The 144,179-nt window shown below is 45.1% G+C and overlaps 2 protein-coding genes across 3 annotated transcripts; one reads left to right on the forward strand and one right to left on the reverse strand.

Moving 5' to 3' along the window:
- Positions 1–22,694: 22,694 nt before the first annotated feature.
- Positions 22,695–107,080, forward strand: LDAH (lipid droplet associated hydrolase). Of its 2 annotated transcripts, XM_079970074.1 has the most exons (7): positions 22,695–22,824; positions 25,244–25,393; positions 34,587–34,721; positions 53,855–54,024; positions 76,529–76,766; positions 96,389–96,471; positions 106,507–107,080. In XM_079970074.1, exons 2-7 carry the CDS (start codon positions 25,252–25,254, stop codon positions 106,696–106,698), a joined length of 960 nt encoding a protein of 319 aa, XP_079826200.1. In that variant the 5' UTR covers positions 22,695–22,824; positions 25,244–25,251; the 3' UTR covers positions 106,699–107,080. The 2 variants fall into 2 exon arrangements, with proteins under 2 accessions (XP_079826200.1, XP_079826199.1); XM_079970073.1 differs by lacking the exon at positions 22,695–22,824 and having other exon boundaries at positions 25,104–25,393.
- A 16,754-nt stretch (positions 107,081–123,834) lies between these two features.
- GDF7 (growth differentiation factor 7) lies at positions 123,835–134,208 on the reverse strand. Its single transcript, XM_079971777.1, has 2 exons — positions 133,841–134,208; positions 123,835–125,694 (listed from the first exon to the last, which is right to left on the reverse strand). Exons 1-2 carry the CDS (start codon positions 134,187–134,189, stop codon positions 124,721–124,723), a joined length of 1,323 nt encoding a protein of 440 aa, XP_079827903.1. The 5' UTR covers positions 134,190–134,208; the 3' UTR covers positions 123,835–124,720.
- Positions 134,209–144,179: the final 9,971 nt, after the last annotated feature.

A 144,179-nucleotide genomic window follows, 5' to 3' on the forward strand; every position in this document is an offset into this window, starting at 1 on the left:
CCGTCACCTCGTTGAGTGGCCCCGCCTTCGGCGACCCCCCTGTCATGGGTGCATCTCTAAGCGGACTGGGAGCTGTTCCTGGCTCCTGAAACCTGTGAGGTGCCTTGTAGGGCGTTAGCACCGATCTATGAAAGACCGGGTGCATTCTGGAACCCTCCGGTAGTGTCAAACGGAAAGCCACTGGGTTGATCTGTGCCTCGACTAGGTAAGGGCCCAACTGCTTGTGTCCTAGCTTCTTCTTAGCTAAGGATCTGGCCGGCACTGCCTGGGCCGCTAACCAGACCCAGTCCCCTACCCGTATGTCCTCCCCCACTCTTCTGTGTTTGTCTGCTTGCATCTTGTATACGTGTTTTGCTAGGTCTAACTGTCTACGGAGCTGTTCATGGACCTCCTGTAACTCCTCTGCCAATGCCTCTGCTCCCTGTGGCTCCCCCTCCCCCTCTTTCTCTAAGCCCGGGAAGGTCCTGGGATGTCGCCCGTGGTTGGCAAAAAATGGTGTCACCCCCGTGGACACGTGTTGTGTGTTGTTGTAGGCAAACTCGGCCAGGGGCAGATAGTCCACCCAGGTCGAGGGCTGCTGGTTGGCGTAACATCTCAGGTACTGCTGCATGACGGCGTTGACCCTCTCCGCTTGTCCGTTGGTCTGCGGGTGTCTTGCCGACGCTAGGTTGACCTTGACGTTCAGGATTCCCATCAGCTTCCGCCAGAAACTCGAGATGAACTGGCGCCCCCTGTCGGACAGGATAGACCGTGGCAGGCCGTGTACCTTGAACACGTGGTCTATGAACAGCTTGGCTGTCTGTTCCGCTGTGGCCACCTTCGCGCAAGGAATGAAGTGCGCCATCTTGGTGAACATGTCGACTACCACGAGTACTGCTGTTTTGCCCCTCGAGCTGGGCAGGTCAGTGACAAAGTCCAAGGCTACCCTCTCCCACGGTTCGGACGGGGTCTGTAGCGGTTCTAACAGTCCCGCCGGCGGTCTGTGTACTGGCTTGGCCCTTTGGCAGGTGTCGCACCTCGTGACGTAATCCGCGACTTCTCCCCGCATCTTGGGCCACCAAAAGTCTCTGGCTACTAATTCCACTGTCTTTTCCTTGCCGAAATGTCCGGCGCTGGGTGCGTCGTGTAGCTGTTGCAGTACTGTCGCGCGGAGTTCATCTCCCGGTACGTAGATGGCCCCCTTGCGGAGGAGCAGTCCGTCGCGTATCTGGAACTCGTCGTCCTTTGCCGTGCCGCTGCGCACCTCCTCCATCTTGGAGCGCGCGAAGGAATCTGTTAGCAGCTCGCGCCGTATCGCTTCCAGGTCTACTGTGGCAGAAGCGCATGCCCACGCCTTGGGTGCGAAAATGTGTTTGGCCGCTACCGGTGCTGCTTCCTCCAGATACTGCGGCTTCCTGGATAGCGCATCAGCCATGACGTTGTTGTCTCCGGGGATATATTCTATCCTGAAGTCGAAATCCGCAAAGAACTCCGCCCAGCGGATGTGTCTCTGGTTCAGGAACCGCGCCGTGCGCCAGTACTCCAGGTTCTTATGGTCCGTGCGAACTTGCACCGTGTGTTTGGCTCCGATGAGGAAGTGCCGCCACGCCTTGAATGCTGCATGAATGGCCAGCAACTCTCTGTCCCAGATGGTGTAGTTCTGCTCCGACTTGCTGAGTTTCCTGGAGTAGAAAGCACACGGCCTCCAATCCCCTTGCGGGTCTCGCTGCAACAGGACTGCCCCCACGGCTCTGTCGGAGGCATCCGTCTCCACCCTCATGGGCTTGCTGGGGTTCACATGCAGCAGTTGTTCCTCGGAAGCAAAAAGACGCTTGAGCTTCTGAAAGGACTGCTCCGCCTGCTCCGTCCAGATGAACTTCTTCTTCTTGGAGCTGAGGGTGTCCGTGATGGCCGCCGTCTGCATAGCGAAACCCTTGATGAACTTGCGATAAAAGTTAGCAAAGCCGACAAACCTCTGGACCTCCTTCCGATTGCGCGGGCTCTTCCAGTCCAGTACTGATCGTACCTTGGCACTGTCCATGGCGATTCCCTTGTCGGACAGCTTGTAGCCCAGGAAATCCACCTCCGTCATGTCGAACTGGCATTTCTCCAGCTTGGCGTAAAGCCTGTGCTCCCGTAGTCTTTGCAGGACTTCCTTGACATCTCCCTCGTGAGCCTCCTGCGATTCCGAGAAGATCAGAATGTCGTCCAGGAAGCAGACACACTTCTTGTAGAGGAGCCCCGCTAACACGTGATGCATGAATGCTTGGAAGCAGTGGGAGCCATTTTGTAAACCGAAAGGCATAACCCTATACTCATAGGTGCCCAAGGGCGTGAACATGGCCGTCTTCCACTCGTCGCCCTCCCGCATGCGTATAAGATTGTACGCCCCTCGTAGATCCAGCTTGGTGAAGATGCGTCCCTTCCTCACCGTCGCGAGCAAGTCGTCGATCTTGGGCATCGGGAAAGCCGTGGGCTTGGTTTTCGAATTTAAAATTCTGAAATCAACTACAAGCCTCTTCTGGGGCGTGTCCTTCTTCTTCACAAAGAACACAGGACTGCCCCCCACTGCTTTGGATTCTCGGATGAATCCCCGCTTCAAATTGTGATCTATGAACTCCCTGAGCTCTTGCAGTTCGTCTTCAGACATGGAGTACAGTTTTCCGGTCGGCAGCGTTGCCCCCGGCAGGAGGTCAATCTTGCAGTCGTAGGGTCTGTGGGGAGGCAGCTTGTCCGCTTCCTTCTCGCAGAAGACCTCCAAAAACGCCTTGTACTTGTCGGGTACCGCTTGCAGCATGCCCAGTTGTAGCTGTGGGTCATCCTCTTGCCCCTCGTCCTCCTGGTTAGTCATGATGCAATGTTCTGCGCAGTAGGAGGAGCCGAAGGTCAATTTACGCTGGTACCATGCCAATGCCGGGCTGTGCCTGTCCAACCAGCTCATGCCCAACACTATGGGCGTGTCTGACAGTTGGGTGACGTTGAAGCTGATGACTTCGCGGTGATTTCCAATGCGCATCACCATTGGCGGCGTTTGCTGTACCACCTGTCCCCCCAGCAATTCTCTTCCATCGACTGTCACTACTTTCAGGGGCATCGTGGCAGGCAGGAGCGCTATGCTATGTTGCTTGATGAAATCCACCCCCATAAAGTCTGCATTGCTACCAGAGTCAATGGTAATAGGCACTTCCATGGTGAGCCCATTGGGAAGCTGGAGTGTTGCGGTGAGCTGCACCACTGGTTTGGGCGGGAGGGGGTCTGTGGGCTGTAAGATTCCTGGGGACTGCTTTACTGATTCGTCTGGCTGGGCCCCAGCGGCTCTGCTTCCAGCCAGACTTCGTCGTTTCCCTGCTGCGGTTCCCTCTGCTGAACTGCTTCTGTTACTTTTGCTGAGGCTGCATTGTGCTTGTGGAGCCTCTGGGGGCACTCTTTTGCCATATGCTGAGCACTTTCGCAGATGTAACACTTCCTGTTCCCTCTAGGAGGCTTCACCTTGGCTGCTCCTGGTGTGAGGGCTCTGGTCGCTGACTGAGCCTTGGCACCACCTATCTCCATCGGCTCCTCTCCCCCTCCCAGTGGAGGCGTGGATTGAGCGCGCGCTGAGTCTCTGGGAAAGAAAGGAGGTGCCCTTGCTGGCGTGCGTCCCCAACGCCCTTCATCTTTGCTCCAGGGACGTTCTTCTAGCCGCACCCCAATCGTCAGCGCCTTCTGGACCACTTCTTGAGTGCTCCGTGGCCTCTCCCCCCTTGCAATTTCGTCTTTCACAGCCCCGTTGAGCCCCTCCCAGAACAGGTCCCTGACGGACGCTGAGTCCTTTTCCCATCCCAGCGCGTTGACCAATGCAAAAAAGCGGGAATGATATTGCCTTACAGTGGCTCTGCCTTGTTTCAGACCGTGAATCTCTCTTCTAGCGACATCCACATCTATCTCTGATAAAAAACAAGCGTCCATCGCCTTAATGAAGGCTTTTGCGTTTTGGAGGGCTGGATCATTATCTCTCCACAGATTGCGCAACCACGCTTTAGCTTCTCCATGGAGATGCGTTAGTATGAAGCCTACTTTCTCCTGCTCATCTCTAAAGTCCTTCTCCAGCAACTTTAGCGCAAAAACTACGTCTGCTCTGAAGTTAGGATATTGCTGCAGACTCCCATCGAAATGCGACACCAGGCTCCCCCCTCTCTTCCCGAGCCCGATCCCTTCGGATTTGGCTGCCGGTGGCCCCTGTTTAGTCAACATTTCCAACCTGTTTTGCAGATCCTTGCAGACAGCATCTGATTCCTCTTCTCTCCTCCTTGCCGCTCGTATTTCTGCGTTAAGTTGTACCACTGCTTCTTGCAAAGCTGCCAGTCGTTCTTCTGTAGTCATCTTGTGCTGCTTTTGTGAGCTCGCGAAGCACCAATCTTCGCCCCTCGCTGCGTCCTCTCACGTTGCGAGGTTCTTTGAAATGTGAGACAGGACTTACTGTCAGAGCTGCCTCCAGGTCCCAGCTCACAGAGGACCAACGCTAGGCTGTAGTTATGTACAAAAGTCTTTATTGAGATTCAGTCTCCATTTTAAAGCCGCAGCGTGCAGCTCTACGTCCCGACCTTAGACCGGCGAAGTCCTGTCTGAGTCTCCTCCCCCTCCACACCAGTTTAAGACTCTCGCTTTGGTCCACCTCTTCCTAAATTCCTTTCTCCTCTGGGCCCTCCTGCCCGCTAGGGTCTCATCCTTCCTGGACTCCTCTGACGCTGACCCTGACGATTCTTGCCCCTCCTTCCGGCGGGCTTTAGGACCTGGTTCCCTATCCGGGCTACCTTCTGTGCCGCTCGCCTGTACCTTTGAACTTGGCGCGCGCGCCCAGCCTGCAACTTTCCTCTTAACCGTTAACTCGCTCTCTGATGGAGGCGTGGTCCACCCTGACTCATCTTCTCTCGCTGGTGGTGCATGTGTGGGCTCTGACACCTGGAACTCCTCCCCCCCACTACGCTCTGGTGGGGAAGCTGGTCCTGATTTGCAACTGCTGCTCTGGGAGTCCCCGCTGGCCCCTTGCTTCTGGGGTGTCCCCCTTGGGTCGCCCCTTGTCCTGCCCATCGGCGCCCCCTTCTGTGAATCTTCCGATTCGCTGGAGAGGCTCATGGAATCTATCGAGCTGCTGTCATATTCTCCTACGCTGCCCTCGGATTGCTCCCCCTCGCTTTCCATCTCCTCTCCTCCCTGCGCTCCCGCTGAGTCCCTGACAGCACCTTTTTCTCCTTCAAAAATCTTTCTATTCTCCTAATACCGATTCTCTCTTTGTCCTTATACAGACTTCTATAATAATTGGCAAACTCACTCCTGATTTCTTTGGGATCAGTTCTTTCTTCCCCCTCCACTATTATTTTATTTATTATACCTTGTTCCTTTCTTTTTTTGATCTGCCAGGCAAGCCATTTGCCTGGTTTGTTTGAGAACTCGAAATTTTTTTGTCTCAGTTTTTTGATATTCCACTCCACTTCTCTATTTATTATAGTAGCAAACTGAGCTTGTAGCATTTTTATTCTTTCTTTTGCCTTCTGGCAGTTAGGTTTTTGAGATAACTTTTGCTCATTTACCATTATCTGTTTTAGAATTTCCTCTTTATTCTTTTCCCTATTCCTGTTTTTAATTGCATTCTGTTGGATAAAGTATCCTCTTATTACCGCCTTACTTGCGTCCCAGACTACATTAATCTTTGTTCCTTTGTCACAATTGTCTGCAAAATAATCCGACAATTTTTTCTTTGCATTTTCGACAATTTTCTGGTCGTCTAAAAGATAGTCTTTAAGTCTCCATCTGAAAGATCTTGTCTCTAAACTTTCTAGTTCTAGCTCTATCGGACTGTGATCTGATATAACTTTCGATCTTATTTCTATTAGTTTGATTCTTGGACATAATTCGCTGGAGAGCCATATCTGATCTATACGTGACATCGATTGGTTAGGTTCGGAATGATAAGTGAATTGTTTATCCAGTGGATGTCTGAGGCGCCAGATATCTATCAAGTTGCAGTTTTCCACCATTGAGAAAAATGGTTTTGGTAGTTTTCCTTCTTTGTTTATGCCATCTCTAAGTTTATCCATTTCTAACGAGACGACACCGTTCATGTCGCCCATTAGAATTATTTTTTGGTCCATATAATCCCATAGCCTCTCTTCTAGTTTTTTAAAGAATTCAGTTTTACTACCATTCGGGGCGTACGCCCCCACAACCACCAGTTTTTCTCCTTGCCAGTTGATGTTAACCCCTATCACCCTCCCCTCTTCATCCTTAAATAGCGTTTTAGCTTCTATCTTGTTCTTAATATAAAGTACAACACCTCTTTTCTTTTCTTTGTCTGAGGATTCAAATTCGTTTCCCAATCTTTTATTAATTAACACTTTTTTGTGTCTTCTGGCTACATGCGTCTCCTGAAGACAAATAATATCCAGATTTTTTTTCTTCAGATATTGCTCAATTTTATTTCTCCGTTTTTTATCGTTCATCCCGTTAACATTCCAATTCCAAATTTTTAGTCCCATAATGCTAGATTTTTACTTGACCTTTCTTTACGTTAACCTTTCTTTTATAAGTGACCTGAGTCCTCCTTTTCCTCCTCTACTTCCTCTTCTGATCCGCTTCCCCCCCCCTCCCCCACTCCTGGATCTTCTGTTAATCCTCCCTCTACACCTCCTGAATCATTTGATTCCATTCTCAACTCTTTATATTTCCTAAGAAACTTCCCAGTTTCTTCCTGACTTAATAGCCTGTGTCTCTTGCCTCTATACATAAATGAGACCCCTTCCGGGAATTCCCATCTAAACTCTATCTTATTTTTCTTCAATGTCTGCACCAAAGATTTGTAAGAGTCTCTTCGTTTAAGTAGCCTGATTGGGACATCTTTAAAGATAATTATATAGCTCCCATCTATATTCAACCTCTTTTCCCTATTCCTCTGGAGAATCCTATTTCTCATTTCTTTATCCTTAAATACAATCAGACAGTCGCCTATAGGTTTTCTAGCTCTTGTTGCGTTAACGCGCATTCTAAATGCATTCTGTATATTTTTGGCCATTTCCTCCGGTGGTATCCCCAACCAATCCGCTAGCTCCTTTGTCAATTTCTCTTTTATATTTTCATTTTGCGTCTCAGGCACCGCTCTAAACCTCAGATTAATCTCCCTCTGTTTTAATTCATTCATGGCTATAATATCCTTCATTTCCTCCTGTGCCTTATTCAGATCCATCACTTCCGCTTTAATCCTTTCTTTCTCCCTTTTAATATCTTTTAATTCCAACTTTGTCTTCTTTAATCCTTCTTCCGTGAGCTGCGTTCTTCTAAGTACCTCTTTCATTTGGCCCTTAAGTTCGTTAACAGTTTCATCTATTTTTTTATCCATTTTCCCAATCCTATTATCCACATGTTCTAATTTATGCTCTAAATTAACTTGACTCTGTTTGATCTCCGCAAACATCTTCAAAATATCTGACTTAAAGTCTCCCTCTTGTTTGGAGCCCCTCCTGTCTCCAGAGGGCCCACCATTTGTCGCTTTCTTCCCGGTAAGTGACATTTTACACAGTTATTTTACACAGTTATAACCCCCCCTCACAGTCCTAAGTAGTATCTTTCCCACCGTAATTTATATCCGCTACCTTCCTTTATATCCTTTATATCCCCCGCTTTATCCTTTTTCCTTAAGTCCACTTACTTCCTTAGTATTACTATTCAAAATTCCCAATCTTTTATATACATATGTTTCCAAAAAAAAAATCAGAATATAAAGTCAGTATAGGGTTCTTGCTACAAAATTGTCCTCTCAATGCGGAGTTCTTCAATTCCGGGGGTTCTTCCTGCCTTCAATCAGGCTAATCCTTATGCTAGGTAAACCTGTGGGGGGGACTTAATAAAAAGGGAAGTAGAACAAAACAACGAGCAGAGAAAGGAAAGGTAAGGAAGGGAGAAAAGGGGGGGGGGAGTCAGTCGAAGATCACGTAGACTTCATCTTGTCGCTAGAGGTCGCCAGGTCTCTACAAACTGATGTTCTAGAAATGTGTCGAAATCTGCCTTCCCCAATTACTCGGCGTTATTTGCAGGAACGTTACTTAGTGAGTAAATAGCAGTCCTCGGTGTTTCTTAATGAATAAATAGCAATCCTCAAATTCCAGTCTCAAACCAAGTGAGAAAAAGTAGAATAAGTAGAGATTAGTCCGTTTTTCCACCCTTCGTACGCACAATTAGTTCTTAATAGTAGCGGAGCTCTCTCTTCCGCATTTATCTCTTGTATTCTAACGCCAAAATGGAGAGGACGCCCCTTCTCCTCTTCTCACCCTCCTGTTCACCAAGAACTCTGAGTCCTGCTACTTGTTTCTGGCTCCTTCCTCTTCCCCCCCTTTCCTTCCACGTACTTTGTGTTTAAATGTCTGGTAGGGGGAAGACGCTTAAGGAGAAACAACGTATCCGCTAAGGCAACACACTTTCACTTTCTCTCGCACTGGTGCCACACCGCGTTTAAGTAGATTTTGGCTATCGGCTGAACTCCGTTTACCTCTGTTTGTCGCTCCGATACTTCCTTAGTCTTCTTTTTGTCACGTAAATTCAAGTATTTTATGTTCGGAGTCCTTTAAACTGAGAGCGCTCCGCTTTCTCTGCAAGCTCAGGGCTTCGCTATCTGAAGGTAGGTAATGGCGTCCCTCGACCCGCTAAACCTCACCGCCGCGCTCTTCACCCCTTCCGAGGCTACCTGGCAGCCGGTTTGGTCGCTTTCTGGTCTCGCTGGGAACCAGACCTTCTGAACACCCTTCAGAAGGGTTTTGGGGGGGTCTCCGCGCCCTGGAGTTGCCCCCTGACCTTCAAAATAGCTTGAGTTCTCCCTCCCGGTGAGAACTCTGCTTGCGCTGGGATCGCGGTGCACCGGAAGTCCCCCAACATCAGGGTCTTTTCCAGGGAGTCTTCTCTTCTCATGAGGCGGCCAAAGTACTGGAGCCTCAGCTTCAGGATTCGTCCTTCCAGTGAGCACTCAGGGCTGATTTCCTTCAGAATGGAGAGGTTTGATCTTCTTGCAGTCCATGGGGCTCTCCAGTCTCCTCCAGCACCATAATTCAAAAGCATCAATTCTTCAGCGATCAGCCTTCTTTATGGTCCAGCTCTCACTTCCATACATCACTACTGGGAAAACCATAGCTTTTACTATACGGACCTTTGTTGGCAAGGTGATGTCTCTGCTTTTTAAGATGCTGTCTAGGTTTGTCATTGCTTTTCTCACTAATCTTTCAACAGTTTTATCTCAATACTGCAGGTGACTACATAAGTGAATTCTGCACCCTAAGGCACAAATTGCACAATTCACCTGTTACAAAATAACAACCTGCCTTTCTGTTGCCCTTCACACTTACCTGTCACAGATTTACAGTGGTCATTTGTCTCCACTCCTGAAGTGTTTGGACTTGGTGCTGATGGTTCTGTGGCAGAGATGGGGAAGGCTTCTTAAGTATCAACTGTAGCTGAGCAGATGGTGCCAGAAGTCATAATTTCAAGGGGAAGAGGTTTATGACTTACTTCGCGATGTTCCAGACACATAGACGGTCAAGATGCCCTTGGACTGAGTTGGAAGGATCTGTGGCTTCTTTAAATATTATCCTCATTTCTGCACCTGCCTAGTGTGTATCAGTTCCATCAGAAGCTAACCACACAAACACTACCCAATGATCACCACAGAGAGTCAGGTTTTGTTGGACTATAAAAGTTAGTATCTTTCTATCTGCACTAGATAGAAGCAGTTGTGTACGCATGGACATGGCAGATTTTAAAATCATATTTTTTCCTTTGCAAAACTGTCATTTTAAGAGGTTTACTGTTGTTGTTTTTTTTTTAGTTTTTATGGCTGCCTACGATATTATTCTGTGCATTTCATTCACTCATTTATATCCTTCCCTGGGAACCTTCAAATTGAAGGGCAGGTTATAAATAACAACGATGACTATGATGATGAAAGGGAACAATAATGTGCTAAGAAACCGGCTGGAAATTTAATTTCCCTATGCCCAGGGAAAAACCAGACATCACTTTAATAGAGCGATTGCTAACCACACTTGTGGTTTTAAAATTATACTGCCCAGGTGGGTTGTGTGATTTTCATCAGCTTCACAGTGCATGGGGAGGGAAGGTTTTAGTCGCCCCTCCTTAGCTACAGTATTGTCAAAAATCGCCCCACCCTTTGATAAGCTCCTTTTTTTTCTTTCTTTTACAATTTCTTATTGATTTTCATACAAGTTAACAAATTCTATACAGTATTCCCTTATTATACTTCCATGATGTAAGAAGTACTAAAAACTCCCTTTCTGACTGGACTCCACAGAGCCTATTTAGTTTCTCTGCAATCTCTGAGAGAACTAAATTTCTTCCGGCCTCAACCATGACTTAAGAAGAGCACATTCTAAACACTGAGGTCAAAGATTTCATTCTGCCCACTTACAGTGCTTTGGGGGGCAGGGCATAAAAAAATGAGGTTTTGATATATTGATAATTGCCCAAGCACCCACAACCCCCTGGAGTTAGCTCCTATGGTACAGTGGGTACCAGCACAAAATGGCTGCCATGGGAAGCAAAAAGAAGAAGTGTCAGTACTCCACATCAATAAGTGATCACTCACATATATACACACATCCTCTGCCTACTCCACAGCTCTATAAATTTACCTTCTAGCTGCATGACCTCCTTCCACTTCCTGGTCCTTCCTTGCACAGGTTCCCTGCTTCTGCTCTTCACAATCTCCTTCTCGCTTGAATCTCAAATGCGATTTTATATAGCAGCCGCTGAAGCTTGGGTACACTGCTCGTTCCTGGCATCTCACCAAGACCCATTTTCAGATTGCTAAGATTTTGTTCCGTTGAAATGACAACTCCTCATGCAGCTGAACTAGGATTGCTTTTACTCACCTGTGGAATATAGGAAGCTTCCTTGTGCTGTTAGTATTTATTGTCTTTACTTTACTTTACTTTACTTAGTATTTAGTATTTATTGTCTACACACTGATCAGCAATGGCCAGGGAATGAAACTGGGATCATCTGCTCTCAGTGCTCTGCCACTGAGTATAACCCTTCCCCAATTCCCAGAGATTAATGGCCTGGACCTTCATTCCACATACAAAAGATGTGTTCTTGTGCTGAATTAAGGCTTGCCCTGATATAATGTCCATGTTTATTGTACAGTGGTACCTCGGGTTAAGAACTTAATGCGTTCTGGAGGTCCGTTCTTAACCTGAAACTGTTCTTAACCTGAGGTACCAAGTTAGCTAATGGGGCCTCCCGCTGCCGCTGCAATTGACTAAGACTCTTTAAATTAATTTATTAATTAAGTCATTCCCCCCCCCCCTATACTACGCTTCATGCAGAAGAATCTCAGAGAGGTGCACAAAAAACACATGAAACAGGACATAAAACCAAACATTGATGGCAAAGTTCCACCTATGGAACAATTCACAAGGAAGAAAATACAACATCCTGGACTGCCTTGATTGCCTGCATGAACAGATGCCTCTTTAATTCCAAAGATCATCAGTGGGGGCGGGGTCTGGGGCATTGGCAATCATATCTCCAGAGGAACAGAGTTGCACTGTCACGGGGAAGACCCCATCCCACATCACCATGCATTAAGGTGAACTTATTGACGGCACTGCAAGGTAGGCGTTCCTCATGGAAAATTTGGCAGATAAGGTAGGAGACAGTCCTTAAAATATTTGGGCATTAAGTCATTTTAGGACTTTCCGTGCTGTTGTCAAATCCTTGAACTGAGCCAAACAGGCTGACACTGATAGGGATGCAAGTGGCACTGTGGTCTAAACCACTGAGCCTCTTGGGCTTGCAGATCGGAAGGTCAGAGGTTCAAATCCGCGCGACAGCGCCTGCCAACCTAGCAGTCCTAAAGCACACCAGTGGAAGTAGAGAAATAGCTACTGCTGCAGAGGGAAGGTAAATGGCGTTTCTGTGTGCTCTGACTTCTGTCACGGTGTCCCGTTGTGCCAGAAGCGGTTTAGTCATGCTGGCCACATGACCTGGAAAACTGTCTGTGGACAATGCCGGCTCCTTTGGCCTGAAAGTGAGATGAGCGCCACAACCCCATAGTCACCTTTGACCGGACTTAACCGCCCAGGGGTCCTTTACCTTTACCTTTAAGTTGACACTGGAACTTACAAAAGTTAGGTGTTAGGTATTCCCACATTGCCATTCTATTTGGTAGTCTGGTTCAGAAGCTGCAGTAGCTACAGCCTCTATACCATCTTCAAGAACCGTCCCACATAAAGGAATATATGATAACAACAAGAAGATGAGGAAAACAATAAAGAGAAGATTGGACAGAACTGTGATTACTATTTGGACAGAATTTTGAATATTAAAGCAGCAGTAAGAGAGATGTTTGGATCCATTTCTAAGCTCGAGGCATGGGTACCCCCAACAAAAATTTAAAAATTTGGCTTTGTAATTTGGATTTAATGTGATTTGATTGGTTTGTTAATAAAAATTATATTAAAAAAAAAGAACCGTCCCACATAAAGGTATTGGGCTCACTGGAACATAATCAACACAGTCATGCTATCCCAATCTAGGAAGGGGCACAGCTAGTGAACCAGCCAAGGTTGAAATAATGGCCTCAGATGGCAATGTTCGATCAAGAAGAATTCCCAGGTTGGCTCCTCAACTCCCAGGCCTTAGCAGGATGTACCTTCAGTTTGTTGGCCGCCATCCATCTACCTCATTACTGCTTCCAAACAATTGTTCAGTACTGCTTGCACAACCACACCCATTTCAGATGGTATGGAAAGGCAAAGCTGGGTTTCATAATTATTGCAACCCAAATATCTTTCAAATATTTTTCTTTCAATTATTGCAACCCAAATATCTTTCATATCAGATATCTTTCCCAATAGCTTCATGATCCAATCAGATACCACCTTAATTTTTTTTACATACCTTACATATCTTGGCTTTAGAACTGCTCTTAAACATGCCCACACACTGTTAAGAAAAGAGCGCTTTACCAAGAGGATTTCTTCCCCCCTGCCCAGTTGCATATCAACGGACACACATCCTAGCATCTCTTCTGGAGAGCCTGCTAAAAATCTTTTGCACTTTATGCATAAAGACCTCCTCAAACTCAAAGTAACATGCATGCAGTTGATCTCAAAGGCATAAAAGCCAGAAACAACAACTGCACTAGATCAAACTCTGGGAGATGTAATGGGACTAGAAAGGGATATTTTCTAAAAATCAAAGTTTGTATTTCATCTGTGATATTGCTGAAAATTGAAATGCTACCATGTGAAATCTGAGCACATTTTTGGCTAGGGAAGCTACCTTATTTATGCAGTAAGTCTGGGTTGCATTGCTTGCCAGATTTAGATCATGCATAGATTAGGAAGGATTGCTTTTAATGTCCTAATGATCTCTTAATGAAATACATTTATAATCACAAACGTTCATGAGAACTCACTGAACATCTTTCATACCAGAACATGCAGTTTTAAGTTTGTTTCTACCTTATGTTTAAGACATACTCAAAACTTTCCCCCGAATATTATTGTTATAGCCATTATATTTAATGATGTCTTCTTCCCCAAACCAACATAGTTTCTCTCTCTCTCTCTCTCCAGCTAGATGCCAGGAAATCCTAGATAGTTATGGTTGGCTTACACTAAGAATTCCTCTATGCAATCACAAACTTCTAACTTCCTCATAGAAGAGAGAACATACAGAAAAGCAGACCAAAGCAGATCTCCACCTGTGTCATCTGGGAAGATGCAAGATGGCGCTAACATAATAGCAGCAAGCGCGAGTAATCTGGCACACAATAACCAATTCGTCTAATGCTGTTCAGATATAAGTATGATAGATGCTATATTTAAAAGTCTATAAACATCTGATTTTTTTAAAGTAAAATGTATAATAAATAGGGCATACCACGTGTCTTAATTCCCAAACCTGAATTTTAAAAAGTCTCTTATGCCGCAATTCCCCCACTCCCTTCTCTTGAAACCATCAACCAGCTATACAGAGTTATAAACACAGCTATCCTTTGCATTGCTTTCACATCTCCTGAACAATGCGCCCGCTCACTGAAGGAAGCAGTTCCAGGAGATCTCCCAAATCTAAAGCAGGAAATTCTTTTCAGTACAGCTGTCAGCAACCCAATGACCTGCCAAATTTCTTCCCATGAGCCTCTCCTGGAAAGTCAGAGAAGTTAATAATATTCTGTGTTCACTCCAGGCAAGCAAGTTGACTCGAACCCACTCATCTCCCTATTCTAAACTAGTAATAATTGCTGGCATGTTTGTCTTCCTCAATCCTACAAGATAACTTTCAAATGTCTGCATGAATGAAGTCCATTGCAACTACCATATGCCTGGTTTCTATGCTCACTTGCTGCTTATGGGCTTCCCACAGGCTTCTGGTTAGCCAGTGAGAGAACATTATGCTGAACTAGGAAGCCTTTGGATTAATCCTGCAGAACTCTTCATATATGAATATGCAACACAGTGACAGTATCCTTCCATCAAATAAACTTTCCATTTTGTTTGTTTCCAAATATATTATTCAAGGCCATTCAGGCTTGAATAGCTAACAATTGTCTAGTACAGTGGAACCTTGGTTCTCAAACTGAATCCGTTAAAGGAGTCCGTTCAACTCCCAAAACTGTTCGAAAACCAAGGTGCAGCTTCTGATTGGCTACAGGAGCTTCCTCACTCAAGCAGAAGCTGTGGAAGCCGCGTCGGATGTCCAGCTTCCAAAAAACATTCACAAACCAGAACACTTACTTCCGGGTTTGTGTTGCTGGGGAGCCGATTTGTTTGGGAGCCAAGCCGTTTGGGAACCAAGGTACTAATAATATATCTTTGGCACTTTTCCTAATCTGCCGGAGGAGTGAAACTGCATCAGGGCCATGCCAAGGAATGTGGGCTTCCCCCAAAATGCTGATCTACTGAGGTGGCCATCCTAAGGCTGCCGCTAGAAGCTCTATGGCCCATCTGCCCCAAGCTTGGCTTCTAGGAAGAGATTCCATCAAGACTGCAGCCAGTGCCCAGCCAGAAGACAAGGCACTGCCCCTCCAGTGAGTCCTCCGAGTGGCCCATTTTATCTTGACTTTCTGGCAGGGAATCCCTCTTGGTACTTCTGCCAGCCGGGGAATTCCCTTATCAGCCAGCCAATCCGTGGGCTTCAGCTGCTGGGGACAGTGAATGGTGAGAAGCAACTGCCGCCCACCTGAGAAGGGTGAGCGGCCATTCACAATGTGCAGAGCTGACTTGAGTCACCCTAAACCAGGGGTAGGCAACCTAAGGCCTATGGGCCACAAGCGGCCCATGGGGGTCGTTTAACCGGCCCATGAGCCTCCCCCGAACTGAGCCACCCGTTCGGCAAGTCCCTGCATGATGTGCTAAACCAGCGCAGTGCAGCGCAGGGACTCGCTTTTGCGGTGCCGGAAATCACGTCTGCACAGACACAGATGCCGGAAATTGTGTCTGCACAGATGCATATGCTGGAAATTGCAGTTGCGCACACTTGCGCGCGCTCGCAATCCAGCCCACAGAGGGATCTCTGCTGGAGTGAACCGGCCCAGGCGAGGTAAACCTTGCCAACCCCTGCCCTAAACCAAGAAGAGAAAAATACCCACCCTTTTTCCCAAGTGCACCTCAAATCAAACAAAGCCAGCTCAGCTCACGGAGATCAGCCTTGCCTCGAAGGAAGGGCCGAAGCCCAAATCTGCTGGAAACATGGTGTTGTTTCTAAAGCATGCAGTGTCTCGTTTCATTCAGCAGTTCTTTGGTATAAATTCAGAAAAGTTAATATACGAGTTGTTCCAGCACATGCAGCTGCGTTAATTAAACAGCAATCTCCACATAACTTTTTATGCCCCTGGATGCTTTGAAGCACCAAATGCTTCTCTCTACTGCTATTTTATTATGTATTTACTCAGTTCGAGCTCATTCTGCATGTTTCTTACTGCATATGTTCGATTCTCCCCCTGCCCAAGTTGCTTTTAAATTTATTTTCCACACATCCATGGGGCAAGATTAACAAAGAGACTGCCATCTGTGCCCAGATGGAGTTTTCTGTCACAACTGTTGACATGTAAAGGGAATTTTATATTTTGCTTGGACGCCACTTCTGCTTTTTTTGGATTCGGTATTTTGAGCTGGACTATAAAAATAGACTTAAATGTATAGGCTGTAGCAATTAATGCATTATTTACATTACTAAACTACAAACACATAGAGCCTATTGGCCCCCAGATCTTTGGCCAGAATAACCTATCTCCTGTCGATTTGATGCTTTGAGATACTACCAGCAAACTTCTGAAACTGTTCTGTATGCCACTGTGCCGATGGTTTGCTGCCAGAAAAAATACCCCCAAGCCAGGTTGTTAGGACACTGATGTTTCTCATGCCTTCATTGGTAGCGGAGCATTGAAAATGTTCACATTGAGCCCTGCTGACACTGAAGTCATGCAGAAATCCCAGTGGGCTGATGCAGCAGGAGTTGCTGATCAAGGAGATTAGGTTGGTCTCGTTTCATTTCTTGTGTAATGCTGTGTTCCACATGGTCACTGTACCTTGAGAAGCGATGTGGCGCTCAATGGCAGAACGAGAGGATAGATAGCTGCAAAACAAGCTATGCAAGAGTGCTGCAGCCATAGAAAAGTGAACCCTGTTGATCTCCTGTCTTCTGATAAAAGCCCTGTTGTTCTTCACACCTGAAGAGATCCAATTTGGGCAAAGCAATATAAAAATTTTAGAGTCACAGAGCTGGAGGATCATCGAATCCTGCAATGCAGGAATATGCAGCTGTTCCATATGGGGATCAAACCTGGGATCTTGGTCATGCGATCAACACCATGCTCTAACCAAGTGAGTTATCTAATTAAAAGCAAACCCATTGCGTGGCGAGTTTCTGCCCCCCCCAGTGGAAATAAAGACACATGACACAATTATTAAGGTTAATGGGCCACAACTTTATTGGTTACAGGTGATGAGCGGTATTGGCTTAGGCACTGGTCCTAACCGACTATATCTGGCTTCAGCCTGTCCGCTTGAAGTCCGGGAAGGGTTAACCACCAGTAGGGGGAGTCCTGCTGATGCACATCAACTAGGAACTCCCCCAGGGTCACTGATAGGGGGCGTGTCTTAGGCCCTCACCTCCATAGGCTTAGGACAGGGCCACGCCCCCCGGAATCCTTTATCAGACCCTTCAATATGTGGGGCAGGTGATGGTGCTTCCTCCCCTCTTCCATCTACAAAACAATACCAATGCCTAACCGCCAATACCCAGAAAGTTGTGATGATTTGCTATGAGGTAGGCAAAAACCAAGTGGCTGGTGCCAATTTGCCAAGTGGAAAAATTCCTACCAGGCCCCTCAACAGCGACCAACCACGGTCCATAGCAAGGTTGAAGAACTAAAACCTTAAAGGGCGGGAGGGTGCGAAACAGGAACAGCTGGTAGGCAGGAAAAGAGGGAGATCATGAGCCGCGCCTGCATTAAATAGGGCAGGCCACGCCCCCAGAGCTGGGCTCCAGCCTCTGCGCATGTGGTGGGGCCGTGACGCCCGTAATCCCACCTCCTCCGCAGGGCGGAAGTGGCTTTGCTTTCAATATGATTTGCTTCAAGGAAGCAGCAGGACATGCCCCCACCAAAGTTAGTACCCCTCCCCTAACATCCTATACACCCTGCACTCAGTTGTCACCTGTGGCTCTTAGAAGCTATCAACACGTGACAATGGCCGCACCCTGGGAAATGGCCAGCTAAACCAGGTGAGGGCAGCCTGTGGGTCTCAAATCCTCAGTGAGTTAGGGACTTCTCTTGCATTCAAAGACAGGCTCGGGTGGACTCAGCAGATGAGACCAATAGTGGATCCAATGGTCAAGAAATCGGTTTCCGCAGATGATGCGGATGGAAGTGAGGGGCTCGTCAACCTAGGAAGGAGAAGCAAAACTCTGATCCTAAACCTCCGCTGCCTTGTGGCCATACTCATTTGTGAGAAAGACTTCGGGAGTGAATCCTGGGGGGGAATCCAGTGTGGTGTAGTGGTTAAGAGTGGTGGACTCGTAATCTGGTGAACCAGGTTTGCTTCCACGCTCCTCCACATGCAGCTGCTGGGTGACCTTGGGCCAGTCACACTTCTCTGAAGTCTCTCAGCCTCACTCACCTCACAGAGTGTTTGTTGTGGGGGAGGAAGAGAAAAGAGATTGTTAGCCGCTTTGAGACTCCTTCGGGTAGTGATAAAGCGGGATATCAAATCCAAACTCTTCTTCTTCTTCTTCTTCCTGCCTTGCAGGACATCTTTGGGAGAAGAAAAGGCTAAGGAGGAAAGCCTACACAAATCCCAAATGAAGTCCCTAAGGCAGTTGGATGGCATCTTGCACACCAGCCTTACAGCCAAGCTGGTCCCAAACTTACTGCTTTCCTGAGAACCTTGGTGTTGCTAATGCAGCAAAAACAATGCAGGAGGCAGTAGTTACAAGTTAATGGTTTCTGCAGCCACAGCAGGTGCTGTGATTCTCCAGCATTTTGACTCCACACCCCAAGGTGAACACCATTGTTTCTCAAGACAGACAGATGCCAACTTCAAGGAAGCACGCTTTGAATTACAGCTAAGGCTGGAATGTTATTCCCAGCTACTCAGGGGTAAGTACATGATGAATTGGGGTGAGGTCCTGGGAGCACATTTCTCCTCCTCGCGGTACTGAAATGGCCTTTTCCTTTCCAGTTTCCCATATGTGCAATGCCAACATAAAACGTGTCCTGGCCAGAATGCATACGCAGTTTAAAAATATCTCTCTTCTGCTTTCTGTCCTACATCAACAGTGTTCACATATGCCCACAAGTAGCAGAAGTGAGCCTCAGAGATGCTTTTAGTCTCATGTGAAAATTCCTGTTGCCTCTCTGCGTTTGACAGATGTTGCATTAAAGCTTGGGAACAAAGAACTCCACAGCCCTGCCTAGGCTAGAGAACAATACCGGGAAGACAGTTCAGGGACTTGAATGTGTCTGGAAGAAAAGGCAGGTGATAAAACTCTTATAAACAACTACAATGGCAAACCTATCAGCAATTGAAAAGCACAAGGTGAAGTTTAGCTCCACAACACCAGCACGGCATATCCCCAGTTAGAATCCTCTGTTATGAGTCGGGGGGGCATCATTTATTCCTAAAGGAAGGGAAGTTTTTAACATGTGATATTTTATTGTATTTTTGCTTTCTATGGAAGCCGCCCAGAGTGGCTGGGGAGGCCCAGCCAGATGGGCGGGGTATAAATAATAAATTTATTATTATTATTATTATTATTATTATTATTATTATTATTATTACTTCAGTCCAGTTGCGTTCCAACTGTGGCAAAATTCAGTTACTTATTATGATGACGTTTGGGCCTGGAAGGTTAGTATGGGGGGGGGGGGGCTTGTTACATAAACATACCTCTGCTCCCCCACCAATTAAATGTTTGAGGGGGGTGCGCCCTCCCCCCCAAAATGATAGGCATTTTCATTCAAATGGTGTGCACGTGCCGTGTCTTGTGATCGATTATGCGGGGCAGGGTTTATCTGGGTCCTCCTAATATTTTATTCAAGTTGGCACCCCTGCTCCCCATGCAGACAGCAGCTTTCAGGGGAATCGTTTTAGCCAGTTAAGGAGTAAAAAGTTAAACCCTGCCTGCCCTGACCTTGCTTGTTTTCAGCTGTCTTCCTTGGGTGGGAGACGTTTGGCTCTCAGGTGGGGATAAGGTAAAAGTAAAAATGTTAAGGACCCATGGACGGTTAAGTTCAGTCAAAGGTGACCACGGGGTGCTGCGCTCATCTTGTTTTCAGGCTGAGGGAGGCGACGTTTGGCCACAGACTGCTTTCCGGGTCATGTTGCCAGCATGACTAAACCACTTCTGGTGCAACGGGACAGTGTGTCAGAAGTCAGAGCACACAGAAATGCCATTTACCTTCCCTCCACAGCAGTAGCTATTTCTCTACTTCCACCGACGTGCTTTCTGCTAGGTGGGCAAGAACTGGGACCAAGTATAGGGAGCTCACTCAAAATCAAACCGCCAACCTTCTGATCGGCAAGCCCAAGAGGCTCAGTGGTTTAGAGCACGGCGCCACCCGGATCCCTTGGGGATAAGGAATGAAGGACAAAATACATGATATAATGCATGTGTGATCATATTTAACATGGCACTTTTTGTCTTATTGCAAAGCTGCCACAGAGAGCAGATGTGCTAATGGTAATTACGTTGCATTGTGGTCCCGACATTGACTTCCCCGTGGCTGCTGTTTAACGGCACCAAAACAGACATATTAAATGCAATCACACATTTAATATAGCCTACAGTTCGGCCTAAGGCAGTTGAGTCAAAGGTTTCTTGGAAAGGTGAGTTTTGAGTGGAGGTTTGAAGGAATAAATTTTTCAGGAAGGAATTCAATGGAGCTGAATGAACACACTTAAAAGTGGGTTCTTTGGCTATATAAAATAAACCCAAGACGCTATAATATCTGGGGTTACAAGTTTGCAGTTGTTTCCACCGTTACTAGATTTGCCTGCTGGGTGTTTGCATGACACGGGACACATTCACGGTATGGGAAATAAAAATTTGAACTGCTGCATTTGAAAACAATATAACTTCATAGAGACCAAACTGTTATTTACATAGCAATTTACAGATTATTGACAGTTCTGCTGACAAGTACAATGTAGAAGCTAGAGGCGGTTAGAGAAATGATGTCTCGGAAGGCCCTTGAGCTATTGTGAGTGGAACGACTGAACGGGCCTTGGGTTATATATTTTAAGTTTAAATTTAGAAATTGGTTGGGCTTTAGCAGGATTTTATTACTGTGTTTGACACCCTTGTAATACTGTAACATGAGCAGGCTGCCAATTTGATTTTAAATTAACATTGGATTTTAATAACGTTAATAACAGCTATTGTTTTTCATGAGCAGGCTGCCAATTTGATTTTAAATTAACATTGGATTTTAATAACGTTAATAACAGCTATTGTTTTTCATGCCCTGCTACAGGCAATTCAGTTGAGCTCACAGGTTGACTCTTGACTTTAATTGAGAGGCCATGTCATCAGATGTGCAACATCCTACTTTAGGAGCAGGTAGGTTGCACACCTGCATGAGTTAATTTGACCTAAATTGGAGGTGCTGTAAAAAATTTAGGGTGCACACGAAGCAGACACACACGTCACACAGAGAACCCCCAAAAGTCATATTTGCTCTCCAACTTCCTCTGCAGAAGGAAATACCTTGGAGAAAAAGAAGAAGAAAATATTATTTATACCCCGCCCATCTGGCTGGGTTTCCCCAGCCACTCTGGGCAGCTCCCAACAGAATATTAAAAACACGATAAAACATCAAACATTAAAAACTTCCCTAAACAGGGCTGTCTTCCCAATTGTTATTTCACTTCCAAATCCTTCAAATCCTGTTTTAAGAGCATATTTTGTGGAGTCGGCCCCAGTAACCTGGATTCAAGAACTAAGGTACAGTATATATGATCTCAAAAGAATGGCCAGACTGCCCAGGTAATGCAATCAGTAAAACATGATCAGGTATCTTGACAGACAGGAGAGAAGCCATACTCTCAAATTTCTGTTGTAGACCGCCTCTTTATGTGACGCATGTATGATGTTTTTGGTTGGTCTTTGGTTAAGGGGTTGGACAACGTCTAAAGTCTTTAAAGGTTCTTGCACACTTTGTTATGGTCCTCACCTTCTTGCAAGTGGCCATGGGGGAACTCTGTAGCGATAGAAGAAAACAAAATATATTCCTTGCTAGAATGGATAAGTAAGGTGATGAACTATGCAGAATTGGTTAACAGCTAAAATAAGAGAACCTAGTGGTGAAGGTTTCGTGGAAGAACGGAAACCCTTTAATAATATTTCTGTAAATATTCCGAAAACGATGAACACTTGAGCAGGACTGGAACTATGAGCATTAAAGAGATTAAAGGTTACAGTGGTTCTGTTAATGTTTAAGAGATAGAAGATAGGGTGCAGCTGAGGGAGAGAAACACAAACACCATGGAAAAGGGAGTGGAATGTAAAAAGGGGGGCGGGCGGGGCTATTATGTATTGAAAGCCATGTGGAAATTTTTTGGGAAACGTAATTTTTAAAAAGGCTTATTTTTCAAATGTTAACCCCCCTTTTTTTCTATAACAGGGGTTTAGCTAAATTGACCTAACTGGAATTTATTTCAATGCGGTGTTAAAATAAATAGCAAAATCCTGATAGTCCTCAACACAGCAGGGACTGGGAAGCGGGACCCCATTCTACACCTTTGCCATCTTAATTAATAACCTCTCAATGGGATTCCCTCCCACCCTCCGCCTCTAAGCAGTTTTAAGCCAGTGTTTCCCACGCTTGGGTCGCCAGCGGCCGTCGGACTACAACTCCCATCATCCCTGACCGCTGGTCCCGCTACCTAGGGATGATGGGAGTTGTAGTCCGACGGCCGCTGGAGACCCAAGCGCGGGAAACAGGGGCTTAAGCGAATAGCGAAACTGCCCAGCTAACCCAGATCTCCCTAACATAGGGGAGACAAAACCTACCGGTGCCCAAAGGCTCCAAGAAGCGCTAGCGACGCGCAGCCAGCTCGGTCGCGTTCCGCTTACCTCGGCGAGGGCGGGATGTCCGTGACGTATGGGCTCGGCATTGGCTCCGCCGCCCGCCTATCACTTTTCTCCGAGCCTGGCGGAAGAGCCGACGAGCAGCTTCCTTCCGACCGCCGTAGGGGAGTTGGGCCGGCCGCTTCGCTGCTTCCGCCCGGCCTGCTCAGCAGCTGCCCTGTCTGGTTCTGTCAGCCACGGACAGCGCCCGGAGGGACTGATCCGGGCAAGGTACGTGTTTGGTTTCCTGGCCGCTGGGCTCGCTTCGGCTGCTGAATGTTTCCTCCCCGACCCTTGGCCGCTTTGCTTTCTCTCTCTCTCCGTTGCGCAGTGGGGGAAAGCAAGAATAAAAGCAATAATAATAATAATAATAATAATAATAATAATAATAATAATAATAATGTTGTTGTTGTTGTTTAGTCGTGTCCGACTCTTCGTGACCCCATGGACCAGAGCACGCCAGGCACTCCTGTCTTCCACTGCCTCCCACAGTTGGGTCAAACTCATGCTGGTAGCTTTATATATATATATATATATATATATATATATATATATATACACACACACACACATATACATAATTATAATATTCATTCAAATTTTGAAAGTTACAAAAAGGAACAATAAAAAAGAAAAATAACAAAAACATAAAAAATACACACAAACAGTTAAAAAAACAACAGATCAGACCTTTACATACCTTTCTTTCCTTTACTTATTTTCTTGACCTCCTCACACCTCCCTTTTTTGTATTCTAGTTCAGTTAGATGTTTCAGCAAATCCTTTCCATCTTTGTTTTTATCCTAATAATTTATCTTAATATACTGTAATTCTCGTCTTTCACCAATTAGTAAATCAATTTTAACCTAATCCTTTATATCATTTCTGCTAAAACCACATTACTTCATTCCAACAACCTTCTAACATTCCTTAATTTTACAATATTTCTGTAGATAATCTTTAAATTTCTTCCAATCTTCTTCCACCAACTCTTCACCTTGGTCTTGGATTCTGCCAGTCATTTCCGCCACAAACTCATGTTGGTAGCTTTGAGAATAATAATAATAATAATACCCTGTCAATCTGGCTGGGTTTCCCCAGCCACTCTGGTCAGCTTCCAGCAAAATGCAGTGGTACCTCGGGTTACATACACTTCAGGTTACATACGTTTCAGGCTACAGACTCTGCTAACCCAGAAATCGTGCTTCAGGTTAAGAACTTTGCTTCAGGATGAGAACAGAAATCTACTAAAGCATCTGTGATAGATGGCTGCCACCTCCTGAGGTTCTTCCTGCTGTTCAGTTGGAATCTCCTTTCTTGTAACTTGAAGCCATTGATCTGAATCCCACTCTCTGGAGCAGGAGAAAACAAGCTTGCTCTATTCTCCATGCAGCACAGAAAGTCATGTAATTGTTTATTACCTCGACATCTGACGGGAGGGCGTTCCACAGGGTGGGCACTGCTACTGAGAAGGCCCTCTGCCTGGTTCCCTGTAATTTCACTTCTCTCAGGGAGGGAACCACCAGAAGGCCCTCGGCGCTGGATCTCAATGTCTGGGCTGAACGACAAGAGTGGAGATACTTATATATTACAAGTGCGGTCCGCTAGTGTTTCTGGAGATCGTGGTTTTCTGCTTCTCACGAATAAAATATTTGTACAGTGGTACCTCTGGTTGCGAACGGGATCCCTTCCGGAGCCCTGTTCGCAACCTGAGCAGAACACAATCTGCCTGTGCGCGGGTCGCGATTCGCCGCTTCTGTGCATGCACGTGACGTCATTTTGAGCGTGTGCGCATGCGCGAGCAGCGAAACCTGGAAGTAACCCTTTCCAGTACTTCCAGGTCACCGCGGGGCACAACCTGAAAACGCTCAACCTGAAGCGTCTTTAACCCGAAGTATGACTATTCTTCTGAATGCTTGAAATGCTTCTAAATTGTTGGGGACTTCTGGCTTTCAGAATCTGGCTTGGTGCATTGAGGTATTAACATTCTTAGTACTTCACAAGGAAAATCTATTCCTTTAAAACAGGAATGAGGAATCCCAGGCACCAAAAGTAGCCCTCAAACCCTTTCCACCTGATCCTTTGGACTCTAGACAGCCCACGTTCCCCTGTTCCTAGGCCACTGACTTCAATATCCCTTTGAACCTGCTCCTTCAGGGAGAGTGCAATCCCATCCAGGGTAGAAAACTAACCCGTTTCTCAGACAAGGGAGCTGCTCACCCACAATGCCTCTGTCTTGCCAAGATTTGTTATTGTTTCCACTGTTGCATCTGGGCACCCTGTAATTTCTCAGTGATTGCAGAGATGGAAGAGATAGGTCTCAGGGTGGTTCACAGAAAAGAACAACATGGTCTCTTGTAATACTCTTGAAGCAAAAAAACCCTATGTGTATAGCAATTGCCTCACTCCTGTTAGCAACTGTGCTGCAGCATTCTGCACTAATTGCAGCAATTGCATGGGAGGGAACATCTGGCAGCTGCTCTGAACTTCTCAAATATATGAACGTTTGTTCAAACTCTTGCCGTGGTTGTTGCCTGGCCACACAGGAGCTACAAGTCGCTTCTTCCTTTGCTTACAAGAAAGCCCATGTTGGAGGACATCTTATTGTCTAGCTAGATACATTTTAAAGGCATTTTCTTGTTGTTTTCAGCCGCAAGCATGAAATCAGAACCTGAAGTTCCGCTGCACGAAGAGTTCACCTATGTTTATGGAATGGCTACGCACGTCATTAAGTGTGGCCCTTGGAAAGATCTCTGGAAACGTAAAAGTGCTCCCAAAGCCTTGCTTCTGGTTATTCCAGGTAAGTTTTCTGACACTTGGGGTTGTTGTTTTTTGTGCGTGCTTCCTGGATTCCAAAAACTAAACCAAGCCATGACTTGGATGGAGGAAGACTTGAGTATGGTTGTGTTGAGCAAGTTAAAAAGGGAGGAAGGAATGACGTTCATTGATAGCTTAATTGAAAAACCTTAATAGAAAGCTTAATTGATAAGCTTGTGGTATTGTAGATGTGGCACAAAACCAGTCAGAGATCTGTTTGTCGAAGGATGACTTGCACCACAAACTAGGCCTAAACTGAAGGCACAAAATGCAAGACCTGTGCTCCTTTACGTTCCTAATAATAATAATAATAATAATTTATTATTTATATCCTGCCCATCTGGCTAGGTTTCCTCAGACACTCTGGGCAGCTCCCAACAGAATATTAAAAACACGATAAAACATCAAACATTAAAAACTTCCCTAAACAGGGCTCCCTTATACTCACTTTTAACCATTTGTCCATGTTTTTATCTTTTTAAGTTATGTATAGTATAATCAGCTTTTAATTAGTAGTTTTTATCCCTTACCTGTTTTAAGTCTTATGTGTTCAGTTTATCTGTATGTTTTATCTTATGCTGGTCTGCGACCGAAATAACGTTTGATACTGATACAGTCAGAGATACTTTTATATTTAAATAAAAGTAACAAGATCTTATTCATTTGTTTTATTATAAACGATATCATAAACACTATGCTTCAATTTGTTTCTGTTTCTTTAATGCTTATGTTTCCTGTAATAAGGTCTTGTGTCTTTAAATGACAGTTGCAGGTTACATAAGGCTTTGCTGGTAAACTCTACTTCTTAACCCAATTGATTTATTTCACAACACTGATAAACACCGCTTGATTCCTGCGCCACAAGAGTTTACACTACATGACCCTCGGGGTCCCTTCCAAATCTACAGTTCTGTGATTCTATGTAAGAAACTTCAAAGTGGTTTAGCAAAAAAGAAGTAGTATTTTTTAAATCAATACAAATTGACAACAGTACTTCAAAACATACAAAGGTTAAAATGCGAAAACAGATTATAATTACCTCAGCTTCTTAAGCATCTGAGTAGGCTTGCCTAAATAAGGTTTTTGGCAGGTGCCCAAAAGCGTATGGTCGAGACGCCTGCTTAATCTCAATAGGCAGGCAGTTCCAAAGTTCAAAGTGCTGCTACACTAAACAATCAAGTTCTTGCAAATGTGGAGCAGGTATTATATGGCACCTGTAGCCATGCCAATTCCGCCAGCCGAAAAGCATGTGGAGTAAAGCGAACTTGTAGTAAATGGCTTTTTTAAGGACCTTATATACTAATAGTAAGGGACGCGGGTGGAGCTGTGGGTTAAACCACAGAGCCTGGGACTTGCCAATCAGAAGGTCGGCGGTTTGAATCCCCGCGACAGGGTGAGCTCCTGTTGCTCAGTCCCTGCTCCTGCCAACCTCGCAGTTCAAAAGCACATCAAAGTACAAGTAGATAAATAGGTACTGCTCCAGCGGGAAGGTAAACGGCACTTCCGTGCGCTGCTCTGGTTCGCCAGAAGCGGCTCAGTCATGCTGGCCACATGACCCGGAAGCTGTACGCCGGCTCCCTCAGCCAGTAAAGTGAGATGAGCGCCGCAACCCCAGAGTCGGCCACGACTGGACCTAATGGTCAGGGTCCCTTTACCTTTACTTTATACTAATAGTAACACCGTAGTAAATTGGCAGCTAATGCAGATCTCTGAGTGCACCTGTTATATGTGGCAAAGGCCTCACTCCTGTCAGCAATTGTGCTGCAGCATTCTGCACTAACAGCAGCTTCCAGATCGAGCATGAGGGGAGCCCCACACAGAGTGCATTGCAATCATCCAGTCCTGAAATAACCAACACGTGAGCTACCGTGGCAAGGCTTTCCTTGCAGTCAAACCTGTCACCTGCTTCCAGGGGCAGAGCTGGACCCAAAAGAACCTCCAAATTGTGAACCTGCTCTTCAAGGTTGCAGGTTCGATTCCCATATGGGACAGCTGCATATTCCTGCATTCAGTAGGTTGAACTAGATAACCCGCAGGGTCCCTTCCAACTCTACAATTCTATTATTCCTTCAGGGAGAGTGCAGTCAGATTCAGACGAAGCCAGCCACAGTGCCTATGTCTAGCAACATCTGGAAGGCACCCAAATGGCTACCCGAAATCTAGACTTGCTTTTGAGAGCCAGCAAAGACTTGTTCTCTTTCTATTCAGATACAGTTGTACCTTGGAAGTCAAACAGCTTAGTTCCCCAAAGTTTTGGCTCCCTAATGCCACAAACCCAGAAGTGACTCTTCCAGTTTGTGAACTATTTTTGGAAGCCAAACGTCCGATGGGGCTTCCGATTGGCTGCAGGAGCTTTCTGCAGCCAATCAGAAGCCGCGCTTTGGTTTTGGCAGTTGAACGGACTTCCGGAACAGATTCCATTCTACTTCCAAGGTACGACTGTTGTTGTTGTTGTTGTTGTTGTTGTTGTTGTTGTTGTTGTTGTTGTTGTTGTTACTGTTTCAGTGAGAAGGCCCTGGAGTTTCAGTAGGGAGGAAAAGGTCCAACAGCTGCTGTTTTCTTTTGTTTTTTAAAAAAATTGCAGCAGAAGCTTTCTTAATGCTAGAATTTGGTGTGTTTACGTTTCACAAGTCTTGCCATTCAGGCTTTGCGAGCAGCATTTATTACCAACCAAAAACAACGTAATTATGAAAACAAAACAATTGTACTTTCTGACTGTAGCACGGAAACAGAAGTACCAGAAGATGGTGCTGTTTTAAAGATAAGCATGGATGTGTTTTCTATATTGTTTTGATGAGCCTGTTCTCGGAATTAAAAAATATATATCTATGGTTAATTTTGAGATATAGTAAATTGCAGCATATGTTCTTGAACAAACTGTGATTTTTGTTGTAGTTTATTACTCATTATACGGTCCTTTGAACCTTGCCGCTCTCTTCCAGAAATCTTTATGTACCCAAATTGGAAGTGTTGCCATTTCAGTGTTCTTCCACATTTGATTGGCACACAGGAAGGTGGGAATTTAGGCTAAGACAATGGTCCTTTGAGCTAGTGGGTAGCATTCCAGCATGGGCATGAAACAAAGTATTCTGTTTTGAAAATCTAGTGCTCTGCTCTCAAAAGTGTTGTAGGTGTGTTTTAGAGTCACTTTTAAAAAGCGGGACTTTGCCCTGCTGGTTTTAGCACAATAGCTCCTGACAACCGTTATTTGGATTTTCAGTAAAAGAAAAGGTAAAGGATCCCTGGACGGTTAAGTCCAGTCAAAGGTGCCGAGGGGGCCGGCGTTTGTCCACAGACAGCTTTCCAGGTCATGTGGCCAGCATGACTAAACCGCTTCTGGTGCAACGGAACACCATGATGGAAACCAGAGCGCACGGAAACACTATTTACCTTCCTGCTGCCGCAGTACCTATTTATCTACTTGCACTGGTGTGCTTTCAAACTGCTAGGTTGGCAGGAGCTGGAGACAGAGCAACGGGAGCTCACCCCATTGCGGGGATTCAAACTGCTGACCTTTCAATCAGCAAGACCAAGAGGCTCAGTGGTTTAGATCACAATGCCTCTTGTGCCAGAATCCTGGGAAATCTAGTCTGTTTCACGTTAAACCCATAGGAGACTGGCATTCCAAAAAGTGTTCATTCTTGCTTTAGATTCATTTTACAAAAATGTTGTTTCGGGTCCCTCTTCCCCATTCCCTCTTCCCGTTAAGTCATCGCTAGGCACCTCATCTTGCCCTTTGCAGTAGGGAAGAAGCTTGTCCTATGGCACCAAGTGGCAAATCACTACTGATCACTGCTGCCTGTCAAGGGATCTGCTTCTGTTCTGCCTTGATTTAACCTAGTGAAGAACCATGTTCTCAAAACTGGCATAGTGAGCATATCCTTCCATTGAACTAAAAACTTCGAGGTGGGGTATGACAAGGTTAAGATTCACAAGAATTTTAAGAACCATATTGTAAGGAAAGCAGTGTTTAATGTCTGGACAAAATATAAAGACTTATTAGAAAACAAGACCCCAAGGTGGCTTTCACCTATGGAAGCTAAAGCTGTGAAAAGACCCAATATGGAGGTCAAATGGCCGAAGTACTGGGAAATATTAGAAAGAGATGGAGACAATTGGAGATTGCAGAGTATGGAGAAACTAAAAGATAAAGTGTGAGATTGGTTACATTATGCCCAGATTAAAGAGGCTTTTAAACTGGATAAAAAGTTAGGATTCCAGGTGGAAAAATCGAAATTGGAAACAGAACTGTTAGAACCTAAGAGTAAGGTACTTTCAAGAATGTATAACTTGTTGCTGAGGTGGAATACACAGGATGAAACGGTTAAATCAGCTATGATAAAGTGGGCACAGGACATTGGCTATAACATCATGTTTGCTGACTGGGAAAAGTTATGGACCACCGGTATGAAGTTTACGGCATGTAATGCCTTGAAAGAAAACATTATGAAAATGATATACAGGTGGTACATGACCCCAGTCAAGCTAGCAAAAATATATCACCTGTCAGACAATAAGTGTTGGAAATGTAAGGAAACTGAAGGAACGTTCTTTCACCTCTGGTGGACTTGCCCTAGGGTTAAGGTCTTCTGGGAAATGATATATAATGAGTTGAAAAAGGTATTTAAGTATACCTTTCCTAAGAAACCAGAGGCCTTCCTTTTGGGCATTGTTGGCCAGAGAGTGTTAAAGAATGATCGAACATTTTTTATGTATGCAACAACAGCAGCAAGGATACTTGTCGCCAAACATTGGAAAACCCAAGATTTGCCCACGCTGGAAGAATGGCAGATGCAACTGATGGACTACATGGAGCTGGCAGAAATGACTGGCAGAATCCGAGACCTGGGAGAAGAAGCAGTGGAGGAGGATTGGAAGAAATTTAAGGACTATTTACAAAGACACTGTAAACTATATGAATGTTAAGAAGGATGAGAGATTCGAAAACAACAGGGCACCATAAAGTTAGTTGAAAAGATTATGAGAATGAGTGAATTCTATGAGAATAATAAATTTTGAATAAATATTATGTTAAAACTAGGTATTTAAGATTTAGATAAAATATTCAAAGTTAGGGACAAACTATTGAAAATGTGTATAATAAGATTGGAAACAAGGTGACAAATTGCTGGCTAAAGTTTTATTAATATGGAATGCAGGAGCGGGAGATGTGAGGAAGTCGAAAAATGAAGAAAAGTTGGTTATTACACGATGCCAAATATTATGTTTGTTCTTCTTTTCTATTTGTTATTTGCATATGCTGTTTTTCTTCTTTCTATTGTATTAAAAAAAAAAACCTCTTAATAAAAATTTATTAAAAAAAAGAGAGAGAGGTTCCATGTAAAGTAAAAAAAAAAAAAAAAAAAAAACACTTCGAGGTGGAATGGTGGTGAAGAAATTGAACAAGGAACTGCCAGGGCTGAACCTTGCCTCTGCTGTGAACTCGCTAGGTGGTCTTAGGACAACTCACTGTTCTCTCATCCTGTATCTGAAATATAAGGATAATGTTGGTGCTATTCTATTATCAGAAGTGCTGTGATTGTGGTGTACAGTATTTCAGCCCCTTTGAACAATGTACGACTCTGTGAATGGCATAATTTGTTAGTGACTAAAAGTCAAAGGCGCTTTTTTGTTAGTGACTAAAATAATTTATTAAACAAATTATTAAATAATTTGTTAGTGACTAAAAGTGAAAGGTAAAACCTCAGCGCCTAGGACTTGCTGATCGCATGGTCAGCGGTTCGAATCCCCGCAGCGGGGTGCACTCCCGTCGTTCGGTCCCAGTGCCTGCCAACCTAGCAGTTCGAAAGCACCTCTGGGTGCAAGTAGATAAATAGGGACCGCTTACCAGCGGGAAGGTAAACGGCGTTCCGTGTGCTGCGCTGGCTCGCCAGATGCAGCTTGTCACGCTGGTCACGTGATCCAGAAGTGTCTGCGGAAAGCGCTGGCTCCCGGCCTCTAGAGTGAGATGAGCGCACAACCCTAGAGTCTGTCAAGACTGGCCCGAACGGGCAGGGGTACCTTTACCTTTTAAAAGTCTTTTCTTAAATGAGAGATGATGCAATTAGCCCATTGCAAGAAAACTCTTTTGTTGGATATTAACAGGAAACAAAACATTTGAGAGTTTCTTCTGCACACAGCGCCCTTAACTGTGGACTTAGATTTTAGTCCTGTAGAACAGGACAAATAAGATTGCATTACTTTGATCCCTTTCCAAAAAAATCCCTACGCAGATGATCAAACTACTGTAGAATGAAGTTTCTTTGCTTGGGATTAGCTTGCATATCACACTGCCAAATTCTGAAGATGATTTGCTCACATATTGGCTGTAGATACATGGCAGAAACGCTGGAAAACCTTGGTCCAACCTCAATAAACAGTCTGGTAATTCAATAAGAAATATATTATGGGCTCGTTCAGTTTTCTGGCAGCATTATTTTTGGTCTCTGCTGGCATTGTCTGTTTGGAGTGGTTTTCAGGGTCAGTAGCAATTCTAAGGAATAGCTCAGTCAGTAGAGCCTGAGACTCTTAATCTCAGGGTTGTGAGTTCGAGTCCCGGGGTTGGACTTGATGACCCTCATGGTCCCTTCCAACTTTACCAATTTATGATTCCCCAGCAGGGATGGCTAAACAGTGGCACTACAGATGAGTGGTGATGATGGGAACATTGTGTGTGTGTGTGTGTGTGTGTGTGTGTATGTGTATGTGTACAGTGGTACCTTGGGTTACATACGCTTCAGGTTACATACGCTTCAGGTTACATACGCTTCAGGTTACAGACTCAGCTAACCCAGAAATAGTGCTTCAGGTTAAGAACTTTGCTTCAGGATGAGAACAGAAATTGTGCTCTGGCGGCGTGGCAGCAGCAGGAGGCCCCATTAGCTAAAGTGGTGCTTCAGGTTAAGAACAGAGTCAGGTTAAGAACGGACCTCCGGAACGAATTAAGTACTTAACCCGAGGTATCACTGTATACACAAACACACACAAAAATACATATATTTGACTAAGCAGATGCTGTCCAATTGTGCCTGTTTTTATATGGCCTTAGCTGTTTCCTTTCTAAAAGAAATTTTATCAGAACTGGACAAGAAATTTCATTTGAATTTCAACAACTTTCTGAAGATTTATTCAAGTTGAAAAAGCCGATATTGCCACCAGTTGACAATTCCAATATCAAAGTGATGTTTATATAGAACTAGTCACACTAGAAACGTGTTTTCCAAAGCAAGAAGTAAAAAAGATAATCCAAAATTCAAAGAACATCTCAGGCGGTGATTATTTGCCCCAGGATAACAGTATTTCACCCACACACACCCTTAAAAAAAAAACCTCACAGGTGCCATAAATTGCATGCATCATTGAACACAAAGCTTATCAGGATTATCTAAATACTACTTAACAAGGATTATGCAAACACTTCTTCCTTTCACTGTTTAACTGATGGTGGAAGTGAGAAATTATTCAATATACTGCCCTATAGAATTAATGGTAAAGAGTGAAACGATGTGGAAAGCTTTGGCAATGTAAACCTTTATATTTTCTCTGGTGCTAGGAATACGATTGAAATAATAATCATCTTCAGAAGATGCATGAATTATTATTATTTTTTTAGGAGAACACACCAGTTTGCAGTAAACCCAGGGACAGCAATGATGCACTTTTGATACATTTTTTTTTAAGTGTGTTTCACTCTTGGGCACATTGATTTTCCCTGTCACTGGAAGAGAAATTGCCTCAATATTACACAAATCCACAGGGTTTGTTGCATATTGGTAGAACAACCTGCAAGATCTTTATTCAGTCCAAGTATGTTTGGCTAAATAGAAGTCTTTGGAAACACGCGTGTGTGTGTGTGTGTTTTTAAAGAAAAGGCTAATTAAGGCTAGTTGAACTTGTCTAAATGAACCAGAATATCACATGCTTGAATATCAGAAAAAATGAATGGAAGCCATTCTTTTTTTAAAAAAGGGGAGGGAGATTTTTGTGTTACATGTCCCTGTAGTTAAGCCCAGAATTTTATTTGTTGGATATATTGTTTTTGAGTAATTACTTCATTTTTTTCTCATCTAGGAGGCATATTCTTCAGCGTAAATGCTTTCAGTAGACTCATCACGTAGACAAATGGTTAAAAACAGCCTCAGTTGGTTAGAGCATGGTGCTGATGATACCAAGATTGCAGGTTTGATCCCTGTATGGCAGGCATGCCCAACAACTTTGACTCATCCTCCCCCCAAAAAGCTCTGGCCAATCCAATGGTTAGATCACTGCCAGTTTATTTTTAGTGGGAGTAGATCGCAGTCTCTTGGAAGTTGGACATGCCTGCTATATGGGATATCTGTACATTCCTGCATTGCAGGGGTTTGGATTAGATGATCCTCAGGGTTTCTTCCAGCTCCACAATTCTATGATCTAAATCTGACTGACGATGTAACATCACAATCTCTATGATCTATATTGGGTCGCTTAACTTTAAAGTGAAAAATCTTACCCTCTGTGAATGGTAGCATACAATTGAGGTGCTTCTTGCTTCAGTAGTTGAATTCAAGTACAGTGGTACCTCGGGTTACATACGCTTCAGGTTACAGATTCTGCTAACCCAGAAATAGTACCTCGGGTACTATTGCTTCAGGATGAGAACAGAAATCGTGCAGTGGCGGCGCAGCAGCAGCGGGAGGCTAGAGTGGTGCTTCAGGTTAAGAACAGTTTCAGGTTAAGAACGGACCTCTGGAACGAATTAAGTTCTTAACCTGAGGTACCACTATACAGTGGTATCTCGGTTTACGAACTTAATCCGTTCCGGAAGTCTGTTCTTAAACCGAATCCGTTCTTAAACTGAGGCGCGCTTTCCCTAATGAGGCCTCCCGCCGCCCATGCCCTTCCACCATTCAGATTCCGTTCTTAGCCTGAGGTAAAGTTCTCAAACTGGGACATTATTTCTGGTTTTGCAGAGTTTGTAATCCAAATCATTCTTAAACCGGAATGTTCTTAAACCGAGGTACCACAGTATTAAGTACAAAGGGGTCAGCATTGTGAAAAGCATGTGGTGACGATGCATGAGTTGGCTTCAAGTCCAAATGGTTCATTAGCAATGATGTGGCTTTTGCAGTCTTTCGACCATTGCGTTTCAGTTTATGACCTTTAGTTTTAATAGACCTTCCTCTCTGCTTTTCCTCCAGGTAATCCAGGTTTACCAGGCTACTACCGGGCATTCTTGAAAAAATTGTACTCTTGCCTGAATCAACAGTATCCGGTCTGGGTCGTAGGGCAAGCTGGACACTGTAAACTCCCCCAAGGCATGAAAATGATAGAAGGTACTGTGGAATTGACTTGCTAACATGCTGCCATCTTGCAATGCGAGTACTTGCTCCATTGACATCCGTGACCGCTTTGTGTGTGCAAAACGATAGCTATCTTTTTTTTTTTTTTTTACTATGCTCTGTGAGAGTTGAAGCATACAGTAGTACCTTGGGTTACATACGCTTCAGGTTACAGACTCCGCTAACCCAGAAATAGTACCTCAGGTTAAGAACTTTGCTTCAGGATGAGAATAGAAATTGTGCTCTGGCGGCGCAGCAGCAGCAGGAGGCCCCATTAGCTAAAGTGGTGCTTCAGGTTAAGAACAGAGTCAGGTTAAGAACGGACCTCCGGAACAAATTAAGTACTTAACCCGAGGTACCACTGTACTGTAAATCTTATCACAGTTCCTATTTATATGTTCAAGACTATCCATCTTAGAGAATATAAGGACGTAGACTATATATTCCTAGGTGAGAAGGTATCAAAATGAGAATAAATATCTTATAAGCAACATTAAAGTATTATGCAGTTGGCTCACCTTGGAGAACTCTGGGGCGTGATTTTTTTTAAAAAAGAAAATCAATGTTGGGACAAAAGTGTTGAATTGTCCATAGGTTGATAGTACAGTCAAACCTTGGCTCTCGAACGCCTCTGTTTTGGAACGTTTCGGTTCCCGAACGCTGAAAACCCAGAAGTAAATGCTCCGGTTTTCAAACGTTTTCCGGAAGCCGAACATCCGACACGGCTTCCACTTGAGTGCAGGAGGCTCTTGCAACCAATCTTAAGCCATGCCTCAGTTGTCGAACATCTCGGAAACTGAACGGGCTTCCGGAATGGATTACGTTCGACAGTCAAGGTTTGACTGTAGCAGGTTTTTATTATATACTTAGTAGGTTGTTGATGACTGCATATTTCCCCTTTTTTCCCTGTCCTTCTGGTGTAAAGATGACACTGTTCATATTGAAAGGGTGTATGAGGTGTTACGGGAGGGGTAGTATCTCTGGTTATGGTCCTTCTGGAGTAGTTTGTCCAGCTTTGGTCCCCACCCTGCACTCCGCTCTCACTTGTGGCTTCTAGAAGTTGGTAGTGTAGGACAACAGACACACCCCAGGAAACAGCTTTGACTGGCTGGCTAAACCAGGCAAGGGTAACTGATGGCTCTCAAACCCTCAGTGAATTTGGGACTTCCCCTGCATGAGAAGACAGGGTCTGGTGGATTGAGCAGAATAGACCAGTAGTCAAGAAGGCGGTTTCTGCACAAGCTGTAGATAGACGAAGGTGAGGAGCAGATGGGGCTTGCTAACCTGGAAAAGTAGCCCATCCAAGAGAAGGGAAACTCTGATCCTAAACCTCCACTACCTTTTGGGATATCTTCGGGAGAAGAAAAGGCTAAAGAGTAAATCCAGGGTGGAGCCCCTAAGATGGTTGGATGGTGCCTTGTACATCCTTCTGGCAACTCCTGCAGCCAAGCATATTGCTCTGCTTTCCTTTGGACCACATCAGCAAAGGCGAGAAGCTTCACCCCCCCCCCCAAGGGAACACTCCATTGTCTCTCGAGACAGACAGCTGCCAATGATTCATATAAAAGCAGATGCACAGTTGTGCATGAAATAACTGGGGAAAGGAGGTACAGTGGTACATACGCTTCAGGTTACATACGCTTCAGGTTACAGACTCTGCAAACCCAGAAATAGTACCTCAGGTTAAGAACTTTGCTTCAGGATGAGAACAGAAATCGTGTTCTGGCGGTGCAGCGGCAGCAGGAGGCCCCATTAGCTAAAGTGGTGCTTCAGGTTAAGAACAGTTTGAGGTTAAGAACGGACCTCCGGAACGAATTAAGTACTTAATCCGAGGTACCACTGTATACCAGCTTGGGGCGGGGGAATACTTATCTGGAAGTGCAGATACCTTTTTGCGTCTTGAAGGAATGACAGAAATGTAAAAAGCAACAAGATTATGAGAACCCACAAGCAGGAACTACGCCAGCTTGTAGGAGAATTCTCTTTCCTTCCTAGATCTGTGTGTGTTCTGTAGATTTCCAAAACGGGTATAACCATGCAAATCCATTTTCGCATGGCTGTCTACAAAGTTTCCTAGCTGTGGGCTCAATCAACTTGTGTTTGCCGCTGACCCATGAGAAAGTAGTAGGCTCTTTAACGTGAGAGGGATTTTTATAAATACAGTGATCAGCTACAATTGATACACACATGCAATGATCATCTACAGCCAGTATATAGTATTTTTCCGTGTGTAAGACAGATTTTTTTGCTAAAAAAAAATAATTAAAAATTGAAGGTTGTCTTATACAGTGGTACCTCGGGTTACAGACGCTTCAGGTTACATAGGCTTCAGGTTACAGACTCCGCTAACCCAGAAATAGTACCTCGGGTTAAGAACTTTGCTTCAGGATGAGAACAGAAATCGTGCTCTGGCGGCGTGGTGGCAGCAGGAGGCTCCATTAGCTAAAGTGGTGCTTCAGGTTAAGAACAGTTTCAGGTTAAAAACGGACCTCCGGAATGAATAAACTACATGACCAGAGGTACCACTGTACACAGTTAGTGAATGCACAGGGGTTCTGGGCTTGGGTTTGGGCTCTGACGTGGGTGGCCTGGGTTCAGGTTCGGGCATTGGCACGGGTTTGGGTTCTAGCCCAATTTTGGATTCAAAAAAATAGGGGTCGTCTTATACATGGGGGTGTCTTATACACGGTACATTCAGAGAAGACAGAACATTCAAAGAACAATATTGTCGAGTTACTAAAGTTTCAACATTTCTGACTCTGGGTTGGAAATGTCCTTGCCTGCTGAAGTCTAGCTTACAGTCTGAAAGCATACATGAATGCTACACTGTATAACTTGAATGTTTGAATTGGTAGATACCTTCTACGAGAAAGTGAAGTACAGTGGTACTTCAAGTTACATACACTTCAGGTTACAGACTCTGCTAACCCAGAAATAGTACCTCGGGTTAAGAACTTCGCTTCAGGATGAGAACAGAAATTGCACAGCGGCGGCAGCAGCGGGAGGCCCCATTAGCTAAAATGGTGCTTCAGGTTAAGAACAGTTTCAGGTTAAGAACAGACCTCCGGAACGAATTAAGTACTTAACCCGAGGTACCACTGTATTGATCAAATTGCTTTGAAACAAAATTTGAATATATCATTGCTGTTTCCTAGACAGTTTTCTGTCAAAGGTACTGCAAAGCTGCAGTGGTGGGGAAAACATTAGAAAAAACCCTCATATGTACTGTAGTAGTAGTAGTAGTAGTAGTAATTTATTTATATGCCACCTGTCTGACTGGGTTACCCCAGCCACTCTGGGTGGCTTCCAACAAATTTAAACACAATAAGACATCAAACATTAAAAACTTCCCCATGCAGAGCTGACTTCAGATGTTCAGAATAATATCTAAACATGAGATTGACTGAATTTGCTCACTACTTAGACAGTTGGTCCTAATACAGGTATTAACTTACTGTTGTTGCTAGAATCTGTGAAACTTTCAGAACTAGTGTCTTGTTCAAACCACTTATGAGATCCAGTTTCTGAAGCGAAGCGCTAATATTTGACATTAGCTTTTTTCCCTTTACCGCTTGGCTTTTTGCACCTGAACTCTTCCTCCTGTGGCTTCAAGGCTGACAAGTGAAACCCAATACCTCATGATATTTTAGTCAAATTGCTGCTAATCATTGTGGTCAAATGTCAGGCTCTAAGGCAAACATTAGCACTTTGGCACTGGGAGGCGGTAGGGGGGAGAGACACCCCCTAGGCTTCAAACTATTAGAAGATCTTGAGAATTAATGTTTGCCGGTAAGCCCATGACCCCACACACAGTGTAGCAAAGCATGATACGCTGACTTCAAGCAAAATTTTCGTGTTGACTTTCACTTTTAGGTGGGTTTGTGTGTATTTATCAGTTGTGTCAGTCCTCAAAAAATACCTCACTGCGGAAATAATTGCCTTAAAATAACCTTTCCTTTTTTGGTGGTAGAACTGGTGGATTGTTCAGGGACAAAAGCTTTGAGGTGCTCTCAGAGGAGGAGAACTTGAGTGTAGCCTTATATATTTCTACTCTTTGCTCGACTGGTGACTTTAAAAGCACGAGAATGGGTGCACACAAGCATTTTCTATAAGCTTCCTTCCTCCGCCCACCCACATAATACCTGCAAAGGGGAAAATGGCAGTCAATAACACTCTGGCAAAATAGGCAGTGGTTGACTGAAGGGCTGTCCTCTATGCTGTCTGAGTACGGTAGTTCATCAACTTTGGCAAAGTGGCAGCAGAGCAGGCAGTCATGGGAGTGAACCTCACCCATTGCCAATTCCAGAATGACCACGTGTCTTCTGGGGTCCTTTGCCTTGGAGCAAGGCATTTGGCAACCTGGAGAGCCTTGATATGTCCGTAGCAACCCAACTAAATGGGCAGGATAATATTAATGTTGTTGTTGTTGTTGTTGTTATGTTGCAGCAGCAGAAGGGAAAAATAACTATTTGAACTAATTTCTAGCTTGTGTTGTAGTTTTTCAGTTTTCTTGTTGGTTGCATATCATAGGTTATGTAGTATAAGCACCAGCAACTGGGAAACACTGGCCTGCAAGCACTCCAATTGGAGAAAGTGTCATGGGCTCTGAAGATGCTCGAACTCAGGACGAAAGGGAGAAATGTGCTGAGAGGAAAGCATGCTTGGCAAACCCTCACAGTGATCAACTCCCGCCCAGAAATCTATGTTCCCACTGTGGAAGGATGTATGGATCCAGAATTGGCCTCCACAGTCACCTATGGACACACTGTTAAGAGCGTGTTCATAGAAGACAATCTTATTCGGCTACGAGTGATCGCCAAAGAATAAGAATCTGCTGGAGATCAGTTTTTAATGGTGGCTTTCTTGCGTACAAGATTTTAGTAACTCATGGGAGAGCCAGTGTGGTGTAGTGGTTAAGAGTGGTAGACTCGTAATCTGGGGATCCGGGTTTGCATCCCCGCTCCTCCACATGCAGCTGCTGGGTGACCTTGGGCCAGTCACACTTCTCTGAAGTCTCTCAGCCCCACTCACCTCACAGAGTGTTTGTTGTGGGGGAGGAAGGGAAAGGAGAATGTTAGCCGCTTTGAGACTCCTTAAAGGGAGTGAAAGGCGGGATATCAAATCCAAACTCCTCTTCTTCTTCCTCTTCATGGGAGATTATTTGCATCACACAGACTGTATGTATTGATAAATGTTCCAATTCCTCCTAATGCTTTCCATTATTGGGCTCTAGAAACTTGATTATAACATCTACTGAGCGCATAAAAGGGCTCAGGAAAACTGATAAGCAGCTTTTATGGCTGGTGGCCTGACTGTTAGAAGAGATCTCATGGACAACTGAACAATCTTCCAGTTCACAGCACACCACAGAACTTGACCACCAGTAAAGGGCTTTGGGGAAGGGGGACAAAAGAAATTTAGGAATAATTGTATCCTGTTGTATTGAGAACAACCAACCTACAAAGTGTAATTTCGCTGCTGTAGCTAACGAAGGTGTGTTCAAATGTATCTAAAGATGCAATGGAACCTCTTTGTTCAACATTTTTTTCAAATAATCAGGATAGTAATTTGCTAGAAATTCAGCGGCAGAATGTGATATTTTTTTAAGTGGCTGTTGGTTTAAAGCTTCTCAGCACCCTTTCCTTAACCAGTTCTTTAATTATTCCCTTTGGAATAATTTTAGCAGTGCATGTGTATTTACTTAGCCTCAAACTCTGAAGTTGATTGATTGATTGATTAAATAATAATAATTTTCCGCCACTAACACGTTCCAGCCAGTTACCAGTTTCTGTCCCAAATGCATCTTCTAGCTTCACCGGCAACATGTGTTATTGCACATAGAATGCTAGTTATGGGGCTATAGGATATATTAGTTGTATTTTTATATACATCACTAAAGTTCTGTGTGTGTACACGTGTGCTTGTATTACATTATTTAGGATGGCAGAGGAGAAAGGAACTTGCCAAAATTCTGTTATCCTGCTTAAAAACAAACAATCTATACATGCTGAGTAAACATTAGCAAAATCTTAAATGTTGTTTTTTCCTTTTCGGTGCCCAATATTGACACTTTGACTCATAAGTTTTCCTAAGGTTTAGTTTGCTTCACTCAGTGTGCAGATACTACCTCTGAACAGCTTCTTTTTTATAATCTTATAAACACCAAGTTCTTTTTTATATCCTGTAGTTTTGTCCATTACAACCAGTGTATTATGGGGTGTGTGTTTTTTAAGTGTCACAGAGGAAAGGGAAAGCTGAGTGTAGTCAGGTGAATTTAGAAAAAACGGATTTCAAAAAGCTTAAGGAACTACTGATTAAAAATACTGAAAAAGAAGGGAGGTCATCATGAGTGGAAGTTTCTTAAAGGTGAAATATTGAAGGCACAGTCACAAACAATTCCACTAAGGAAGAAAAGTGGGAGGCATCGAAATAAACCTGCATGGCTGTATAAGGAGCTTTCAAATGAGCTGGGATTTAAAAGGGGCATGCAGAGGAAATGGAAGGAGAAAATCATAAATGAAGACTATAAACAAGTAATCAACACTTTCGGGGAGAAGGTCAGACAGGCTAAAGTTCAAATGAAAAGTTAAAAATGTTAATAAAAAGGGGCTGGTTATGTTCGAAACAGGAGGAAGAAGGAAGAAGTGGGTCTTCTGTGGAGAAGGTAAAGAAATGTTTTTGGGTGACAGAGAGAAGATGGAATTGCCTCTGTCTTCACCCAAAAGGAAAGCAGTGATAACAGAATAAATGATGCAGAGAGAGAGTTACAGCCCAGGATCGGAAAAGCGGCAGTGAGGGAACACCTAGCTACTTTGAATGAATTCAGATCTCCTGGTCCTGATGAACTGCATCCAAGGGTGCTAAAGGAGTCATCTCAGAGCCTCTGTGTTTGAGAATTCCTGGAGAACAAGTGAAGTCCCTGCAGACTAGAGGTGGGCAAATGTTGTCTGATCTTCAGAAATCGAATGGGTGGGGAAGGACCCAGGCAACTACTTGACTTCAATACTAGTATTGAATAGCTTGACTTCAATACTAGTAAAGGTCCTAGGCAGTGCTATTTTTCTAGGAAAAGGGGTGCCGGAACTCACCATGAATACCTCTCTTGTTCTCTTATAATGCAATAAAGAAAAAAGAGAGAACATAAAAAAGAGCTGTCCTGGGCCAGACCAAAAGCTCATCTGGCCCAGAATTCTGTTCCCTGAAATTTCTGCGATGCTGACGGTGCTATTCTTGATACGTTAGCAATTAGTGTATCTTATTTTATTTTTATTTTTTTAAAAGGTCTACCTTTTTTTACATACTGTGTGCCACAAATATATGGGGGGTGGGGACAGATTTTCCCTGCAAAATACTTCTGCTATTTCAGTTCAGAGGGTGAGCTTCCTGTTTATAGAACCGCCTGCAAGAAGCAATGATTCACTTTGAGCATTTTGTAAGATATTCGTCAACATTGAGGTATCCCACATCAATGTGTGTGTAGAGGAACTGGTTGTTTTCCCTTGTGTGTCTCAGGAACTATCTCAGCACAGTCGTTTTTGTCCATCTTGATGCTTCAGCGTTTGCTGGGCAGTTTGCCCCTCCCTTCGGAAGGTTAAAGGGACACTTCAAAGTGCAAATACTCATAACGCATCATTATTTCACTTTCTTGTTGGACTTCATTACCAGATGTCTATTTTTAAGGAAGTGGGCAAAGATTTTTGTCCCAAGTAGAATGTGTGGAAGCAAACAGCCTGCAAAATGCTACAGGCCTTCATTTGTGCATTTTTTCATATATTTTTCTGCTTTTGTTTGCGTGTCCATCTGTTTAAGATTTATTTATTGTAATCGACGTGGTAAAATTATTTCAATGTCAGGCATGCAGAACTGCCATTGAGGTCTGTAAATCGCACGTATACATTAGCATAATGTTTACCATAGGCTTGCCACCAAGAGAGGAAGTAGGTTGAGGACTTTGCAAAGGCTCCAGTTTTAATATGGTTAAACTGCTTTAATCCCACTGAAGTCCATGGGGCTTAAGGAAACTTGCTGTGGACAGGATGTAGCCATAGGAAAGAAATTGTCCCCCCCCCTGGTTTTTTTAAACACCCCCACCACTCCTGCTTTAAAGTAACATATATGTGTTCACATTAGGACAACAAGCCCTTAAGGCAGTGTTAGAAACTCAGATATATAATTTAAGGAGCGCCAAATGACTCCTTAAACCAGGGTTACAGTCACCAAAACGGAATGCCGGGTTGCCATTTTTGATGTCTCAAAAGTCGTATTTTTCAATACGGCTTTTTTGGTTCCTGAAATTCATTTTGATTGTGCAGATAAATTATAACGGACCTGTCTGTACCAACATATTGGCGTCTTTTTACCAAAGCCAGATTACAGTGGTACCTCAGGTTACATACGCTTCAGGTCTTAGTCAATTGCAACTCTGAGTATGACTTGTTTCTCAATAAATGTGGAATAGAAAATTCTCGGTTTGAAATATTTTTGAAAAAAATAAACAAACAAGCCCTCACATATCACCTATTTTGTCCAGAGAAAATACAGTGGTACCTTCAGGTTACATACACTTCAGGTTACAGACTCTGCTAACCCAGAAATAGTGCTTCAGGTTAAGAACTTTGCTTCAGGGTGAGAACAGAAATCGTGCTCCGGCAGTGCGGCGGCAGCGGGAGGCCCCATTAACTAAAGTGGTGCTTCAGGTTAAGAACAGTTTCAGGTTAAATACGGACCTCCGGAATGAATTAAGTACTTAACCTGAGGTACCACTGTAAATGTATTTCCATCAGAAGTGCTAGATGGCAGACTGAGAGGCATCTCTTAATCAGAATAGGCTCTGTGTATGCTTTCAGGATGTCGATTGTATGAGGCATCTCCTACTTCATTACGGACAATATGAGCAAGCTAGGGATCTATTGATTAAACCCCTACTGGCAAATCGGCCGGGTAAATCTGAAGGGGTTGTCTGTATGAATCTGTATTTTATTCTATGTTACAGGTCTTTGGACCGTAATAAAGATTTATCAGTATATAATGAACAGAAGGACAACATTAATTAGGAATGTTATAAAGAGACCAAAATCTAAAACTTAAGGATTGCAATGATAGTATTGAATTTAAAATAAAATAGTAGTTTATTTTCGTGTGTTTTTTATATCGGCAGGGTGTATTTTCCTTTCTTTTTCTGTACGATGAAAAACTCAATAAAATTAAATATATACAGTCATACCTCTCCGAACGTCCACCCCCTCGATTGTCCATTTCGGCAGACGTCCGCGGCAAACCCAGAAGTACCAGAATGGGTTACTTACAGGTTTGCCGCTTCACGCATGCAAAGAAGCACTACATCGTGCTTCGTGGATGCGCAGAAGCACAAAACCGCTTCACATGCATGCGCAGAGTGATGCTCTGTTGAGCGTCTCTTCCGTCGAACATCCGGGGCTCTGGAACGGATCCTGGACGCTCGACGAGGTACCAAGTGTGTGTATATATATATATATAACGGACAGAATTCTACAGGGTATGTTTCTAGTGTGTGAAAACAGTCCAGACCCAAGGATCCCGCAGGCATACACCTCCAGATGTTGGAGGCGTCAGTTGCCATCCTTGCACCCAGGCATCTTCACTTGTTTGCGAGTGGCTGATAGCAAAATGCACCTAGCAAATTTCAAACACCTACCTTAAAGTAATGTCAGGTTACTATCTTGGCTACCCTGCCCTGCTCTGCTGGAGAAGACTCTTGAGAGTCCCATGGACTGCAAGAAGATCAAACCTATCCATTCTGAAGGAAATCAGCCCTGAGTGCTCACTGGAAGGGCAGATTCTGAAGCTGAGGCTCCAATACTTTGGCCACCTCATGAGAAGAGAAGACTCCCTGGAAAAGACCCTGATGTTGGGAAAGATGGAGGGCACAAGGAGAAGGGGACGACAGAGGACAAGATGGTTGGACAGTGTTCTCGAAGCTACCAGCATGAGTTTGACCAAACTGCGGGAAGCAGTGGAAGACAGGAGTGCCTGGCGTGCTCTGGTCCATGGGGTCACGAAGAGTCAGACACGGCTAAATGACTAAACAACAACAAGTTACTGTGTCTCAGAATGAGTGCTATGCAGTGCTTTTTGGGGGGTACGCAGGGGTACGGACTCCCCTAAATATTTTGTGAATCTTTGTACTTTTGTCCATTTACTGTATTTCTCCTGATTTGAACTATAGAATAGTGGTTTTCTTGAGTCAAAAGGAGAGTACCCCTGAACATTTTTTTAGGAAAAAAAAAAGAAGAAGCACTGGTGCTATGATATGCTTCTGCATTAGTATATCTGAGCGTAACTGTGAGAACCATTTTTGGAAGATCAACCACACCAGTATTCTTCTGGTCCAGAAAATGTGTGGCTAACTTACTTGCATGTTGTGGGCTACCCAGATAAAGAGGTCCACCACTTCTCCAAACCATTTTCTTTTCTTAGCTTTGTCTTGTTTGCACCTTCTCCAAAGCTGTTACACATTTAGACATTTTAAAAGGATTATGCATAGCGTGCAGTTATGCATATTAAAGGAGCCTTTTAAAGTTCAGCCACTACTGCAAATCTATAATGTGTTTCTTTTCACATCTCGGAGACCTGCATTGCGTCTTAAGGAATGTGAAGTGATATTCTTACAGTTTCTAGAAATATGCCTAATTCAGAATTGCCTTTTTTCTTTCTTGACTAACGTGCCCTACTTGCAAATCCATCCTTGCATAAATCCAAAGACAGATCTGCTTGATTGTCTTCATTGCAGATTCTTATGGCGATTAGTCTTTTTAAACAGTTTACTCTAGATTATCTCTTGTCATATTTCATTTCATACACACAAGCCATCTTGTCTCTCCCCCAAAAGCAATTCTCCTGGTGTTCCCTCCACCATCACATCCACACTTGTGTCTCTTTATCTATCACTAGAAGAAGAAGAGTTTGGATTTGATACCCCGCTTTATCACTACGCGAAGGAGTCTCAAAGTGGCTAACATTCTCCTTTCCCTTCCTCCCCCACAACAAACACTCTGTGAGGTGAGTGGGGCTGAGAGAATTCAGAGAAGTGGGACTGGCCCAAGGTCACCCAGCAGCTGCATGTGGAGGAGTGGGGAAGCGAACCCGGTTCACCTGATTACGAGTCCACCACTCTTAACCACTACACCACACTGGCTCACCACACTACAGGATAGTCCCCAGATCCTGAGTTTGAACTTGAGCAAAATGTACAACCACAAAATAAAACACTAGTATTTGGAGGGGGGGGACACACCAGTTATTTTCCCATACACTTTTTTTAAAAAGCAACTCAGATGGACGGCCAGCAGGTAGATTGCGATCTACTGGTAGATTGTGGGGGGGTCTGTGACAGATTGCGGGAGATCGCAGAACCCCTTCCACCCCTCCCCAAAAACAACTATGATTTGCCAAAAAAGCTCAACAAATTTACAACTTTGACTTTCTAAAAAAGCTCAACAATTTTGGTCAATTTTGTTATAGTGGGAGTAGATCGTGGTCTCTTGGAAGTTGGACAAGCCTGGACTATATAATTTGCTAATTCCTGAGTTAATAAACTTTGGTTCCCAAAATTAAGGGCCATAATCTGGTTACCTGTTTGTGCTATCCATTTGCTTTTGTAGTGGGTAAAAAGCAAGAATCAAAAAGCAATATGGCAGCACAAAGTTGATCATGTTCGCTTCAGACAATGGCAGGAGGTGCTGCAAGGCCTCCTCAGTGGCTGCTCTCAGATAATGGAATTCTCTCCCCAGAGAAACTAGACTGGCTCCCTCCTTGTTGTCCCTCTTCTGGCAGGTGAAGACCTTGTTTTTCCAACAGACATGTGGGAATGGGCAACTTTTAATGAAAAGACTAGTGCTGTGCTGTTTTTATTGTTATTATGTGTGTGTTTTTAAAAGTCTCTCTCTGCATAGTTTTAATTGTATCGATGCTTTATTGTTTTTAAATTATTGTTTCCTTCTAGGTTTTCAGCTGTTTCTGTTTTTATCCGTAAGCCACCTTGAGTCTCTATCAGGGGAAAAGCTGGAATAATAATAATAATAATAATAATAATAATAATAATAATAATAATAATAATAATGGTCTTTAAGTTCCCCCTTAAAGTAATTTGTGGGTATCATGATATTTATGACCATTTCAGCTGGTGTCGTGGAGTTGAAATAGTTGGTAAAACTCCATCCTCACACTTATGCATTTATCTGTTAACTTGGAATACAACTTTATGCCTTATTTCATATTGCATTTCCTCTATTCTAACAAGAAGAATTCTTAGGGACAGGGTGAGAATGACCACACACACACACACACACTGTGGGTGTGGGTGTAGATAGGTATATATGTTGGAGATAATTGCTCATGAAATAATATATTACACATCTGAATAATAAACAATATCGTTGGATACCCAAGATACAAATTCTTTGCTAAAACAGGGGCATGCTTATGTTAGTCTAGCCAGGGGGTGAGGGGGAGCTGGGAGAGAGAGAAAGAACAAGAACACTGGATGGTTCCTAAAGGAATTACATAGGATAATAAATAAACTGAATTCCTACTGAACCTTGAATACCAAAGTCAGATTCAGGAGCTGAAGCTAGGAGATAATTTATTTTCTTTTTTCTCTCTCATCCAGCTGGTTTAAATAACTCCTCTGGCAAGGTACCTATGTAATGAGATACCAAATGAGAATTATTCTTTTCAAGTGGAGGCACTAAGATGGAGAAATGACATATAATTGCATCTTAGCTGTGTGGCTTGTTTTTTAATTATTGTTAATTTCACTCTCTGGTGGCCGCTCCCAACTTGCTAGACCAGGTCCTTAGTATGTAATTCCTGTACTTATCTGCTTTCTGTGCAGATAAATGATACAAAGGAAGCACAATTAACATATTTTAAAAAATAAAAAATCTGGGGCAACAGATTTATTGCCTTGATGTGGTTACTCAGGAATGTTTTTCCTTAGCATATTGTTTGTCTTCCCATGCTGCAATGGTGAAGACAACCCTCTATGGGAGTAACATCGCTAAACTAGTAAGAGTTAATCTGATCTGGACACAGTGCTATTTTTATAGAAAAGAGGTTCCCTTATAATGGCAATAGTGCCCACCTGAGAGCTGCCAGAACTGAGTTCTGGTCATAGGTGCTGGTCCCGGGGCCCTGGGTGCCCAGGCACCCACAAAATTCTCCATGAAGGGGCCAGGCACCCACAAATTTTGGCGCCAGGGCCATGCACACCGCATGGCACCCACAGCCCTGGGCTCCCATGGTTTCAGGGCCAAGGTGGCACTCCTGCTTCTGGTGAGTTCCGGCTGGAAAAAAAGCCCTATCTGGACAATATATTATTATTATATTATTGGCTTGGAGCCTTTTGAAAAAGATGTATGAGATTTTTGAGGGCAGAAGGCCGACAGAAAGGACATAAGTAAGAATAGTTTGGTCAACATTACAAGAGAGGTGTCTAATCTTCTTTGGAAGCCGTTTGTGGTTGAACCTGCACTCACTTGAGCTGAGCTGTTTCTTTTTAACCTCTCAGCATTTGTTACTGCTTATGTAGCATGGGTGCTGTGGTCTAAACCACAGCGTCTAGGGCTTGCCGATCAGAAGATTGTCAGTTCAAATCCCCGCGACGGGGTGAGCTCCCGTTGCTCAGTCCTTGCTCCTGCCAACCTAGCAGTTTGAAAGCACGTCAAAGTGCAAGTAGATAAATAGGTACTGCTCCGGCGGGAAGGTAAACGGCGTTTCCGTGCGCTGCTCTGGTTCGCCAGAAGCGGCATAGTCATGCTGGCTACTTGACCCGGAAGCTGTATGCCGGCTCCCTCGGCCAATAAAGCAAGATGAGCGCCGCAACCCCAGAGTCGTCTGCGACTGGACCTAACGGTCAGGGGTCCCTTTGCCTTTACCTTTATGATTAGCTCAGTTTTAAAATTGTTTCTCTTTCTACCCCCACCATCTTGCTTGTAATCATAATAAAAATAGGAATGAGCTGACTTGCCTGACGAGGAGCCTTTGAGTGTCAGCCAATGTGAGAATATGGCTGTGTAGCTGGACCTCATGGCTGTTTCACCAATCACAGAGCACTTTATGAGGAGCAGCGATTTGCAGTTGAAAGGGAGGGAAGAGGGTGCTTGACACTTTCCCTAGCAGTCCCATTTTCCTTTGAAACACTTTCTCCCCTGCCCACAGTTGCATGCCAAGGGTGAGATGGAGCATTTGATGGAGAGAACTTGAGATGAATGCTGGTGACAGGGTTAAATCACAGGTTCCTCTCCTGCTCATTCTGTGCTGATCATCTCATCCTGAGGCTGCTTTCGCAAGGGAACCATTGTAAACAGCCACATTGTAATGTTGCCTTAGCTCTTGGTTTGTTTGCCTAAGTACTTGCACATGCCTTATCGTTTGATTTGTCAGAGCTGGTAAGTAGCGCATGTACTGAGATCCAGACCTCCTCTGTTCAAATTTCAGCCATGAGCTAATTGGGTAACCTAGATAGTCACAATGTAATTTGTTTCTGCATGCCTCATGCAGAGCTATTAATAAATGAAATAATTATAGTGTTGTTGTTTAGTCGTTTAGTCATGTCTGACTCTTCGTGACCCCATGGACCAGAGCACGCCAGGCACTCCTGTCTTCCACTGCCTCCCGCAGTTGGGTCAAACTCATGTTGGTAGCTTCAAGAACACCGTCCAACCATCTTGTCCTCTGTCGTCCCCTTCTCCTTGTGCCCTCCATCTTTCCCAACATCAGGGTCTTTTCCAGGGAGTCTTCTCTTCTCATGAGGTGGCTAAAGTATTGGAGCCTCAGCTTCAGGGTCTGTACTTCCAGTGAGCACTCAGGGCTGATTTCCTTAAGAATGGATAGGTTTGATCTTCCTGCAGTCTCAAGAGTCTCCTCCAGCACCATAATTCAAAAGCATCAATTCTTCGGCAAATAATTATAATACAGTGATAATATATAATAATATGAGCTACTATCTATCATAGGGACGCAGGTGGCGCTGTGGGTTAAAGCCTCAGCGCCTAGGGCTTGCCGATCGAAAGGTCGGCGGTTCGAATCCCTGCGGCGGGGTGCGCTCCCGCTGCTCGGTCCCAGCGCCTGCCAACCTAGCAGTTCGAAAGCACCTCCGGGTGCAAGTAGATAAATAGGGACCGCTTACCAGCGGGAAGGTAAACGGCGTTTCCGTGTGCGGCTCTGGCTTGCCAGAGCAGCGATGTCACGCTGGCCACGTGACCCGGAAGTGTCTCCGGACAGCGCTGGCCCCTGGCCTCTTAAGTGAGATGGGCGCACAACCCCAGAGTCTGTCAAGACTGGCCCGTACGGGCAGGGGTACCTTTACCTTTACCTTTTTACTATCTATCATTGTATGGAATGCTGAGTTAATCCAAATCCTTTGAGCACACAAAGAAAGCTGTCTATATAAATCCAAAGGAGTACTATCAATTTCGAATCTCCCTGTATAAGTTAGCTATTGGCGCTGAACAGTTGTCACCAATATCGCAAACTGAAGTTTATTGTCGATAACAGAGGTTGGTAAACTTAAGGTCTGCCTTCAGCAGTAAACAATTCTCTTAGCACCCTGTTTGAGAATCTTGAGCACATGTTCGTTTATTTGTAGAGGATACTTTTACTAAAAGTAATTACCCCAATAAACACTAATGAAGTGGGTGTTTATATTGGAAGTCACAGGAACATTTCCCAAGGGTGGGGTGGCTTTTATAAGGTCTCAGGGTTAATCTAAAACACAGTGCTTTCATACCTTGCCCGCAGATATCTGTAGGGATTTTTAAAAGTTGATTGAAAATTCTGTCCTCATCCCCAACCAACTGCCCCATGATGATAGATAGAAATTAATCAACATTCAATAATTGAAACAATGGTTAGTTAAATACAGCCTGATTCTTCAAGTGGAGTGCTGCCCATTCCAAAACAGATGGAATGCCTAGTCCAGAATCTGCTTCCCTCCCGACTAGGGACAGTTTGCATCTAAATATGAACTCATCAAAGGTGCAGTTCCTGAACCAAGACACAAACCAAAAGGCAGCTCTCCTTTGAACTTCACGCTTCTCCGAATTCTGTGATGCAGAATGTGTAAAAGGCGAATCTCCATAAAAGCGGTATACACAACTGCAATTTGGGGGAAATAGCTAGCAAAAATTATTGCACAGGGCTGCAGCTTAAAACTCCTTTTTTACCTAAATATCTGATTGTATGGCTGAACCATGTATCATTCAGCTAAATGATATTGCTGGGTTGATCAAGCAAAAGAAGATGGATGAGACTTGCCATCATTAAAGCATGTACGGAAATTGTTATCTTCCGTGACTCAATAGATCTTATATATCATGTTCCATACTGCACGTATACTTTGAATGGGATAAATGACCAGGGATTCCCAAACTTGGGTCTCCAGCTGTTTTGGGACTACAGTTCCCATCACCCCTGACCACTGATCCTACTAGCTAGGGATGATGGGAGTCGTAGTCCAAAAACAGCTGGAAGCCCAAGTTTGGGAATTAGGTGGTCAGCGAATTCGTGTGCATGACAAGGCTATGGAATACATTTTTTAAAAAAATGAAGCAACTTGGACTAAAAAATAGACATTAATTTGAAAACAATGTTTCAGCCTTAGGCCCAGAACTAACCTTATCATTTTCCATTACCTGTTTAAAGCCTTGTAGATGAAAATGTTGCTTCTCATTTTGCGGCGGGTGTGTGCATTCTTATGCTTCTTTTTCTCCATGCCCTTATCCACTTTGCCAGTATTCCTTTAACAAGACATAAATACCGCCGCGGTGTGACAATGAACAGCTTTAATAACTGCGTTAATTGGCCTGCTCAGAGCTCTTTCTGTAGGAACCTCACTTCCTTTGCTGAAGATTTAAACAAGAAGCTGAAAATCAGTCATTAGAAGACAAGATTGAAGCACATATTTTATACCCAACAGTTATATTTTGTATACCACTGTTGTTGTTGTTTTAAAAAATCCAGAGGTATAGTTGAGGGTGGCTTCTTTGATGCAGGAGATGGGACTTCGTGACAGCAAACATGGGCCCCGATTCTGTTAGATAGTTGTGCTAGCACAACAGGGCTTCTCCCATCTCCTCTTGTGCCCCCCATCAACTATGGATGACCAGGAGAATCCCCTGAACAGCCCATGGGGGGAAAGAGAAAGGAGATCATTCCATGGGCCAAGCAGAAATGCTTGTGCTGATGGATGATCATTATCATTGACTTCCTCTCATTGCCATTATATTTCTTCATGTGCTGAATATGGTATTAAAGTTCCAAACATTTTATCACAGGCAGACCTGTACAGTTGGTTGCAGCAAGTCATCTCAGGGCAGGTTATGTAGTTTCTGCTATTTTGCAGATTTGTTGCGCTGCAGAAAGCATGCTGGGGAGACCACACATTCAAGAAACACAAAATAACTTTTGCTAGGTTTTAATAACAAAATCAAAAACTCCTTTTACACTAAATTACAATATATCAGTAAGCATAACCCATTCCCCAGGGTACTGAGAGAGCTACATGCTGCTCTTTATATACTGTAAAGGTAAAGGGACGCCTGACCATTAGGTCCAGTCGTGACCGACTCTGGGGTTGCGGCGCTCATCTCGCTTTATTGGCCATGGGAGCCGGCGCACAGCTTCCGGGTCATGTGGCCAGCATGACTAAGCCACTTCTGGCGAACCAGAGCAGCTCATGGAAACGCCGTTTACCTTCCCGCCAGAGCGGTACCTATTTATATACTTGCACTTTGACGTGCTTTCGAACTGCTAGGTTGGCAGGAGCAGGGACCGAGCAACGGGAGCTCACCCCATCATGGGGATTCGAACCGCCAACCTTCTGATCGGCAAGTCCTAGGCTCTGTGGTTTAATCCACAGTGCCACCCTTTTATATAACATACCCAACAGCCTAATTACCACAATTTAACAGCACCTGCTATTCTGCTTCACAGCTGTAAAACTAGGTCACGTTATTTGCTCTGCCCTTTAAAGAAATACACATCTTGTGGAACAATAATGAACCTTCAAATTTAAAGAGACCATTCAACAGTTTCCTCCATGCCCCCCACCCCACCCCACAACCACCAATCCCCCCATAAGAATTGGTGGCTAGCCCTTATTACACTCTGTGAGGTTTACGGCATAGTGGAGATCTGAACCTGGGTTTTAATAGTAGAATTATTATTATTATTATTATTATTATTATTTATTTCTACCCCACCCATCTGGCTGGGTTTCCCCGGCCACTCTTGCTCAGAAGTAAGTCCATTGGAATTCAAGGGGGTTTGCTTCCAGGTAAATGTGTATAGGACGTGTATTAGTCTGGAATTCCATCCATTATGACACACTGGGTATTTCCTTTGTGAACATTGCTAAAGTGGGGTGAGAGTTTTCCTTGGGAACAAGGAGAGAGTTCGTGAGTCAGCTTTTAAAGCCCTATATATGCCCTTCCATGGAATGTAATTCCTTGTACGGGAGAAGTCACAGCATGGAGCTGCCAAAATTATAGGTACCATATTTTTCGCTCTATAAGACGCACCAGACCACAAGACGCACCTAGTTTTTGGAGGAGGAAAACAAAATTCTGAATCTCAGAAGCCAGAACAGCAAGAGGGATCGCTGCGCAGTGAAAGCAGCGATCCCTCTTGCTGTTCTGGCTTCTGGGATAGCTGCGCAGCCTGCATTCACTCCATAAGAAGCGCGAACATTTCCTCTTACTTTTTAGGAGGGAAAAAGTGAGTCTTATAGAGCAAAAAATACGGTTTAGGTAATGTTGTATGTCAGAGGTAGCCAACATGGTGCCTTCCACAAGTTTTGGACTATGGCGACCCTTATCCCTGACCATTGACCGCACTAGCTGACGCTGATGGCAGTTGATGGAGGGCACCCTTGTTGTACATGGAATCCCATGGCATAAAGTTGGCCTTTCTCAAAAGAACTTGGTCCTTTCCTTCCTTAATCAATCACTCATCATCGCTAATGTCATCTTAAAATAAGTTGTGAAATGTTTTGGCGGTCTTTTCAAAGAATGGTCGTAAGAAGCTAGAATGAATGAGATTAAATCTCTTCAAAGCAAAGGAAATGAAATATGTTTTGGGGTTCTTTGCAGAGACGGATGTTAATAAACTAGATGATGGCTTTGGACTTCGTGGACAAATAGAACACAAGTTGAGCTTTATTCGAAAGAATGTACCAAAAGATGTGAAGCTTGTGCTCATTGGCCATTCCATCGGTGCCCACATGATCATTGAAATGATGAAGCGCGCACAAGATGTGGAGGTATGTCAGAGATGCCTGAACATGTTGACCTCTTGCCATCCCCTCCCCTTGACCCTTCTCCACACACTGTGTAATTTTCTAGCAACTGTTTTCGTTTGCTCAAGATGGGCTGAGAAACCTTTTGGTTTATTTGATGGTTTGGTAATGCTTTTGCTGATATTTAGTGCAGAAGCCTGATGATCTAATGATTAAAGGTAAAGGTAAAGGGACCCCTGGGGCTGCGGCGCTCATCTCGCTTTATTGGCCAAGGGAGCCGGCGTACAGCTTCCAGGTTATGTGGCCAGCATGACTAAGCCGCTTCTGGCGAACCAGAGCAGCGCACGGAAACGCCGTTTACCTTCCCGCCAGAGCGGTACCTATTTATCTACTTGCACTTTGACGTGCTTTCAAACTGCTAGGTTGGCAGGAGCAGGGACTGAGCAAGGGGAGCTCACCCCATCAGGGGGATTAGAACCGCCGACCTTCTGATTGGCAAGTCCTAGGCTCTGTGGTTTAACCCACAGCGCCACCCACATCCCGATCTAATGATTACGTAGGGTATAAATGCGAAAAAGTTGACATTACAATCTGTAAATGATTATTTTCACTATTGTTATTTATTCCATTTATATACAGTGGTACCTTGGGTTACAAACACCTTGGGTTACAAACACTTTGGGTTACAGACTCTGCTAACCCGGAAGTATTATCTCAGGTTAAGAACTTTACCTCAGGATGTGAACAGAAATCGCGCGGCGGTGGCGCGGCAGCACCAGAAGGCCCATTAGCTAAAGTGGTACCTCAGGTTAAGAACGGTTTCTGGTTGCACTCAAAGGTTAGGATTAACCCTTTTGTGGTAACTGAGCTTGCAAACAGGACCGACCTGTTTTTTATTTATTTGTGTTGCATTAAAAAAAAAACCCTTATTATTTATTTATTTTACTTATTTCAGAACTTATTTTCCTTATTTCATAACGGATTAAGGTTGAATCCCAACAAGATGAAAGTGCTGTTTCTTGGGGACAGGTGTGGGGGGGGGGTCCCTGGCCCTGAATGAGGTGACACCTTGGGGTTATTTTGGGCACACAACTGCCCATGGAAGTGCAGGTTAATTCTGGGTCCAGGGCAGCTGTCTACCAGCTCCATTTGGTATGCCAGCTGATACTTTAGCTGCCTGAGCAATGTCTCACCAGAATGGTACATGCCCTAGTTATCTCCCACTTGAACTACTGCAATGCACTCTTCGTGGGACTACCTTTTAAGGTAACCCGGAAACTACAACTAATCAAGAATGCAGCATCTAGACTGGTGACTGCAAGCGGCCGCTAGGACCATATAACATCAGTCCTGAAGTATCTTCATTGGCTCCCGGTATGTTTCCAAGCACAGTTCACAGTGTAGGTGCTGACGTTTAAAGCCCTAAATGGCCTCAGCCCAGTATACTGGAAGGAGCGTCTCCACCCCCATCCTTCATCCCAGACACTGAATTGCAGCTCCGACGGCCTTCTGGCGGTTTCCTCACTGTGAGAAGTGAGGTTACAAGGAACCAGGCAGAGGGCCTTCTCGGTAGTGGCGCCCGCCCCGTGGATGTCAGATGTCAAGGAAATAAACAACTATCTGACTTTTAGAAAACATTTGAAGGCAGCCCTGTTTAGGGAAGTTTTTAATGTTTGATGTTTTGTCGTGTTTTTAATATTCCTTTGGGAGCCGCCCAGCGTGGCTGGTGCAACCCAGTCCTATGGGCGGGGTACAAATAATAATTAGTAGTAGTATAACCTGTAAACACCATTTGAATGTAAAACAGACAAACAGGCAACCCTCAAAGCAGCTTACATGGAACCCTGGGCAGTGAACATGTCATTACTAGTGCTTACCCATCCAAGCTCTGACCAGATCTACAAAACAGTGTATCATGACCATATCATATATTTTATACATAATACATGTTGGTCAGTCCAACTAGAAAGCTTAGGTTTCCACAAAAGAGTTGTTTTTGTAACCCTCAGGGGGTGGGGAAGTTAATAATTACATTCAATATTAAGCAGTGGAGTAATCTAGAAAATAAGAATGCTTCTTTGGCCAGGATATTTTGCTCACATAGTACTACCTGGTTTCAATTATATTTGAATGGTTGAGTTGTCTTTTCTCTCTCTTTTACCTGGCTCCATGGATGCTGCTGGCAGAGTAATGATTTGCTAGTGTGTTGAAACTATAAGGTATGTTTAGGACACTTTGAGAGAGCCCAGTTTGCTTGAAGTTAACTTACGACACGCCGCATTTAAGATGTGCTCAACAATAGAAAATATTTGTGTAAGCCAAATTGTTACGCAAGTCCTGTCCCTTTGCCAGAAATAAGTTAGCTGTTATGTTTTATGACATATGAAGTGTGATAATAAGAAACTTGTGTTTCTGTCTCTTTTCTTACTGTTACTGGAATATTTTATTCCCAGTAGAGCTCAAGCTCATATGTGTAGTTTAGTAGCTGGATCATTTGTTTGTGTGCTTGTGAGTGCTTTCACTATATTCCTTTATTATAGTATTCCAGTTTTGGTTTAGTCTTAAATGCACTGTGGGTTTGTTTGTTTTTGTTTTGTTTTTTTAAGCTGCTGCATTTTAATTTTCTGAACTAGAATGTAACATTATTTTAGTCACTCTCTAGGTTTCTCTAATCATTGCACTACAGTGGTACCTTCTAGATGTGAATGGGATCCGTTCCGGAGCCCCATTCGCATCTAGAAGCAAACGTAACCTGTGTCCGCACGTATGTGCATGCCCGTGTCACATTCGGCGCTTCTGCGCATGCGCTTGGTGTCGTTTTGAGCATCTGCGCATGCACAAGCGGTGAAACCCAGAAGTAATGCGCTATGAAAAAGCATGATTTGGGGGAATTATAGAACATTGCTGAAAGCCGAAACTGCCTTTTGGTGGGTGATATGGAAGAAAACAATCTTTTGCATAGTTGGGGTAACAGAGACGAATCCTGTCCTTATTCTGAGTGACATGCAAGTGTTCTATCTGAATTATTTGGGCACTGTGATAACGCCAGCTGTCCCTGCCGCCTTTCAACACCCCTGACATCTGCCCATCTTACTTACCATATCTACATGGGGGGCATTTGTACACTAGAGTTGCACAGTCTATATACTTCAGAATGGGGATGCGCAAATGAAGCTTCCATGCAACGAGGTTTACACAGGGTTGCCATAATTTGAAGAGCAAAAATTATTATTTTATTGAATAATAAAAGCTCATGTCGATTCCAACAGGCCGAAGTTTGCTTTTACGTGTGCCTTATTCCTCTCCATTGTTGTCTTCTTAATGTAGAAAGCAAGTTAACCATGGTTCCTATGCAATCATTGTGGAACATGGGCCAGGGCTTCTTGTCAGGTTGTTGGACTTCAAGCCTGCTTGAAGATCTATTGAGAAATACACTGGCAGTTCCCGAGTGGCGCCAATTCACTGAAGCAGGTTGTTGGTTTTTTGCTTCACCTCTGTAATTAATTTAGCAGATTGAGGGGAAATCCATCTTGAGTTTCCCATGGCTTATATTTGCCCATGAATCACAGTGTTAAAGATAGTGTGTCTAATCCAGGTTTGGTCCATCTAGGGCGACACTAGGACTTCGCTTTGAATGAGGACATTTAGAAACTTTCCCAAGAAAACTATCTAGCATCAGCAATGTACTTTTGAAAATTTGGAATATTTGACTAAGTCAACAGTAAAACACAAAGCTCCTCAGCATTTGACCTCAGTAGGTGAAATGCCCTATACATATTTTGCTGTGAAAATCTATGGTATCTAGCCTTGGAGGGTATAAACTTCAACCAGCCTCCTCATGTCTTCAGATCTTCTGGAGAGACCCTTCTCTATTAGTAGAGGTATATTTCAATTCCACAAAGGAGTGCATTTTAATTATACATGATGTCTGGAATTATTTCATTCTGTTTTAGCTTTATTGGGTTTTTTATTTTGTCTTTTATTCTGTTGTGCATGCTTGCTGGTTTTAAATTATATTTGTATGTTGCATGAATTAATTTTATTCACCTTTTCCTGTTATCCTGCAACAGTACATCCCATTTCAGTCAATCAAATTTCCTGCCGAGTTATGTGAAATTTTGCAGCCTCTGTTTAATTTGCTTGGCTTAAGTAATGTATATTTGACTTAGTCTGAAAGCCTAGTTATGACAGTGGGAATTATTTTAGAGCCATGGCAGAAAAGTCACTAAACTATTTGGCAAGGAAATAAAATTCTTCAGTGAAGAATTTCTTCAGGCACAAAAGAATTCTGTAACTATCATGTATCCTACCCTCGAGATTTCAATGAGATAGTGTGGGCAGGGCCACAGTGGTAGTTGCTTTGGCTCAAAATTTCAAAAGGAAAAGAAAGAAGGTAGTGATAATTCAATAAAAAGTAGCACACTGTCCCCCTCACATAGAAAATCTCCCGATGTTTGTGTGAGCAAATTGAAGAGCAGATTTCGGTGGTGACCAGTGGCCAGGGTGCCCTCTGCATGGGCTTTAGAAAGATACCCACCCCCGGCCAATCCCCCGTCCCGCTCTCCACTGTGCTCTCCACTCATGGGCTGCTGTGGCTGCCACTCAGGTAGGCCGCCAAGCTATTGCCCCTTCATTCCAGCCTATCAGCGGCTGGTGCTGAGGATATTTGCCTTGCCCCGACTGCTGGCAACCCATGCTATGTCACTGGATGGAATTGAACCTTGTGTTTTTCTATACTTTCCATCAGCTGAAGCATTTCAGCTTGCCAGATGAAATGATTCCACCCCACATGGATGTGCTGTTCTGGGGTTTTTCCTGGATGCTCCCAGCCAAATTTGGGGGGGGGGTGCAGGGAGAGAGGGAAGGGGGAATCCTGTTGCACAAGTGGAAGCTGACGGGCTGAATGGGTGGACCTGATCCATAGACAAATAAGCAGAAGATTATGTGAGGTTTTTATCACCATTTGCAATAACAAATTCAACTCTTGGTTTGGACATATGCTAGTTCTTGAGACACAAAGGAATGCTGAAAGGAGGTTTGAAGTGGGTAAATCCCACTTGAAACTGATAGAAAACATTTTCTAGCTTTTGAGGTTCTTTTTAACTTTACAGCCCAGGGCAGTGGAGTTCAATCAACCAGAAGAGTCACAGATGTTGGAGCAGATTGACCACCTGTGAGCTAGCATTTATTTATAGATAACTGAAGATGACTTTTAGCATTGTGAGACAGATGTTATTGACTGGGTTTATTACTTTATTCTTCTGCAAGCTACTCTCACAGACTATATTTATTCTGTTCTCATATCTTTAAAGGCTATCAGGTTTGGTCTTGATATTCTACAGGGTCCAATTAAAGCAGAACTCTTAAAACAGGAATTTTATCAGAGGCTTTCCTTATTTTACATCCTGTAAATCAAAAACAATTAGATTGTGGTTCACCAAATGAGTTGGGAGCGAGCCTCTGTCTCATTGATTTCACTGGAATCTAGCAAATACCCTTTATCACTTCTTTGTTTTTCAGCTCGCTCAGGCAAAAAAAAAATGCATGGCAAAAAAGAATATCACTACAGCTTTTGGAAATATCTGTGTTTTAAAATTTACAGTAATTGTAAAGCCTAATAAAAAGGGGCAAAGACTTTAGAAATAGCTAAGATCTATTGGAGCACCTCAGTGAAGGGAATTGGCCCTCTCTAGTTTTTTTCAATAAAATATTACTCGTGATTCATCTGGGTGCTTTTTTTAAAAAAAAATCTACAGAGTGAGTTTTTTAAAAAAAACCCACTTAAAACACTTCTAGGAAGTTACATGACATTAAAATAGCAAAACATACCAAAATAGAACATAAAAGTAAAAGTCTGTTATTCCGCTGCAGTAGTCCAAGTGCAACATTACACTGAAGGGGAAATGAAGAATTAGAATCCAAATGACTGGTAAAATAAATAGTAGTAAGCAGAATTCATTAAGCAATCTGTTTAACAACCACTTTGTGTTTTGTTTTAGTGACATGAATGAGATTATTACAACATTGGTTATAATATTACTTAGGCAAGAGGGAATTCATTTATCTGGATATTCGATTTATATCAGGATAGTCGATGGGGTATCCTCCAATTGCTTATTTGTTTGTTTATTGCATTTATATCCCACCTTTTTCTCCAAAAACCTCAAGGGGACATGGTTCTCCCCTTCCCTGTGCTGAGAGGTACTGACTAGCCCAAGGACACCCAGTAGTTTCATGGCCCAGCAGTGGCGTAGCGTGGGTTGTCAGCACCCGGGGCAAGGCAAGTAATTTGCGCCCCCTAACCCGTGGATTTGCGCCCCCTAACCCGTGGATTTGCCCTAACCCCAGATGTTGCGCCCGGTGTGGCCGGCCCCCCCTGCACCCCCCACGCTACGCCACTGTGGCCCAGTGGGCTTAGTGGGGATATCAACCCCCCCACATCCTAGTCTGACACTAAGCATATTGGGCTTCAACTCCCCTTATCTCTGATGGTTGTCTATGCTTGATGGGACTTGTGGACCTTATGGATTGTTGGGCTCCCACTGGCTTATATTGTTTTCTGCCTCCACATTTTAGGCAGCCATCTGTCTCGAGAGACAATGGAGTTCACTTCCAGGGGTGCAAGCCTGGGCAGTGTGTATGGAGGTCCTGGGCTGTCCAGATGACAGGACCCCTCTCTCAGCCTTGCTGTTGTGGTCCAAAGGAAAGCAGAGCAATGTGTTTGACACCGGCTTGGCTGCAGGAATTGCCTTAAGGAGGCAAACAAGGCACCATCCGACCGCCTCAGGGACTTCACTTCAGATTTGTTCAGGGTTCACGCCTTAGCCTTTTCCTCTCCCAGAGATATCCCGTAAGGCAGGGAAGGTTTAGGATCACAGTTTTCCTTCTCCTAGATGGGCTACCTTCCCAGGTTGACGAGCCCCATCTGCCCCTTACTTCCCCCTATAGCACATGCAGAAACCGCATTCTTGGCTGTTGGACCCACCATTGGTCTCATCCTTACAATCCACCCGAGCCTGTCTTTGCATGCAGGGGAGGTCCCTAACTCACTGAGGGTTTGAGACCCATCGGCTACCATCACCTGATTTAGCCAGCCAGTCAAAGCTGTCCCCAGGGTGTGGCCGCTGCCACATGCTTACAACTTTGAGGAGCCGCAGGTGAGAGCTCAGTGTGGTGCAGTGGGTACCAAAGGAGGACATACTACTCCAAAGGAGCATGATCAGAGGTACTACCCCTCCCTTAACATCCCAGAGATCCCATGCAACTCTCATTATACTTGACGTTTGACTATGTAGTCTGGGATTGCTGATGATGATTTTATTATTTATACCCCGCCCATCTGGCTGGGTTTTCCCAGCCACTCTGAGCGGCTGCTGTTAGGCTCCCTCTCCTGTTTTCTGTCTCCACATAGCAATAATCAATAATCTAGCAACCATCTGTAATTCTATATGCATTAATTTATTTGCTTTTGTGGCTTTCTGCTGTTTCCTTCATGTTAGTACAGGCTTAACATAAGGGTATGTTAAATGTAAGGCTCAGGTTTCAATGATGAAGGATATATAATTGCGCCTTTTCTAGGTCATCAGTCTGTTTAAGGCACACTTACACATTCATTGCATTTTCGTGTGCTTTGCAAACACCTGAGAACTTACGGGCGGAAACATTCGCATGGCTGACTTGTAGGTCTCCTGAAATGAACCCCAGAGCACATGCATCTGACAGCAGCTGAGATCAGCATGTCAGCAATTCAGATCTTGCATTATTAATCAGGATGCAGATGTGAGGATCACTCCGTGCCAGATAATAATGAACTGTCCAAATCGGTTGTTGAGTAAGTGTGATTAATACAAGATCCTTGCCAGCTAAAGCTGGAGGAAAAACTGCAACTGCTCAGCTCAGCAAAACCTCAGAGAAGCAAAGTCCTGGAAGGACAAGGGTCCACTGATTTCTCCAGAGGAATCTTTGAATGGCAGCCTCATTGAACAAGCGGCGTTAAGGAGCAAAAAGGTCTTCTAGATGCAGGAAAAGACTCCAAGCATAACGCTTGAAGCTAGGGAAATGACCCCGGAGCAGAGGGGGCTTTGAAAGCCCTGTTTCCCATTCTTATCCATCACAAAGCCTTGCACTTGCTGGGACGTGGGTGACGCTGTGGTCTAAACCACTGAGCCTCTTGGGCTTGCCAATCAGAAGGTTGGTGGTTTGAATCCCCTCGACGGGGTGAGCTCCTGTTGCTCTGTCCCAGATCCTGCCAAGCTAGCACTTCGAAAGCACATCAGTACAAGTAGATAAATAGGTACCACTGTGGTGGGAAGGTAAACGGTGTTTCCGTGCGCTATGGCTTCCGTCATGGTGTCCCATTGCACCAGACTTAACTGTCTAGGGGCTCTTTTACCTTTTACCTACACTTGCTAGAAATTGGTGGGCAAACCAACAGATTGTGATTGAGAGCCTTAGTTGCAAATCATAGACTCATAGAGTTGGAGAGGTCCCTGAGGATCATCTAGTCCAACCCCCCGCAATGCAGGAATATGCAGTTGTCCCTTATGGGGATTGAACCTGCAACCTGGGAGTTATCGGCACCAAGCTCCCAGCTTTCCATGCTCAGTTCCTCAGCTTCTTGCCATCAGCTGGGCAGCAGGCTAACAGTGGTGTGTTTCTCACCATTTTTTCTTACATCCCCACCACCACCCTTTGGACCATGTGAGGGTATTTCAAAGTGACCACTGATAACTCACATTGCTGAATTTCATGGAAGTCTTTGGAGGGAAAGGAAAGGTGAGACAATAATGTGGCACAGTGGAGGAAACTCCTTCCCTGAATCTTCCTTTTGAGAGCCCACGCTTCTGTTCCTCTTGGGCACAATTGCATATTCCTCTTAAACATAATGAAAGAGGCTTTATTTGCAAGCCTCTTTGCCTCACTCGCCAACTCCAAAAATGTGTCCCACCTAAATTGCTATTTGAAATAATCAGTTTTTAGTTTTTCTATGTAGGTCAGCCAGGGGTGTAGCTCGGGGGTGGTGAGCTGGGCCCCCATCAGGGGCGCAGGCTATTGGGGGGGTGCAAAAATCGGCTTTAAAATATGTCCATAAATATAAATATTGATTAAGGTAAAGGTAAAGGTACCCCTGCCCGTACGGGCCAGTCTTGACAGACTCTGGGGTTGTGCGCCCATCTCACTTAAGAGGCCAGGGGCCAGCGCTGTCCGGAGACACTTCCGGGTCACGTGGCCAGCGTGACATCGCTGCTCTGGCGAGCCAGAGCCGCACACGGAAACGCCGTTTACCTTCCCGCTGGTAAGCGGTCCCTATTTATCTACTTGCACCCGGAGGTGCTTTCGAACTGCTAGGTTGGCAGGCGCTGGGACCGAGCAGCGGGAGCGCACCCCGCCGCAGGGATTCGAACCGCCGACCTTTCGATCGGCAAGCCCTAGGCGCTGAGGCTTTAACCCACAGCGCCACCTGCGTCCCATATTGATTATTGCCTTATAAAAAATGGTTTTAAATAGAGGGTGAATTGAATGGGGGCGGGGTTGGAGGAGAGGTGGAAAGAAGAGCTAATTTGTCCATGGCTAGGGGACGCAATCTGGGTGGTTCTGCCAGGGGCACAAGATCACCTAGGTATGGCTCTGAGGTCAGCAAGAGAGCACCCAGAAAGCAGCTTTTTGGATATATGCATCAGTTTTCTCTTTCCCAGGCTAAACAAAGTATCGCTGCTCCAAACGTCTGATAAGTCTTCCAGGACTCCCAAGGAGTGTTCCCAGGAACACATTTTGAAAACAACAGACCTTGCCCCCATTATTCACCTCATAGTAAAATGCCATTTTGGGGGTTTATGAATTAATTGTAGGATGCACAATTTGCAAGCGAAAGGCCGTAGATTCAATCCCTGGCAATCTCTGAGCCGGGCAGTGAAAGAGTCCTATCCAAAATGCTGGAGAGCTGCCCCCCGTAGACCAGGAGCAGGGAGCCTTTGACCCTCCAAATCATAGAATTATAGAATTTTCGAGCTGGAAGGCAGTTGAAGGATTATCTACTCCAAGCCACTGCAATGCAGAAATATGCAACTGTCTCATACACATAGCTGTCAAGTGTCCCTTATTTGAAGGGACAGTCCCTTATTGATGGATGTCCCTTAAATGTCCCTTAAATGATGTCCCTTAAATTTCAAATGAAGCAGCTCTTCTCCCTCCCTCCCTGCCGGCCAGGGAGGAGGGAGGCTCCAACTGTGTTGCTTGGCTGTGTTGCTCACCCAATAAGAAGTCTAAGAACGACTGGGGGGGTGGAGCTTGCATGCCTTGTGTGTGGCTAGTTAATGCAAGCTGAGGGGTTTTTTGAATCCTGGACGCCATTTTGTTGCACGTGCTGCTGCAAACTTTGCAGTGCAAAGCCAGGCCAGGGAGCCATCTTAAGTTGAGGCTGCATAGGCCTTGTGGTGCATGTGATTCAGATTCTATTCAGTTGAACCTCTGGTTACAAAGTTGGTTGGACAGTGTTCTTGAAGCTACCAGCATGAGTTTGACCAGTCTGCAGGAGGACAGGAAGACTGGAGTGCCTGGAACAGGTGAGGCTGCAGGTCCCTTATTTTGGCTGCTGGTCCCTTACAGTGGTGCCTCGCAAGACGAAATTAATCCGTTCCGTGAGTCTCTTCGTCTTGCGGTTTTTTCTTCTTGCGAAGCACGGCTATTAGCGGCTTAACGGCTATTAACGGCTTAGTGGCTTTAAGAAAAAGGAAACAAACTCGCAAGAACTCGCAAGACATTTCGTCTTGCGAAGCAAGCCCATAGGGAAATTCGTCTTGCGAAGCACCTCAAAAAACGGAAAACTCTTTCGTCTAGCGAGTTTTTCGTCTAGCGAGTTTTTCGTCTTGCGAGGCATTCGTCTTGCGAGGCATTCGTCTTGCGGGGCACCACTGTATTTTCAAGGCTGCTGGTCCCTTATTTTCAAATCTGTAAGTTGACAGCTATGCATACAGACATTGAACCTGCAAACTTGGCTTGACTGTTGTTGAACACCAAGTGCTATCAATCCCAGTTGCCATGACCAGTGGTCTGGTTGATGGGAGCTGGGGTCAAGAAACATCTTAAGGACTACTTATCTGTAGACCATCTTGAGCTAGATAGACCAACGGTAGAAGATGGCTATCTATTTTCCTACCTCTGACCCCAGACAAAGAATAGATAGCCCAGAAGTGGCCAGTTGGAAGCTTTGATTGTGTGTGCTGTGCAATATAGCAGAGGAATGCATTTTCTTCATTCGTTGACAGCATGCTGTGTGTTGCACGCTGGTTTTCCCAAGAGGAGCAGTTGACCTGAGTTTGGCTACCACCTCCCCTTTCCCTGAGCTGTAGTTGAGTTTGCTCTTGCTTGACCCTTAAGTGACAGACTTGCCAAAGAAGAACAATGGGAAGTTTGTGAAGACAGTCATCATTTCAGCTTTGCACTTGTAAGATGCATACTGGTCTATTGTTTGCTTATTGAAAGACACTAAAGGCTGGCTGCAACGGAGAGGAGGGTGAAGGAAATATGACAGCTTATTAATGCATATATCTTCCCCCTGCTCATCGCAGTCCTATCTTCTTAGTTTATAGGTGGGTGCAGAAATCCCACACAATTTTTTTGCTTGCCTGTGTGCCTTGCTCAAGAAGCCTTGCAAGGTGTTGGAGATCAGTTTTTGCAAATGCAGGAGGCAACAGGCCAACTCAGGCAAATGAGAAAATGCAATCAAAGCAAAACAAATGATTCCAATTTACTTTAAATATTCCTCATGGTGATGTTGTTCTCAGTATAGTTGTCCTCAGAGGAAAGATGCATGTACTCTTTACCTGAGGCCTTTATATGCATGTAGGTTAGAAACACTGGAAGGAAACTGGGCTTGATAGGGAAGGGGGACATTTGTGCAGACCTATTTAAGCTTTTTTTTCCCTTGCTGCAGAGAGATCATGAAATATATATTAAAAATATTTCCTTATACTCACAAAGATTTCTTTTTTCTTTCTCATTTATCATTTCAACCCAGGGCATTCTCCAGCATCTCAATTTAGCGTCTCAACATGTTTTGAATGGTTTTGATTGATTGATTGCCATAAAACGCCTACTTTCTCATTTGAAAGGTTATTAGAAGAAGTGCAAGGCCTTCTGGTTTTTATCATATCCATAAGCCATTATCCAGAACATAAGAATGGAACGTGCTGGATCAGGCCCACGGCTCATGGACACAGTACAATGTTAGAGTTTCACTAGAGATTTCATCTAGTCCAGTGTCCTGTTCCTATGAGATAAAATTTAATTGCTCTTGCCAAATACCATGGCATCATTCAAAGACAAAAAAGCAAAACAGCAATCACTACATATGCAATAAAACCATGGTCAAATCCACCAAATTTTCTTATTACACAGAATAATAAGTAATTCTCAAATGTGCAAATTACGTCTCTGAGTCCCCTTTGCAACTGACCGCCATCCCATCCAGTTCTTTCTTTCTAATCTTCCTAGCTGCCAAGGCACAGAGAGCCACCTTATAAGTCACAGGGTCATCAGTATCACCCAGCAGCCATTTCACCCTCTCTGCCCTGGTTAGATTTGTTTCCTTTGTGCATCCTGTTTTCTCATCGGCCAGACCAGATGCCTATGGGAACCCCAAAAATAGGACCTATGCTGTAAAGCTGAATATTTAATTCTAAACTTAGATTTATTGTAATGGATTTTTTGTGTGTGCGTATTTCAGATGTTGATGCAAACTTAAACTTAGGTACCGAGTTCTGCTATTGGTGCTGGTGGATAATGGTACCTGTTGCTCCATTTCTCTCGCTTACGTGCAGAAGCACATACACCACCGCACTTGATTGCATTGTGAAGAGAACATGTTTGGTTTTCCCTTTTGCGTAAGGCAAGGGGAGTATTAAGCATCTTGCTACAGGTGCTCGAGTTGGAACCTTGAAAAGTTGCTTTGGCATTTGCTGAAGCACTGCATTCATGGAAAGGTGAAATTTCACTGCAGGGGAATAAAAGGAATTTAGTGGCTGCAATTAGGAAATTCTTCTGAGGGGTGCCTATCTGTAGCTCGTGGACCGTGTCCACAAACATTGACCAAATGCAAAATGTTGTTTCTGACTGTTAATCAGAGCAGTGACATGGCCCTCTGGGATGGGAAAGCAAACTTTGCTTTACTGTGAGATTTTAGGAAAACACAGTTCTTTTTCCACACGGGCCATTAAAAGCATGACTTCTAATCCTATTTTTAATGGCAAGCTTATTCTGCACTGTGCCTATGCCTTGTGCTGCATCACAAGGTTTGGTGACTGCTGACAACCCGCAAGGGATCAGAGGGAATCTTTGCTGTATAGGTCACCAGTAGGCAAGATGAACCTCCTGCCACACCCCAGTCCAGTGGCTCTGAAGCTTGGGTTTCCAGCTGTGGTTGGACTACAACACCCATCATCCCTAGCTAGCAGGAGCAGTGCCCAGGGATGATGGACATTGTAGTCCAACAACAGCCGGAAACCCAAGTTTGAGAAACTCATGCTCTACTGACTGAGCTATCCCCGGGGAACAGCTTTTTGCATCTTCCCTCTGTTTGGAGTGAATGCGAGGGTGTCTAGTTCCAGCATCCAGTGAAATAGGATTTTAAGGGGAGTGTTTTAGCTTGCAGAGACAGAACAAGTGCAAACAACTTTTTCCATTTCCTTCATAAAGTAAAGGGTTACAGCAGTTAACATATGAACATGCACAAAAATGGTGAGTTTGTGTGCCACACAGGCAGATAAAATATACATTAGCTCAAAACCCATATTGGTTTGAAAAATAAATATATATATAAAGTTTCTGGGAATAAAGCCAGGGTTCAACATACATTTAGGAATTGTGAGCCTGCAAAGTTCGACTTACGAACTGCCTGATTTCAAGTTTCTGTGGTATCACTAAGTAAAGCTAGGTTGTAATGCCAAAACGCAGCATATCTCCTTCGGTTTAGTTACAAAACACATTTGTGGTTTGCAAGGAAGCCTTTCCAACAGAAGATTTGTTTCTTCTGTGAAATAAATCATAGTCGTTTTAACTTAATACTGAAATAAGAATGGAAACCTTTCAGGCTTTCTGTCAGATTCCAAGAGAGTTGATTTTGTGCCAAATGTTTTTTTCTTTCTTTGAAGTGATGCTAGCGCAGAGTAGCAAATGTATTGTCAGAGGTCTCCTGAAACACAGGTGTGTATGTCCTAAGGGGATCCCAAGAGATCTAATCTAAGTTTTACATATTGTACAAAGATGGGCTGAAAGAAAATCAAATAGCGGCACCTTCTAGAAACACAAGGGGAACGACGGGGTGAATAATTGAGAATGACTAAGTCTGTTAACTGGTTTGGCCTGCCTTAACAGTAGTAAATGTTTCTCTTTGCATGGAAATCTTCGCTGATTGCTTTCGAAAAACAAACAAGGTTTCTTTAGTTGGATGAACATGTTCTGAGCACATTAAGATTTGCATCACTCATTGGCAGAGTAAAGTTGGGCTGACTTATTGTTTATAAACATGTCTTGATAGCCTAGTGTACGAACCCAGATGCAAATGCAATTTTTCAATTTATGCTTATGGGGTGGTATTGATTTATTTATTTACACAGAGACACCATTCAGCTTGTTTCTCGTATTGCATGTAAAAGTGAAGACAAGCGAGTACAAGGAATTTATAGCCTCAAAGGCCCACAGGAGAGAGAGCAAGCACTGAGATATGCCAGTAGTTTAATTTAATATTAAAGTAGTATTCGTAAAAAACAAGAAAAGTTATTCAAACAGTTTGCTGTGAGCTTTGTAAAATCTGCTGTGTACTATGCACCTGGCAACACATGGTTCTGGCATGCGTCTTCCATATGCAGTGAAATAATGGCATGTTTATTTATTTCATAAAATTTAGATACTGCTTGATGGTAGGGGAAACCCTCAAAACAGCCTACAATTTTTTTTTTAAAAAAAAATTATCACTAAAAACGCACACAGTAAATTAAAAACCCAGACCCCAATAGAATAGACTCAAGAAATAATGGCATGGTGCTTAGTTCCTTTAATATGTAAGAAGCTGCATGCCCTTTGATGTCCATTAGATAACCCCTTGCTCAGGAAGGGTAAGTATATGGGTTGCTTCTCCATTCTGTACTCTGGGTGGCAGATGTGGTCACTGGCCCCTAGGCCTGTTGACCTGAACTACTGGATTAGTAAGGGGTGAGATGAAACTTCAGGTTACTTCCCTTACTCAAGCCTGCTCTTGAACATCTGTTAGTGAGGAATAGTTGGTGTAGCTGTGACCATGGGAGGGAAGGGTTAGGCTGTGGAACAGAAGGACCACAACAAATCAATGACTGCCTCTCTCCATATGAACCTACCTGGACCCTGAGATCATCTTCTGAGGCCCTTCTTCATGTGCCTCTCCCATGAGAGGTCCAGAGGGTCGTAACATAAGAATGGGCCTTTTCTGCAGTGGCTCCTCATCTGTGGAATGCTCTCCCCAGGGAGATTCGCCTGGTGCCTTCATTATACACCTTTAGACGCCAGGCAAAAACGTTCCTCTTTAACCAGGCTTTGGGCTGGACATTCAATGCCCTTTCAAAATGGGTTGGGGAATGGGGATTGTTGAATTCTTCTTGTTTTTATTATGTATTTTGTGTTTTATATTGTGATTTTATGTTGTGAACTGCCCTGAGACTTAAGGGTATAGGGAGCTATGCAAATTTTAATAGTAGTAGTAGTAGTTGTGGTAGTAGTAGAAGTAGTAATGTGCAGTGCATTTGTGGGACTGACTGGATTCATTGTGAAGTCATTTGTTTGTTCTCTAACTGGTGTGATTGGTTTATTGTAATCCAATCCATACTATTACAAGCTTATATAAATGGCAAGGTCAGGTTTTAAGCTTGCTTTTGATGTACAGTAATCTTGACCTGATAAAGGATCAGTGTGGGAGTTCTTTTATGATATAGAAACCTTCATGTTACATCTCTCATAATAAAATGTTTTCTCTTGATCCTAGTGATGATGCCTAATGGTTTCTATGTGCCTTAAACAAAAAGGTGATTTGTGTGATACTTTAAGTCAAAAGTGGCCCATAAACTAGCACTAAATACATCATTACATTACCTTTTAAAACTGCATCAGGTTTTACCTGACAGATAAGGACTTTCCTGCTGCCAGCACAGCTGGTGGACATGGAAGTGAATGGAAATATATCAAAATTAAGTGTTATATCTGACAGACGCAACTTTTTTGGTTTCCATGGGTTTCTTCAAAGAGTTGGCAATCGCTAGTGATCTATTATGAGCGCTTGTGAAATTTCCACACTGTTATCCCCACCCCCGTGCAAGCTGTCTTATATTAAATCTGTTTCCCAAACTTGGATCTCCAACTGTTTTTCGACTACAACTCCCATCATCCGTAGCTAGCAGAACCCAGTGGTCAGGAGTGATAGGAACTTTAGTCCAAAAACAGCTGGAGACCTAAGTCTGGGAGACACTGTTTTAAATTATGCTTTTTGTTTTACATGCAGAGGCTTTTTCTTTTATATAGATCGGTGCTCTGCAGCTACAAGCACTGCATTTGGATAAAGCTTTTCTTTCTGGGGTCATCAGTTATAAAAATAATGGATTGCTTCCTGTTCCTGCCAGCTGATTTGATCAAAGTCTGAAGTTCATTGGGAACTGCAAGTTACATACATAGCATGGAATCCAAGTCATACATTCTTGTTGGTTGATGCTGATTACATTAACTGTTTGTGCGCGCACACCCGCCCCAATAATTCAAAGCAGGTTATTCGGCAAAAGCAAGCGAGCAGGCTCCAAAGTTATTTCCTCCTCAGGAGTGGAAGTGAACCTCAACCACCGTTGAATCTGTTGCTGACGTTGCGTGAGCCAACAAGCTATTTGGCTCTAGTGTCCGACGGAGCATTTCAGTTTCGTCATTGAACTCAGTAATCTGGCAGGTCTAAAGTTCAGTCCCGATGCCTCTAGATTGGCATTGGTGAGATATCGTTAGTGGACAGAAAATCTGCCCCTGCCCCAGTGCTGTTTTTTCTAGAAAAAGGGGTGCCAGAACACACCACAAACGCCTCCCTTGTTTGTCCTGTTTTTCTGAGAAGTGAGAAAGCACAGTTTGAAGAGAAAAAAACATGCACATTCTTTCTCCTCACTTCCTCTTGCGCTTGCCGATCAGAAGGTCGTGGTTCAAATCCCCTCGGCGGAGTGAGCTCCCGTTGCTCTGTCCCAGCTTCTGCCAGCCTAGCAGTTCGAAAGCACACCAGTACAAGTAGATAAATAGGCACCGCTGTGGTGGGAAGGTAAACGGTGTTTCCGTGCGCTCTGGCTTCTGTCACGATGTGCTGTTGCGCCATAAGCAGTTTAGTTATGCTGGCCACATGACCTGGAAAGCTGTTTGTGGACAAATGCCAGCTTCCTTGGCCTGAAAGCGAGATGAGCGCCGAAACCCCATAGTCGCCTTTGGCTGGACTTAACTGTACAGGGGTCCTTTACCTTTGTTGTTGTTGTTTAGTCGTGTCCGACTCTTCGTGACCCCATAGACCAGAGCACGCCAGGCACTCCTGTCTTCCGCTGCCTCCCGCAGTTTGGTCAAACTCATGCTGGTAGCTTCGAGAACACTGTCCAACCATCTCGTCCTCTGTCGTCCCCTTCTCCTTGTGCCCTCCATCTTTCCCAACATCAGGGTCTTTTCCAGGGAGTCTTCTCTTCTCATGAGGTGGCCAAAGTATTGGAGGCTCAGCTTCACGATCTGTCCTTCCAGTGAGCACGCAGAGCTGAATCCTTAAGAATGGATACGTTTGATCTTCTTGCAGTCCATGGGACTCTCCAGAGTCTCCTTTACCTTTACCTTACCTTAAGTTTAAAAGGTTCCTACAGAAACAAGGCTGGCTAGATTGCTTCTTCTACAGCGTGTTCTGTGAGGAAAATCTCTCCCTGCAGACTCCAAAAGATGAACACCTGCAGGAAGAACACATAGTTCTATTAGGCTTAGGGTGAGTTGAGTTTTCTCATGCACCACCCCACCTCAGTTATAATCTTCTAGCTTTTTTTCTCCCCTATGGCTTCTAACAGATTAAAAAGGACAAATGTCAGTAGAATCTATTGCCCTGCCCAAGCCATTTTTATGGAAGAGAGATGATAGACATGGGTGAGACCTACTTGTAGTGATCGTTTTGATTGGTAAACAGAGGAGATAGGCAGAAGCATCTATTATTATTATTTTAAATCATTTTTATTAAGTTTCCCATTTTAACAATCCAATCAAATCACATTTAATGTTCCAAATTACAGTGGTACCTCAGGTTACATACGTTCCGGAGGTCCGTTCTTAACCTGAAACTGTTCTTAACCTGAAGCACCACTTTAGTTAATGGGGCCTCCTGCTGCTGCCGCACCGCCAGAGCACGATTTCTGTTCTCATCCTGAAGCAAAGTTCTTAACCCGAGGTACTATTTCTGGGTTAACGGAGTCTGTAACCTGAAGCGCATGTAACCTGAGGTACCACTGTACTAAGTGAAACATTTGTACACTGAATAGTCAAAACACACGTAGCAAAGCCTAGCGTCAAAGCCACACATGAGACGACACGCAATGGTGTGTTACTTGCCTCTTCACATCTTTGAAACATCCTTAGAAGAGGGGAAGAAAGAGCTATGTCGTATTCAAGAATTTATGTAGGCTGGTAGATTGCCGGCTGCATTCATAATTAAATGGAACGCATTAAATATTAATATTTTCATAGAAATTTTATCATTCCTATTTAAAGTTAAATGTGATCCAAAAGCGCTTTCCTGGCAGTTTTCTTTTTGCATTTCATTTCCACCTGACCTCAATCACCTACATTCCTCCCCATGGACCCTGTACCACAGCCATGCGTATACCGTATTTTTCGCCCTATAGGACGCACTTTTCCCCCTCCAAAAATGAAGGGGAAATGTGTGTGCATCCTATGGGGTGAATGCAGGCTTTTGCTGAAGCCTGGAGAGCGAGAGAGGTCGGTGCGCACCGACCCCTCTCGCTCTCCAGGCTTCAGGAGAGCCCCACCGCCAGTCCCATAAACTCGGGGGACAGCGGGAGGCGCAGCGCGTCTTTCCCGCTGTCCCCCGACTTGGTTAGAAGGCTGGCGGAGGGCTTCCCCTTCTCCAGCCCCGCAAGCTCCCAGCACGCAGCTTCGGCATCGCTCTGGGTCCTGTTCTGGGGGCTGGGGGAGGGGGAAGCTCGGGCTTCCCCTGCCCCAGCCCCATGCCTGGGGGGTGGGAAATAATTTTTCCCCCTTTATTCCCCCCCCCCAAAAAAAAATCTAGGTGCGTCCTATGGGCCGGTGCGTCCTATAGGGCGAAAAATACGGTATATCCTTGCCAATTCAGGATTATACTTTCATACCCTCCAACATTACTCAGATGAAAATAGTGGCATTTTTCACTCCCCCCCAACTGACCCTCCTCAACCCCCCATTTTTTTCCCCTGCTGAGCATTTCCATCCCCTTGCTTTCTGCCTGCACATCTTTTGCCTATTGATGTTTATTGGTTTTTCCAGTTTTTTTAATGAATCAATGCCAAGCTACATCATATTACATCAAATTTAATACAAGAAGTTGACTTTTCTCTCTTCGTCCTATTACAGCTTAGTATTGCACATTTTTTCCTGATTCACGATCCGTTCCTTATGTTCAACTCCCATTATCCATCACCTGTTGATTTATCCATTCCTACAGATCCAGATACGTTCCAGATACAGTGGTACCTCGGGTTAAGAACTTAATTTGTTCCAGAGGTCCGTTCTTAACCTGAAACTGTTCTGAACCTGAAGCACCACTTTAGCTAATGGGGCCTCCCGCTGCCACTGCACTGCTAGAAAATGATTTCTGTTCTCATCCTGAAGGGTTAGCAGAGTCTGTAACCTGAAGCATATGTAACCTGAAGCGTATGTAACCCGAGGTACCACTGTACGTGGAAAATATGGCTCTTGAAGCTGCTTACAATGTTTGATGGTCCTCATTTCTTTGATTAGGTCTGTTGGTTTCCCCCCCAGTTGTAAGTGTAGCATGCCATTCCCCCCATCTGTAGACCATGATGTGCCCAAGAAGAGGACAAAATCTGCCTCGGAAACAGAGCTGCTTCTAAATTTAATTGCATAAAACCACAATGTAATCTAATATCAGTACAGCACTGTATTCTTCTGCTTCAGTTGTTGGATGTCTTAAAGGGAGGAGAAGGGGGAGCTCAATATCTTTCTTTCTTTCTTTCTTTCTTTCTTTCTTTCTTTCTTTCTTTCTTTCCAGAATGCATTTTTCTTCATCCAGAATCAACGCAGTGTGTTGTGTTGGATGTTGTGCAGAGTCCTTCGGATGTAATTGACCTCCTCCTTTGTGCTGACAGAAGAAAGCTTTTCAAAAATATTTCTCTCCTAAAGCGTGATATGGCACACACATTTCCCATTTTGTTTTACATTTTGTCTAATTATGAGACCTTATGCTTGAAAGCTGAACCACAAAGCAGAATACCTACTGAATTTCTGTTACCCTGGAGCCCCACCCTGCTCTCTCCAAGTATAAGCTCTCCTCCAAAAAAATTAGTAGTTTAAGCAGCCTTAAAATTTAGTATACAGTGGTACCTCAGGTTAAGTACTTAATTCATTCCGGAGGTCCATTCTTAACCTGAAACTGTTCTTAACCTGAAGCACCACTTTAGCTAATGGGGCCTCCTGTGCTGCTGCGCCACCGGAGCACGATTTCTATTCTCATCCTGAAGCAAAGTTCTTAACCCGAGGTAATATTTCTGGGTTAGCGGAGTCTGTAACCTGAAGCGTATGTAACCTGAAACATATGTAACCCAAGGTACCACTGTAATTGACATTATTATTTATAACTACATTTTCAATGAAGAACATGCCACCCAACATTCGATGAATGGGCAGGAGAGGAAGCAAAGGGCAAAAGCTGAATATGTTCATTTCTCCAAGGTGGTGGTCTAAAGCGAAGAGTCCAAGATAACAATAAGAATAAGAATAATGTTATTATTTATACCCCCACCCATCTGGCTGGGTGGTCCCAGGCACTCTAAAACAAAACATTCGTGCAGATTCAGAAATCTGCAAATGTTAAGAATTTCATATCAGTCTCCAAGCGTTTTCAACCACCTGCCAGTCAGCTCGCAACAAAAGCAAGGCTTTGCATTCCCTTCGATGAGAGGGAAATGATCTGCACACCCACATATGTTTTCTATTTCATATTCAAAACAGTTTGCTCTTATAGAAGAGAATAGACACGCATAAACACACCATGTGCACATGCATGATTGTGGCTGCCGAAGCTTTGATGAGCAATCTGTCCTTGGTGCCAGTGACCCCTGATAACATTCGTTGCTTTTCCCTGCCTGCCAGTTTTCCCAAGTCATTCCAATGGACATGGTCAAGCGATCCCTCGCTGCGATATTTGCATGCTGTGCTTACTTAGGTGTAAGGAAGGCTACTATTGGCTGGATTTACCAGGGGCAAAGCTTTGACTGTCACCAGCTAGGAATTCCAAAGCTCTTATTTGGCAAGAGTCTGTGGGACAAATTGAAAAAACTGATAACAATAAATGAAAAATACATTATGATGATTCTTTTTTCTGACTGTATTTCAGAATTTTGAGTTACTAGGTTGAAGAAGGGGATTTTGCTTAGATCAAGGAAAGAGAATTCAGTAAAATAGGGAGGGAAGCCCTTTTTCAAACCCTCGAAGGGGTGATCTGCATTCACGACCCCATGGACAAGAAATATGTTTTCATGTTTGTACCTTGACTTCTGGGATGCGGGTGGCACTGTGGTCTAAACCACAGAGCCTAGGGCTTGCTGATCAGAAGGTCGGCAGTTCAAATCCTCATGATGGGTGAGCTCCCATTGTTTGGTCCCAGCTCCTGCCAACCTAGTATTTCGAAAGCACGGCAAAGTGCAAGTAGATAAATAGGTACCGCTCCAGCGGGAAGGTAAGCGGCGCTTCCATGCACTGCTCTGGTTTGCCAGAAACGGCTTAGTCATGCTGGCCACATGACCCGGAAAAACTGTCTGCAGACAAACGTCAGCTCCCTCGGCCAGTAAAGAGAGATGAGTGCCGCAACCCCAGAGTCGTTTGTGACCGGACCTAACGGTCAGGGGTCCCTTCACCTTTACCTTGACTTCTGGTTGCGGAGGGTACATATTTTCCCAGGGGAAAGTGAATCGAGTTTGGGAAGGGTTTGTTTCTAAGAACTCAAAGAGGCACTGTGACCCACTGTTATCTCAAGACTGGAAGAAACCTTAGTGACTCTGGGGAGGGAGTTTGATGTCTTTGCTACTTTACAACGCAGTGAGATGCATGTCTACTCAGAAGTAAGTCCCATTGAGCTCAATGGTGCTTACTCCCAAGTATATAGGATTGCAGCATAAGCTTCCATTCAGGAATATATTCATCTGGGGCAGTGGGAGTGAGAACTAGTCAAATTCTGCCTTTTCTCTGAGTCGCACGTTGTTTGACCATTTTCCCTTTCATGTCTTTTCAGATTCTCCGCGGTCTGCTGCTGTTTCCTACAGTGGAACGTATGGCTGCGTCCCCACAAGGCAAGATCATGACACCCCTGCTCACCTGGTTTCGTTATCCCTTGTACATGCTTTCCTATTTCACATCGTTTCTCCCAGACAGAATAAAACACTTCATGTTACGTTTGGCATCTGTCATAGTGTACCTAGATGACGCTACACTAGCGACTACTATAGATTTTCTCAATTTTGATTCTGTTGGTAAGTAGAAACAGCGAGTAATACTTCCTCTTTCCCCCTAAATATTCCTGTCTAGCATGCTGTTTTGAAGGATATGGATGTTAAGGGGACAATAACCTAGTGATAAGAAGTTTTTAAGGATTTGAGCGTATAGCGGTGGTTCTGGTTGTTTTCCTCAGTACAGAATTGAAGAAAAACGAAAATGCCTTGTCTCCAAAAAAGGGAATAAATTGCTGTTTTAGGGAAAACTCGTGGGTTTTCAGAATAGCCTTCTGAGTGCCGTTCTTTCCATGATCTGCAGCGTTTACCTAAAAAGAGCCTTGTTGGATTAGACAAAACCTCATGCAGTCCTGCTTTCTGCTTTCACAGCCAAGATCTGCCTGGATAGCTCCAAAGGGTAGAGCATGGTGCCGATAAAGCTAAGGTTGCAGGTTTGATCCCCGTATGAGACAGTTGCATATTCCTGCATTCCAGGGGGTTGGACTAGATCAGGGGTCCTCAGACTATGGTTCGCGGGCTGGATCCGGCCTGCCCGGGATCGGGAGGGGATTGCAGAGGAGAGAGGCACCCCGCGTGCCCTGGACCCCGTGTGCCCCGTCTCCTGCTTGCGGCCTCCTCGCCCGTCTGCCTGCGCACCAACTGGGCAGCCCGGGCCTCTTCCTGCCCACCCGCGCAGACCTCTCCCCGCCCGCCCGCCCGCCCACCTCCCCGCCCCAGAGGCCAGCAGTGCATAGTCAGTGGCCCTGCCTGCCTGCCTCGGCCATTGCCTCTGCCCACTGCGCTGGGGAAATGGCTGCAGCCGCTGGCGAGGACAGGCCCAGCATGAGGGACTTGCTGGCGCTGCAGCACACCGCACCCTCGCCGCTGCCTCCGGGGCGCCCACCTCGCCTCCCAGGGCCTGGTGCTGGCCCCGATCCCTGATCTGGCACGCCTGCAGGGCTGCGATGTGGAGTTCGTGGTGCGCCAGGCGACGGTGACGATCGGGCGCAACTCGTCACAGGGCACCGTGGATGGGAACATGGGCCACTCCAGCCCCCACATTGGAGTGCAGTGAAAACTTCATAACAGTCAGTAATATAGAAACCAGAAAAGGCACACCCAACTTGGCTTTATAATAAAGATATGGCAGTTGTGTCTCAAACATCATCAGATAGTGTTACGTCATCAATTGGGATGGCAGAGGAAACAACATACATTCAGAAAGACCACATTTGGCAGAATGCATGCAGACTTACTGCTCAAGTGAAATTGAGACATGCTGAGAGGAATTGTCTTTTTCAATGCCCCTTGATTAATTTATTTTTAAAATAAATTTTATTATGGTTTAAAGAGAAAAATACAAAACTTAATATATTTTCCTTTATTTTAACCAAACCAAGACTTTTATCTAAATACAATACAGTGGTACCTTGGTTCTCAAACACCTTGGCACTCAAACAACTTGGAACCCAAACACTGCAAACCTGGAAGTAAGTGTTCCGGTTTGCAAACTTTTTTTCGGAAGCCAAACATGCTCCGTTTTGAGTGTTGTGCTTCCTTCTTGAGTGCCACACTTCTGTCTTGAGTGTTAGGCTGACAGTTTGAGTGCCACACTTCCGTTTTGAGTGTTACGCTGAGGTCTCTCTGTTTTTGCTATTTATTTTGCATTTTTGTTTTTGCGGCTTTTTTGCTTTGTTTTTGTGACTGTGTGGAACCCAGTTCAGCCACTGATTGATTGATTCTGCGACTGCAGTACATTGTTTATTGCTTTCATTTTATGGATCAATGGTCTCGTTAGATAGTAAAATTCATGTTCAGTTGCTGTTTTAGGGGTTGTTTTTAAAAGTTTGGAATGGATTAATCCATTTTGCATTACTTTCTGTGGGAAAGCGCACCTTGGTTTTGGAACGCTTTGGTTTTGAAACAGACTTCCAGAACGGATTAAGTTTGAGAACCAAGGTACCACTGTAAAAATACAAAAAGGAGGGGAGAAAGAAATGGGGAGGGGGGGAGAGAGAGAGACAACTTTTTTTAAAGTGTCAAAAATAGGTTGAAAGAGAAAGATAGCAAAATAAGATTGAGAAAATAAACAACTCCCAGTTCTTCATCTGTCCGCTATATTAAAACAATATTCACTTCGTCCAATCCACTATAACACCCAGAAAAATAGTGTGTGTGTGTATTTCATGCAAAAAGTCTATGAGAGGTTAATGATTAATTTTGTAGGAAGGGCAAGGTAAAACCTATATGGCCAGGTAAACGTTCTTCAGTGGCAATTTTGGGCCAACAGTTGCAGGTGAGACTCACAGGCCAGAGACAGACCTTATTTTAAGCAAACTGGGACTCAGCAATGGCTTTGTTCTGGCTAAGGGAATGATTTCAGGCACAAGGAGAGAGAACGCTGTGGCATTTGGGCGAAGCACTGGAAACTTCGCTGTTGCAATGCAGCAATAGAGCTCCTTTGGCTCCAATAGCGTTACACCATTTTGGGATTTGGTCCCCTCTCTTGACAGCTTTCGAAATCTCTTTACGTAATTAGCCAGTATTGAGAGTGACTAGTTTTATTTGGCTGTACTTTGCTAGCTGCCTTTAAATAAAATTAAGTACTCATTGATTTCAATGAGTGGCCTTCGCTGGAAATGAATCATTGTGGTTGACTGAGTTCAAAGGAAATGCCCACAAACATTAAGACTTTGAGAGGGAAAGGGTTTTATATAGCAACAAGCTCTTAGACCTTCCTGTATAGGTAAGTAATCTAGGAAGTGGCGTGGCCCGTAGCATATGCTTCGGATTAGCAATAACTGACAGTATCTTGGTCGGCAATCTTGCCTATTCTAACTCCACTTTACCTCTGTGAATTTGTATGGGGAAAGAAAATGGGAACAAACTTTGTTAGGGCCATATCCTCTTGCCCTTTAATAACCTGTTAGGTATGGCTCAGAAATATTCAGCAAATGAATTTATTCCTCCTCTCCAGGAAGTTTGTGTCAACTCATTAAAAAATGTATGTGTGTTACCTTTGGCATGAACATCTGCCTCATTGCTGTAATTGCAATAAAAACCACGATGAAGGGCAGAAAAGATGGTAAAAAGTTTCCTTAAAAGTTATGCATCTGTCAGAACAAACTAACCTGCCAGGGACTCGTTACCACGTCCGGAGCTTACTCACAACAATATGTTTTCTCTCCTCTGAAAAGGAAATGAGATTTAGAAAACTTAATTATAGCAAGACCTAAGCACCCAGCCCTATTTCCACCCAGGCCAAAAAGCAAAGCATCATTAAGAAAAAGCGGGACCTGGGGCATGATTCTGGTTGTGTTGTTGGTTAATGGGAGACTTTTGCTAAAATCAAGATTTTGCTCCCAGGTACATAGGAAGACTCAACAACTGAAATTGCATTAGCCTGTTCTCCTCACTAACAACCCTGGTGCTGATCCAGATAACACTCACATTAAAAAGATTCTTTCCCTTTGAAGAGGGATTGATTCTTACACCTCTCTGAGAATTGTAGTTTTGTGAAGGAAATAGGTGTCTCCTAATGAAATATACTCAGAGTCGGGAGTGGATTTCATACTCTTTATTCAGCTCATAGTGGTGAGGAGGAAGGGAAGTTCCCCCAGAATGTCTGCTTTATATACATTATTTACACAATGGGCCCTACGTGATTGGCTAATTCCGGGATTCTCCTGTAGGCCAATCAGGTTGCGGATTCACTTCCACCTGGAGGACCAATCATACTGCTGCATTCTGAATCCTATTGTTCTAGGACCAATCAGACTGCTGCATTCTGAACCCTGTTGTTCTAGGACCAATCAGACTGCTGCATTTTGGATCCTATTCAACTCAGTACATAACACCTAAGAACTCTGAGCATCCTTAACAAACTGCAGCTCCCAGAACTCTCTGGGGTGAAGCCATGACTCTTTAAAGTAGCTTCTTCAGTAGACATCTCCAGCCTTACACTTTTACACAGATTGCAACACAGATGAAATCCCTAAGCATTTCTCCTTGGAAAATAATGGAACTTCCCAACTTGGTCTATTCAGAAGTCTTCAGATTTTTCTCCAGTTGTAGAAACAGTATAAGCTGCTAGATGCAAGCTCTTCTAGAAAGTGGGTTTCTACAAAAAGAAAACCGTTTGCAATGTAGTTTGGATTTTATCCAACCAAGTCATCCTACTCACAGTAGACCTGCTGTAATCAATGGACCTTATTTGATCATTTCCATCGATTGCAATGAGTCAGGTATGACAGCTTGGTTGAATGCAATCCATTGTTACTTTGTAGCATGCTTTAAAAGAGCAATACATATTTCTATCAATTTTATTAATGTACCACCTGAAAAAATATTTTCTGGCAAACGTGTATGTATTGGTTTTTAAGGTGAGGGCAGACAGGCCTGTGTCTATACAGCACAGGATTTATTGTCCACTAGCTTGACGGGCAAACTTCCTCCATTTGTTTCGGTAAAATTTCCACAAAAGCACAGACATTACATAATGGATAAACATTGCGAGTGTTTCGCTTTTTTTGAGAGGCAGGCTTGTAGGTCAGAGGTTAACTTCTGGATGACAATGAAGATACAGATAAGCACAGTAAGCAAAAATGAAAAAAACAACCCTTCCCTCTGAATAGCCTATAGTGGCCGGTCTTTGCAATCTTGAATCTGTGGCTTCTCTTAAGGAATTTCCTTGTTTGTTTAACCTGTTTATTGACCAGGGGAGTAATGGAGACGGTTTATTTTATGATACTTGGAAATGTTGGAAGAGACCAGGGAGCGGGGAGGAATCTTATCTTGGGAAACAGCATTTGAAATGGTTTCTTTGCTCCGTTTTGTTTTTTTCAGTAACAGTCTTCTTCTTCCTGCTTTCTATTAAGAAAATCATATTGATGGGTATAAAAGCCTAATAGTTGGCAATTAGAGTTCCAGTTTCGGGCAGAGCAGCAAAGCTTTCTCATTTCCTTTCCTCCTCCTTTCACTTTTGGCCTTGGGGAGAGGTTAAAAGCCAGCGCAACGCTTTTCCAGGGTTGAAGACAGAGTCTTCAGAAAGAAAGTCCTGGCTCTCTGAAGCCTGTAGTTAAGAGATTAGCAGAAGCTAAAAGGTCCCTTTTGATTTGTTACAAGATGTGAGTTAGTGGTGGTTTTTGCACACAGGCCACCGGTTGCCTATTACTGATATTAAGCAATGAGTGTTGAATCAGGAATGGAAATTTCTGTTAATACAGTCTAAAGTCTGATTTATATTTAATATTGAAATATGTGTCTGAGGCACCATAAATGTCCACTTGGGACAGTTAAGTTTTTCAACTGCTGGTCATGTGTGGCACTCTATTTTTTTTATTATTTAAGTTTGCTGACCCCTCGTCTAGTTCAATTTAAGGCATCTTACTACATTCCTAATATGTCCCTACTTTATGTACATTACACAGCATTTTGATAATAAATGTGGGTTAACTCACATATTGCCGACGTGACAAGACCATTAGATGACTGCTTCATCTAGTTCTGAGGGGATCCATTCAGCCCACGTCGAATAGGCCAGTTTTGTAATATGAGCTGGTACTTTTCATCATTCAAGTCCTTCAGATACAGATAATTCTGGCTAGAATGAAACAATGGTGGGTGGGATGTTATCCTTTCTAGTTTGGAGCTTTTTAAACACCGCCAGTGCTCAGATATAATTTTAAGCTTCAGGAGCTGGTTAAAAATAATAAAAATCCTTCCATGGCACTGCTGCTGCCACCATTAGGAAATGGTCGAAGTAATTATGGTAGTAGATATTTTAAATTTTATTCTTAAGCATTAAATTAGGGTTGCCGTATTTGAAGAAGTAAAAATCTGGACACAAAAGAAGTTGTTGGGTTTTTCTTGGGGGGGGGGGGGAATTGCCAAAAAAGTTGTGCCGATTTTTCAGAATTCCCCCTGGACACATATTGTTGTCTTTTCAACACAGACCTCTTGTTTATTTCAGCTGAACCTCAACAAAAAGAAAAGAGGAAACCCAGGAGTGTATCTTGTGTGTGTTAAGCATGATTCATTATACATTACTGTGCATCACAGTGATTCATGCATGAATCAGTAATGCACAGCCGTTGTTTGGTTAACACTAAGAGCTAACAAATAGGAATTGTGAAAAGAGTGGGTATTCGTTGAGAACGCCGCAGTATGAGAGTGATGCCCTGATCCTCAGTAAATTCACTTGGACATAGGTTTTGCTTATTTCATTGGAACAACTAATCTCAGTTCCAAAAATGAGAGCTCTGACAGTGTCTAAGCATGGATCTAATAAGCTTTGTACAACCTGCTACAAAAGTTTTGTGGGTTTACACTGTGGAAAATATGTACAAACCTTCATAATCTTGCTGTAAATGGCCCTTTCCATGGTGGTGTAGAAACATTCCCGTGCTACCTTTTTCATATGTCTTCCACTCAGATATCCTATGGTGCCATAGGTGCCAACTTCCTGGGGCTAGGTAAAGGTAAAGGTACCCCTGCCCGTACGGGCCAGTCTTGACAGACTCTGGGGTTGTGCGCCCATCTCACTTAAGAGGCCAGGGGCCAGCGCTGTCCGGAGACACTTCCGGGTCACGTGGCCAGCGTGACATCGCTGCTCTGGCCAGAGCCAGGGCCAGAGCCAGAGCCGCACACAGAAACGCCGTTTACCTTCCCGCTGGTAAGCGGTCCCTATTTATCTACTTGCACCCGGAGGTGCTTTCGAGCTGCTAGGTTGGCAGGCGCTGGGACCGAGCAGTGGGAGCGCACCCCGCCGCAGGGATTCGAACCGCCGACCTTTCGATCGGCAAGCCCTAGGCGCTGAGGCTTTAACCCACAGCGCCACCTGCATCCTGGGGCTAGGCACCCACAAATTTCAGTGCCAGGGCCATGCACGCTGCCTGGCACCCATGGCCGCGGGGCCAAGCTGGCACTCCTGTATGGTGCCCTTTCGCCTTGAGCTGGTGTGGTGTAGTGGTTAAGAGCGGTGGACTCGTAATCTGGGGAACCAGGTTCGCGTCTCCGCTCCTCCGAATGCAGCTGCCGGGTGACCTTGGGCCAGTCACACTTCTCTGAAGTCTCCCAGCCCCACTCACCCCACAGAGTGTTGGTTGTGGGGGAGGAAGGGAAAGGAGAATGTTAGCTGCTTTGAGACTCCTTAGGGTAGTGATAAAGCGGGATATCAAATCCAAACGCTGCCGCTGCTGCTTCTTCTTCTTCTTCTTTGTGCTTTCTGAATGTCATGGTATATGGCTGAGCTCCAAGGTACATTTGAGCCAAGAGAGAAGTTGTATAAGCATACGAAGTCATTCCCCCAGAACAAGCAGATATGCCCACAGTCTTCTGCAAATTGGAATGCCTTCTTCATTAAAGCGCCTTTGCAGCTCCTGTCTTTTTCTAGCTTGCTAGAAAACCCAGTGACAGCATAGCTCAAATGGTCCTGCGCTTGCACAGTTGTTGTTAGCTATGCTATTTGACGTTAGGAATGATATTCCATAATATATAGTTTCAGGAGAGTGTTTCCCTTACCTGTGGAAACACGTTATATTTTACCACCTGCCTTCCAGGAAAGGAGGCCAAGGAATAGCAGCCTCTACTGTTTTCACATTTCCTCTGCTACTGTTTATTTTCCTGTGTGATGCCTGACTAAAATGTTTGCTTAATGTTGTCGGACAACTCACCTTCCCAAGACGGCACTTAAGAGTGGCTTGAAAGAAACTCCATGTCTGCTTTGTTCCCCCTCACTCACTCCCTCTTTTTCTTTTTTTTGCAAGTGAACTAAGGTTTTCCCTAGTCAAGAGTGAGATGCTCATATTAACTTAGTGAAGAGAAGTGAATGGCTTTTAAAGGATTTATTATGTTTACGTACCTATTCATTTGTCAAAGTGACTCTGCTTTATAATTTGCCCACTTTCCGAAATAGAGAAAGAGGGGAAAGTTTAACAAGGTCACTTTATTGCTGGTAAGAGCTTTGATTTCCCTACAGATGCCCTGTGTCAAAAAAACAAAACAAAACCCCGTTTTGGTTTGGTTTCCATAATTATGGGGTTTTGGTGTGTTTTTTTCAAATAAAAAAATATTAAAAGCTGTCAGTTTTATTTCCATCATAAATATTGCTCATGAAGCTTGAATGCTTTGATAATGAAAACGGTTCATGACTTCCAAGAAATATTAAGCACAGTTTGGGGGTTTCTGACATCCTTCCTGAGGTTCCCGTTTGAAGGAGAACTCAGTTGCAATGAGTCATGCAACGTGCTGAAAGGAAGGAAAGAGAGAGAGGTGAGATTGAGAAGATATTGAAAAAGACCCATATGCAGAAATACTTCTGTCAGATATGGGTCATTAGGCAGGACCAGCCTAACTGCACCCAAGCACCCCCTACAGTCTCTAGGGGCAGTAGTATTTAGGGGAAATAGTGAAGTAGCATGTCTTCTAAGAGTTTTGTCTGCCAGCATATCTGCAAAACTGTAAGACATCCCAAGGCAGCACATCTACAGAGCAGCAAAATTTGTCTGACCTTTAATGCATAGGCTTCAGTTTTCAATTTTTTTACTCCCAAATTTCTTGGCATCAGCGTTAAGAGATAATAGAATGACTAACCGAAAGCTTGCAGATCCTTAAAGAAGCATGTGCTAATTTAACATTTCTGGGTTTTGTAGTGCCACAGACTGCTTACAACATTGATTAATTTTATTTACAGATTTGATAATTTTCATATGGCTACTGGTTTTTTTATTTAAGAAAATAAACGAGCAGAAAGTGCCTGGTGTTTGGGAATTCTAAGACTTAAAAAAAAATCAGTGCAGTTTTGAAAGGTCTAGTCTGCCATCCGGATTCAAAACAGAATCAAATTGTGTCAGGACATTGACATAAACTTGCTCCTTCATCTTAGGACCACCATAGAGTATAATATATTTGATCCTGACTTGTTTTTAGGAGGTAATTTAATTCTTGTTTGATTTTATACCAGTGTTATATATTTGTTGTTAGCCACCCTGAGCCCAGTTTCGGTCGGGGAGGGTGGGATACAAATAAAAGTTTATTATTATTATTATTATTATTATTATTATTATTAAGAGGTGTACAAATGCATACAGCAGAAAGAGGGGGGGAAAGCTTTCCAAAATATATAGTTGATGAATATTCTGTTCTATAGTAAACTACTCAGTGATTAATGATGATAACAATAATGTTTTATTTATACCCCACCCATCTATTAAAAGTTATAAATCTTGCCAAATAAAATAAATAACAAATTGTGTTAATGACAATTGAAACATTGTGTACAATGAGTTAAATATAAGGGCCGGCCCCTAGTGCCAGGTGTCAAAGCATGGGAATCAGCAGTCCTCAGTGCCTCAGGCGCAAAGGAGAAGTGCTATAGCAAGGTCCCGTTCACCACTGCTGATGTCATTTGGTGTAACCGATTCAGATAAGTCCTCATTTCCAGCATCTAAAATTTCCTGTTGTGGAGGAGGAGTTCATCTGAAGAATGACCCTTTCATCCTTGGGATTTGCCCTATCCCTTCCCCTCCAGATATCATAAATTTTATGTCAAGAGAGAAGCGAGGTCAAGATGGAAGGGCTTCTCAATCTCACCTCCTCTAGCAGTGGTAACTTAGCCCTTCCTCTTCCTACCAGCCCAAGTCAGATATGGGCTTCATTGTTTGGCCGAACAACAACAACAAATTACTATTTATTTGCCATGCATCTAACCAGCTTGCCCCAGCCAGTTTGGCCGCTTCTAACAAATTAAAACACAGTAAGACATCAGACATGAAAAATGTCCCTATGCAGAGCTGCCTTCAGATGTCCTCTAAAAGTCAGGTGATGGTTTGTTTCCTTGACATCTGATGGGAGGGTGTTCCACAGGCAGGGCACCACCACCAAGAAGGCCCTCTACCTGGTTCCCTGTAACCTCACTTCTCACAGTGAGAGTTCCCTCCAGAGTTCCCTCTGGTAACAACAAAAAATGCCAGTAGGGCCATATGGCTTGAATGGATTTTGAAGACTTGTGTAAAGCACAAGGAGACAGGGCACTGAAAAAGGAGGCAGGAGGCAAACATTGGCCATACTACTTTGTCCAAAGCCTATATCAAGCATGCTATTTAACCACAACCACTCCAAGTTATAACACCTGAGCTTGCTTTGGGGGGGGGGGGTAAAATGCCTTTATCACAGCCAGACTCCTAACTACTAAAGGACCAGTCCAAGGATGAATTCAAGAATTCCAGGGAATCTTTAGCGAGATAGGGATGACGTGGATTATTACTCTGAACTGCGCAGCCAAATGAATAATAGAAGGCTGATCCAAACACAGCTACAGCAGCGTCTTTATACAGTTTCCTTCTACCAGCAAATGTTGATCCAATTATATGAATATTTGTCTGTGTCGTCACTTGCTGGGTTCTGGGAAAAAATGTATTAGTATCCCTGTTGAATCAGGGCAGTAACCACTGGTGTTGTCAGGCTTTGGGGATTCAGATCCCTCCCCCGGTGACAGCCAAGAATCAGAGAAACCATAAAAATTATAACCAAGCAATTTATTCGATAATTCACAGAGAGTGACTAAGGAATGCAACTTTCCCTAAATATGGCGTTGCTCCAAGTACAGTCCCACCCCCTATGTCTCTCCTATTCTACATCACTCCTACGTTAGCTAATCTGAGCTTTCTGCCTCTGAGTTCTCTGTTCTACTACCCTCAATGTCTATCTGGTCCTGGGAGGGGGGGTCAGAAATGCTTTCCAAGGCCACTGAGACTGTCAGTTGTCTCTCCTCTGGTGCCTCTTCTTGCTGTTCCTCTTCCAATATTTCCCAGCTTCTGCCCTTCAAACTATGCCCTTCTGCAAACCACTGTTCTAAATCTATACTGTCCTGTTCTCGGGAAGGGGGGTGGTCCCCACCATTCCTTCTCAGTCCAGCCCCTGACAGATGTGGTAAGGCAGAGCTGTGGGGCATCCCCCTCGACACCAGCATCACCACAACTTACCTGGGTGGGTTTGGTCTGAGGTGGGGCTGGGATGGTGGTGGGTTTGGGGCTGCATGGGTACACCTGTAAGATTGCCACAGCCTCGACCTCACTGCTACTCAGCTTCCCCATCCAGCCCAGTCCATGTAAGCTGTAGTTATTAGCCCAGTGCCATAAGAGAGGCTCCATGGCTCTCCCTCACAACAACCAGCCACTACTGAACCTGGGTGTACAGTCAAACTTCAGTTGTCGAACGTAATCCATTCTGGAACACTGTTTGACTTCCAAAACGTTCGACAACCGAAAACTGAAAACAGAAGCCTCAATACAGTAGGGAAACTCAAAACGGAAACCGTGTAGCACGTTCAGCATTCGAAAACTGGAGCAGTTACTTATGGGTTTCAGTGTTCGATGGCCAAAATGTTCAAAAACTGAGCCGTTTGAGAACCGAGGATTGACTGTACTCAACTGTGGTCTCAAAAGCAGGGTTGTTCACAGCTCTGGTTCAGATTCAGCACCATCTGTCAGAAATGCCAGTTTGTTCCGACTTTGATCGTGTGAAAATAGGAATGGGAATCCGTTCTTAGGCGGAAAGTTGTCAAGTACAAATCTCATGTTAGCAAAGAATAAAAAATTCAAACAGGCCCAGGATGAATCAAGGGAATGCTTCAGTTTTTCCATTGCTGTTCAACAGTTGAATTGTGGCATTCATAAAACGCTCCTCCCGGGACTGTGTGACTTCTGAACATAAATGGTGGCGGGGAGGCAGAATCAGATGCTTATATACCTTCCCACATCAAAACCCAGCAGAAAGCTAGCATATAGAAGAATTATACCCTTCCTGACTTGCTAGTTTTCTGCTTACCAGGGAGGGGGGGATGTATGAGGAATGGCAAAGCATGCCTTCCTGGAAGCAAATAACAATCTGGAAAGAAAACTAGTGTTACGCTCCTCTGAAAGAATTTTACAATAAGATGGGCAGCTTACCAGGCAAAAATGTTAGCAGATGGTGGTACGTTCCCCCTAAGAAAACAAATTTTTGAAAGTCTAAGGGTGCAATCTTATACCAATATTGCATCAACAGTGAGGCTGTGGGAGTCCTACTGCACAGGTAGAATGCAAGAAACACTGGCATCGTTGCAGATATGCGAGCAAAATGCACTTCCACTGGAGCCGTTCTTCCAGCAGATATGTGCCAGATAGACGGCTAAGACTGAGCAAAGTCAAAGGCAGCATAGAAGAGGAGCTGTATCCTGTGCCACTGATGATGGGGAAATATAGGGAAAGGGGTTCCATGAGAGAAGCCTTTCTGAGCTGGTCAACCTGAGATCCTTGTTATCTTGAAATGCTGGAGCTTGGGACCTGTCATTGAGCCTACCACCTACAGCTACCTGTCTGCATTCAACAACTTTTAGTGCAACATTTTAACCATCATTTGACTGTGCTAGTCAACCCAGCAGGGACGTGGGTGGCACTGTGGGTTAAACCACAGAGCCTAGGGCTTGCCAATCAGAAGGTCAGCGGTTTGAATCCCTGCGACAGGGTGAGCTCCCGTTGCTCGTGCCCTGCTCCTGCCAACCTAGCAGTTCGAAAGCACATCAAAGTACAAGTAGATAAATAGGTACCGCTCCGGCGGGAAGGTAAATGGCATTTCCGTGTGCTGCTCTGGTTTGCCAGAAGCGGCTTAGTCATGCTGGCCACATGACCTGGAAGCTGTACGCTGGCTCCCTCGGCCAATAAAGCGAGATGGGCGCCGCAACCCCAGAGTGGTCTGTGACTGGACCTAATGGTCAGGCGTCCCTTTACCTTTAGTCAACCCAGCAATAAAGGTAAGGAAATCCTTTGGACCCAACTGATTCTGAAAAAGAAAGAAAAAACACTAAAGAAACAACCTCCTAGAGAGGTTGCCTAGAGAGAACAGTCTCCAAAACACCAAATTTGCACAAAGGGAAATTGATAGGCTGCTGGTTTTGAGTAGCTCTTTGGTTCTCCACATGCTTGTAGTCTATAGCGAAAACTTTCTAGGTTGTCTGTATCTGCAAGAACGACTTTGTAAAAGGTGGCAGGCTGGAGCTATCGCTGTGAGCATCTTTGTTGGAAATTTCTTTGTGTTTTTCTTACTTCGTCGTTTCCCCTCTGCCCCTCAGATGCTTTGGCTAACCAAGTGGAAAACAATCTTACTTGGAACTTCTGTATTGTTCCATTAGTGTGACATCACTTCGTATACATGTTTTATGTCACAGAGGAATGCAGATGCTTGGCTTAGGAATCAGATATGATTTTGTTTGTTTGTTTGTTTCTTCGTTGTCTCTTGTGCCGCTGTGCTGTGGGGACCAAGAGCTAACGGTTGCGGTATCATACATTTTTTGCTTGGCGCAGGGCTCACATCCATTTCTAAATTTAAGTCTGTCATGCCGAACCCTCCTGTATTCCTAAATTGGTTTGACATGTGTAGACCACATTTGTTTGGAATCCCCGCCCCCCCCCCCTTAACTGACAAATTTCTAACTTAACAGTGCACATAGCCGCAAGCAACACATTATGACTGTTCAACTTCCAATGAGAAGTTAACTTCTCCGCTAACAATTTTCTCCGCTGCAGACAAGCAACCAGGTGGCATTGGGAAGTTGCTCTAATCAAGCAGAAACCTGAGGGCTTCCAGAGAACAAACATGTGTACTGTGGCTGATATAACTATGGACCATGGAAGCGGGTTCAGATTGTAGATTAAATTGCTAGATGAATCCCTCTGTCGATGGTATGAAAGTTACCACTTCTCCCAGAGGAAGAGAAATGGTGATTGCTCCTTTGTGCAAGTCGCTCTAATCTATGCAAATTGAAAACTATCCATTGGCGAACTTTAAAGTTTGGAAGGGTGGGAATGCAGCCCTAGAGGGAATGTAATAGATTTCTTGTTTGGTCTGTGACCAAGAACATGATTTTTATTTTTTTTAAAGGCAGTCCATCAATGTCTCTCCATATATACATAAAGGCTATTCCAACTGAAAATTTGACTGCTAAATCTTTATTTACTAGACTGTTGCTGCCTCAAATTGATCTAATATGGTTTGAAAATGTTGTGTTTCCTTGCCTTGTTGTGTAGTCTAAGTGTATGAATGGTTTTGAACTTCAGTGCTGTACTTGCAACTTTGTTTGTCAGACAATTGGTGGTTAATTGAATTGGTGTCAAATAGCCCTAAAGACTAAGGCTGGGGGATTTGATTGATTTCAGTCATTATGCTTTGTTTGGGTGGGGTGGGGGAAGAACTATTAATTTAGCTGATGTGGATATTAAGCTTTGGCCGTGACACTTTGGGTTAAATAGCTACTGGTGATATAAAGCTCTCTTTTCTTCTCTTGGTCCTTGATTCTGAGTCCCATCAACGTTGCGGCATCAGGAATAAATCAAGTGCCTTTTGGCACAGTTAGCCATCTCTGTTTAGCAAAGGCATGTGACTTAACTGACACCAATGCTTAATCACCTCCGTTTGTCAGGGTGTTGGGGAGAAAAGGAGGGTGAAAGCCAGCAATCTCATCTTCCAGGTCAGAAGAGAGGTCACCAGCAGGATCATAGTGTGATTTTTTTCCCCTATAGCTAACTGCACTAGACCTGACCTAGGAGCAAATGAAAACCTTCAAGCTCCTAGTCTTTCATTGCCTCCTCCCATATGACACGTATAAATGACTAGAAATATATGATCTTCCCAAATCTTATCAGTTCAAGATAGCTTTGTCAAGCTGTTGGATTGCCCAAGCCACAGACTGATTAATTGATACCCACAGACTGATTAATTGTTATATTACAATCCTGATTTTTCTCAACACTTCTGTGGGACCAGACCCTCCAAGTATTCCCATTTTCCAGGGACATTCCCGGATTTACAGAAGCCGTCCCAGTTTCTGATTTGATCCTGGAATGTCCCACTTTCCCTTAGGATGTCCCTGTTTTCATCAGAGAAATAATGGACGGTATGATAAAAATATGAGGATCGCAATCTAATCCAAAATCAAAGTAGACATTCTGTGAAAGAAAAACCCCACAGTCCTGGCCCTGGTTTGTTTGGTTTTTTTAAACAAATGTAAAACTTTTTTTCTACTGCTTGGTGCAGACAAATACTGTCAACCCAGTAAGGCCCACCTGGCACTAACATTGCATGACTTCGTGTGCCAGATGAAAGTCTGGCTTTTCTGGAATATTTTTGAGAGGAGCTGAGGCTGTCCCTGGGTTCCAACTCCCTGTTACTGGCTGTGACGTTAACATATGAGAGTGCTGGAGGTGAAATAGTTAAACAAGTTACCCAATCAGAACCCAGGGGGTGGAGTCAGAGGGACTATACAACCAGCTCTGGGAGGGGCAAAGGAAGGAGTTCGTTGGGAGTTGGGTGGTTGGTTGGAGTGGGAGTGAATTGGGATAGAGTCTGTGGGTAGGTTGAGGTAGTGTAGCGAAATAAGCTGAGTCAGGAACAGTTAGTAACTAGGAAGACAAGTAAATATTTGAGAGGTGATTTAATGAGTGAGAGCAGGTAGTGGAAGTTATAGGTCTGGATTGGCAACCCATGATTGTAATTGACCGATACCGTTTATGAAACCACATGCTTGTTAAACTGCAATAAAAAAAACAGAAGTTAATGTTCCAATTTAACCCTAACTGGACTCAGTATTGTACCAGGTAGGGCCTGGGTGGTGGCAGCGAGAAATAAAATGGTGGCACAGGCCTCAATAGACGGTGAAATGTCCGGGGACCCTGTGTAATCGCCACACTGGCATTTCGGGTAATTCAAGAATGGGAGCCCTGTGGCTCTAGAGGTATTGTTGACTCCAACTCGCATCATGTAGGTGTCAATATTGAATTAACATCTTCCAAGATAATAGTGCCCACTCACATCATAAAGAGCTCATAAGCCACCTACTCTCATCAGCCAGAAGCATCATAGCCAGACACTGGCGAGACCTGTCAGGAGTAAGCATGGACCAATGGTATCAAATAATATGGGAAACAGCCTTATTAGAAAAACTAACCAATAAACTGAAACTGTAAAAGGTAAAGGTAAAGGGACCCCTGACCATTAGGTCCAGTCATGGCTGACTCTGGGGTTGCGGCACTCATCTCACTTTACTGGCCGAGGGAGCCGGCGTACAGCTTCCGGGTCATGTGGCCAGCATGATTAAGCCGCTTCTGGCAAACCAGAGCAGCGCATGGAAATGCCATTTTTCTTCTCACCGAAGTGGTACCTATTTATCTACTTGCACTTTGACGTGCTTTTGAACTGCTAGGTTGGCAGGAGCAGGGAGCCAGCAACGGGAGCTCACCCCGTTGCGGGGATTCGAACCACCGACCTTCTGATCGGCAAGCCCTAGGCTCTGTGGTTTAACCCACAGCGCCACCCGCGTCCCCGCCCAAAAACTGAAACTGACATGGGGACAAATCAACCTTTCTCACCACCAAAAGAATACAAGCAAATAGTAAAGAGAACCTGCACAAGCAATGCTGACACAAAACCCCACACATACACTAAATAGAATAGAAGCATTGCCACCCGACCCCACTCTCATTCACCATGCCCCCCTCCATCTCTTTCCCCCTTTTCTTCCTAAGGCAGGCGTGCCCAAAGTCCATTTCGGGGGCCTAACTTGGCCCCCTAGTCAGTTTAATCAACAATTCCAACCCTAAAAAAAGGTCAACAACTTTGGTTGGCCCCCACGGCCCTTCACTTCATCAAATCCGGCCCTCTTTGAAAAAAGTTTGGACACCACTGTCCTAATGTAACACTAATGTCTCAACAAATGAAACTGATCTGTAGAAAATGTAACTTGAAAAAAGAGACGTTGCACATACTTTTGTGAACTAAGAAATCTTTAATAAAAATACGTTAAAAAACAAAACAATGCAATCTGAACCCCCTTCTCAGTCACAATCCTGCTAGTTTGGGGAAGGAACATCCGGGAGAATATCTAAGTTCTTCCTCAGTGTCAAAGAAACCAAGGAAAAATTCTATCCAAGGAAGAAACTGTCACAGAAAATAGCAACTCTTCTGGTAAATAAGAGATAACAGATCTGGGTTTTATACATTGCTTATGATTATGCAGAGTCACTCAGTTCTCTAATTCCTCCTTAGCTCCAAGCACCTTGTTCATTTAGCTTTTGATCTGGGTTCTCCAACTGTGTCTGTCTACAGAAAACTTTCCCTTTTGGCATGGAGACCTCTTGAGCTCTCACCTCTTCCTCCTTAGTGTCATTTGCTCCCATTTCCTCAAAGTGCTTCAGGAATTTGCTCAGTGTAAAGTTTTGGGGTCACTCAAAAGGATCTGTCTGATTGCTGTTTCCTTTCCTCTGCCTGTTGGGACAGTGTGTTGCTCTTGCCCACACCAGTGACGTGCGATTTGGAACACTGCTAGCTTCTACTCCCAGGCATATGGCATATGCTGTGAGAGTTCATGTCCTCCCACATTTCTCTCATGAAAATAGGGACGTCCGATTCCATTATTATTATTATTATTATTATTATTATTATTATTATTATTATCATCATTATTATTATTATTCCCAACACATCTGACTGAGTTGTCCCAGCCAGTCTAGATGGCTTCCAACATATATAAAAACATAATGAAAGCTTCCCTATACAGGGCTGCCTTCAGATGTCTTCTAAAGGCTATATAATTACATCTCCTTGGCTCAGGGGTTGCATAACTCTATATCAGGGGTGCCCAAACTTTTTTCAAAGAGGATGAAATGAACATGTGCGAGGGCCGACCAAAGTTGTTGAGCTTTTCTTAGGATTGAAGTTGTTGACCTTGTTTCAGGATTTTAATACAGGAAATAAACTGCCATAGGGGCCGGAGTAGGCCCCAAGGCTGGACTTTGAACATGCCTGCTCTATACCTTCCAATATTTCTCCGATAAAAATAGGGACATCGTAAGGAAAAGTGGGACATTCCAAGATCAAATCAGAAACCGGGACAGCTTCTGTAACAATCTGGGACTGTCCCTGGAAAACAGGGACACTAGGAGGGTCTGTGAGTCCCCTTTGCTAATCAGTGGGGAAATCCGTTTAAATTTCCAATGTTTCAAGGCAGCCTTACCCATTACACGGCAAGCACAGAAGGACTTGTGGGAAGCTAGTTACCTTGTGATTGCGAAGGATGATCAAACCCTTTAATTCCGATCAATTAATTCCCTTCGGAAAGCCGAATTGATAAGATTCGCATTTGAGTAAATAACCAATTTAGGCTATAAACTATATAAACATATGCTGCAGCTGCAAATAATTTTATTTCACACTGCACAAGTGATTTCCATCCATACAGCAGATCTCCTACCCTCTGCCCCCCAGATCCCAGAGGGTCCCTCAGTTTTAAGGATGTGCTGGAGGTGGCAAGAAAGGGAATCTGCTCCAAGAATGGAGCTGCAGTGTTGGATACAACCCATAGATTTATTTCACAGATTTATTTCGCTTCCTATTCATACATCTGTATGGCCTTGGAGTAGGTAGCAAGTCTTAACAAAGCATATTCAACTATTTCAAAACAAAAGAAAGATGCTAAAACAATGCAATGTGAAACTCCCCATTGAGAACGCTGCCTTATGCCATGTTGAACCAGTTAACTGTTTTATAGGTCAAAACTGGCACCACAGCCCTCACATAATTAAATGAATAACAATAACCATGGTGTCCTTGCAAGGCCAATCGCACACGGTTGAACTCTGACTGTGCATGAGGTTCTTTCTTCTTTGCCAGTTGAGGGTTGAGAAAGCCACATGTCACATGTTACCGAGAAGCGTCCAAAGGCAAGCATGGTGGGAAAGCATGGGTGCTTCCACTCTCCTGCGGTGTTTGGTTGGATGCCTCTTTTATGACCAATTGATTTGTGCCATCTTCATACACCCCTGTCCACAAAAGAGAAGGAGGGTTGTGTGAAATTGCCGTGCAGCACATCGCACTGTCGACATCATTCACAGTTCCCTGCAATGAGTACAGAAGGTCCACTCACTGTCTTTGAACTGAGCTGCTGTTGTTAATAATGATGGATTCACTAGGGTTACCATATGTCCGGTTTTTCTATAGATAGATAGATACATAGATAGATGATAGATAATTATTTTATTCAGTTTTACCATTTACATTTGAATTCAAACAATAATCATAATCATAAACAAAACAAAATAAAAAAAATCCTTCCAGTAGCACCTTAAAGACCAACTAAGTTAGTTCTTGGTATGAGCTTTTGTGTGCATGCACACTTCTTCAGATACCATAATCATAAACATAAACATATAGGATTCCCTGAAGCCTTATACTTCCCTCTACCCCTCCATGGGTTCTATTGTAAATCTTTTTCTACTGCATCATATAATTTCTCAGATTTTTCTTAAAAATACACATATGTTCGGTTTTTCCTGGACACGTCCGGGTTTCCATGGGTGAAATTACCATCTGCGTGGGATTTTTTTTTTTTTTTAATGGGCAAAATCCCCCCCCCAAAAAAGCTGAACAACGTTTTACTTATTGAAAAATGGCAACCCCAGATTCGGTGGCATTGCCAATATGGCAAGCTGCTATGGGACTTCAGGTCTTCAACAGTTTCTTTGAGGACAGACGTGTTTTAGACTCAACTTGACTTGGAAAATCCAGCCAGCATCTTGTTTTCTGCACAAGCTGTTTTTATACTGCCATAATTGCATGTGGGTCTCTTATTTTTGCAGTCAACGCCATATACCTGGGAAATCAGGAGATGAAGGCGGTCGTAGAGAGAGATAACACTGCCATCAGAAAGCATTTAAAGAAGGTAATTCTTTACTCTTCCCAGTTCTAATGAGTTGCCCATTTGCAGATACTTCACTGTCTCACTTTTCAACACCAAAATGATTCTGTTCTGATCTCAGGCCAGTTATGTATAGTTTGTCTGCATTTATTGGTTAGAAAGAGTTTGCGTCTCTGGCCTTATTCCACATAACCTATAATAAATATTTTTAAATATCACAAAATAAAAACAACAAAATAACAGAAATATCTGACAAAGTCCAGAAAGTTCAGCTAAATGTCTAAATATTTAGGTGGTCTATCTAAAACCGTAAGCCACTATACTACCCATTAAAAATAAAAAATCTTAAGAGATCCAGCCTAATCAGCAACACTTTATACTACTTTCTAAAGGTCTTCTATATACCTTCCAGCATTTCTTCGATTAAAATGGGGCCATCCTACTCCATAATAATAACAATATTAATTTTCATTATTTATACCCCTCCTATCTGACTGGGTTGCCCCAGCCACTCTGGGTGGCTTCAACATATATAAAAACATAATAAAACATTAAACATTAAAAAAATGCCCTATACAGGGCTGGCTTCAGATGACTTCGAAGGGTTGTATCTCCTGGGCTCAGGGGTTGCATAACTCCATATGCCCTCCCAACATTTCTCAGATAACAATAGGGACGTCCTAAGGAAAAGTGGGATGCGGGTGGCGCTGTGGGTTAAACCACAGAGCCAAGGGCTTGCCGATCAGAAGGTCGGTGGTTCAAATCCCCGCGACGGGATGAGCTCCCGTTGCTCGGTCCCTGCTCCTGCCAACCTAGCAGTTGGAAAGCACGTCAAAGTGCAAGTAGATAAATAGGTACCGCTCCAGTGGGAAGGTAAATGGTGTTTCTGTGTGCTGTTCTGGTTCGCCAGAAGCAGCTTAGTCATGCTGGCCACATGACCCGGAAGCTGTACGCCGGCTCCCTCGGACAATAAAGCGAGATGAGCGCCACAACCCCAGAGTCGGTCACAACTAGACCCAATGGTCAGGGGTCCCTTTACCTTTACCTTAAGGAAAAGCGGGACATTCCAGGATCAAATTAGAATTATTTGAATAGCACATTTCTTTGGTGCTATGTTGAGATCAACAGCCCCGATCAGAATTTGCAAGAGAACAGAATGTTGCTTTTTCATGGGGCTGATGTGCTATGCATATACACTGACATTTGCCTGATACAGGCCAGTTAACAATTGTTCTACTTCATGGGTAGGCAAACAAAGGCCTGGGGGGCCAGATTGGGCCCAATCGCTTTCTAAATCTGGCCCGGGATGTTCTGGGAATCAGCGTGTTTTTACATGAGTAGAATGTGTCCTTTTATTTAAAATACATCTCTGGGTTATTTGTGGGGCATAGGAATTCGTTTTTTTTATTATTATTTTCAAAATATAATCTGGCCCCCCACAAGGTCTGAGGGACAGTGGACCGACCCCCTGCTGAAAAAAGTTTGCTGACCCCTGTCTACTTTCTCAATGATACATTCACCTCAGAATATCTCTATGCAAGATGTGCGAGCCAGTTTGACCTTGGCGCCATTCACCTTTTGCTCATTATAGTTGTAAAATATGCTTACTTTCCTTTCTGAATTAAAGGCTATGGCAGGCAGCAAGTGCCTCGCAGGTGCTTCTGTCTATTTCCATCTGTTTTCCTTGACTACGTCAACCTGAGCAATGCTTTTGCACCTGGAGGCCTACTTTGAAAACCTGTGTTTTATTTGTTCCTCTGTGTCATTGCACTTTTAAAGTGGTGTGCTTACCCAGGGAATTTTTATTTTATTTTTATTTTTTAAAATTGAGGCAAAGTATAGAAAGCTGGCAAGACCAGGACAGAGTAGTAGTGTGGAGTTAAATACCACCTCCTCCTCCTCCTCCTCCTCCTCCTCCTCCTCCTCCTCCTCTTCTTCTTCTTCTTCTTCTTCTTCTTCTTCTTCTTCTTCTTCCCACCCCACACTCTCAACTTTCCCCCCTAATTCTTCCTTCTAATAATTTCTGGGAATGTGAAAATTAGGGGAGAAATGTGAGTTGGCACAGACTTCAACCTGAAGTGTACTGACGTTAAAAGTAGGGCTTGACTAATAAAGGGTTGGAAGCCGACGAGAACAGGAACTGGAGCCCAAGTTGCGATAGAGTTGGCAAGTTGTCACTTTGAGAAATTTATGCTGCTTAGTAGTCAGTGTGATCATAAGTGTAAAGCCAATCTTAACACCTGACGGTGCCAGCTGCTGGGGAAGAGAAAAGTTATTTCTGGATCCCATTTGCATGTTGTGTGTTGAAGGAGGTGAGAGAAAAGAGACACTAAATTATTCCTGCCTTTTCAAGCCCAGTTTTACAGCATAATTAGTAGGAGTCGAGGAGGGAGTAAGAGAAAATATGGGCCTTATCGGAGCTGGGCGTCTCAGGTGCAGCAAACGCTGACAGTTAAGGGGGCTGGAGGCGTTTTAGCAGAAGTGGGTCACTAGGTTTTAAACCCTCGGCTTCAAATGGTGAACGAAAAGGAAGAGTCGCTGCCCTGTTTCTGGTGCAAAAGTAGACCATTTAAAGGCCAAGTGTTGATCCCGCCTCTCAGAGATCCCGAAACAAATCATGTGGGGCAGTGTTGGCTGTTTCACATGTTTGAGAACATTTCATGCCCTTATTAACTGGGGGTCCTGTCCACGCCGTAGGCAGCAGTGCACATCCCACAAGGTATAAAAAATAACATGACAAATGAGCATTATTATTATTATCATCATCATCATCATCCTTTACCTCCCTTCACTCTAAGGTCCCAGGTTACAGCATTAAAACACTATACAGTGGTACCTCAGGTTACATACGCTTCAGGTTACAGACTCTGCTAACCCAGAAATAGCGCTTCAGGTTAAGAACTTTGCTTCAGGATGAGAACAGAAATCGTGCTCTGGCGGTGCGGCAGCAGCAGGAGGCCCCATTAGCTAAAGTGGTGCTTCAGGTTAAGAACAGTTTCAGGTTAAGAACGGACCTCTGGAACGAATTAAGTACTTAACCCGAGGTATCACTGTATTTAAAACTGATTAAAACAACCTTATTATTCTTTTGTTTCTTTAATTTGTATACCGCTTAGGGTGGTTCACAACATAAAAGCACAAAAATAAACTGGGTCCTAAAAAATATCCTCCTCAAAGCCAGGGTAAAGACGGACACCTTCAGCCAGCTTGCTGTGATTCAAACGTACACAATTGTGTTTCTCTCACACACAAAAATGTGTCCGTGATGATGGCAAATGTATATGAATACACATCGTTGTGTATACACGGTGTTAGGTGCCCCTCCAGCCGTGCACATAGGATCCCTAACTAGCCTGCAAGAGACGTCTGCATTTACAGGCATGAGGTTTTACCTGGTTTGGGCAAATTCAGTGTTTTGAGTATTATTGCCTCAGTAATGTAAACATCCTCTCCTGGTTCAGAGTGGAATGCAGTTGGCTTTTTGCACACAGCTATTGGCTTCGGGTTTCTTCCATTTTGGAAGAAATCACCTTCCCCCATTACCACCCCACCACACAGAATTTGAACCAATGGTCTCCAAAGTAACTCCAAAGTAGAACTCATGCTGAGTATGCAGACACTTGTGGGTTCGATCTCTGCTGCCTTCAGGTAATAGACGGCAAAAGATCCCTGTCTGGAACTCTGGAGAGCTATTGGCAGCCCAAATGGGCAGTACTGATATCAAAAGGCCAATAATAATTTAATAATAATAATAGTTTATTATTTATAACCCACCCATCTGGCTGGGTTTCCCCAGCTACTCTGGGCTGCTCCCAGCAGAACATTAAAAACACAATAAAACATAAAACTTCCCTAAACAGGGTTGCCTTCAAATGTCTTCTAAAAGTCAGATAGTTGTTTATTTCCTTGACATCTGATGGGAGGGCATTCCACAGGGCAGGCACCACTACCGAGAAGGCCCTCAGTCTGGTTCCCTGTAGCCTCACTTCTCGCAGTGAGGGAACTGCCAGAAGCCCCTCAGAGCTGGATCTCAGTATCTGGGCTGGACTGTGGGGGTGGAGACGTTCCTTCAGGTATACTGGGCCGAGGCCAATGGTCTTGAGTCAAGATAAGGCAGCTTCTGACATTCCCTATGGAAGTGAGAAGGTAAACCCTCGCTGCATGTGTAGAAGCCCTTTATGTTCACGTTCAGCCTGGATGTGAAACCCAAGATAATTGCTGCTGGTATAGAAAATATTGAGATATATGGAGCAATGGTCTGATTCAGTATAAGGCAGCTTCCTGAGTTTTCTAAGCAACTGAGGGGTTCTTCTCAATCACAAGGGCTTTCATAAATCCATTTTACAATGCAAAAACGTATTAGCTATTTATTTGTGTATTTCTTAAATTTATATACCGCCCTTTAAGGATCTCAGCCAAAATGCCTTTGAAGAAGCCTCTCTCTCTCTTTCTCTCTCTCTCTCTTTCTCATTTCCTTCAAATTAACGTCACTCAGTTTTTTTAAAGCATGGGCTCATTTTGTTTAAACCAGCCTGAAGAAAATTGCAAACCAAAGCAGCCAAAACCAACCTTGAGCTGGTTTTATTGAAACAGCTGGCCTGGTGTTGCCCAGTTTTCTTGACCCAGTGTCCAAAGCTGTCCATAGCAGTTTAATAGTTATTACCCTTGAAAGGTTCACAATCTGGAAGGCAGCAGTACGGAAGACACCACAGATGCGGTCTCTCTGCCCACAGCCAGAGTAAATCACTTGCCTCCAGTTGTGGAAAATCTTTCAAATACGCCGCATGAATAGGCCTGAAATGCTCTCAGCAGCCAGGAACACCTTTTATTTTGGCAGCCCCCGTATGCTTTTTGGACTGCGTTTTGCTGAAGTTCAGAATGGAAGTTAGGAAAGCTGCACATGAGGGTTTTGTCGCGCATAGCATTTAAGCATGTGCTCTGGCACATGCGGCAGTATCCGAAATTTCTGCACCACATGCTCAAATTAGTCCTTCTGTGACATACACAAGATTTGAAAAGCAGCATTGGAACACAAGGGTAGGCAGAAATCGAGCTCTTGGGAAATGGAAGAAAGTGGCTATTGTTGAGTTACCAAAAAAAAAAAAGTTCTGGTTTTTATGTTTCTTGTAATTTCTTTTTTAATGTTGTGGTTTAAATGGATTTGGATTTGATATCCCGCTTTATCACTACCCGAAGGAGTCTCAAAGCGGTTAACATTCTCCTTTCCCTTCCTCCCCCACAACAAACACTCTGTGAGGTGAGTGGGGCTGAGAGACTTCAGAGAAGTGTGACTGGCCCAAGGTCACCCAGCAGCTGCATGTGGAGGAGCGGAGACGCGAACCCAGTTCCCCAGATTACGAATCTACCGCTCCTAACCACTACACCACACTGGCACAATGGGTGTGACCACCTAGGGACCTTAGGCTGAAGGGCAAGTAATAAAGCAAAGTAATAATTATTCTCAGTCCTGCATTCTCTTCTTGCAGTAGCCAACCAGATTCCAACAGAATCTGAGGTTCCAAGCAGAAAGTATGTCCCAAGCTTGAAAATGTTGGATGCAAAAAAACCCCCAAAAACCCCTTCTTTCCATACCACAGTTTCTACCCCCAGCTACATGTCATATTTTGAAAACCTTCTTCTGCTCCTTCTCCTCCTCCTCCTCCTCCTCCTCCTCCTCCTTCTTCTTTGGCAGTCCCTCATAGCCGAGTAAGATGGTCTTCCATAAACACGGTTTTAAAAGTGAGTTTGTAAGTGAATGTAGAGGCCAATTCTTGTTCCACACGCCCTTTCACAGTGGGGTCTTAGGTTTCCAGGTGGGAGTTGAGCACAACGAGGGTTTTCCAAGTGTGCCTTCCTCTTAGCACGTTTCTCCCTTTCGTCCTGAGTTCAAAAGTCTTCAAAGCCCATGACACCATTGGTAAAGGCTGTTCTCCAACTGGAGCACTCGCAGGCCAGTGTTTCCCAGCTGTCGGTGTTTATACTACATTTTTTTAGATTTGCCTTGAGAGAGTCTTTAAATCTCTTTTGTTGACCACCAGCATTACGCTTTCCATTTTTAAGTTCAGAGTAGAGTAGTTGCTTTGGAAGACGATAATCGGGCATCTGCCCAACATGACCAGTCCAACAAAGTTGATGTTGAAGAATCATTGCTTCAACACTGGTGATCTTTGCTTCTTCCAGTATACTGGCATTAGTTCACCTGCCTTCCCAGGTGATGTGTAAAAATTTTCAGAGACACCATTGATGGAATCTTTCAAGGAGTTGGAAACCACCCAGTAACAGGAGCCATCTAATCTAGTTGCCATGAGGCTTCATGTCTGAATCGAGGATACTTAATTCTTAGGACTATGCTTGCTGTACATTTAAACAGTTGCTTTCTTTTTCCACCTTGGATCTGTGGCAGACAGAATTATTTTGTCAGTAACTTGCACTTTCTCAAGATGTCATAACTGTAGTGCCAGTCAGAATGAACTGCAGGAAATCTTCATTATTTTCTTAGAAACTCTTTAATCTAAACATCCTGTTGATAGCAATCTCTGATTCCTATGGTGTTTTCACAGCATCTGCCATCATTGTGTATATCTGAATCCTCATGCCATGTTTTATGGACATTGCATTTGATAACGTGACCCAACGCCAAAAAGTAGGGGAGCATTGAAATTGCGCTCTGGCAAAAAGAAGATAGATGGGAATAACTGGAATACAACAAGGTCTAAATTAAGAGCAATTTTCTGCTAGCTAATCTTTATCGATGGCACTGAGGCGTGAACTGCTGTACAGACTGAAAATATGTCTGGTTATTCTTATTATTCTTATAGTGAATTATGTATCCACATGGCTGGGTTTGTAGAGCTATTTACATACTTTCAAGATTTACATAGCAATCTAAACCCAAGATCCATCAGCATTTGGAACAGGCAGACCTAAGTCGGTCCCAGGTAAGCCAGGGGCTCAGTCAGTTTAGTTTAGTTTTACTTGTTTCCTTGTTTTTAATCCTGTTTTTTATTCTGTGAACCGCCCTGGCATCTTATGATGAAGGGTGGTATATAAATCTTAATAAATAAATAAAAATAAAATAAGTCAGGACAACACTCCCACATCCTAGCTAAGATGAGGCTCAGCCAGGAGAACTTTAGCTGGTGAAATTTATGCTCCTCAATAAGTCCCCCAAAACGTGCAGGATTGGGCAAGGAAAGACTTGCACCTATTCCAAACCTCTTTTGGCTCAGTCACATGATCTGGCAACTTGGCATAACTTAACACCAGCAGAAAAGGGTGGTTTAAGTCAAACTCTCTTTTAAATGTTTGCATTCCCTCTGTTAGGGTTAGGCTAGCTCAGGCAGCAGTGGCAGTAACTGAGCAGAGCTTATAATAGGGGTAACTTCCACCCAGTGGCATAGCATGGGTTGCCAGTGTCGGGGGCCACGCATTTTCAATGGAGCCCAGCAACGGAAGCAAACAGCTGTACTGAGGCAGCACCAGGTGGTGAAATTTTGCTCCCCCTAACAATTTTGCACCCAGAGCAACCGCCCCTGTGCCCGCCCCTGTGCCCCCCCTGTGCCACTGCTTCCACCAGCTTAACTGTCTGCCTCCTCTACTTAGGATTGTTCTGCCCAGCTGCAGTCCTAGCCCTCTCTCACATGGGAATAAGTCCTATTGAATTCAGTAGAATTCAGTAACCATAGTTAAGATTAGAGCAGTGATGGCCAAACTTGGCCCTCCAGTTGATTTGGGACTACAACTCCCATCATCCCTAGCTAACAGGGCCAGTGGTCAGGGATGATGGGAACTGTAGTCCCAATACAGGTGGAGGTCCAAGTTTGGCCATCGCTGGATTAGAGCCTTTGATTCTGTTAGATGTTTCTTAGATTTATCACCTCTAATGGAGGGGCTGAGGAAAGTTTCTTTTTTTATATAAAAATTTGTATTTGCGTTTTTACATACAATTCAAAAAGAAGAAGGAAAGGGGGTTGGGAGAGTAAAATGAAAAAGAAACCATGACAAACTAAGGGCAAACAAACAGAACATGTAAGGATTTCCATTCCTCTCCTTCTCTGGTATCTTTTGTTTTCCACCTCTCCCCGCATACGCTAAGTTACCAAATTCTACTCTTCGTCTCTTCCTTCCTCTTACCATGCTGGACATTAGTCAAGTCCTGCTAATCTGTTCACTTGTTTATACAGTGGTACCTCGGAGTTAAGAGGTCCGTTCTTAACCTGAAACTATTCTTAACCTGAAGCACCACATTAGCTAATGGGGCCTCCTGCTGCTGCTGCACTGCTGCCACACAATTTCTATTCTCATCCTGAAGCAAAGTTCTTAACCCGAGGTACTATTTCTGGGTTAGTGCAGTCTGTAACCTGAAGCGTATGTAACCCGAGGTACCACTGTACTGATTTTTAAAACACTCTACAAACATTTTCCAGTTTCCTCGGGACTCTGGTGGAAAAGGAAACCTCCCCTCCCCAACACCCTGCAGTTTTATTTTATCATTTCATTCATTTTAATTTTTAATTGTGATAGCAAACAACCCATGTAGCATCATATATGGTTGAGCCCAACATGCCAAAGGGGAAGCATAGAAATATCCTGTCCTAAGCAGGTTTGCTTGATGCAAATCCTATTAATTTCCCCCTTGTTGTGCTTTGGCATGCAGCCTTGAGATCCAACACAGCATGAAAGAACCGCAGGCTTCTTCTTGTGGATTTCCCTTGCTGAGAGCATTATTTTGCATGCGGACTGGACCCTTATCCATGTGCAAAGCACTCAGCAAAATCTCCATCTGCAGTGCAGGCTGGCGGGTAAGGACAGGCAATCTTGTCTGTCCTACAGTGCAGAGTTGCATCCACACCTGCCCTTCCAGGCTGCTGGCCCTGTGCAATGTGTGTTTGCCTTCTGGTTGGGGCCTTTGCTGAAAAGCGCTCTACGCATTTCATCTTCTTTATCTGAGAAATTGTGAGCATCATGATGCTATAGAATTCCTAGTATGCACGCTGCTTTCTGATCTTCCCTATTGTTGTTGTTTAGTCGTTTAGTTGTGCCCGACTCTTTGTGACCCCGTGGACCAGAGCACGCCAGGCACCCTATTGTTGTTGTTTAGTCGTTTAGTTGTGCCCGACTCTTTGTGACCCCATGGACCAGAGCACGCCAGGCACTCCTGTCTTCCACTGCCTCCCGCATTTTGGTCAAACTCATGTTGGTAGCTTCGAGAACACTATCCAACCATCTTGTCCTCTGTCGTCCCCTTCTCCTTGTGCCCTCCATCTTTCCCAGCATTAGGGTCTTTCCCAGGGAGTCTTCTCTTCTCATGAGGTGGCCAAAGTATTGGAGCCTCAGCTTCAGGATCTGTCCTTCCAGTGAGCACTCAGGGCTGATTTCCTTCAGAATGGATAGGTTTGATCTTCTTGCAGTCCATGGGACTCTCAAGAGTCTCCCCCAGCACCAGAATTCAAAAGCATCAATTCTTCGGTGATCAGCCTTCTTTATGGTCCAGCTCTCACTTCCATACATCACTACTGGGAAAACCATAGCTTTAACTATACAGACCTTTGTTGGCAAGGTAATGTCTACTTCCCTAGTGTTGTTGTATAGGTCACTGTTGTGTTTGTTCATTAAACAGAAACTGAGGCTAAGGTAGTCCAATGAGTCATAGAATCATAGAATTTTAGAGTTGGAAGGGACCACGAGGACCTCTACAACTGCAATACAGTGCAAGTGTGGCACTCAAATAGGAGCATATTCGGCTTCCAAAAAAGTTCGCCACCCGGAACTCTTACTTCCAGGTTTGCAGTGTTCGGGTTCCAACTTGTTTGAGTACCAAGGCGTTTGAGAACCAAGGTACCACAGTACCGGCATATTTTGCCCAACGTCGGGCTTGAACCCACAGTCCTTAGATTGAGAATCTCGTGCTCTACCAACTGAGCCATCCCAGGGTGCCAAATTTCCATTTCCCATCTGACACTTAGGTTGATCTCTGTCTTTTCTTCTGATATATTTACTTGGTTTGTGTGTGGGGTTTGTTTGTTTTTTCTCCTATCCTATCTCTGTTTTGTTTTTCAGCTGACTTTTTATTATGGAACTATAGACCGCTGGTGTCCTCGGCAATACTATGAAGAGATGAAGAGGGATTTCCCAGATGGAGACATCCGACTGTGTGAGAAAGGATTCCGACATGCTTTCGTCATTGGTTCCAGTGAGGAGATGGCGGAAATGGTTGCAGACTGGGTGCGAGATGATCTGGCTAGGCTGTAAACAGGGGTGAAGCAAATAGCAACAGGGCGGGAAGTATTTTAACTGTTTTATGGGTGTGTGATTATACTTTGTGGCCTGAAAGATAGTCCCATTGACCCTCTGAATCCCAAAGGAGTGGTTCTAAGTGCCTCAAATGGATTTTGTCAAATGCAAAACAATACCGTAAACAAGAGTATGCTACCGGCCTTGGCTTCTGAACGCTAAACTAGCATGAGATAAATCACTGCTACCAGTTGGGAGCAATCCCCTCGGTGAAAGGAGTGGTTGAGGTTGAGTTTCAGACATGCATATGCAATTATGTGTTGTTGTTTTCCCCCAACCTCAAGGGACTTGAGTGAGAAAGTCAAGGCAGGTCAAGCATCACAAAAAGGGCTTTCATGTCCCCTCAAATGCAATACTGTGAATGTATGTGTTCAGGGGCAAATCACTGAGGGTGAGATGTTAATGAATGTAGCTTCATGTGTGAATCTGCCCTAAGATCAGAATGTTAAAATACTTCAGTATGGTGTAGCAAAATCCTGATAAAGCTAATCATTTGCTGGCCACAGCACCAAGCTCTAAATTCCTTTTTATCTCACGTTTTAAAAAATTGTTCTCAAAGAATGCCAAGGAGATTATTTTTTGTGCAAATACTTCCTTGAAAGGTTTTTTTGTATAATTTTTTTTTTAAAAGGCATTGAGAGAAAAAATTTTAATACATGAATATCTGAAACAGTTCTGAGTACATATAGGCCCCAAATTACTGGGTGGTTGTTGTTGTTTCAGTCTGCTAATTCCATTCCAAACTCTTTCCTATCAATTCCACTTTTTAAAATATTCACTTTTCAGGAGACCCAAGAAAGAAAATTAACTGGGTGAGAGAATAAGCCTTCTAAACTGCCCTCAATTCTTAAGGCCCTCTTTTCTTTCAGCATGTGAGAAAAGAAACCTGTTTCTGGACCATAATACTTGGGACTGCAGTAGCAGACTCATATGATGGATTGAATGCTCCTCCATACAAAAATGTGGCCTTGCAAATAAAAACCTAACCATCAGGGTTTTTTTAATCTAGTTTATTGTTTCTCCCCTTACCTGCTAGTATTCCAAATGCAGGGTGGGAATTGTTAACAAATAATAATAATAATAATATAAAGGAGGTCTGCTGTTAGTTTCATTAACAGGTTCCTACTTGTCTGGGGCAAGCAAGCTGAAAAATTAAGAATGCTGAGTAGTTGAGTAGACATTGTATATCATTGCTCATTCATTTGGGGAAGAATAACAGAATCAGTGCTTTTTTTCTGGAGGGACGCAGGGGTACGCATATCCCTAAACATTTTGTGAATCTTTGTGCTTTTGTCTATTTCCTGTATTTATTTTTCCCGATTTGAACTATAAAATGGTGATTTTCTTGAGTCAAAATGAGAGTACCCCTAAGCTTTTTTTAAAAAGAAAAAAGCACTGCATAGAATAATAGAGTCATAGATTTGTAGAGCTGGAAGGGACCTAAGGGTCATCTAGTCCAACCCCCTGCAATGCAGCTATAGGATCCATGACAGATGACCATCCAACCTCTGCTTAAAAACTTCCAAGGAAGGAGAGTCCACCACCTCCCAAGGGAGACCGTTCCACTGTCAAAAGAGCTCTTACTGTTAGAAAGTTTTTTTCTGATGTTTAGTTGGAATCTCAATTTTTTGTATCTTAAAGCCATTGGTTTGAGTCGTCCCCTCTGCAGCAGGAGAAAACAAGCTTGTTCCCTCTTCCATGTGACAGCCCTGGAGATAGTTGAAGATGGCTATAATATCTCCTCTCAGTCTCCTCTTTTCCAAGCTAAACATGCACAGCTCCTTCAACCGTTCCTCATAAGGCTTGACATCTGGACCCTTGGTCATCTTAGTTGCCCTCCTCTATGCTCATTCCTCAGGGACGCAGGTGGCGCTGTGGGTTAAAGCCTCAGCTCCTAGGGCTTGCCGATTGAAAGGTCGGCGGTTCGAATCCCTGCGGCGGGGTGCGCTCCCGCTGCTCGGTCCCAGCGCCTGCCAACCTAGCAGTTCGAAAGCACCTTCGGGTGCAAGTAGATAAATAGGGACCGCTTACCAGCGGGAAGGTAAACGGCGTTTCCGTGTGCGGCTCTGGCTCTGGCTCTGGCCAGAGCAGCGATGTCACGCTGGCCACGTGACCCGGAAGTGTCTCCGGACAGCGCTGGCCCCTGGCCTCTTAAGTGAGATGGGCGCACAACCCCAGAGTCTGTCAAGACTGGCCCGTACGGGCAGGGGTACCTTTACCTTACCTTTATGCTCATTCCTCATTCTAAGGGACTCGGGTGGTGCTGTGGGTTAAACCACAGAGCCTAGGACTTGCCGATCAGCAGGTCGGCGGTTCGAAACCCCTCGACGGGGTGAGCTCCCGTTGCTCGGTCCCTGCTCCTGCCAACCTAGCAGTTGGAAAGCTCGTCAAAGTGCAAGTAGATAAATAGGTACCGCTCCAGCGGGAACTGGCGGGAAGGTAAATGGCGTTTCTGTGCGCTGCTCTGGTTCGCCAGAAGCGGCTTAGTCATGCTGGCCATGCTGTACGCCGGCTCCCTCGGCCAATAAAGCGAGATGAACGCCGCAACCCCAGAATCTGCCACGACTGGACCTAATGGTCAGGGGTCCCTTTACCTTTACCTTTATGCTCATTCCAATAGTCAGTGGTTTATCTCTGGAATTCAGTGTGACTCTAAAAATAGACCCTAAAAATGTATTTACCCAAGTATAACAACACATACACACACACACCAAACACCTTAAAACCTTGTATTAGTATTTGCAATAGCCAAGCTGCTCTTGTCAAAAATCTGAGAATGGAAATAATTTTGGACATCTTTGTGGCGATCACACAGGGTCGCCGGACGTTTAACGTTCTATTGATCCCTGTGCCACCACTGTGCTCGCTTCCCCACTGCCACCAACCAGTTACTCTCTGGTAAAACACTGAGTCCAGTCAGTTGTTAAAAGTGAACCAAAAAACCAAGTTTATTTTACAAACATTAACAAGTTTATCGTTTCTCAGATAATATTCCTGTCAGTATCTTAACTTTAGTTTCTTTACTGGCCTAGACCTTCCTAATACCTTCTGACTGATTATCTCAACTGTTTGACTGACTCCTCTTAACAAATTTTCTCACTCTCTCCCACCAGTCTAGCCCAACCCACAGACTTATCTTGTCTGTCTCTTCTAACTCCAGACTGTCTTCTCAACCACCCTAACTAACTAAAAAACCTCTGTGCTTAAACCTTATACACAGTTAACTCTGCCCCCTGGGTTCCATTGATTAGTCATTTTACAATTAGTTAACCTTTCCCTATGAACCCAGTATGGGACGCAGGTGGCGCTGTGGGTTAAAGCCTCAGCGCCTAGGGCTTGCCAATCGAAAGGTCGGCGGTTCGAATCCCTGCGGCGGGGTGCGCTCCCGCTGCTCGGTCCCAGCGCCTGCCAACCTAGCAGTTCGAAAGCACCTCCGGGTGCAAGTAGATAAATAGGGACCGCTTACCAGCGGGAAGGTAAACAGCGTTTCCATGTGCGGCTCTGGCTCTGGCTCTGGCCAAAGCAGCGATGTCACGCTGGCCACGTGACCCGGAAGTGTCTCCGGACAGCGCTGGCCCCTGGCCTCTTAAGTGAGATGGGCGCACAACCCCAGAGTCTGTCAAGACTGGCCCGTACGGGCAGGGGTACCTTTACCTTTACCTTTATGAACCCAGTATGATGTCACACACATAGGAGGGCAAACGCCACAATCATGAATTGGGAATTTTGAGGAAGAATCATTGTTGCTTAAGACCGAATATTTTGAAATGGTTGCCAACAGCGGCGCTCAAAATGGCAGGCAGTGACATCACGAGCCCCAAATCCTGTGTGGAAGAAAGGAGAAATCTCTGTAGGCACACACAGCGATTTGACCCATGACCATTCATCTCATGCCCCATTTCCAGCTATTGTTGTGCCTCTTCACAACAGTGTGAGGGGGCCCAGTGGTGTGGCACTAGTCAAGTGTTAAAAATACTCAGCTAAATGGTCTGATTTCATGTGCAAGCGTCAGGAAGTGGATTAAGGGGGTTCATTGTCCCTTCGTACCGGTGCTGATATATTTATGATGATAACTTGCACCCGTGCTTCACGGGGACATAATGTTGGACCAGGTGATATGCTTGAAGTCTTAAATGTTCTGATTCATCTCTGTAAATATTGTTGCTTATGCAGATAAGAAGGCTGTTGGTCTAGTTCAGGAGTAGGCAACCTAAGGCCCGGGGGCCGGATGCTGCCCAATCGCCTTCTCAATCCAGCCCGCGGATTGGTCTGGGAATCAGCGTGTTTTTACATGAGTAGAATGTGTCCTTTTATTTAAAATGCATCTCTGGGTTATTTATGGGGCATAGGAATCCATTCATATTTTTTTTTCAAAATATAGTCCCCCACAATGTCTGAGGGACAGTGGACCGGCCCACAACCGAAAAAGATTGCTGACCCCTGGTCTATTTCAGCAGAAATCTGTTGCTCAAAAAGAAAACCTACTGACTAATATTTTGTTTTAATTTGAAGGAGGGGTTTTTGGAATTTAAGCGTGTTGTTCCTCAGTGTAGGAATTGACATTTACACAGCTGCGTGCATTCCTACAATATTTCTGTGTGTCAGATGTAGTCGGCAGAGAAATATTTGTGTGTTCATAGTAACAGAGTTGCCTACCTACAGAAGAGGGAAATCCAGCCCTTAAAATGTTTCAACAATTAGTTAAAAACATCCTGCCTACGTAGATTATGATTCAGGTATATTAAAGCAGGGAAATCTTGTCCTTTTGCAACATTGGCCAAGAAAGCCTTATTCAAGTATGTGGTGGTTCTGCATTTTTGCTACAATCCCATCATCTCAGTGAGCTTAACTTGGAATAATTGCAGGATTTTAGCTATAAGCCTCTACATCTAGATTTCCAACAAATTTAATCATAGGAGTACTTCTGTTTTCTTGACATGAAGCACAGTATAATGGCGTGCTTACTGCGGGTAGGCTTATTGAGATGATTCAAGTTACACGCATTGGATTGTTCATAGATTTAAGCCTGTTTTGCAAATTATACGCAAGAAATGCTAAATCTTTGGTGCACTTTTCACCCCTCGGGGCTGTCATTCATCAACAATCCACCCTGTGTCCTATTCAGTGTTTTTTTTCTGGGGGGACACAGGGGGACACATACTCCTAAACCAGGGGTCAGCAAACTTTTTCAGCAGGGGGCCAGTCCACTGTCCCTCAGGCCTTGTGGGGGGCTGGACTATATTTTGGTGGGAGGAATGAACAAATTCCTATGCCCCACAAATAACCCAGAGATGCATTTTAAATAAAAGGACACATTCTACTCATGTAAAAGCACGCTGATTCCCGGACTGTCCGCAGGCCGGATTGAGAAGGCGATTGGGCTGGATCCGGCCCCCGGGCCTTAGTTTGCCTACCCATGCCCTAAACATTTTGTGAAGCTTTGTACTTTTGTCCAATTACTGTTTTTATTTTTCCTGATTTGAACTATAAAATGGTGATTTTCTTGAGTCAAAATGAGAGTACCCCAAACATTTTTTTAGAAAAATAAGCACCGGTCCAATTTATTAGTTTATTTTGAAGACAATTTTCGTTATTATGGAAATTGTTTAATAGTGGTTTTGAAAGAACACGTAGTGCCCGGTGGGGGCTTTAGAAATTAACTCTCCTAGCCCACTCACTTTCCTGCAAATTCTGAGATTTCGGAGAAACCGGTGAGATATCTCCTCTAAGTGACCAAGAAGCCATGTGATATGATGATGGAAGCTGGTATGGAAAGGGACCAGACCAATTCATGGAGGAATTTCTAAATCTCTACATCCAGAGGGAGTTTCCCAAGCGTGGTTTAGATCACAGCTCCATCTGCATCCCTAATACAGAATATATGGAGCAAAAGGTAAAGGGATGCCGTGGCGCTGTGGTCTAAACCACTGAGCCTCCTGGGCTTGCCGATCAGAAGGTCGACGCTTCGAATCCCTGTGACGGAGTGAGCTCCTGTTGCTCTGTCCCAGCTCCTGCCAACCTAGCAGTTCGAAAGCATGCCAGTGCAAGTAAATAGGTACTGCTGTGGCAGGAAGGTAAACAGTGTTTCTGTGCACTCTGGTTTCTGTCACAGTGTTCAGTTGCGCCAGAAGCGGTTTAGTCATACTAGCCACATGACCTGGAAGGCTGTCTGTGGACAAACACCAGCTCCCTCGGCCTGAAAGTGAGATGAGCACCGCAACCCCAGTCACCTTTGACTGGAATTAAACGTCCAGGGGTCCTTAACCTTTACCTTTACCTATATGGAGCAAATAGCACATGTGTAAGTGTGTACATGTGTATTTGCTTTAAGGAAATAATAATAATAATAATAATAATAATAATAATAATAATAATAATAATAATAATAAATGGTTGGTGGTCAGTAATAGCCTTATAATAAGGCATGATAAATATCTAAGTTTGTCTGTTGGTTTCATGATTCGAGAAATGGGTTTCTCCATGTTGTATTTTGTACTAAAGTGCTTGCAAATACTCTTTCATGTTACTGTGAAGACGTAATAAATATTAACAGTTAAAATCAATAACTAATAAAAATGTTGCATAATTATAGACTGGCGGAGGTTCCTGGATTTTTGTGCTTTTGTATTTTTCCATTCTGACTGGTGCATTCTAAAAAAGCCATCTGCAAAGTTTTTCAGAATTGAAATGGTCACAGTCTGAGTAATAACACCCTGAACATGCCTAATCTCAAAAAATAAACAGGCTCAGGCCAAGCCTGACTTGGGTGGGATGAAGGAAATCCCCATTAGACATCTTAATCTTAGGTAGGAAACTAAAAATAGTTTGCTGGATCATTGAATTGTTGAGTTGGAAGAGACCCTGAGGATCATCTGTCCCACACAGGGATTGAACCTGCAACCTTAGCATCATCAGCACCATGCTCTAACCAACTGAGCTATCTTAGCATCTTCTGAAGTTCATTTGAAAAGTGCCCTTTGTTCATGCCATATCCTCTTCTGGTAAATGGTCTCCTGGGCTTTTATATTGCTTCAGAAACCTGTTTCAGCACAGGAGACAGTGGGATAAAAGTAGTTTGTGAATACACCTTGACCATCAATCAAAGCACCTTCAGTGGTTTTAAAACCAGCATTGCTCAATCCACTTTCCTTCCGGTATGTCAGTGATGAGGAAGCTGTGGTCCTCCAGATGCTTTTTTGGAGTACAAATCCCATCAGCCTCAGACAACATGGCCAATGGACAGGGATTATGGGAGTCGTAGTCCAGCAATACCTGGAAGGTACTGGAGAAGTGGAGCAAACATAAAGTGCCACCACTTATTTCACAGAAGGGAGGACTATATAATCCTATCATATACCGTCCATTCCATAGATTAGCTCTCTTGTTAAAATGGATCTTATTCTTCGTCCTTCCCTCCAAGCACACTTAGGGAACAGTATATTCAGACTTTACACCTGCTCTAGTTTCATGTCTAAACTCCTGGATGTTCCATCATGACCAGTGCTATTTTTCTAGAAAAAGAGGTGCTTTGTTCTCTTATAATGGCAATGGCTCCCACCTGAGAGGTGCCAGAACTGAGTTCTGGCAAATTCTGGCTGGGGAAAAAAACCCTGAGCATGACAGACACAAGTACAAAGAACTCACAGCTAAACTGAGTGATACTTTGGGGGTCCTTTATGTGTAAAATGATTTGAAGGGGAAAAATAGTGTCCTATCTCACAAAACTGTTGGAAGGATAAGCCCAACCAGCACCACACACACACAAAAGAATGCAAAGTAGTTTGCACATGAAAAGTGCAGTAAACATGGATAAATATTAAGAGGATTCTATTGGGAAAACTTAGCAATCAGTAAAACAAATTGCATTTCTAGTTGGAAGAAAAATCAACTGCGCTGCTTCAGGTAATGGGGTTTGAATCAAAAAAGGCAAATGAAGCACATATCAATAAAATATTTAATAAACTTATCTGTACAAAATATTTAAAAGGTTAATTAAGAGTATACAAGTTTGCTTATTTAACAAATATATACCACTATATATGTTCAAGAAAATATATATTGCTTGTTTACAGTTCATTTACAATCCAATATGTACAATCTATTTAAATTTTAGAATACATACACACAATGCATTTACACCATACTTAACTTCTCTCTTCCATAGAACATTTCACCCATTCAGACCCAAATATTTTTTTTTTATCCAGAGAAAAATAGGCTTTTTTAAAATGAAAAGACACACATGGAAATACAGTAAACGATAGTTTCAACGGGAATGAAAAATAGGAAAGAGGGAGAAAGAGAAAATTCTTTGTGGGTTTTCTACACACAAGAGAAGAAAATGTATAAATTAAAAATGTGGAGCGGTGGGCGTGGCGCTCTCTTTTCTTGGTAAAATGGCAAGCAGTGTTTTTGTACTTCGGAGTGTGGTGGCAGTAAAAGCGTTTGCCTTAGCCAGTTGGAGAAATATGTTCTGACAACGTTTCTCTAGGGGTCATTAAAAATATGGAGCAACGAGAATGCAGCCTGTTTCCTGCAAAAATGGAATCTAGTTTCTTGATAAGGGGGAAAGAAAAACACAAGGAACAACAGTCCCAACCTTGGCCGCAGTTTTCAGATCCGGATGCTAATGGCCTGGTTCCTAATACTGAGAGCTTTAGGGCCTCCTTGCCGATATTTTGACTTCCAAACATGCTTAGCCTTTTGCGCAGTTATTCCGGTGAACAGTAGCTGCACTCACTGCAGAAAGAAACCCTCAAACGTATAAAATTGATACTGGAGAAAATGCTGATTAAAAAGCCAGGAGGGTTGCCAAAAAGCTCTGCAACAGAAGTCCTTCACGGAGGAGGCATTCCTGAGGTCTGACCACGGTTATAGTTAAAACTATTTGGAACCCAACAATGTGAAAAATGTCAAGATGTGCAACACTATTTTTAATTCTAGATATTTTTCACCCTCTTCCCCTCTGGTCATGTTTTGAAATAAGTTGCATTCATGGAACCTGATTCCAATCTCACAGTAAATCAGCCGTATCTCCAACAAAGTCAATGAAATTATGCTGGATTCCAACCACTGGGGTGGGGAGCAGAGGGGATCATGTATATCTATATGTCTGCTTGCATTTGTACCTACTTTATTAGACTGCAGCTTGTTTAGCAGATTTTTTCTTCTTTTACCTTTGAAACGGTTGTCTAGGGACTCATCAGCATTAGTAAAAGAAAGCGTCTTAAATGTGACACCAGATGGCGCTATGGAGTTCCCATCTTTCAGCAATGCAATTTCCCATTTTGAGGTTTACAATGAATTTTCCTGATATATATTTTTAGTGCCTAGATCCAGCCTAACGCTTGTTGCAAAAGCAAGAGCACAGATGGCTTTGCAAAACACCTAGGCTACTATACTTTTGTTTCTTTAGCTTCAGAATGGCTTCTGTAGGTATGTCCAAGGAGCATATGCCATGTGAAGAAGAAGAAGAGTTTGGATTTGATATCCCACTTTATCACTAGCCTAAGGAGTCTCAAAGCGGCTAACAACCTCCTTTCCCTTCCTCCCCCACAACAAACACTCTGTGAGGTGAGTGAGGCTGAGAGACTTCAGAAAAGTGTGACTAGCTCAAGGTCACCCAGCAGCTGCATGTGGAGGAGCGGGTAAGCGAACCCGGTTCACCAGATTATGAGTCCACCAGATTACGAGTCCACCGCTCTTAACCACTACACCACACTGGCTCTCTGTGAGACTTTAAATGGCAAGCCAGGGGTTACTGTTTTTTAAAAAACCAAATGTCCACTACATGCATGCATGCCTCATTAGCTGCAGGTTTTGCAAGAATGCAGCCACAGTCCTTCTTCCCATTAGGTGATTCCCATTCATCTCAATGGGAGCAATCAAAAGAGAAAAGTTCAGCACAGCTGAGTTCAGGGGTGCCAACTTGAATAAAATATTGGAGGGGGCAGGTAAGCCCCGCCTGACATAATTGATCACATGACATGGTGCAGGCACACAAATTGAATGGCAATGCCCACCAACTTTGGGGTGGCCCAACCTCCTCAAATATATTTGGGGGGTGGGTGAAGGGACCTTGGCCCCTAGGAGTTGGCACCTATGGCTGAGTTCCACCAATTTCAATAGGACAGAGGACTTCTGTAAAAACCTGTTCGTCATAGATGAGGCTAAATCACAATCTGTAAATCTATAGTGACACACATCATCTGTTGTGCAGGAAATGCATATTGTGTGGAGAAGCCTTTACATATATCCCAAACTTTAGCAAGGCCTCTGGTGTGAAAGCAGAGCTTTGCAGGTTGCGAGCACGACAGAAGTTGGCTTTCAACCGCAAAAACTTTAAGCTAGTCTACTCCAACAAGGTGTGCTCCAGCTGTATAGCATGGCATCAACAGTCCCAAACACTGCTCATGTTCCATTGCTGTGTTCAGAAAAAGAGAATTATCCTAAAATTCTTTCTCCTCTTAGGAATGTATTTTAAAAGTTTAATCCACATCATCAATTCTGTCTTTCCTTATAACAGGTTTTAGCCTATCAGTAATGTGGCGCGGGTGGCACCGTGGGTTAAACCACAGAGCCTAGGACTTGCCAATCAGAAGGTCAGCGGTTCGAATCCCCACAACGGGGTGATCTCCCATTGCTCGGTCCCAGCTCCTGCCCACCCAGCAGTTCGAAAGCACGTCAAAGTGCAAGTAGATAAATAGGTACCGCTCCGGCGGGAAGGTAAATGGCGTTTCTGTGCGCTGCTCTGGTTCGCCAGAAGCGGCTTAGTCATGCTGGCCACATGACCCAGAAGCTGTACGCCGGCTCCCTCAGCCAATAAAGCGAGATGAGCGCCGCAACCCCAGAGTCGGTCACGACTGGACATAATGGTCAGGGGTCCCTTTACCTAATGTTTCCTCTAGTCTAGTTTTGCCCCATTCTCCTCCATTGCCATCTCACCAGCATGCTGCTCTTAATATTTCCTCCTGGGCTGTCGTGCCCTTTTCTAAAACACCCACACACAAGACACCTAGCTCTTTCTGCACTTTCCCTTTCACAGTCAGATCACTCAGATCCACCCTCAGCTTTGCTGAATCCGGGTCAGTTTCTTAGATGCGGAACACACTGGTTTTATGCCTGCAAAGAAGCACTGTGTCATTCAAAATGCTGATAACAAACTTCTAAAACCATATAGTAATATGAACTGTTGTTCTAATGCACTCACAGCAGGGAATCTATTTGTAAAAGGTTTGTATGACTCTGCTTGTGGAAGCTCATTGGGAAAAGATATCCCCTATCTTCTATGATCACTCCCTGGGACCGACTGACCAACATCAAACAAGTTGACAAGATGTCCATTCCAGTGCTGGCTTCAAACTATAACTAAAATCTTCTCCTCTCCCCCGAATTTGAAGTGTACACAGGCTTTCTGGCTTCCTCCTCCCTCATCCGTAGTGTGGAACAAAATTCCTATCTGAAAAACTAACAGTTTCTGGACACCAGAAATTTGATGACAAAATATCACTTTGAGGGAGTAGCACTAGGCCTTAGGTTTTATTGTATACCTCCATGTGTCTTACCTCCAAAAGGGAGAACAATATATTAGTTACAGTGTTCATAGCTGTCAACCTTCCCCTTTTTGGCGGGAAATTCCCTTATTCCAGCGCCATTTCCCGCTGCTATCCCAGATTGTTAGATATCCCATAGACTGTTCCCGGGACAGGTGAGGCTGCTGATCCCTTATTTTCAAGGCTGCTGATCCCTTATTTTCAAATCTGAAAGTTGACAGCTATGACAGTGTTTAGAAACTCAGACATATAATCTAGGCACTGAATGGCCTCTTAAACCAAGGTTACAGTCACCAAAAAGGAAAGCCTAGTTGCTGTTTCTGGGCCAGACGGCTCAAACGTTGCATTTTTCAATACAGTGGTACCTCAGGTTAAGTACTTAATTCATTCCAGAGGTCCGTTCTTAACCTGAAACTGTTCTTAACCTGAAGCACCACTTTAGCTAATGGGGCCTCCTGCTGCCGCCGCACCGCCAGAGCACGATTTCTGTTCTTATCCTGAAGCAAAGTTCTTAACCTGAAGCACTATTTCTGGGTTAGTGGAGTCTGTAACCTGAAGCATATGTAACCTGAAGTGTATGTAACCCGAGGTACTGCTGTACAACGTTTTGGTTCCTGGAATTCGTTCTGATTGTGCAGATAAAATATAGCAGATGGAATTCTGCAGGATGTGTTGCTAGTGTGTGAAAACAGTCAAGATCCAAGGATCCGCATGCATGCATCTCCAGATGGTGGAGATACCAGGCATCATCCTGACACCCAAGCATCTTCACTCGGTCACAAGTAGCTAATAGCCAGGTGCAAAATGCGTCTGGCGAATTTCCGAGATGCAAGTAATGAACGGCCATGTTAGCATCCTTATTTTCCATTCAGAATTCTTTGCTATGCAAGGGTTTGGCGAGAACAAAAAAACTTCCATGCAGGCCTAGAGCAAAAAGAAGAACATGCAAGAAAAGCATCCACACAACGACCCATGAGGAAGGTGAGGTGACTGCTTCAGGGGGCAGCAGGTCCTATAGGGATCCTGATGTAGACCATCACTCCCTCCTTGTTCCTGATGCAAGTCTTCACTCACCTTTTCTTCCCTGGTGGGAAGGAGGCACCATTTTGTGGTTGATCTGAGGCAGGTGAGTGAATGTGCATCAAATAAGAGACTCACATGCAAATAAGCATACGTCAGGGCTTGCTTCTCTACATTAATCAATTTAGGTGGGTTCAATTTTGTAATCCAGTTTCGGATTACTGTCAGGAAAAGTTAGAAGTGGGCCAGCCCAGCCCAGATAAAATTCTGAAGGTGATTGTTATGTTTCTGCTCCTGAAAAATGCATCTGGGTTGGTGAAAATTGCCGCTTTTCCTGGGAAGGAGATGCAGTGATGGAATAAGCCTGTTCAAGTTGCGCTTGCCGTGGCACGAGGTTGCAACCTGAATAGCAGGTATCGCAATGACCCTGCTCAGGCAGTAGAGCATGAGATTCTTAAACTCAGGGTCGTGGGTTTGAGCACCACATTGGGCAAAAGATTCCTACACCGCAGGAAGTTGGAATATTAGGGTTGCCATATGTCCTCTTTTTCCAGGACATGTCCTCTTTTTTGCTCTTCAAAATGGCAACCCTAGATGTCCATTGTGGCCCTTTCCAACTCTACAATTCTATGACACACACACACACACACACACACCAGGTCTTGTGATTTGGGGAATAGACTGCATTCCCAAGTTCCTTCTAATAATAAGAAGCTAATGTATATCAAATCAGACCAGAGTCTTTCATTTAAAACATGTTCATGATTAAACCGACATAAACATCCAGGCATTACTTGCTCTGGATGGGAAAGCATGTTTGGTCACTGGCGACATTTATGTACAAGCAGGAGATGATAACCAATGGACCTTCTAAGACTCAGCGCCAAAGCCATTTACTTGGGGAATCTTCCAGGTCTCTTACCTAAACACCTTTATTTATTTAATATAATTTAGCAAGAGTTGGCCACTAGGCTTAAAGGCTATTTGGCTACTTAAAGCATTCTTCTTAACAGCAAGGCAATAAACGTAGCCATGAATGTGAGCTTTCTGCTATATCTATATCAACAGATATAGACAACAGACAAAAGTTGTTTCCTAGCATGCCATTATACTCTAGCACATTGATCTTTAGCTGCTGGCTTTGGGACCCACTACCAATAATAATGCAGGTTATTGGGACGTGGGTGGCACTGTGGGTGCCACAGAGCCTAGGACTTGCAGATCAGAAGGTCGGCGGTTCAAATCCCCGCTCTGGCAGAAAGGTGAAAGGTGTTTCCATGGTTCCATGCTCTGGTTCGCCAGAAGTGGCTTAGTCATGCTGCCCACATGACCTGGAAGCTGTATGCCGGCTCCCTTGGCCAATAAAGTGAGATGAGCACCACAACCCCAGAGTCGGCCATGACTGGACCTAATGGTCAAGGGTCCCTTTACCTTTACCTTTACCTTTACCTTTACCTTTACCTTTAACTTTACCTTTACCAATAATTAATTATACCCCACCCATCTGACTGGGTTTCCTCAGCTACTCTACCAAGTTGCAGCCTCATCTAAGGTGGGTCAGCCATGTAGCCATGAATGTGAGCTTTCTGCTATATCTATATCAACAGATATAGACAACAGACAAAAGTTGTTTCCTAGCATGCCATTATACTCTAGCACATTGATCTTTAGCTGCTGGCTTTGGGACCCACTACCAATAATAATGCAGGTTATTGGGACGTGGGTGGCACTGTGGGTGCCACAGAGCCTAGGACTTGCAGATCAGAAGGTCGGCGGTTCGAATCCCCGCTCTGGCAGAAAGGTGAAAGGTGTTTCCATGGTTCCATGCTCTGGTTCGCCAGAAGTGGCTTAGTCATGCTGCCCACATGACCTGGAAGCTGTATGCCGGCTCCCTTGGCCAATAAAGTGAGATGAGCACCACAACCCCAGAGTCGGCCATGACTGGACCTAATGGTCAAGGGTCCCTTTACCTTTACCTTTACCTTTACCTTTACCTTTACCTTTAACTTTACCTTTACCAATAATTAATTATACCCCACCCATCTGACTGGGTTTCCTCAGCTACTCTACCAAGTTGCAGCCTCATCTAAGGTGGGTCAGAACACCAACACTAACAGCATACAAACAGCGTTCGAAATTAGCCAGGCTCCAGGTGTATTTTTGCACCTGACTATCGAAGATGCTTGGGTGTCAGGATGGTGCCTGACATCTCCATCATGAGGAGGTGCATGCCTGGTGGTCATTGGTTCTGGACTGTTTTCACCCATTAATACCACATTTTTCAGAATTCTATCATTATACTTTATCCGCACAACTGGAATGAATTTCAGGAACCAAAACGCTTTTTCTGTGCAGCCTGAGTAGGAGCGGTGAACAGTGTTATGGTGAATTGTTGTAGCTTGTTGTCACTTACCCCAACCAACTGCCTTGCTCACTGTTGTGAAAAATATTCCTACATTATGAATGGTCTGTGTCACCAATTGAGAAAAAGAGGTCGGAATAGGCCAATATATATTGTATGTGGACTGTCCCTGGATCAAGTGACTTTTCTTATTTAAGATGTCAAAGCTCTTAACCTGGCTCAAGGTTGCTTTTGAACTAGCCAGATGTTTAACTGATAAATCACAGCCAGTCAATCCTTTGAAAAATAAGTCTTTCCCAAAACGGCAACTCGGCATTCCATTTTGGCAACTGCAACCTTGGTTTAAGGTGCCATTTGGCTATTAGATTAAATGTCTGAGTTTCGAACATAGCATACAATTATATATGGTTTTATATGGAACAGGTCTCAAATTCATGTTTGAGTTAAAGGCGTATTCTGTGTCTTTTGAAGAACTGAAGACTGCTGCTCTAATGTAACGAAGAAACAGAAAACCAAGATGAGGCCAGTTATACAATTAGGTTTTGTCAACATCAGGGATTTCTTATGGCAGGAATGGGGAACTTGTGGCTGGTCAGATGTTGCTACAACATTTTCCATCACCCCTGGCCTTTCGCCATGCTGGCTGGGACTGATGGGAGTCCAATATCATCTGAAGGGGCCCAGGCCAACATCTGGAGTCCTCAGCCCCAAATGCTGTTTAACCTGCTCCCATCTGCAGGCCAGCGAAGAAACATCTGACAGGGGTAAAGAGGAATTTAAAGCAGGAATGGTCAGCTAGCAGCCTGTGAACACAATCTAGCCCATGCTCTTGCCCGTGGAAGCCTTGCCTGCCTAGACTGAGAGCCTTGGTACAAAGACATGATAACCTATATCACTTATGAAAAAGCAGGAAAATGTCTTCCAAGCTGAGAGAGTGAGATGGGCAGACAAAAGATTCCACATTTGCTGTCTTCGCATTTTGTGAGTCATTCTCCGGGCACGGATAAATTCTGAGAACATGCGCTCCTTTAACTGTCAAACCCTCATTGACATGTAGCAGCTTTATATCTAACAGGGAATAAGGGGTGTACTCACAATACACTTCCAGGCCAGGACAACCATCAGAGAAGCCCTGAGAATTCAGAAATTGGCCACCCACCAAGCATGGCCAGTGGATTTTCATCTCCAAATACAGTGGATGCTTGGGTTGCGAACATGATCCGTGCGGGATGCATGTTTGCAACCCGCAGCGTTCACAACCTGCAGCGGCATGTCTGCACATGCACAGGTTGCGATTCGGCACTTCTGCGCATGCGCAAAAAGCGATTTAGTGCTTTTGCGCATGCGCAGCCACCGAAACCTGGAAGTAACCCATTCCGGTACTTCCAGGTTTTGGCGGGTCCGTAACCCAAAAAAACGCAACCTGAAGCATCTGTAACCCAAGGTATGACTGTAAGTCCTATGAAAATCCACCAGGGTTTGGGGGGTGGGCGGCCAAGGATTTGTTGATTAGCAACACATGATCCCTATGCATGTTGACTCAGAAATCCCAAGGAATTCAATGGCACTTACTCCCAGGCAATTATGTGCACACAACAATATCAGCCTTACACTGCAATATGAAATGTGTGTACAGTGGTACCTTGGTTCTTGAATTTAATGCAGTCTGGGAGTCCATTCGACTCCTGGAACTGTTTGAAAACCAAGGCGCAACTTCCAATTGGCTGCAGGAGCTTCCTGCACTCAAGCAGAAGCTGCGGAAGCCATATTGGACGTTCGGCTTCCAAAAAACATTCGCAAACCGGAACACTTATTTCCAAGTTTGAGGCGTTCAGAAGCCAATTTGTTCAGGAGCCAAGCCATTCAACAACCAAGGTACCACGGTACTTAAGTAACACCTTCTTATTTCAGTGGGATTTGCCTCCATGTAAGCATTCAAGATTTCACCTGAGAACAGACTCCACTGAACGCAGAGGGAACCACTTACTTCCTGGTGATGATGCCTAAGAGATTGTGCAGCTAAACAACATGCTGCCCGTTTCTTTGATATGCCACTAGAGGCAAGCAATCTTCCAAAAGAAAGAAAAGTCAAGGAATGTGGGGGGAGAGAGGGGGGAAAAGGGAAAAGAGAGGTGTCACAGAGCAGTGGTGTCCAAACGTTATCGCAGATGGGTAATGGCAGACAAACTGCCTTAAAAGACGGCTGGTCCACCACTCTCAATCTTCCCCATAACATGCAGCCCCAGAGAGATGTTTGGTGGGTTGCAGGCCTCTGTTCACACAGGAAACTGACTATTGAGAACTGTGTGCCGCCTAGACAATCTACCACCAACACTCTCAAAACAAAACAAAACCATGAACAAAAGTGAATGTGAAATGGCTTCACTGGAGATAAAAAGCTTGAAAACCACTACTTCAGATTATTCATACACACACACACACACACACACACTCCCACACGCACAACGGTTCACCTCAGCTAACCTCCTAGACTGGTTGGCAAAGGTGTTCTTGAGACTGTCATCCCATTTCCTTCTCTTAAAGTGCCCATTTGGTGGGGTGCAGACTTACAGAAGGGTGCTAGGTCACTCACTCATTGTCTAGGGGGAAAAGGTCACTAGCATCTGCAGAGGGAGGGAGGAAAAGAGAGGAAGCCTGCAAAATCCCCCCTTTTCCACATGCCAGCGGTGCCAACTCGAACAAAATATTGAGGGGGGGGGCAGGGAAGCTCCACTTCACATAATCGATCACATGATGATGGGCAGACACACCCTTTGAATGGCAATGCCTATCAACTTTGGGGAGGGGGCAGGCGCCCTCGAATATTATATGGGGAAGGGCCCTAGGAGATGGCTCCTCTTTATGCCACACATGCACAATGCACAAGTGCCGTCGGGCCTGGCAGCCAAAGCGGGACAACGAGGTGAATCTGGGCATCTTCTTAACTCGCTGCATGCAAGAGGCGCGCCACGGAGCCGGGGAAGCGAAGCAGGCGAGGATGGGGGAGGAGGAGGAGGAGGAGAGGCCTTCGCTTCTTCCGACGCCGCTACCTGCAGCCGCACGTCTCCACCACCATATCCTCGTACTGTTTGTAAACCACGTTGTTGCCGGAGTCTATGTACAGAATGCTGATGGGGCTGAGCTTGGACGGCACGCAGCAGCTGGGCGGCGTGGCGTCGGGGTCCATGGAGTTCATGAGCGTCTGGATGATGGCGTGGTTGGTGGGCTCCAGGTGCGAGCGCAGAGGGAAGTCACACACGCCGTCGCAGTGGTACGCCTCGTAGTCCAGGGGCGCGATGATCCAGTCGTCCCAGCCCAGCTCCTTGAAGTTGACGTGCAGGGCTTTCCGGCTGCAGCGGCTCTTGGCCTTCTTGCCGTGGCCTCGCCCCCCGGCTGCCCGGCCCGCCAGCGTGGTCCTCCGACGGCGCCGCCGCTGCTGCTTGGCTAGGGGATCTTGTCCCGAGTCAGGGGGCTCCAGCAAGAGCCCGGGACCGCCGCCCAGAGCCTTGATCTTCTCTCGGATCTCCTTGAAGAGGTTCTCCTTCCGCTTTGTGCGCGAGAAGACCACCAGCAGCGCCCTCTCGTGCGGCTCCGACGGCTGCTCTCTGCGGAAGCCCAGCTGTCCCGGCGGGAGGAGTCTCCCGGACTGCTCCGAGACGACCCTCAGGAGGAAGCAAAGCGACGGACGGGGGTGTCGGGGGCTGCCGCCTTCCTCGGCCCCACCCGTCAAGGCTGCCCACACGTCGAAGACTTCCCACTTGTTGGGCGACGAGGAAGAAAAGCCTTCGGAGTCCAAGAGGTCGCCGGCCCTGGAGTCCAAGAGGCCCGGTTGGTGGCTTTCCCCTTCCGGACAGGAGGAGAGCAGCAGCCGGTGAAGGAGGCCTTCTGGGGAGGTGGCCAAGCTCCGGTTTCCCGGGGGCTTGCGCAGGATCCGCAGCTCGGCGCCCACCACCTCGTCCAGCTCGGGCAGGCTGGAGATGTCGAAGAGGTAGCGCTGCGCCGCTTCCGACGGAGAGTCATCTGCAGAAAGAGAGGAGGGGGACAGAAGGAAACGTGAATCAAGAGCAAGCGCAGAGCTGTGCGCCCTAAAAGCCGCGCTTGGCCCGACGGCGCGGTTGCCTTGTTACCCGAGCCTCTCCCTCCAACTCAGACCTGGAACCTGGAAGTGTCTCTTGGGGACTTCAACTGCCATCAACCCCAGCCAGCAGGGCCAGTGGTGGGAGCTGTCGTTCAGCAGGATCCCGGGAACCCTCTGCCGCGAGTCTGGATTCTCCTGGATCAGGCTATGCGTACTTACCAGGCATGGCCCCTGAATGCGCCTAATTGGCTGATAGGAAGCTGCTGCCTATGAAGCGAACTCTACTTGGTCAGTTACCGGGCCAGTAGCGCCCCAGTCCTGAGATTGGATGGTCATCTGTCATGGATGCTTTCGCTGAGTTTCCTGTATTGCAGAGGGTTGGGCTAGATGACCCTGGGATCCCCTCTAAGTCTACGATTCTATTTGTTACGGTAGAAAGAAAGGGCTTCTGAACATACCTAGAGGCCCTTTGATCCCTACTGCTGCTGCGCCGGACATTCAAGGGGAAGGGATGCGTCTGACAGTTCAGTTAAGCCCAGCGCTTCTCATATATAGACAGGGTGGGCAACTGTGCGACCGTTTGCAGAGCCGCTCCCCCGAAACTCGTTCTCGCTGCTCAGGCCTGGTGGAATGTGCAAGGTCACCTCTGAGCGTGTGCAGAAAACCCGGTCTAAGGTTGCCGGGCGGACAGCGCGGCTGAGGTAAAGGGGCCGTGCGTTTTGGACCTGCTTTTCGTCTCATTTTCGAAAAACAAGCCCCTGGAGAGGCTTGTCTTTGAAACAGACGAGCTGCCCTGGGTCCCTCCCTCCTCTCGCCAGCCCGCGCCTTCCTTCGGGGAGAGACAATGAGAAAGATCTTTACAGTAACCATCTGTATTTATTTCCCAGCCCTCGGATCGAGCAGGTTCTGGAAGGTTGTTTCATGTCTTTCTTGCCTCCTCCGTGCCAAGTTAAACATTTTTCCAATCTGCCAAAGATCATTTTGTTCACGTGTGTGTCCATCTATATCCTTGGAGTTGGGGGCGCAGAGAGGAGAAAGAGGACTGAGCCGCGTTAGTTAGGGGTCTGACTGCTGTTGAAGGGGGTCTGACCCTGCGCACATATTCTTAACCCTTTCCCACCCGCCCTCCCATGTAAATGTTCCAAGCCGGACGTGGCCCTTTTCCTGGGACTGATTAAACCCATCAGACGTGACAACAAATAAACATAATCGGATTAAAATAAATAAAAGGAGGGAGGAGGAGAAGGTATACACGCACAAAACGGGCATTGCTGAAAATACGCTGAGCGTCTATTGGAATCATTCTTACAGCGCGATCCTATTCATTGGCTCCAATAGGTTGCTGCCTCCTAATCACGATCTTAAGCGTATTGCTGGGGAAGCCAATCTCAAAGGGGGGGGGGGTGTTGGGTCCAATCGAAGTTGGGTCTTCCAACTAGGAGCCTGTATTGGCTCCACAGCTTCGCGTTTGAGAGGATACGTGTCCAGGGAATTCAATTGAACTTTCTCCCTGTTCCAGATTGACTCGCTCTTCCATTTTTCCCTTGCTAAGTAAATCCTGAAAGGGTGATGATAACCCACCCTTCCAGGTTGACTTTGAGAACGGGAAAGAATGGAGAGCTGCTGAGAATCATTTAAAAGCTCTGTTGTTGCTGCTGTTTTTAAAAAGTGATCATATCTTGGAAGAGAGAGAAAAGTGGAGCTCTTTAATACCTGGGGGGGGGGGGACGCTTAGAGTATTGATCGTTTGGTAAAGGTAAAGGGACCCCTGATCATTAGGTCAAGTCGTGGCCGACTCTGGGGTTGCAGCGCTCATCTCGCTTTATTGGCCGAGGGAACTGACGTACAGCTTCTGGGTCATGTGGCCAGCATGACTAAGCAGCGCACGGAAATGCAGTTTACCTTCCCGCTGGAGCGGTAACTATTTATCTACTTGCACTTTGACATACTTTTGAACTGCTAGGTTGGCAGGAGCTGGGACCAAACACCCGGAGCTCACCCTGTCGCGGGGATTCGAACCACCAACCTTCTGATTGGCAAGTCCTAGGCTCTGTGGTTTAACCCACAGTGCCACCCGTGTCCCACTTTGATTGTTCAGTAAAGGTAAAGGTAAAGGTACCCCTGCCCGTACGGGCCAGTCTTGACAGACTCTGGGGTTGTGCACCCATCTCACTTAAGAGGCCAGGGGCCAGCGCTGTCCGGAGACACTTCCGGGTCATGTGGCCAGCGTGACATCGCTGCTCTGGCGAGCCAGAGCTGCACACGGAAACGCCGTTTACCTTCCCGCTGGTAAGCGGTCCCTATTTATCTACTTGCACCCGGAGGTGCTTTCGAACTGCTAGGTTGGCAGGCGCTGGGACCGAGCAGCGGGAGCGCACCCAGCTGCAGGGATTCGAACCGCCGACCTTTCGATCGGCAAGCCCTAGGTGCTGAGGCTTTAATCTTCAAAAATCCGTCACATGGAAGATGGAGCAAGCTTGTTTCCTCCTGCTCCGGAGGGTAGGACTCAACCCATGGCTTCGAGGTACAAGAAAGGACATTCCCACTAAATATCAGGAAGAAGTTTCTGACAGTAAGAGTTGTTAGAAAGTGGAGCGGACTCCATCGGGAGGTGGTGGACTCTCCTCCCTTGGAGGTTTTGGGGGAGAGTTTGGATGGCCATCTGTCATGGATGCTTCAGTTGAGATTCCTGCATTGCAGGGGCTTGGACCAGAATCCTCAAGGACCCCTTTCCAACTACAATCCTATGATAAGAAGGAACCGTTCATTGATGTCTTAATTCATATAGCCCAGGGCTTTCGTGGGGAACTCAAATCAAAGACCCCCTTACGCACTGGGGTGGAAAACATCTCCACTAGGGTGGAAAACACCGGGCTGAGTTGTTTGCTCCCTCCATCTCCCCCCAAAAAATCTGACGTAAAAGTCTGGATAGGAACAGATAAGGAGAGGAGGAGACCCCTTTGAATTGCTCAGCTGGTTTCAGTTTTGCTTTGAAACTCCCAGAAACCGCAGCCTGCGGGCCCTGCGCTGCGCTCTTGGAAACAGATTCCTAAGAGGGAAAGCAAGCAGCTCGGATAGATATTCCCCGGCGTCGAGTCCTCCTTCCTCTTGGCCTTCGAAGAGAGATTTTGGGGGGGGCCCTCTCAGAAGCCAATGGGCCTGCACAGAGGGCTTCTCGGTTTCAGCCCCCCCTGAAAACCGGGCTGCTTCCGACGAAGGCTTTCCTTTTCCTTTGGGAAAGCTGGCACTGAGCAGAGCCGCGACCCAGCCCAAGTCCCACGAGATTCCAGTAACCATATTCAGAGTGGGGGTTTTCCCGTGTTGCGGCAAAAACTTGCCAAAAGAGTATTGAGACACCTTAAATGCCGGCAGTTTTACCGCGGCGAAAGTTTTCAGGAACCGCATAAGCTTCCAGTCTTCAGAAGCTTATGCTGCAATAAATGGCTCCGGTTTTTAAGTTATCACAAAACCCACTGCTTTCAGCAGGTGCTTCACCTGTTCAACTCCCCCAGGTGGGGTGGATTAATTTATATATGTATAGAATCCTTAGGGCGGGGGCGGGGGATGAAGCGAAACGCACGTATGAATGTCCGTAAACTCGCAGACCAGAATGCGAACAGACCCACTTTTTCGTGTTTACCCTTCTAGTAGAAACGGAAAGAAATAAGCTGCTGCTTATGATATTTACTAACGGGAAGGTCCAGCCACGCAGCTGGTCCCCTAGACCTAGATACATGCAGGAGCGAGGAAGCTGTGGTTTTCCAGATGTTGGTGGACGTCCAGCTCAACCAACATCTGGCCAATGGGCAGGTGGTCCAACAATATCAGATGGGACATTTTCCCCAATCCCCACCCCTGGATTTAGCTGATAGATGAGATTGATTTTATATATATCCTCTGGAAACGAAGTTCACTTTTATTTCATTCATACGTACTTTAATTTTGTTCATATGCAAACCTCGGTGCGTAATTAAATCAATCGATCAAACGACTAAATATTGCACGGTTGGAGCTCGTGCGGCTCAAGATCTCTCGGTCTGCCTCTCTTTAAAACCAGGTCACCGATCTACCGTTTAAACCTCTGAAATTGCAGAGCATAAATCGGTCTAATTCCGTTAACTTCAGTGTTGAAGTCTGAATCAGATACAACAGGAGCATTTTCCGTCCTCCTGGGACGGATAGCATCCTTTATGGGAAAACTTACACCATAGCTACAAATGCCCCCTTAGGTTATATCCACCAAGGGATATAGGTTGGATCCCTTCCTAAACATTCTCACTAGGAAGTTAACCCCCCTTGATATTCCATGCTGAGGTGGGTTTGGCCGCTAGATTATTTGCGAGGAATCATTAACGAACGGGGAGATCTTTCCAACAGCGCCTGGCGATGATGACCTGCTATTCAACCCATTCAGACACGACAATTTCAGGAGGAATTTCGTATGTGTGTGCGTGCTAAGTGTTCAGCTACCCTGAATTCAGTTATGCTAAATTCAGTTATCCTGCGCCCAAAGCCCACATGCCTCCTTTTCACTTCAAAAGGGACAAGCCGGAGTTATGGTTTAAGGACAGCGGAACCTCGAACCACGGACTCGCGCGCTCGCCTCCCTTTGAGGGCTCCGGGCTCTCTCTCCCTGAGGCAGACCGTCTTCATGGGCGCTGGGGGACCCATAAAGAACAAAACTTCGCGGAACTCACATAGCACTTCCTTTCAGCTATATAGCCCGGGATCCCCTTTTGTCCTTTCTCTTTTTTTAATTCGCTTGTATTCTATTCTGAAGCGTATCGAACCCTTCCACGTTTATATGTCTCCACCAGCCAGGTTGATCGGTGCAAACTGCCCCCATCAGCCTGAAAAATTGGGTTTTTCGTTCTGCTAGAAATAGCGCGCAACTCTGGCGCTTCCCCCGCACCCCACCCCACCCCAAAACTAAATTAACTCCGGGCTTATGGTCTCCTCTCCACCACCCGCAATAAAGAACGACTGGGGGGGGGGCACCACGCACGTTTACCCGGAAGTTTGCTCCCCAATAAGAATGCTTAGCAGCGCAGCCTTTGACAAAAAGACGAATAATGTCCCGGAACTCCTATGGCAGAGAGGGTTACAGCCAAAGTAGATACACAGTTGTATTTTATTTTTTAAATGCTTAACTTCGGTTGGGTCGCGCGTTCTCTCTCTTATTTCTGCGACTTCGCCGTTTATTTTTCATTTGATCCCGTTTTGAAACACGGGTTTGTGCGTCAGCCTCGGCGCAAACTCATGGGAAGGGGACTCACACGAATAAATAGGTGTCCCAAAGCCGAACACAATTAAAGCGCCGTTAAGCGCCGGGGCTCTGCAGAGGAATCACAGAATTGTTGAGTTGGAAGGAACCTCAAGGCCCATCAAGCCCAACAGCCTGCAGTGCAGGAATCTCAACTGAAGCATCCGTGACAGATGGCTACTGAGCGCGTGTTTACATCGCTCCATCTTCAATCTGATTGTTTTAAAACTGGCTGGATTGTGGCCGGTTAAGTAAATAAAATAGCTGCTGTCCGAAGCAGAGTGGAGCGGAGCACTCAAAAGCGGCTTGAGATGTTGGTTAGTCCGCTGCAGGCGAAAACAAACCATTTCCGCCCCGCGGAGCAGGCGCGGTGGGTTGTTTTGCTTTTGGATTTTTTAACGTTTTTGGTGAGAAATTGGCCTCTCCCTTCAGTTCCTGCGTGTCACCTTCTTCCCAAGAGGGGTCGCGTGCCAAATGGCTCCGGGCAGGGCAAGCGGGACAGGGGTTGCGGTGGAAGGCAGTGCGGTGGGAGGCAGGCTGAAGCGCCCCCCCAACTCGAAATGCGTTTACAGCGTCCTGAACCTCTCCACACTTTAATGGCTCCTCCAGCGCAGATTAATGCGCTCCAGATGAACCAAACTGTAAAACAAAGCGCGCGAGCGCGCGCACCCTTCCCCGACCCCACCGCACCGCTTCAGTACCTTGCCAAAGTTGGGAGAACAGGAATGCCACCACCCAAGACTAAGACCCCCCAAAGCTAAAGGAAGAGAAGCGACGTGGGTGGGTGCGGGGGGGGAATAAAGTTGCTCTACGTTAGTCTTACCGCCCCAGGTGACGGGGTGAGAGGGCTGCCCCCCCCCCCAGCAACCTGGCTGTGCCAGCTCAGGAAGAAGGAGGGCGCAAAGTGGCGCGCGACGCGTGGGGAGGCGGCTGGAACCGTGCGTCTTTTGCAGGAGCGCGGAGCGCACTGCCTGGACAAGAGTCCCGCCTGCCCAGCGATGCTCTGGGGAAGAAGGTGGTTCAACCCTCCTCCTGACCCTTGCAGGCAGGTTGCGCTCTGTTCCGCGGCGGAGCTGTATTTGCATGAGGAAGAAGGCGCCCCCGAGGATTGGTCGCCCGGCGGCCACCGCCGCCTCCCCCCTCCCTCCTTTGCCTTACACCTGCTATCTCCACCCACTCCGTCGTCCAGCCAGCAAACCAGATGCACCTCAGCTCTCTTTGCCCGACGCCAGGTGGCCTCCCGAGTCAAAGCGGGCCGCTGAGCTGTCACGCTCGCTGGGTGCCAAAAGCTGGCCCACCCACTGGCAGAAGAGAGAGGGCCCGGAGAGGGAAGCGGCGGGACAGCGCTGAGCTCTCTGCAGTCTGCAGAAAATCCGCCACACAGTGCATTTGGACAGATTTTTCTTGCTTCTCGCTTCAGCTGAAAAATCTTATCTGGTCCGGTCTGACCTCTTTTCTGCTCTCAAAAAAAATATTGGTCCAGTTCTCCCTCTCTCCCTCTCTCTCTCTCTCTCTCTCTCTCTCTCTCTCTCTCTCCCTTCCTTCCTTCCTTCCTTCCTTCCTTCCTTCCTTCCTTCCTTCCTTCCTTCCTTTCCTTTTGCAGCTCCCTTTGGCTCTCAAAAGCAACCGATTGTCAGAGAACGAATGTCAGCCTCTGCAGAAATCTTTGCAGCTCTTGAGCAGAACTCCAACATTTGACTTCCCATTAAACCCCTTGGATTTGGGGTGAGCAAATCCTCCGCAGTTGTGGGGTTGTGTCCTATCAGGTTTGGGCTGACCGCAGTTTTAGATAGACCCCTCTGCTTTCGCGGCTTGGTTTTAAAACAAAACTATTTCCAGCTTTACATTTCCTTGGCTGTTTTCGTATGGTCGAATTACACGCTCATGGGACTGTAGCGGCAGCAATTCTCTGGATTTCCCCCTCCTCTCCCTATATGCTTTTGCTTCGGGCCAACATTTATTTAACAGTTTGGGTTCACATTAAGTCCGCCCCGCCCCAGCTTGAGGATACACGGTGTATTTTTCTCGAAACCTGTGGGGTGTGATGTACACACAAATATTATATATATTAATGTTTTGCCATTTAAAACCACCAAAAAACAACAACAACCAAGCAACGACTCTCTTTTTCTTTCGAATTAGCAAAATTTAGACCAACCTCTCACTCGCAGAGTGCAGAGAGACGAGGTCAGTATTACACAGTCGAGGGGCGTTTGTTGCTTTGCATTAGATCGAGATTAATATTTTAGATCGTTTAGAGTATTAGCTGAAAGAACCGAGAGTAAATTTTCCAAGTACTTTGCATCAGATTTGGACTGCTACCCTACCCCAGGAGGTTGGCAATGTTGATTTCAAACTAACCATCCCGAGCAAGAATCCCGATTCTCGCTTTGGAGTGGAATTGCAAGGTATCCAATCCAAATCAGAACACCCGGCGTAACTGAAGGCCGGGCGCTTGCCCGAGGCAAATCGAGGTCCTTTCCTTCTCTCTCCTCCACCGTTTAGAGCAAGAACTGGGTTTAACTGGGGCGATCCCGGTCAGATTCTTTGTTCGCTGGGAGGGGGCGGGTGAAGCCTGCAATCCTACGCAAACCGCTTACTTGGGGATTTGACCACAGGAGGAGAGGGGGAAGCGTCTCAAGCGAAGCGGGACTCACTTCGGAGACAATAAGCGCAAGAACCGGCTCCCACAAACAGGATCCCACCTGTCCTGGGCAGTCCCACCTGTCCCCTCGCGCGGGGCTCGACGGCTCCTGCTCCAGGGCGCAGGTGCGCGCTGGGCATCCCAACCCATCCCACCCACCACCCTACCCGGGCTGGCTCACCTCGCGGCTGCGCCTGGTCTACGAAGCCCGTGACGGTGTCCGCTCGTCCGCCTCCTTCGACGGCGGGCACAGGAGGCTCCTTGCTCCGGGCCAGGCTGTGGTAAAGCGCTACCATATAGTCGTGAGGCACCACCGTGCCGTTGCGGAACGCGCCTTCGCGCTTCGCCTTCCAGGCTGCCGAGGCGGCGGCGTCTCTGACGTCGAGGTTCTCCTCGTCGGCGGCTGCCGCTTGCGCTGCCGAGGCGGGCAGCAGGGGCCTGACGGCGGCGGCGTCCAGCTGCCACGGGCGCAGCCGGCAAGCGCTCCAGAGGCAGTAGAGGCAAAGCGCCGCGGCCGCCCTCAGCTCCATCCTCTCGCCGTCCTTGCCGTCTGAAGCAGCAGCAGCAGATAGAGCTCGGCGGGCTCCGGGCGGCTCGCGCAGGGGCTTTGAGGGCTCCTCGGACTCCCCGGCCGCTTTTTAACATTGTGTTCACAATCCACGCCGACTCCGCCGACAGCGGCAGGAGGCTTTTTCGGACCCCGCGCAGCGCCCCCTGCCGAGCGGCCGCCGCTTGGCAACGACGGCGCTCAAGCCCTCGGACGCTGCTCCGCCGCGCGCGCAACGAAAAACCCAGAACCAAAACACAAACATTGTTGAGTCATATATTTGCTTTTTTTGCAAGAGCTCCTTCCTGCCTGCCCTCTTCGGTTTTTTTGAAAAAATGTTTCTCTCTCTCCTAAAAAAAAGGGAAAAAAAGAAAACCCCCTTTTTAACTGAATCCGTCGGAAATAACACCCGTAACAAACTGGCGGAGGTGTTTTCGACGTGCGCCCGTTGCCAACTGGGCAGAGCGCAGCCGGGTGCCAAGAGGAGCGCCTCGGAGGACACGTTAAAGGGAACCGGATCGTGCGGAGAAAGAGCCAGAGAGATGTCCAGAGAGGGGTTTTCACCCGGAGCCCGAGGGGGCGGGGGTCCCTCTTTCTCCCAAGGTGGCAGGAATTGGACGCACCCGAGAGGAAGTTACACAGACTTTATAAACTTCCCTGAACTTGCAGAGGAAACGCGCTGCGTTTGCTGATTTCCCCCCTCCTGCTGCTCTGTGTCCTTTTCGATAGAAATCAGAGATCATTTCGCCAGCACCAACAAAAGAGATGTTAAAAGGGGGAGGGAAAAAAGAGCGCGCGGGGGGGGGGGAGACACCCCCTGGCAGTTTAATCCAGGAGAAGCATGTGTGTTTGTGTGTGTGTGTTAGGAGGAGTGGCATCGTTTTGCTCTGGGAGTGAGGCCCCGGTGAGGAGTTACTTCCAAGAACCATGCTTCGAATTGGCTGTCGCAGAGAGGACCACTCCCAGCATTCCTTGGACCAAGGGCGCTGCTCGATTTAAACCGCTGCTGTTTCTAGTTTTTCATCATAGAATCGCAGAGTTGGAAGAGACACCCAGGGTCATCTAGTCCAACCCTCTGCAGTGCAGGAATCCTGCCCACAGCCAATGGGGGGGGGGTCTCCAACCCCCCCAACCTTCCAATTAACAGCCAGACACACTGTGCAATTGTGGGCTGTGTGTGTCTTTGGGGAGGGGCAACAACTGATAGCTTTCATTATCCTTTGTAAGCCGCCTTTGCAATGAAAGGCGGCGTAAAAAAGTGACAGAAAGGTTGTTACTCTTACTACCAGTATTGCAGTACAGTGGTACCTCGGGTTAAGTACTTAATACGTTCCGGAGGTCCCTTCTTAACCTAAAACTGTTCTTAACCTGAAGCACCACTTTAGCTAATGGGGCCTCCTGCTGCCGCCAGCGGCCAGAGCACGATTTCTGTTCTCATCCTGAAGCAAAGTTCTTAACCCGAGGTAATATTTCTGGGTTAGCGGAGTCTGTAACCTGAAGCGTATGTAACCTGAGGTACCACTGTAGTGCTATTGCTGTGCTTTTTCCCCTCCACAGATCTTTGCTGCGTTTTCAATGCTACTGCTGTCTATCCACGTACCCATTAAGCCACAGAACAGCCACCACCCTAACCATAAGGAGCGCGCATTCCTTCCCCTGCGAACTTGATTTCGAACCAACCTAAACTTGGTTCATTTCGCGCGCGGGTGCAAGTTGGAAGCGTTTCATTTACGCAGGGATCGTGTGGGGGACGGAGACGGGGACGAACCTGTGTGACTCCAGATGTGACTGGAGTAAAAGCTATGCTGGAGGCCAACTTCTGGGGACCCCAACCCTGAATGATGCAGGAAACAGTGGCACCCAAATTGGACACGCCTTAAATAACAACAAAAAAATCGTTCCAGGATGTAGGGCCAGGCTGCCTGTTTCCTCCTCCCCTTCAATCGAGTGGGTCCCATTTCTTTCCGTGTCTGTATGTTCAGGGGCAGACTGAGAAAAGAGATCTTTTTTAAAAGTCGAGGCTGGTTTCCATCACCAGCCAAAATAAAGTATTTCAGAATTTCAGAAGCCAGTTCCTCGCTTCTGTGGCCTGTTTGGCACCGCCGTCCTTAAACCAAGAGTTTGTCGGTGATGCTGGCAGAAAATGGTCGTTAATCTTTAGGACAGAAGGAGATCCTCGCTTGAAAGGGGGGAAATGAAGTCGATCAAATCTCTCTCTCTCCGCCCCCGCAAAGCCGCCCTCCCGCCTGCCTGAGCGTTAATGTTTTGTTTTCTCTCCTCTCGAGGGCTTCCTTGGTAAAATTCAGATGTTTCCTTGGATCCCAGTTAAAATAACAAACCGCGGTATTGACTCGGATGTTATTTCAAGTTTTTTCAGCCCTTTGCAGGGTGTGTGTGTGGAGGGCGGAGTGGGGAGGGGAGGGGGAAAGGAGAGAGATGGGGAATGTCTGTTTTCTCCACAAATAATAAAACAACACCCAAAGCATCAAGATCGGCGGCGGTTAATGCCATCAATCGTTTTGGGAGCGCGCTGCTAGGGAACAGATCTGAGAGATCAAGGTTCGTTTCGTTCATTCTGCAAGGGCTTGTGGCTCTCTGTTGGTTGTTTGCGGGGGTCTTCTTCTTGCCCCTGGCACAGGCTGCCGTGATTGGATTCCTTACCACCAGAGCAGTCTCCTGTCCAAATGATGCTCCTGTATAATAAAAATATAATGCAGTCAGCAAGAGGAATGGCGAGTTCTGCGGAGCGAGGAGAGTGGCCTTTCGCCCAGTCCATCCAAACCACACAGTCTGCAAAAAAACAAACACCATTTCATGTGGAAGCCACCAATGGATTTCTATGGCGCTTCCTCTCTTCCACGCCATGTGGATGGCCTTGTTGCATCGCCAGGAAACTTCCGATTGCCCTGCATTGTTTTGTTTTGTGTTTAATCTGCTTGGTGATTCGTGAGCAATTGACCGTCGGGTAAAGCAGAACAGTGAGAAAGAGACGAAATATCGGCGTTTCTTCTCCCAGGCCCTTCTTAACATGGAGGCTGAAGCTGTCTCAAGGTTAAATGTCTGTCTGTCTGTCTGTCTGTCTGTCTGTCTGTCTGTCTGTCTCGCTTGTCTTCCAGAATGGAACCCAGGATATCTCCCATCTAAGTGCAGGACCAGACCCAGTCCTCCTGCTTCATCTCAGCAACGCTTTGGCTTCACGTATCTTTAGACCACACCGGGAAAGGAACACAAGCGAACCCTTCGCATTTCAGTCCTAGGCTGAACCCCAAGGACAGAAGCGATAGCCAACTACACTCCCCACCCCCGCGAAGCTTCCTCTGAGACCTCACCTGTGTTCCCCGAAGGGTAGCAATCGTCGCGTCTGAACGCCCTTCACGTACGTTTGTTTGTTTGATAAGTAAACACACAATAAATTATTTCAGCGGGCTCCCGATGTTAACCCGACACACAACCCAGTCCATGCTTTAAAAATCCCACGGGATTCATTTAGCCTCAATGGAGGACTGCAATCCTAAATCCCATATGCAGTAAAAATAAAATAAAAATATTTTTTTTAAAAAAACCCCAACCCCCCCCCCAACATGACTGCATTCAAGACTTTGTGGTTGGGGCTGCAAGCGAGTTTAGCAATCCAGGTAGGCTTTCTCCAGCCTCCCAACCCAGTTCGCAACCCAAAACGGGGTTTGATTTTCCAAACGCTTTACAGACCACCTTAACTAGTTCTCTATCTTGGTCTATATCTACTTGGGAGTATGCCAGCCAGCTAGACGGGTAGACCTGAGCCTGCAAAGGCAGCCTATAAATCTATTCGTTCATTAAGCTCCGCCGATGCCAACAGAAGTTACTTAGGCGCCTCTGAACCCGAGCCTCGGCCCCACAATTCAAGTCATCAGCAATGAGATGTCCATGAATGCCCGGTTGCTTGTTTGGGTGTCAGCCTAACAAGGGCAGCCAACACACGCTTGCTGGGAGATAAGTTTCCTTGGAGTCATACAGAGCTTCTCAGTGCTTTCGATGGCATCGCCTCTCCCTCCAAGACAATTTTCTGCGCGCTTATCCTGGACACCTCGGGACGCCCCTTCGAGCAAATCTGAGCGAACGGAAGCGCCACGGAGAAACATCGCCGCGCAACGGAGTTCACTGCAGACCCAAACGCACTTTCCTTTGAGGTTGCTCCTGAGCTGATGCCATGGGCAACCTCTTAGTAAGATAAGTTAAAGGCTAGGGGATATATATATACATACATACCTCGAATATATGCTCTCATGCCCCAGTGCTTCTCTTGCAGCGGAAGTCAGTCTCTCCAGGGAGCTTACTTCCAGGTGTGAAAGCAGCACAACGCAGCCTGACAATGTCATCTTAACAGTGCCCACGCAGAAGGGAGCCCCACTCTGCCCAACAGGGCTTACTCCCAAGCGTTATCAGCCCCATGCTCTAACCACCTGGGCTGCCCAGGCTATCAAAGTCATAGAGTTCAATCGGGTTTGGCGCTGCTAAGGCTTTTAAGGTGCCAGGGAACTCTCTTGGGGTCTATGCTGCAAGGCAGTGCAAAACACCGGTGAGCTGCGGTGTCTGTTTTAAATGGAAAAGCAGGTTTTACATATACAGTGGTACCTCAGGTTAAGTACTTAATTCGTTCCGGAAGTCCGTTATTAACCTGAAACTGTTCTTAACCTGAAGCACCACTTTAGCTAATGGGGCCTCCCGCTGCTGCCGCGCAATTTGTGTTCTCATCCTGAAGCAAAGTTCTTAACCTGAAGCACTATTTCTGGGTTAGCGGAGTATGTAACCTGAAGCGTATGTAACCCGAGGTACCACTGTAATGAGAGGGGGAGAGGATGGGAAAGGGAAAGAAGACGGAAACTTGATTCTTCACCACTGCTTTTTAGTCCTGCTCAATATGTTGTTATATCAGGGTGCTTGAAGCGGACCAGAAGCCTTAAATCCTCTTTCTTTACTCCTTTGAACGACGCTTCTTCAACAGTTAGAAACTACAAGCAAGCAAACAAACAAATAAAAAAGTTGGGTTAGCTCAGTCATTAGAGCATGAGACTCTTAATCTGAGGGTTGTGGGTTCGAGCCCCACGTTGGGCAAAAGGATCCTGCATTGTAGGGGTTGGACTAGATGACCCCTGGACCCCAACTCTGTGATTCTAAGTTTCTACCTCGGGGAGGTTCACGGAAAGTGGAGATGCCCTGCGGAAGGAGACTTGACCTGTGCCATGGCAGTGACAACCGGAGGTCATTGACTAGGCTGTCAGAATATTGAAATTGAAGTTAGTTTGTTAAAGTTTCTGAAAGTGTAATAATAAAAAAATATATATGTGGCTGCCTTTGTATGCAGGAGAGAAAGGGGCGCTGTTTGGGTGGAGGAGACGGGAGTTCTCCGCCTCAGATCATCCCTTAATGGATAAAGTCGCTAAACCAAAAACCATGAATGGCCAATGCGCTATTAGCTCCCCGAAATCTGGGATGCACAAAGAGGGGAGAGAGAAACTGGACGCCTCCGTTTGCGCACGGGGGAGAATCTCCAGCGCTTCCTCTCGGGAGTGCGAGTGAGATAGACGCAGACACCTCTCTTGCGCCCCCGAAGGTGTTTCATTATCATCGCGAGGCTCCCCGACGACAGGTCCCGCCGCCTCGCCTCCTGCTCTCTCCTCGCTCGAAGTGACGGGTCTCTTACGTCGGGTCATCTGGCGCTGGGCAGCCGCAGAGGCTCAGGGCGCACGCTGCTGCAAAGAAGGTGGCTGAAGGCTGCCTGTAGCCTTCAGAAGAGCCTCAGGCCTGAGGAAGGGTCGGCGAAAGGAGAAAACGTTTCCTTCTCCTCCTCCGCTTCTCTCCCTCGCACATCCCCACGGCCTCTCCCTCTCCCATGGCGCCGAAATGCTTCCATCACGGATAGAGAGAGGCGCTCTGTGAGCATCAGTCGCCACGCACGCTTCCAAGTTCTCTCGGCTATCTATGTTTAGAAGGATCCCCCACCCTAAAAAACAAAAGGCACGAGGCTAAACAAATCGGAGCATCTGCCAGTCAGATGAGACAGATAGACCCTTCTGCTTGACTGAACCAGCCGGCTCACACAAAGCGTGGGGCTATCGCTCCTGAATCTAGCCTGGACCATCTATGACACAGCCTAGGCTGGCTGTTTCTTCAAAGGGGTAGGCGCAGCTGCAGAAAGTGCAGAGATTCCTTGTTTTGTTTTAATTTTTATATTTTCTTTTCAATTCTTCAGTGATATTTTGACAAAAATACATTTCCCAACAAATATATGTATTTTGACTTTCCCCTGTTCTTTTTTTTTTTTTTGCAGTTTTAGATGAATAACACTGTATTTCCTTCATTCCTCCAATTACAGTGGTACCTCGAGTTACATACGCTTCAGGTTATAGACGCTTCAGGTTACAGACTCTGCTAACCCAGAAATAGTACCTTGGGTTAAGAACTTTGCTTCAGAATGAGAACAGAAATTGTGCTCCGGTGGTGCGGCGGCATCTGGAGGCCCTATTAGCTAACGTGGTGCTTCAAGTTAAGAACAATTTCAGGTTAAGAACGGACCTCCGGAACAAATTAAGTACTTAACCAGAGGTACCACTGTAATAATTACTCTCTAGTTATATTTTAACATTAATTTTAACTGTTTGATTTAAGTTAATCCTGCTAATGGTACAATAACATTTCAGATAATCCACAAAACTTTCCTCTCGCTCCCTTAATGCTCCCGTAAGGTTTGCCATTTTGGCATAGTCCATTAATTTAGTCTGACATTCTTCCTTGGCTGATACAGAAACTGCTTTCTATTTCTGAGCATAAATCACACTGGTTGCGGTCGTAGCATACATAAACACGTATTTATTAATTTTTGTAATTTTTGGTATCTCTGTACCAATTATCCCTAAAGAGTTTCCTTGTTTTAGACTGAGAGCTTGTTCTCCTCCATGGACACTGGACTCAATCCCCCAATAATCCAACCATTGCCCACGGTGGCTGAAGTGGGGAGGGGGTTTAGAGTCTAACATATTGTTATGGATTTGGGGCACCCCCAATTCCCTAGAAATGAATAAATGGTAGGATTTTGATTATTTGGGGTGTGAAATACCAGCTCCAGAGGAATCCCTGGGCTAGCCTATGCAAAATGACCTGGCCAAACTAGGGCCATTGAGAGCCATTGGCAATGCAAGAGAACTCATTCCCCCTTGCCCTGAGGTGTGACCAGAGACAGGGGATTTGGAAGGCCTGCGTAACTGGGTATGAGGGGGCAGCGTTTTTAGCAAGGTGTTTTGGGAGGAAGGAGGAAGAAGAAGAAAGACTGGGATCCATCTTGGGCAGGTTGACTGGGAGAGATGCCTTGGACTGCCCTGCTGTGGGGAACAAGCTTTCTTGAAATAACCATGGTGTAAGATCTGGACTACCTCCATGAAGAGTGAATGTGTAAATGGGTGAATGAACCACATTTCTTATAGCTATGACAGTCTCCATCTTGTCTCAGTTCTCCAAGGGAACACAGACCCTGGGTGACTAGAACCCCATAGACTTTTCCCACTGCTCAGCAGAGAGAAGGAGCAACACCCAAGTTTTAAACTATGTATCTGGAGTCTCCTTAACAAACTACAGTTCCCAGGATTCTTTGGGAGAAGTAGTGATTTAAACGCATAGTGTGGTTAGGCCTATGTCAAGCTACTGGTCTCGTTTGCCTGTCGTCGTGTCTGCTATCACTAGCTCTCCAAGTTCTCAGGCCAAGATTTAACCCAGGTTTGCTGTCCGAGACCCACCCACCCCTCTCTTTTCTGGAGAACAATGAATTTTAGACCCCTACACAGAACGCCTGTGCTACTTTATCATTATGCCCGACCCACCAGCTGGATTATCCGGGAAGTCCCTTCGTACAGGTCTGGATATGTGGCTTGATTAATAATTTCACTGGTTGCTCCGCAGTCCGCATCCCATGGACTTCAGCGAGATTTCTTCTGATTTATGCTGACAGTCAACCATCGCCACCCTTCCATCTTCTGCCGATGTGTTCTGAGGGATGCACGTGGTAACTGAACATTCTGTCCTCTCCGTCCCAGAGTGTCCATCAAAATGAGGAAACGCAGTGCGTTTCCCCCATCTGTTCTGCATTGAAGCTCCATCGAAACCCTTTTGGGTTTTCTTAAATTTCCATCTACCCTGCCCAGTCTAGGCCAGCTGCAGGACCTTCCAATGCTGTTGTGGCTCAGAAGTTCCTCAAGCGAATCTTCCCCTTCCCTCCCCACCCCCGTTCCGCCGCCCCTCCTTGGGACAGATTGGGACTGCTTTGGGTAATAATGCAAACATTTGTTTTTCTTTGTGTATACATACACTGTTGTGTTGGCAAACCGCTTCCTTGGACCTGCCACTGCTTTTCTTTTTTTTAATAAAAATAAAAGCCTCATTAACAGATTGCCATAACAGAAATTGGAGAGGAAAAGCTGCAATTTATTTTATAACTCAGTTAGTGAGTTAATGGATAGGGGCGGGGGGGGGGGACACATACACATGTAGCCAAGCCTTATTACTTTTCTCTTTTGACTCATCTGAACTTTCCAACAATCAGAAACTTGTTCCAGCTCAGGATAACATCCCTTTCCACTCCGGGGGACTTGCCAGTCTCAGCCTTAATCCCCGACACCTGCCCTTAATCAGATGTAGGCAAACCTCCCTCTCCATGGCTTCATTGACTGCCAAATGTCTATGCCCATCTCCTTCCCTTCGTACTAACACATTCTCTGGAGAACTCTCCAACAGATGATAAATCATTTAACTGTCCTCCTGGTCACTCTTGAAATGGAACTGAAACTAGCAGGGATTCCTCCCCATAAGAGTTCCCGCTCTTTCCCCTTGACAAAAACCCTGCACACTCCAACTTTCAGAAGTCCCGTATTTTTCGCTCTATAAGACGCACCTTGTTTTTGGAGGAGGAAAACAAGAAAAAAAATATTCTGAATCTCAGAAGCCAGAACAGCAAGAAGGATCGCTGCGCAGTGAAAGCAGCAATCCCTCTTGCTGTTCTGGCTTCTGGGATAGCTGCGCAGCCTGCATTCGCTCCATAAGACGCACACACATTTCCCCTTACTTTTTAGGAGGGAAAAAGTGAGTCTTATAGAGCAAAAAATAGGGTAATTCCCACAGAGTTGGGGCTTTTTTCAGCTGGAACTCATCGGCACTCTTGGGTGGGTGCCATTGCCAGTATAAGACGAGGGAGGTGTTCATGGTGAGTTCCAGCACCTCTTTTTCTAGAAAAATAGCACTGCACCGAGTTAAATAGGACTTCCTCCCAGGTAAGTGGGTCTCACATTGTAACCTCAGCGTTTGGCTGTCTGTTACCTTCTCTGGCCAAATCAAGTGACGTTTCAGATTGAGGCTGTGTACACATCTGTGGTTTGGGAAGCTGTTGACATATGGTGTTAGCCTGCATCTATATTTCCTCTTATGACACATTGCATTTTGATGCATTCTCTCTAAAAACAAGTTTCAATTCAATCTGAAAAAAGAGTGACCTAGCTGCATTTTAAGCCAGCGAATGTGAAAAGAGTCAAACACAAGCAGAACTCTGCCAGATCTCATGTGGCGTCCTGTTTCCCCAAGTGGACAGTCAATCCCCAGAGTGGGAAATAATCCTTTTAGCAAGTGGTCTTCAGAGCTGCTACCTCTGCTACCTAGTCTTCTGCTTCCTGTGGGAATGTTGTTGGCTCCCAGTACATTTCCAAGCACGATTCAAAGTGTTGGTGCTGACCTTTAAAGCCCTAAACGGCCTCGGTCCTGTATACCTGAAGGAGCGTCTCCACCCCCATCGTTCAGCCCAGACACTGAGATCCAGCGCCGAGGGCCTTCTGGCGGTTCCCTCATTGTGAGAAGTGAGCTACAGGGAACCAGACAGACAGCCTTCTCGGTAATGGCGCCCGCTCTGTGGAACACCCTCCCATCAGATGTCAAAGAGATTCAGAAGACATTCAGA

The sequence above is a fragment of the Podarcis cretensis genome (assembly GCF_951804945.1).
Source record: "Podarcis cretensis genome assembly, chromosome: 3".
In the NCBI taxonomy this organism is placed as follows: Eukaryota; Metazoa; Chordata; class Lepidosauria; order Squamata; family Lacertidae; genus Podarcis; species Podarcis cretensis.

What these genes read in the sequence shown, in the direction of transcription:
- LDAH (XM_079970074.1), top strand. Translation starts at nt 25,252, where the DNA reads ATGAAATCAGAACCTGAAGTTCCGCTGCACGAAGAGTTCACCTATGTT. An exon ending in CTTGCTTCTGGTTATTCCAG is followed by an intron (nt 25,394 to 34,586) that starts GTAAGTTTTCTG and finishes CTTTTCCTCCAG; the next exon opens with GTAATCCAGGTTTACCAGGC. An exon ending in AGCGCGCACAAGATGTGGAG is followed by an intron (nt 54,025 to 76,528) that starts GTATGTCAGAGA and finishes ATGTCTTTTCAG; the next exon opens with ATTCTCCGCGGTCTGCTGCT.
- GDF7 (XM_079971777.1), bottom strand. Translation starts at nt 134,189, where the DNA reads ATGGAGCTGAGGGCGGCCGCGGCGCTTTGCCTCTACTGCCTCTGGAGC. An exon ending in AGACCAGGCGCAGCCGCGAG is followed by an intron (nt 125,695 to 133,840) that starts GTGAGCCAGCCC and finishes CTCTTTCTGCAG; the next exon opens with ATGACTCTCCGTCGGAAGCG.